The following is a 103,100-nucleotide window of genomic DNA, read 5'->3' on the forward strand; positions in this document are numbered from 1 at the left end:
TGAAGATAACGATATTTTATTAATAAAATTGTCTGTTTTGTCCATTATTTTATTTAAAAATAAAAAATAAAAAAAATAATATAGCCAATCTTATCCCTGCAAGAGTTGCTTCCACTCTGCTGCTCATAGTCGGTAATGTTTCTTTAGTCCTCTTTAATTATTCCAACTTTAAAATCCTGTTCAGTTTTATCTGATCCCTTAGTACAAGCCTGAGACAGTTGAACACTTAGAGGAGTTGACCACTTGCTCCTAAGTAGGGGGGACAGGGTAAAGGAAAGTGAGAGTTTGCTCCCAATGCCTCTGGGGTCTTTCTCCTAATTTGTCACAATATCACACCTGATCAATTTGGAATTAATGATTTGAAAAAAAAAATTCCAAATTGAATTTGATTAAAGGAGCTGATTTGCAAGTCAATGTATCGAAAGCTAAAGTGATTTGCCTCGGCGGCAATATAAGCAATTTTAGCTCGCAATCGCGCCATAAATTTAGTAGTAAAAAACCTAATTGAGTTAGAAATGTTCTCAACCTGGACAAAAAAACCGAAGCGCTAACTTGCGGTGACTAATTTTCAGTGCATCGACACTGAAAGCAAGGAAAGATACTGAATCGCACTAGTCCGGTTTGACTTTATCACACAAATGTCACCAAAGAGCACAAGTCGCTAAATGTCTCTCGTTAGGGAAGATACCCTTACCAGAATCTCTCTGATTAAAATGAAAATAATTCGGTGCTATTCTTATCCTTGGGTTCCTAGAAAGGTTTAGTTTTATTCTAACTACATTGTATTTTGCGAAAGGTTTTATTTAATTATGCACATTCAGCTTGGTTTGTTTGTTTACCTTTTTAAATCACAAGACATTACGGAGAATTGTTCCTTTTGAATCTTCAATCATATACGTGTATGCAAAGAAATAATTGGAGGAGAAAAACAAAAGAACAAATCTCCAGAGAACGTCCGTGATTTGAAACAGGCAATCAACATACAAAGCTGAACGAGCCTTAAACTAAGTAATTAACGAAAAAAATATAGTAAACCTAGGAAATGTTTAAAAACTAAGCATAAACTAGGAAACACTGATTATATTAGCGAGATGGAAGAAAATACCTAAAGCTCCTCTAGTTTTATTTATTTTTGCGATTTGCATCGGCTTCAAACCCTAGTTTGGTTAGATATTTTTAATTAAGGCGATAAAGTCCTTTTATCCTTGCTTATTCCTGAAAATGTTCCAGGCACAAAATTATCTGTGACTGGACCATTGCTTGACGAGCCTACGAACGGCTACGTGAAGGCTATTAATTATTTATATCGTAAAATTATATTAATATAACCTAAATATCCATCTTTATATGCTAACACCAATCCCTTATCATTTATTTTTTTTAAGGAAAACTAGATAAGTTTTAGTCTCTAAAGAATAAGGAAAATCCTAAAACTAACACATTTTCTAATGAAAAAAGCTTCTTTAATCAAAAAGTAATTAAGTTTTGCCTATTCATGAATAAGTCTAGTGTTTATGATCATGCTCTTACCCTGTTAAATGAAAACAATATAATACCCTGTTCTACCCCTAAAATTAAAGTATAGATAATATAGTAATTTAATCATGAAACACTTCTCCTTAAGTGAGAAAAAATAATTTTTTTGCTTAGTTAGGCAATATTTTCCTGAAATAGCAATAAAGATAATTTTTCTTGAAGCTAATGCCATTATGTTCTCTAATAAATATGCTACTTTTATTTAAAATGAACAAATTTTCCCTATTCCTGAAAACTGGCCTACCTTTTATTAGTAGCTGTATAATTATGCGAAAAATATGCTGATCCTAAAATAATAGTATCTATGGTAATGTGGTTTTATAGTGAGAAAATGCTACTTAATTTTAAAAAAAATGGTTTAAAAAAATTGTTTATGCCTATGGTTAATATTTTGTGTTATATTTAAGTTAGAATTAAATGAAAAAATAAAGAAGAGAGATTCTGGATTCAGTATCAACCCATCAGAGAGACCCCCAGTAACTATTAGCTCAATTTGATGTCATTCGTGTGAGTCCAGTCAAGCCAGACCAGAGAAATCCAGCAAAAATCCGCACTCCCAATGTAAATACACCTAAATTGACTCCTACAATTCAGCGCAACTATTTTAATGATCCTTAGTTGTGGAACATTTCGAGAGATACATTGAATGCAAAAAAGCACCTTCTGAAGCCAAAATGTGTCAAATTGATGGTGTGATTCCATGACAAATTAGGCAAAACCCCAAAGACAAAAGAGCAAACTCTCACCTTCCTCTACTCTGTCCTCCCTACTTGAGAGCAAGTGGTCAACTCTTCCAAGTGTTCAACTGTCCCCTGCTTGAACTTCTGGATCAGACAAAGCATCACAGGATTTCTCAGTAAGAATATTTCAGAGGACATCAGAAACACACCTTCTTAGAGCAGACAGAGCTTCCACAACTCTGCAGGGATGTGATTGGCTATATTATTTTTTTTTTGTTCTTGCTTCTAAGTGTGTGTGCCACCAGCAATCTGAAATTAATAATATCCTGAAAACTTAAGTAGATATGCAAGCTCATTACCACTGTAGATGAACAAGTAAGGTAAAATAATGATGTTAAAAGTAAACCTTGTCTCTTGGTGAAACAAGTTCATGGCACGAAATTTAAATGAACCTAAGTACTTGATCAAGCTTGCAATACCAAGCTTAGAAAAACTAATGTATTTCAGAACTAAGTTCTGAAAAAAATGTAGAGTCCTGAAAGAGACCCTAGAAGATATCATGACTTGCAAAACCAGAAAGTAGTTGAGAAGGAAAAAGAACTTAAATTAAATGGAAATGTAGCCTACTGTGTTTACCTTAAGCAGAAAAGATATCTTCAGTGAGACTTAATGTTGCATAGTATAGCTGGTCATACTTACGTGAAATCATCAAGGATTTGCTCTTTGCATGAAATGAAATTCAATCTAACTTAGCAATAAATTTAAATGAAACCTTAACTGTGGATAAGCTATCTGCTTAACCAGTGTAGCCATCAGCCACATATTCAGCCTAGAGGGAAAAATGGTAGACTACTGAAAAGCAAACTAAAAGTACTCCTAAAAGGAGTTTGTGGTAATGAGCTTGCTGATGTACTCAATATAGTAATATTACCAAAAACATCATGCCAATCTAAAACCAGGAATCCTAAAACATCATAAAACTCTGGAAACCTTTGGGCTGGGAAATCCTAGAATGACATGTTTCCCCTAATTCCTACAACACCAACCTAACTACCCTTAAATTCAAATTGCAGAAGTCTAAGACCCTCTTCTCCCCCCCCCCAAAAAGGTGGATGAAACACCTGAAGACCACTATAACCCAGAAACCTAAAACTGTGAAGCCTAAAACTCAGAAATCTGAGACCCAGAGACCTTTAATCCTTATAATTAATATGAAATGGTAGAAATAAGCTAAGGACTTTGAAATCTAAGAACCTGAAACTTAAGACCAAAATCTAGGACTCTAACACTCAGAACTTATGGCCCTTAAACCCAAGAACCAGAAATATACCTGAGACATGGAAATCTGAGATCTAGAATATACTACCACCCTGGACTTAAAACTGGTTAAACCTCAGCCCTGGAGATCCTGGACCCACAAAAAGACCCAAAAATATACCTTAGACTAGGAAATCCAAGATTCAGAAACCTGAGGCCCAAAAACCCACAACTTAGAACACCTTGGTCCCAAAAAAACTTGAGAACTGGAAAACCTAAGGAAAGGAAAACCATGACCCACCAAACTTAGATCTGAAAAACCTGATACACTTTGGAATAAGAAAACCTATAGTGTGGAAACCTAAGACCCAGAAATATATTTTAAACAATTTTGTCAGCATGATGTTGGTAATATTAACTATCATTACTAATCTGTAATTGTTTTGACAGCCTCCATATGAGCAATGAGGTATGTCTTAGAACTATTTTTAGCTTAATTTAAACGTATCATTCAGCATGGCTTTGTAAAAAATATTTGAAATTTTCCATTCAATTTCTCCATTCCAAATGCCTATGAGTTATAATTTGTCTGTGGTTACCAATAAGCTTCAATCACACTCTAAAACTAGACCGAAAAAACTTAGACCCAAAAAAACCTTTTATACAAAACCTATTAAAGACCCAAAAGTCTCACACCCAAAGAACCTGAGATCTAAAAGATCCCAGGGCTTAAAAAACCCACATATCTAAGAGACTTGAACCTTAACAAAATCTTAGACCAAAAAGACCAGAAAATGACCGAGAAATCTCCTTGCCATAGTCTCTTAGATTTTTTTGATTTGAAATTGAAATTTTCTTGAGATATTTTCTCCTTGAGGTGACAATCCTTGCCTTAACACTTTAACTCCCACAATTTGAATGTGAAAACAGCCACCTCTGTCAGCTTAATGTGCACTTGCTCCAATTTCTATCTGTGTCACACACCTATAACAGTCACCATGAAATTAAATTTGGTAGATAAATCATGATGTTCAACAATGCCTTAGACCTAGAAAACTGAGATTGAATGAGTTGCAGTCTTAGAATAACATGTAAACTCTACAGAAAAAAAAATTGATCAAAGACTATCCAGTAGGAATCAAGACAACTAAATCTAACATTAACCTCCCCAAACTTTGTTCAAACAAGTGCAAAAATTAAGGCATGCAGGCATAAAAGAAATTCCTAAGTGGTTTCTTTCTCACTTACTGTTTGTCTTCTAAATCATATTATGATAATAAAGACCCACATTAAGGAGCAAAAACCTAAACTGAGCACCTAGAAAAATAGTGAGGACCAGAAATCCCACCCACAGAGAGGATTCAGAAAACCTAAGACTTGGAAACCTGTGACAAGAGGAACCTAACACCCTCAATCTACAACCCCAAAATTACCTTAGATCCAACAAACCTAAAATACACAAACCTAAGAACAAATATCCTAAGACTGAAAAGACCAGAGACCCAAAAAGCTGGACCCAAAAGACCTTGGACCCTGAAATGCCAAGGCCAAAAAGCCTAAGATACCAGAGACTGAAGCATGAAAAAAAAAGCCTGACCCAAAAGACCTTAGAACCTTAGGGACTGAAGACTGAAAAATCCTAAGACCCAAAAAGCCTGACCCAAAAGACCTTAGAACCTTAGGGACTGAAGACTTAAAAATCCTAAGACCCAAAAAGCCTGACCCTAAAGACCTTAGAACCTTAGGGAATGAAGACTGAAAAATCCTAAGACCCAAAAAGCCTGACCCAAAAGACCTTAGAACCTTAGGGACTGGAGACTGAAAAATCCTAAGACCCAAAAAGCCTGACCCTAAAGACCTTAGAACCTAAGGGACTGAAGACTGAAAAATCCTAAGACCCAAAATGCCTGACCCAAAAGACCTTAGAACCTTCGGGACTGAAGACTGAAAAATCCTAAGACCCAAAAAGCCTGACCCTAAAGACCCATAAATACCAAAGGGCTGAAAAGCCCAAGACCACAGAAACCCAGAACCAAAAAGCCAGAGTCCCATGAACCTCAAACCCTTAAAACTTTAGAGCCAAAAACTCTAGGAACCCCAATCGATCAGAAACCTGAAAAATGTAAGACTGAAAATATTAAGACTAAATAACTTGAGACCAGAAAATCCAGTGAGACAGAAATCTACTGAGCTAAAAGACTGGAGATATATAAAAAAAGACCCATAAACTTAAGCCCATTGAACCTGAATCCAAAGAGATCTAAGACTCAAAAAACCCACCACCCCAAAAACCCAGGACCCAAATATCCCATGACCCAGAGAGACTAAGCTAAAAGACCAGAGATTCAATAAAAAGGGAGACCCAGACCTAAGCCCATTAAACCTTAACCCCAAGAAACCTAAGAACCAAAAACTTACCAAGACCTGAAAAACCCAGAACCTGAAAATCCTATGACCCAGAACCCAAGCTCTAAGAGTGGACATTCAATAAAAGTCTAGGTCCATTAAACCCAAACCTAATATAACCTAAGACCCAAAAACTTACCACCAAAAAAACCCAGGACCCAAAAATTCTATGACCCAGAAACCTAGGCTCTAAGACCTGACATTCAATGAAAACTGAGACCCAAAAACCTAAGCCCTGGAACCTGAGACCCTAAACGCACTTGTTTGAACAACTGTGGCACACACACTTCCCCATTAATATGAACTAGACCAAAAAGAGCTTAATGAATGGGGGTGGTGGAACAACAGCTGGGTGAAAAACCTCCCTGTACGTCCACTTGCTCCTAGGAGGAAAACCCCGGGCCAGCTGCACCCCCATTCAATGACCTCCCAGGCTGGGCCTGAAATAAATCTAGCATTTAGGGAAATGATAACTAATCTTGTACTTGCTTCCAGGGTGAATTGTCAGGGTTCCTCTACCAAGATGGGTCCATGTTCTTGCCAGTATTGTGCTGTCCAGTTGTGATGCTTTCATTTGGCAGATCTATGATACAAATATCAGAACAATATGATTAATATTCCATTCAAAGATAATTCTATCCATATTAATAATAGTTGCTGCTCTCTATCTTTTCTTTTTTTAAATAAAATGATTAATTGTAAACAAGCCAAGAGCCCCACTCTACTGGTGCCTATTCTACTTTCTTTAACATGAAGCAACTGAGATTATTGCAACTCTCCTTGGATGGGACACTTATTCACAACAATTTCTCATTACTTTGAGGGTCAAGAATCATTAACATATTGATCCCTGCCAGCACCGCAAACCAGACATTTTGTTCCAGAAATCAGCAGATTAACTCCACACAACAAAAACAAAGGCTTAAACATGACTTTCAGAAGGTTTTCAACAGAGATCTAAACCAGATGAAGCCAATTGACCATAAGAATTCACTGGATACACAACAGCCCATAGTCTAGGAGGTACAATAAATTAATTCACCAGCCCATAATCTCTCTTGTATCCAACAACCAAAAACAAAAATAAAAAAATCTTCATCAAATTCTTAAGCTTAAGGAACTGATGTGTAAGATCAGTAACTCTGTTTTGACTAAAAGGTTTTCTAAATGAAAATGAGTGGAAAATAAATGTGATTTTGAAGCACCAAAACTACAAAATGATCACATTACTGCACATCTCTTTGCCAACTGAGTTGAGTAAAATTCCAATGCAAAGCAAATGTAGCCCAGAATAAATGCTGCATCAGGAACACTAGATATCTAGTAAATACCACAGTCTTTAATCAGGTAAATACAATATGCAGGGTACTCTGTGACCCAGAGCTTAGCATGCTGGATTTCTGATAAAGAAGTTCTGGTACCATGCTCAATGTGCTGTATTCACTGAAAAGTTACTGTATGTCCTCTTTCAATACATTTCTCTACAGTAATCCTGGAGTATGAAAGGGGTTGGTAAAGAAGCTTGGAAAATTGCCAATCCATGAAGAGAAGCTTAACACCCTGACAAATGGGTACTGACCAGGAGAATTTGTTAAAAAATCAAAACTTCTAAGGTTGGTGATCATTTCCTTTATTCTCATGATCTTAATGAATGATCCAGTAGTATTACTGTAAGGAGAAATTACATGCAGGTCACTCTTAGGGTTTAAAAGATTAATAGGCTATGTTAGTTACATGCATGGGTGCATGAGAATTCACATTTGTAGAGGAGCTTGCTTGACTGCAATTAGGTGTGTGTTCTGTTTGATCTCAAAGGACAGGTGAATCTAGCAGACATATTTGATTTAAATTCTACCTGTTGCATTGTATCTATAGCTGTCAACTCCCTGGTTCACCACTTTGTTATCCAGCCTAATCCAGTAACCACTCTAATCCACGATCCAGGATTCCCCATTGTTCATAAGAAATTATCCAAGGGCTTTAATCTAGGGCTTGTCCACAGGCTACTAACCAAGGCTTGTCTGCAGGCTACCAATCAAGGCTTGTCCACAGGCTACCAACCAAGGCTTCTCTGCAGGCTTCCAAACAAGGCTTATCCACAGGCTACCAACCAAGGCTTGTTCATAGGCTACCAACCAAGGCTTGTCCACAGGCTACCAACCAAGGCTTGTCCACAGGCTACCAACCAAGGCTTGTTCACAGGCTGCCAACTGAAGCTTGTTCACACACTGTTTCACAGACTACCAACCAAGGTTTGTCCACAAGCTACTGATCAAGACTTGTCCACAGGCTACCAACCAAGGCTTGTCCATAGGCTATCAACCAAGGCTTGTCCACAGGCTACCAACCAAGGCTGGTCCACAGGCTACCAACCAAGGCTTGTCCACAGGCTACCAACCAAGGCTTGTTCACAGGCTGCCAACTGAAGCTTGTTCACACACTATGTACCACAGGCCACCAACCAAGGCCTATCCACCTTTCCCACTGTCCATGAATACTTGTTCACAGGCCACAAACTGAGGATTATTGACAGACCATGTACCGACCATGGATCACAGGAATTAGTAATGCAATATCTAACAGCTACATATCAAAGCTGATATTGCACCAAGTCTTGCTTGCATATGATGCATGTCTCTATCCACAATCTATCAGTTGAATTAAAAGTAACCAATTAGTGTATAAAGTCACAGAGATACAATGTATACTGACTTAGTAATGTCATAACAGTCTATAACTCTATTACTGTACATGTTCATTAAGCATGATGCAATGCAATGCAACTTACAAAGTGATTGGTCATTGCTTAACATCTCTCAGAATACAGACACAAAAATTATTTCACTTTGAAGGTATCAAAGAGGATGGCACCTGATTATATGCGAAGCTGCCAACTTTCAATACTTGGGCAATTATTCCCACTTGATTTTTTGCCACCTATCTCTTAAAACAGTATACAAAACCACCGGCCACAAAGGCCAGGAGTGACCCAGAAGCAATTTCTCATTATGATAAGAAGGTTACTGTCAAAAAGTACAGTCAAAATTTTATCTTTTTTTTTTTTTTTTTTGACCCTACTCTTTGCTTCTCCCAATTAATTTTTCTGACTTAGTTCAACTGATACATTTTCTCTGGGAGATGACCTTTTCTGCAAATTTCAATCAAGGTGTTTCTGTTTCAATGTTGTCTTTCATTGGCAGACAGCATAACAGTACCAAAACACCCTTTAATGAGGTGTGAAAACTAATAATTTCTTTGGAGGCCAAAAACTTAAGGTTTGCTTCTCCATAAATTATCTTGACTCAAACAAATTAATAGCCTACCAAGGTTACATCATTTTTTCACAGTTTGATGAAACAAGATATCCATAAAACCTCAGAAGTGCATAATCCAAAGCTTGGATACAGAAAAAAAGAAGAGCAGAGGTCAAAGTAGAGAGGGAACATGCAAGGCCCTCAGTATTTTCCTGTGTCTTTGACCTCCCAAACTCTCTGGAATTTACAGTTTCTTTCACAAGGGTTTGGATATTCTCTTGAACTATACATTATTCCTAGAAATTCCCTTAAAATAATACTAAATAAATGAATAGGCCCACTATCAATCCTTTGACTTCCAAGATCTCATCACAAATACTCCTTACTGTCTGCCAAACAATTCTTATGGTGTCAGTTTGGAGAATTTGGCACTGGATCAACTAATAATCCCCTAATTGATATTTTTCTTTCTTCTCATCACTCGTCTGCTTGATATTGTATTGATACCCATAGGAGAAACTATTTCTTGGTCACTCAAGAAAGTCAACAGATTATTTAATGTCATAAAATATTCATTAGAAGCACACTCACAAAATTTAAATAATTATGTCACTGGGATGAATAAAAGATAGAAATATGCTTTTCTTTCTTATTTTCCAAGTTTTATCTTAATTTCTTTTGTTTCAAAATATCATTAAAAATTCAATAAAAAGATAAAAATCAAACAGATGATGAAAATTCTAAACAAAGAAAATCTTTGAATTGCACACTTAAGAAACTGGATCATATATAGTCAAAACTTGAGCTCTGAAATACCATTCGGATGCTTATTTGAAATTCTCACTTAAAGGAGGGGCACTTATTAGAAGGAGGGTGCTTAATTGAGGGAGAAACATATTAAACAGTTATTAACCTGTACTGATTCCCCTGTAGTTGAAGCTTAAAAGTTCATAAACAAAGTGACAGTGGAACAAGTTTTCCTTACATTCCTACTATTTAAGAAAGTGAGGGAGGAGAGGGGGCTCTTATTTGAGGGGGGTGCATGTTTGAGAGGGGTGCTTGTTTGACATCATCGCCTTGGGGGTGGGTGCTTCTTTGGGAGAGGACACTTATTTCACTGCGCTAAGCGCTTTTCCGTAGAAATACGGTAAACAGAATTAAGAAGCGGCGGCCAAAAAAATGTACTTTTAAAACAACACCTTTTAAGTACTTTTTGACACCTTTCTCAGAAAACAGAAAAATCTTCGAGTAGCTTCAACTATTTTAGTTTCCAGCCGCAAACTCAGCTCTCATAGTGTCTTGCACAATATAATTGAAAACGATAAAATGTGCACGTGCTCGATATATGAAATTTGAATTTCCCGCAAAACACTGAGAACTGAGCTTACACCATATCAGAACTCACTATCCAAAATTCCATCAGATTATAAACTTACTTCGTAACTTTAATTAACAGGAAGAAGTAATTCATCAAGACAACAAGACCATCAAGTAGTTTTGGGGTTAAATCCTTACCTCTCACAATTGCCATGGATGTCACATATGGTCACCAATCCATGGTTTGGAAGCCACTGAGATACGTCTTTTTTCCTCCAAATTCCGTCAAAGAATAGCCAACATGCACTGTAAGGTAAACACTGTTTAATTTGCCGTCTTTCCTTTTGTTATGTCTCAAATAGGCAGGTCATACTAAACATTACTCTCAATAGTCACTCCGCCATGTTGGATTATTTTTAACTAGTTCCCAGTATTCTTGCGCAATAAAACAAACGCGTCACGTTACACGCGAAACTCCACGGGGAAACACGTTTAGCGAGACATAAGGAAGTCTCTGTCCATAGCAAGGATAAGCGTATAGAAATTAAAGCCTCTATTATCAAACATTTGATGTGTAGCTGCGAGATCGGAATTAACTGAAGCTTCAAGTTGTTTCTTCAGAGATTTAGTACCTTGTGGCGCAAAATTCAAGTACCTTTACTTTTTCAGTGAATAATGACTAGAATATGCCTACCTCAAAATCGCTAGATAAACCCGTTGCGGTTATTTTATATGATATGGTTCTACCTGATGTATACCATTGTATTGGCTGATATTCTGAAGTATCGCTTCGGGCTCCACTTTCGATTTAAGGAATCCAAGGCTCCGTATCTAATTTCTTAGACGTGTCTTACCAAGAGGATTTTAAAAATTGTATGTGGTTTCTAACGTAATCCGTTTGAAACGAGAAACAAATCAATCTCCTAAGGGTAATTGAAGCTGTTGATTTTCATGTACCTTAAGTCGTAAATCTTCACGTTTTTTTTTTCGTTAAAGGAAGGTCACCTTTCAACGCCCCCCTCCCTCCCTCCCTCCCTCCCTCCCTTCATCCCACCCAGCTCCTTCTCCTCCTCGAAGTCGGAAGGTATGTTAGTGTCTGCGTATAAACTAAATAAAGCGTAAACAAGCCTGGAGGTCTTAGAATCTTGGATTGGAAAATCATGTGTGTCTACGCAATCCCTCGATTTCATGTGCCAAGGCTCTGCCGGCTATGAGAAGCAATGGGGGTTGGGAAGGAAAATGCCAACCACATCGACGATTAATTGAATAAAATCAAGTAAAGTTCTCTTGGAAAGATCCTCACGATGGCAAAAAAGGATCAAGCGAGGGTTGTAAACAACAATTCTGACAACAAATTTAACTTTCAATGCACAATTTAATCACAACTCTACAATAAAGTATTTACAAAATTTATCGCGGAAAGAATGGCGAATCCAAGCTAGATATTCTGGATCAAAGTCAGTAACTGAGATGCCGCACACCCACCCCTCCCTTCACCCAAGATTAACTCTAACTTGTTATCAGTTGACTGTTGTTGGGTTAGGGGAGGGGTAGGTGAGCAGTTTCTCAGATACTAACATTAATTCGATATTCTTTCTCCTTGCTTCTTGGAAGTGTCCTTTTCACATTACTACAATGTCCATCAAAAAATAACCTTTGTAGACAAGGTTGGCGATGTTGAAGAGTACAAGGAGGGAAAGATAGTCCCTGTGAATTCTAGTCTATACGTGTTGACCTTCCGGCAGATAATTATTTCAGGATTTCTCTGTCTATCATACATAAGTGACGCTGAACCACGCACAGATCCAAAGAAAAATAGGTAAATACTCTCTCTTCACATCTCAGAGGTACAAACTGGCAGCAAAAACGATATCCCGCTTGATTTTGATTATTCCTTGGAAAACAAATTTAAAAAAAAAACACTTTCAGCAAACTTCAGTAGAGCGTTTTTCCAATACACTATTACATTATTTGTTCCTAGTAATTTGTTCCCAATACACTTTTTCAAGGACATGGATTTCAGGACAGGGGTAAATTATACGAACTCAAAATTAAACTAATTTAATTTTTTCCTTATTAATTTTGTTTTTGTTTTTGTTTTTTTCAATATCAGGGTTAAGGGCTAAATTTCCCACAGCAAAAAAATTTTGCACTTCTACCAGACCCCCAGATTAAGGTACAATCGTAATGAAAGAAAAATTTGTTTCATTATTAATCTTTAATACAAAATATATTACCCTCTGCAAACTTGTTTTCCAACTCTGTGTTTCCTATGGCTTTGGATGCTTGACACATTTGTCTCAAGAGTTCTTCCAAGCGTCGCATACAACGAATAACACTTCCTGATAAACACATAAACAAATTGGTGCGCATAAACTTCACTTTGCATAACTACGTCATCTTCTGTTGTGTGACAGCTCTAATTGAATAAGGAAGTTACGCAATCATATGCAAAGGGAAAAGTCGTTTTTACCTTCAAACGCATCAGTCATTTTACAAATCTGAGAGAATGAGGCTCCATTTGCCCAGGCAAACACTACGTCCATAATATGAGGTTTAAAGGATTCCACATATGTCTCCACATCTATTTCAAGTTTAGCTTCTTCTGAAACCTTTCCAATACGCCGTGCAGATTCCTAAAGATATAACCACGAATGAAATTTGCAACAAAAGCTTGAACTAACGGTAAAGCTGCTCACATACTTGACTGTCTATCTAATTCACTGACCGTCTGACCGACTGGGTGAATAACTAATTGAAAGGCAGACAGACAGGCTAACTGACCGACACTCACGAACTAACAGGCTAACCAACTAACTGACTAACAGACTGCTCGACCGACTGACCGACCAGCTGACTGACTGATTGATTGACAGATTGACTGATTGACTGACCGACTGACTGACTGACGAACTGAGTGATTGACTGATTGACTGACTGACGGACTGAGTGACGCACTGACAAACGGACGGACTATTTGACAAGTAGACTAATAGACGATGTACAAGTTGTACTACAAAATAAAGTTATAATAGCACTAATGTTAAACTTACCTGCATTTGTCTCAAGGGACCTGCAAGTTCTTCTTTCAGTTTGGGAATCTCGTCACTCTGTTTTACGGTAGGTGAATAAAATCAAAGGAATTAATTGCGAAAATACATTAAAAGGGACAACACTTCTCAATGGTGTGCTGAAAATGAGCAAAGATAATACTCAGTTAACAATATTGTAAGTAATTGGAAGTTACCTTCTCTTCAAACACAAAACAGCTGAGTAAAGCCACGCACTGTTGAACTGTCAGTTCATTGAAAACTCCATTAAAGATCATCTCTGTCAGTAGCAGTTCATCCCCACTACAATCAAATAGCAAAATGGTATTATAGCAGCAAACATCCTGAACATAAATGTACACGAAAGGAATCGCTCTCTCAAAACCACTTCAGCCCTAGCAGTGACCAAAGAGAAATTTCTCCTAATGGTATCGATGAATTTTCCACCCGAAAGATAATGTGACGAAAGAAATCTATCTCCTATATCGAAATCTTAAAACTAATATTACAAGAAGTATAAAGATTACAAAAAAGTATATTTCGTTAGCATCTTGCGAACTCCAAGGATTCTTTTCCATTCGTTTGACGATTGTCTTCAGTTCGTTTGTTTCGTTAGTATCTCGCGCACTCTTACGATTCTCTTCAGTTCGTTTGTTTCGTTAGTATCTCGCACACTCTTACGATTCTCTTCAGATCGTTTGGTTCGTTATTATCTCGCGCACTCTGACGATTGTCTTTAGTTCGTTTGTTTCGTTAGTATCTCGCACACTCTTACGATTGTCTTTAGTTCGTTTGTTTCGTTAATATCTCGCGCACTCTGACGATTCTCTTCAGATCGTTTGTTTCGTTAGTATCTCGCGCACTCTTACGATTCTCTTTAGTTCGTTTGTTTCGTTAGTACCTCGCGCACTCTGACGATTGTCTTTAGTTCGTTTGTTTTGTTAGTATCTCGCGCACTCTTACGATTGTCTTTAGTTCGTTTGTTTCGTTAGTATCTCGTGCACTCTGACAATTGTCGTTAGTTCGTTTGTTTCGTTAGTATCTCGCGCACTCTGACGATTCTCTTCAGATCGTTTGTTTCGTTAGTATCTCGCGCACTCTTACGATTCTCTTTAGTTCGTTTGTTTCGTTAGTACCTCGCGCACTCTGACGATTCTCATTTAGTTCGTTTGTTTCGTTAGTATCTCGCACACTCTTACGATTGTCTTTAGTTCGTTTGTTTCGTTAGTATCTCGTGCACTCTGACAATTGTCGTTAGTTCGTTTGTTTCGTTAGTATCTCGCGCACTCTGACGATTCTCTTCAGATCGTTTGTTTCGTTAGTATCTCGCGCACTCTTACGATTCTCTTTAGTTCGTTTGTTTCGTTAGTACCTCGCGCACTCTGACGATTGTCTTTAGTTCGTTTGTTTGTTAGTATCTCGCGCACTCTGACGATTCTCATTTAGTTCGTTTGTTTCGTTAGTATCTCGCGCACTTTTACGATTGTCTTTAGTTCGTTTGTTTCGTTAGTATCTCGTGCACTCTGACGATTCTCTTCAGATCGTTTGTTTCGTTAGTATCTCGCGTACTCTTACGATTCTCTTTAGTTCGTTTGTTTCGTTAGTACCTCGCGCACTCTGACGATTGTCTTTAGTTCGTTTGTTTGTTAGTATCTCGCGCACTCTGACGATTCTCATTTAGTTCGTTTGTTTCGTTAGTATCTCGCGCACTCTTACGATTGTCTTTAGTTCGTTTGTTTCGTTAGTATCTCGTGCACTCTGACAATTGTCGTTAGTTCGTTTGTTTCGTTAGTATCTCGCGCACTCTGACGATTCTCATTTAGTTCGTTTGTTTCGTTAGTATCTCGCGCACTCTTACGATTCTCTTTGGTTCGCGTTTCGTTAGTATCTCGCGCACTCTGACGATTGTCTTTAGTTCGTTTGTTTCGTTAGTATCTCGCGCACTCTGACGATTGTCTTTCGTTTGTTTCGTTAGTATCTCGCACACTCTTACGATTGTCTTTAGTTCGTGTTTCGTTAGTATCTCGCGCACTCTTACGATTCTCTTTAGTTCGTTTGTTTCGTTAGTATCTCGCGCACTCTGACGATTTTCTTTAGTTCGTTTGTTTCGTTAGTATCTCGCGCACTCTGACGATTGTCTTTAGTTTCGCTAGTATCTCGCGCACTCTGACGATTGTCTTTAGTTCGTTTGTTTCGTTAGTATCTCGCGCACTCTGACGATTGTCTTTAGTTCGTTTGTTTTGCTAGTATCTCGCGCACTCTGACGATTCTCTTTAGTTCGTTTGTTTCGTTAGTATCTCGCGCACCCTGACGATTGTCTTTAGTTCGTTTGTTTCGTTAGTATCTCGCGCACTCTGATGATTGTCTTTAGTTCGTATGTTTCGTTAGTATCTCGCGCACTCTGACGATTGTCTTTAGTTCGTTTGTTTCGTTAGTATCTCGCGTACTCTTACTATGCTCTTTAGTTCGTTTGTTTCGTTGATACCTCGCGCACTCTTGGGATTCTCTTTTGTTTGGCCGTTTCGTTAGTATCTTACGCACACAAGTTTCTTGTGCGTCTAAAAACACTTAGGAATATTTCCATGACCACGAAAGCTCCATCAAGTTAATATAATAAATTTTTCTGACCTGCTTAGTTCACAAGCGACTCTTCCCTTAAGCTCAATTACATCAGATGCTGTGGCATATCCCAACCTGAAATATTAGTGTTTCAGACAGAGGGTGAGAAACAACAGAATTCGCATAACTCCTTTCTTCAAGTTTTCAAAGGTTGGGCAGTTAGTAAATAAACTTTTCCATGGTTCATTAGTAAAATCCTGTAGGGAGGACGATTTCGGCTACTAATGGGGGATGGGGGGGGGGTTGAGGAGGGACTTCTTACTATGCTTGTATGGGATGCTAATCCATCATAAGTTAGTCCCCCCCCCTGCACTTCATTAGGTTTCCCTATAGTGTGATGTTACGCCTATACAATGTTGAGGAGGGGGGGGGGGGTGGTGGAGGCACCGTAAGGGTAATGTATGCTACTCAAGAACATAACCTCTTGGCTCAGAGATCACACAAGTTGTATATCTCCCACCATCATAAGACAAAAGCATGAAAACCAACCAAGCAAAAACAGAAAAAAAACGGCAACGGCTACAGCTAATGCATGTATACAAGAAACTGGAGATTAACTTGTTTCCATGTCAATATTTGGGTACAAATTAAAACTAGAAGACTGTAACTAGTTTTACATATTTTATTTCACTTAGAAGTGCATAATGGTACCTTCGCAAAACTCGTTTCCTACTCTTGAGTTCATCCATTTGCAGAACTGTCTTTGTTCTCCTCAATTCCTTCTTGACTGTTTTAATCTCACTGATAATCTACATAAGGCAAACAGAAAATTAAAGTGGCTTTGCTTTGACAAGTCTGTCTCTATAAAATAATGATTAACCCATCAAGCCCTCTACATAATATATAAATACTCTCCTCAATAATGATTAACCCATCAAGCCCTCTACATAATATATAAATACTCTCCTCAATAATGATTAACCCATCAAGCCCTCTACATAATATATAAATACTCTCCTCAATAATGATTAACCCATCAAGCCCTCTACATAATATATAAATACTCTTCTCAATAATGATTAACCCATCAAGCCCTCTACATAATATATAAATACTCTTCTCAATAATGATTAACCCATCAAGCCCTCTACATAATATATAAATACTCTCCTTACTAGTTTTTATACATTTTCTTATAACAGCAGCCTTTTTCACTAATTTTAACTAAAGTTACAAACTTTCCAACAAGATAGTTATTAATAGCCCTCCTTTAAATAAAAGCACCCTTTAAAATACAAGCAAGTGGCTGAGATCATCCACAGTGCTTGATTGCTATAATATTTTCTAGGCTTTTAACCCCTCAACTCCCATGAGTGACCAAGACAGAATTTCTCCTTACAATATCAATACAATATCAAGCAGACAAGTGATGAGAAGAAAGAACAGTGTCACTTAGAGGGTTATCAGATGATCCAATACCAAATTCTCTGAACTACTATGATAAGAATTGTTTGGCAGAAAGTAAGGAGAATAACTCACAAGATCTTGGGAGTGAAAGGGTTAATAAAAGTACATCTAAACATCTTGAATACATTATTTAATTAATAAATATTTTGTGGTGCTAACAGTTTTTTTGATTTTCACATTAATGATGAGTTCTTACACATGACAATATTTTACCTGAGCTTTCTTCTCACATAAATTGTACAGGGATTTCAGATCAGGATCTTTATGCATTGGATGAGTGTACATTCTATGCTCTAAACTCTCTATTTTCTGTTTGAAAAGACAGAAAGATTTATCATTTTATTAGTATTACCTATAGCAATACTTATTCTTTTCCTTCCTAGAAATTGTGAAAGGAAATGTTGAGAACAAAGTGCACTTAAGTAGAGAGGGTATGCTACACTATTCCCATTTCTTAGGCTTGATTTCTGCTTCTCACTTAAGAGTTGTCTCTGTTCACAGGCTCCTGGCATGAAAAGGGGCTGGCTATTGGGCCCCACTTTGGACCCTCTTTTTTGTCTCCTACATTACATGTTCCTCTCCATGATCAGAGTCAATCCAAGACCTGTGAACAGTCTAAGTTTCAAAACATGTGCAAATAGCTGTACTAAGAAATAGAAAAATCTAACAAATTTTTTAAACTTCTTCTCATTAAGATCTCATTTAACAACCTCCAAATTGAAAATTAACATTTTTACTTGGATATCATTATCAAATCTAGGATACCCCTTCATCAGAGCAGACCAGGCATAGTGTATTTAGCTTTTACAAAATCAGAAAAAATTTTGATTAGTTTTAAATAAAATATATTTAACTTACAACAGAGGCTTTGATTGCACTCACCCTTATGACAGACTTTAATCCATCATCTTTGATTCCCATGTCTTCTATAGGATCCAGCATTGGTAGGCCATCTGGGAATCTACGTTGTACCTCCTATTGAAAGAAGACCACTGTAAAAATTTGTTTGCTGTTAATTGCCAAGACTCCTTTCCTTGACCCTTTACATCCTAACATTAGCATCCATATTCTCTATACTTTTCTCTATATGTTTCCTTTGTTGCTGACAAGGAGAATTTGTTTAACAATCAAAAGAATCTTAAGTTGGTGATCCTTTCCTTTATTCTCACAATCTTAATGAATGATTCAGCAGTTTTATTGTAAGGAGAAATTAGATGCTAGTCACTCTTAGGGTTTAAAGGTTTAATTACTTGCTTAGTGCTTTAGAGCCTTTGAGTGAAGCAACTTGAATTTTTAACCTACTGTGTAAGTTTCTCAATACTTTGGAATAACATTCATCAAGTACCAACCTTGACTGATTTTCCAACACTCTGTCTACTGTCCAGTGACCTCAAATCCTTAGGAATGTACAACCTGACACTACTTATTGCTTTCACCAATTGTAACAAAATGGGCACAACCTGAGGGGAAAAAAATGTTGTACTTCTAATAAATGCAGCCATATTTTTTTGGAAAACATTTGAATTAACCCAGTAAATCCTGAATCACTGATTTACCTGCATTTCTCCTTTTTCATCAGGCCCGCATGGCTGAGGTGTCTCACCATCTGCTGACTTCAACGGCTGACTGGAACAATTAAGTAACACCTCTAACACATACAAAGTCTCCCCATGTGTTGGACCACTCTGAGGAAGGGATTTAAACAACAATATTATTTCCAGTAAAACTTCTGATCATTGTCATGATAAGGTTAGACTGTGGGAGGTCCAGTAATCTTATGGTTGGCTTTTTTATCTTCTGGTGCAGATGATAAGCCCTGCTTCAGACTTTGTATTGTGTCCATAGGAAAGACACTTCACCACCAACCCATCGCCCATGGGGATAAATGGGTAGCAGAAAAATGCAATAGTGTAGCCTGATCATCCAGTAAGTGTGGTCCTAAGAAGGACTGTTGCTGGTAGTGGTGACTGAGCTCTCAACAACCTGATTGATGACTTCCATTCTGGTTGTCAAAACTACCAACAAAAGTCCATCTCTGGACTACACTCACCCAGACAATCAGACTACACTATCACATGTTACCCACAGGTTCAAACCATTTACTGTAGAAAACTGAAAGGGAAATCTGACCAAATGTTGTGGGGTAACCCTGTGATGGACTGGCTTCCCATCCTAGAGGAGACTGAAGTACATGTAACAATAAAGTCACTTTGTGCTATGCAAACACAAGAGAAGCTACAGTGTATGGCAGAGAAGTCCACTTGTCTCAAGAGCAGACTTTATTAACATAAATAGGAACAAATACCTTGGAAAAAACTGAGTCAATTTCTCTGATGAGGAGTTCTACTATGATTGTTAAAGCATCACTCACCATTATTGACATCATTCCTTCTCAGGACTGTGACAAGACTAAATGATTAACTGTTAATCCCAAGTTTAAACCATTCACTACGCAATATTCTCTGGAAGTTTAGATGCTTCAATGATCTTATATAATCCATTAAATACCTTTTGATTGGCCTTCTTCTGGAAATTGAGAACCGCACCCCATCCAAAGTAAATGTCATTATTCTTCACCTACAAAAAGCAGCAAAACAAAGAAGAACAACAAAATATATGTATGAAGGATTACATTAGAGATCTCCCTGCTATTCAAAGTGAAAATGGTGTTGAAAGTAACCCAGATCACTTAAAATTATAAGGGAAGTAACAAACAGAGGCTTCAGTTTTGTTGTCAACTTTGTAAGAACAAATTGTTTTTTAACAAACCTGTGTCTTTTTCCTAGTTAATAATTGTTAATTAAAAAAAAAAAAACAAAAAAAAAAAAAACATTCCTTACCTCAACTAACCGTCCAGGTTGCATAAAAGGAAGGCAATACTTAGGTTGATGAACATAACCCTAAATAATAGGTAGAAATAAAGATTACCATTAATGACAAAATATTATCTACTAATTTTAACCTATTTTCTGTACCTTGATCCCACTGTGAAAAGCAAAACAATCCTACCTTACTTTTAACATTTGACTGAAAATTGCTCAATAGAAAAATCAACTCTCTACACCCTAACATCAATATCCACATTCTCCATACTATTCACCATTCATTTCCCAAGGTGCTGACAAAGAGAATTTGTTTAATAATCAAGAGCTGCTTTAGTTGGTGATCATTTCCTCTATTCTCATGACCTTCATGTCTGATTCAAGGGTGATATTGTAAGGAGAAATTAGATGCTGGTCACTCTTAGGGGTTACAGGGTTAATGACAATCAAAGCCACACCTACCAGCATCTCATCCCCAAGTCTATTTATCTGTTGTCTCATTTTGTAGTATGACATAATGGATTCTTCATTTTGGATTTCCAAAGATTCCTTCTGGGTTTCAAGATCTTTGAGCTCTTTAAACAACAAAGAAAAAGAGAACACAGTCATGATTCAAGCTAATTTTAACTGAAATTGTAATTTACATGTATACCCATATATAAGAGACAACAAGCACCAAAACTGCTCCCAAAAAAATGTTGTTGCTCAATACTTTCATGCAGTCCTACGACTGCTTATACTGCATTTCCTCAAATAAGCACCCAAGCTTTGATGAGCACCCACCCCTAAGCATAATTTCAAATGAGCACCCCCCTTGAAAAGGCACCCACCTCCTCCCTCAATTTCTTAAATCATAGGGATGAAAGGAAAATCTGTTTCAACTAGCATTTAATATCTATACTACTTAAGCTTCAACTACAATGGAATCAGTGCAGAAGAATGATAAGCACCTTCCTTCATATAGGAGCCCAGGTGCTTATTTGAGGAATACAGTATGTACAGTACTGGTTCAAACTCTGATAAAATAATGACCATGAAAAATAATGCAGAACCAGCAGAGCCCTTTAACTCCCAAGATCTGATTGTTAATTCTCCCTTCTGGCTGCTACAAATTTCCTAGTAAATTGGTTCTGAGAATTTGGAGTGAGATCAAGATAGTGACTTCTACCTGACAAGTTTAAGTATTCTCATTACCAGCTTGCTGGATAATGTATGGATGCCTTAAGGAGAAGTTACATGTTTATCACTTCCAGGAGTTAAGGCATGTACAGCCACAATCTGTCTGGCTGCAATTAACAACTGAAAGCTTCTGAGCAGTACTTACTTTCAATCAAGCCAGGAACAGAGGCATAATTCTGAAATTGATAAAATGATTTCTCCAGCATAATCTCAGGATTCACTTCTTCCACACGCAGCAGGTTCAACACCATGTTGTAAGTGAGATGAAAAGCACTGTTCAGTGGATCTGCTTGGCCCTGTTGGTAGCAAAAAAATTGAAGAGTAAGTTATATTGTCTGTACTGACCAGTTTAAAGTCTTAAAAATTTAATTACAGCCTCTTCTCAATTCCACTACTACAGTGCAGTTATGGAAACAGTCACTTGCATGTAATGACTTACACTGCATCTTTATCCCAACCTAATCTCTTTTATCAAACATTCCTTCAACTGATGTTTTCCTCTATTTCCATCTTACACACTTGACAATGAATTGATTTTGTGATAAGAAGTTACATTATTTTAATTTGTATCACTCCTGGGAATAAAGCAAGTTAAAACAAAAAGTAAAACATAATTTATTTAGCAAAAAAAGAAGATCTCCAAGGGAACTGGGTGTACAGTGTAGACATGTCTCATTTGTTGTTAACAATTAAAAGTTACTTGTTACTGGTTCATTGTTTGTATGAAAATGGCCCTTAATCTCACCAAAAGCTAAGGGAAAAGTATGATACCTTTAACACTGCTTTTCCAACATCAGGTCCCATTTTCTCATCCACTATCAAAATGACTATCCCTCTGTCATCAATGCCACGTCTTCCAGCTCTGCCACTCATTTGAATGTACTCTCCTGATGTTATCTGGAAATCAGGGTTAATCACAGGGCTGAGTGTATTGATATGGGGAATATCATTCTGTTATAACCTGATCAATTCAGTAGTGTCACTGGAGTGTTGTGGGAGGCTCCTTGGAGATTTGCAGAGGCATCATCATGTGCTTTTGCTATCCTTGCTTTGCTACTTTGCTTCCATCATATCCCTATACCCTCCCTCCCTCCCACATTTTCAGTACATATTTATTAAATAGAGTAGTTTGCTGGTGTTGTGTTGACAGCTGTCTGGATCTGGGGTCTGGGGTCTGGGGTCTGGCATGATGGCAATGGTGAATCCCTTACCACTGAGAAAATTACCACTTTGTTGCTGTTTCCACACCTACCCTCTAATATTACTGCCTACAATCCAGGATAAAATAATAGACACATTTCCATTGAGATCAACATATTCAGGAGAGAACACCAATTTTTATACTAAATACTTTAACTCTCATCTCCCCCCAATGTGCAAAATTGAAAAGTGGAAAGAGGTACTAGAACTACTCACAAATCTGAAGTCTTTCCCATCAAACTTTCTGGCATTTGTAAACACAACTGTTCTTGCAGGCATGTTAAGACCAAGAGCAAATGTTTCAGTGGCAAAAAGAGCCTGAAAAGAACAATCCCAATCAACAATAACAAAACTTCAGGACTCAATTGTTAAGTTTTCTGCCTGCAAGGAATCAGGATATACTTACTTTGATTAAACCTTCTGAGAAGAGAATTTCAATGGTCTCCTTTAAAATTGGAAGAAGTCCAGAGTGATGAATGCCAATACCACGCTTCAGCAAGGGAAGAACATGTTCCACCTAAAAATTGAAAGTAATGCCTTATTTTGAGCAGACATTGTATGCAATCTATTTCCTGGCCAGGGAATTGCTTGAAGAGCATCTAAATTTGCACATGAATGCACTAACTACTGCATGGTCTTGCAAATAAAAGAAACTTCCATCACAATGCCGCTTTATTGAAATATAATTTTTTTTTTACCTGAGGAAGAGTTTTGTCCTCATCTGATAAACAGTCAATAGCATTATTAAACACTTCTTCTACCAACTTCTTCTCTTGACCTAGAAAAGGGAAAGAGCTACATGTATGACTTCAGTTGAAAAACAACTTCCACTTGTCACACTGTAGGACCACTGCAAGTATTTTGTCAGGTTTACCCAACAATTTATACTCCTGCTACTGCAAATGGGCAACACTTATGTATATGACCAAAGTTTTAACCCAGACATTTTGAGCTGCAGTCCCTCATACGAGCCACTGCCCCCCCTCCTCCCCCTCAGTAGGCCACCATACATGTATCTTCATAATATCATCTTACCTGAATTAAAGTCCAGTTTAGACATCTGCAAAGCATATGCCTCACATTCTTTCTTGCTAAAGCTGAAGATGATCACAGGCTGGAAATTCCTCTCCATGATCATTTTGACAATTTTGAAACAATTTGAAGGACCTGAAATAAATCCTATAAGTTAACAACTCTGCAATTTCCAGTCCCACTTGACCATCAATACTGATTTATAGAGGGAAAAAATTTTGATTGGGTGTGTTCATTAATTGAATGTCAAGAAAAGTTTGTTGCTTGACTGTTGTTGTAGTTTTTCCTAAAATGCTCTAGACTATTAAACTGCACTTTTGTGATCTTTTGTACTATGTTTGAGCAGACAAAAACAAAGTGATTTAAAAGTCAGTAGTGAGTAGATCAATTATCATCAAATTAATGAGTTGAAATTTCCTTCCAAGGGAAAGAAAAAGAGAGGCCGACCTAAAATGACTCAGCAGCGGATGGTTGAGGAGGAGATGAAGACCATACATAAGGCACAGGGGGCAATCCAGAAGCGGGCCCAGGATAGGAAAAAACGGAAAGATTTCATCATTGCCCTACATGCCAAGAGGTGCGACAGGCAGTAAGTAAGTAAGTAAGTAGGTAGTAAGTTGACAGACATAGGTGAATCATAGAGTGTACATGTGTAGATGAAAAATAAAATGCACAGCTAATACTATTTGCAATACACAAAATTGTCCACACCCAGACACACCTTTAGTCCCCCCTTTCCTTCCTCTCAGGTTCCCTGGGTCAGTTCCTCCTTCTCTTATGACAGCCATGGCCTTTTGAAAATTCTCCTCACGAAACTCTCCCTAATAAAGCAAACATCAACAGATATTAAAAATGCTGACAGTTTCTCATGTTACCAGATAAAAGAAACCTTTAGTCTAAATTGAAGAATGGCTAGCTGGGGGCCACCAGAGATGAACCTGGTTTACACCATAACATCAGTATGCATATTCTCCATACTGTTCTCAGTACATTTCCGTTTTAAAATTTGTTTAATCCTTTAACTCCCATGAGCGACCGAGACAGAATTTCTCCTTACTGTATTTATACAATATCATACACACAAGTAATGAGAATCCAAAAAAAAATCAATTATGGGATTACTAATTGATCTGATGCCAAATTCTCCAAACTAACATAATGAGAATCATTTGGCAGACAGAAAGGAGAATTACTGATGAGATCTTGGGAGTTAAAGGGTTAAAAATCAAGAGCTTCTATAGTTGGTGACCATTTCCTTTATTCTCATGTAAAAATTGCTTCGAGTTAGGGGGAGTTTTGAGTTCTCAGGGTTTCAAGTTATATGGGTTAAAATAACAGTAAATATATGAGGTAAATCTGAGGGAAATCAGTTTTGCTTCAAGTAAGAGGGGAATTTGAGTTACTGATTCAACTGTACTTCTAGTTTTCTATTCCAGCAGTTTCACAACCATTGTTGCCTGAGGAAGTCTTTTTCACTTACATTGATGGAGTAGACACATACCTTTTCATCCTCAACAAGGAAAAGACCATCTCCACCAGCTGGGTAAATATAATGTTGAAGAGGCGTAGGCCTGAAGTCTGTATACACCACATGACATGGCTACACAACAAGAAACATTTAGTACACATCATTCTGTGCAGAACACATCTAATTAATCATTACTAGATGAGGTTGGGAAAAGTATGTTAATATGCATTTACTTTGGTATTGTCAAGGTGGGTTGTTTAACAATTGAAGCTTCTTAAGTTTGTGATCATTTCCTTTATTCTCATGATCTTAAAGAATGATTCAGGAGTATTACTGTAAGGAGAAATTAGATGTTGGTTACTTAAGGTTTTAAGGGTTAAGTTCAGGCTCGGATAGAAGGACTTGAATAACTGTTCAGCTAAATCTATAAGATTCAGTTTGCCATATTACAAAGGCAGCTAGTTTGTTTGTTTGCCAGAATAAAACATACAAGTGTAGTTCTAAGTTCTCTAAAGCAATGCAAAATGAATCATTTAATGAGCAGAGAAGCAATAATTTGTCAACCTGTTTGTGGAGGTGCGCAATCCATTCTGCAAACTGCCTGGCATTTGGAATTGTAGCAGAGAGAAACACATAATGTACATTGTCTGGAAGAAGAATGATGGTTTCCTCCCAAACTACACCTCTTTCTAAAAACAGGAAATGAAAAGTAGTTCAATAATTACAGGGAAAAAAACATAATACATAATTTAATTTTACATAAATTAAATTTAAATCCTTAGTAAATCATATGTCAATACACTATCATGATCGTAATAATGATTATCATTATCACAATCCTTATCAAAAGATCCACTCCAATTTCTCCACACCCACCTTTATCTCGCATATAGTGAATTTCATCAAAGACAACCCAGGCTACTTCCCTCATGACCTACAAGTGAAAGAAGAGACAAACACAAGACGTTAATCCCCATTAAAAGACCTCTGAAGGTTGTAATCAATGTGAAGATTTGTAACTAAAAGAGAGACTAAAAAACCAAACCCCTTTACTCTCGAGAGTGACCAAGTTGTAATTTCTCCTTATAATTTAAATACTGTACACCATTTAATAGATAGGTGATGAGAGTAAAGAAAAATGCCTATCAAGAGAAAATGTTTCACACAACACCAAGTTTTCAGAGCTAACATTGTGAAAAAAAGTAAGGCTGACTGATTGGAGAGTTACTTCTGAGATCTTAAGAGGGAACAGGTGAACTAAACCACCCTTAGAAATACTGGGTAACAGCTGTTTGTCATAAAAAACAAAAGAAACCCTTCTGCCTGAAAGAAAACCTCTTGGTCTACAGTCCACCATACCTGAGACAGCATGAGTGTGTGGCACACTAAATTAAATCTTAATCCCATTCTAGATCATGATGTTGAATTTTACCACCCAAATAAAACAAATATTCCCACCTCAAGATCCCAGTCCTAAACAATCTACAAAACTGCAAGTGATGTCAGACAAAAAGATCTTCAGTCTAAGATTAGATACTGAAAAAGGGTCTGACACAACACCTGTACCCAATAACTAAGGTAGTTCCTCAAAGGGGAATCACAAATTCTCTCCATTTAATTATGTAAAACTTTCCTAACCTCAGAGCCCCTGTACAGCATATTTCTCAAAATCTGAAAGCAATCACACATTAACTTGTAAGAAAAAAGGCTAAAAGAACTTTTCAATAATACTACATGTGTGCAAATGTACACTACATTACAAGCTTAATGAACCACAGAACAATAAAAATGTCAGATAAGAAACAACTTGTGCATATACCTCTGTGGTCATGACCAAAGCACTTGCACTGGGATTTATTGTGACATCTCCTGTCATCAGACCAACATCCTGGAACTCCTCATACAACTCACGGTATTTTTGGTTACTGAGAGCCTTACAAAACATCACAAAACAAACAATAATGACAAAGTGCTTTATAACTTGTGGGCAGTACAATTTGCTGTTGAGTGAGATGCAGAAAAAGTTTGGTGACAGGGTTTTGACAATGAAATTATGTTGTAATCACAAGCAATTTTCCTCATTTCCAAAGGTAACAAAATCTCAAGAGCTATCCATCCCTAACTTTTAAATGTGAAAGCCCTTGAAAAGATGTCAAACAACACATTGCCACTGGAAACAGAGCCAGCTACCTATGACAATGAAACAATTTTAACATCAAACCATGGTAGCCAAACTTTGTCAAGTCTCACTCAACTGAAAACCATAGTATGTAAACTAAATAGTTACATAACTACAATAAAACACAACAGACAGATTCTAAGAGAATCCTTTTTTAAAGGATTTAAGTTCAAGATATATATTTCTCCTTCAAACTAAATTAATCTAAATTTCTAAAATTCCTATGAAGAGAAAATTGGATAAAATAATGATGAGGGGAGGAGCAGTTACAGCATTGGATGGAGAAAGGGGCCCAGTTTTGGTTACAATTATCTAGAGTTTCACGAAACCAATTATTTGAAAAATCCAAATTCTGCTGTACTCCTTTCTTACCTTGATAGGTGTAGTGTAAATGACTCTCTGCTTGTTTTTTAGAGACATAGCAATAGCATACCTAACAACAATACACAAAAATAATTTATTTGTACACAATAAAACACCAAAAGGAAGCAAAGCGACTAAGGGCTACCAAACTAGAGCTAAGGTTAAATGGTCCACCTTGATATCTATGATAGCAAACTCTCAAAACTAATTTATAAAGAAATATATAGTTACTGGTGGTGAGAATCTACTGTTCAGGCTGGATTCAAACAGGGCAGAGAGTGTGAATAGAAGGCAACCAGAATGTTTGACAATTGCTTGAATCTTTGTTCACAAATATTCCACAACTAGTACTGTATTAAAATTGCTGTCACTGTCTCTTCCGCCGGGATATAGAGAAAGATGTACAATCAACCAAGGTTGTCTAACATCAATCCCTAACATCCAAAAACAGTCCACCTCAAGACTAAATGTTCCCTTACCTACATGTAGACAATCAGATTATTCCATCAAATATTACCCTTAGGTTATGCAAAAAAATCTCCTTACTCAGCCACAACTGTTTTTCCAGCTGATGTATGAGCAGACACCAAGACTGACTGATTGTTTTCCAAACATTTCACAGACTCTTTTTGAAAGGGATCCAGGATGAAAGGATACTCCTAAAAAGAAAAAGTTTCAATAATTAAATCTCATTTTCTTTGATCATTTGTCTACCAGAAACATTTTTTTGTGAATGAAGAATACTCTTTGTGAAATTGGCAACAATTTAACCCACCACATTGCTATGCTACCTTATAGTATCTATTACTATGGATGAACTAGAAAAAGAAGTGACAATTACCTTGGCTGGTTTTGTTGCCTTTTTCTCTAATGGAACATAATCACATCCTTCTGGAACTGCCACCTTGAAGAAATGGAAAATTTATGATATCAGCAAGACAGTACATGGTTTGTTGCTCACATTCTGATTACAGCCTATACTATGACTAAGTTATGGTGCAAATTTTTCTTGGTTTAGATGTTTCTAGTGAGCCTTATTCTTATTTTGCTGTGTTCCATGAGTGGCAAATGAAAATAAAAAACCAACCAACTACAAAAATCTTAATTCACAAAAATATTTGAATCAAAACATACACATGCACTTTTAATGTTAGTTGATAAGTGGTAAAAAAAAGATTGTTCTTGTAAAAACTCACCTCGTGAGTGCAGGCTTCAATAGTTTCAACATTTCTGACATTAACTCTGGGAATTGTCTCCAGGAGACTTCGTGACGAATATAAAAAAAAAAACATATATATTAAAAGACAAAGTAACTTAACTTTTCCTTTAAACTAATTCTACAATTCCTATAACTCTTTGTTTTCTTTGAGCAACTTTGTGCTGTATTATCAGAATCACTGCAACATGCGCTCACAAGCACTGGTCGTAGTTAAGAACAGGTTACTCACAGAATGACGACAATCGGTAAACGATCGGCCTGACAAAGAGACAGCTATCGCCCAACAGCCGGTGGACACACGACCGATCGACAGTTTTCTTCGGAGCCTGATTTTTACTGTCACCCATAATGTAAACAATCACTTGACTGTTTCGTTATTTTACCAACGGTGAACTATTTTCCGACAAAAATCTACTAACAAGTAAAAGTTCTACTTTTACTTGTTACTCATTTTTTAATCATAAACGTAATAAAGAGCAAACAGACAAGATTCACCTCTCCATGTCGTCAACTCTCGCTTTCTTAGCTCCAGCATCATCGAGGTCGATAGCGCCCGGTGTAAATTCTCTTTTCTCTCCGATACTTGACGCTCCTGTGGACTTCGATAAATCAGTAGCTTCCTTCTTCCCTTTCTTATTGTTTTTATCTGATTTTTTGCCTGAATCATCTTCGAAAACAGCGAAGATATCGTCTTCACCAAAAGCGTCCGCCATGTTTCACATGTATGATTGGGTATGACAGCTGACCATTAGTGATGTTGAGATCAAACCTCTCCTTGCCCTACCCCTGAGAGTATTGAGTAACTTCCTTCTTTTTTTTTTTTTTTTTTTTTTTTTTTTTTTTTTCTTTCAATGAACCACATTTGCGATACTCCGGTTGGTAATGACCACGCTTATATCTGCCAAAATTATCTAAAATAGCATTATATAACCTCCTCAGTGAGTGTTTCTTTTACATTGCGTTGATAGGTTCAAACACAAAAAACCCAGAACATCTAATGAAAATGTTCGAATAGACTTCCGTGGTGGAAAAAAAAGAAAACTTCTAGGGAGAAAATTTTAAGGTTGTAGTGCTCAACCTTTGCATTTTTTAGATCAACAAAACAAAGCCAGTGAAACCACACGATTTCAGGTTCAAAGGTTTTGTAATAAATAAATAAAATTAAACTGTGCAACATTTTGAAAACGCCAGCTATATTTACAAACTAAAGCAGCAATTACATTGCTATTTTCCTTAATATAAGTAACGCATGTCTTTTGCACTGTGTCACTAAGCAACTTTGTGTCTCGGAGAAGTATGTTTGCACATAAATCAAAAAAGACAGAAATTTATTGCAATTTGTGTTATCGCAAACACCCTGCCTTTGGCAAGAGGTTAGTTTGTGAGCTAAGGTTCAGATTTACTTGTGCGTGTTGTTAGCTCTGTAAATCTCCATCGCGTGTATTGTCTGGTTTTGAAAGCTGTGACATTGAACCTGACTAGACTTGATGACTGAGTCATAACATAAGGAAAAAAGTACATTTCCAAGAGGTAAGAGTTTTAAATCGAAGACGATCGTGACCTGTGTGGGAAGCGCGAACCCAATTTCATTATGTCCTACCGCAGCATAAAAACTGGTGACTGGATGGTCTAAAAGAATTTGCCCTGATAAATATGCTGATTATCATAGCTTGGAGTTGTGTATGTTAAGGATAGCAAAGAGAAGGTTCCTGCATGCATTTTAGAGAAATTCGCGCGTCATTTTTTGTTTTCGAACTCAAGAATATTTTAAGCGCGCGTAACAAAAAGCAAAAGGGAAACTTCAGATCTCATCTTGACTTGCCACGTGTCACGTTTAAATTTTTAACTAACTCACGCGTCACATAAAAATATAAATCGTTTGCCAACCTCTATATTTATGCAGGCGTATAACATAATTGCAACAAAAGAAATATTAGTACCCTAAATGACTTCAATCTTTAAAAGTTTCCCAAGCTCGTTTACGTTTTTGATTTCCTTTTTTATTATTTACAGGTTAAAGATGCGGACGAGAAATTTCATTAAATATTGGTCAGCACTTTTAAGTGCCTCACTGGTTTTCTTAGGTTACGTGTTTTACACATTTAATGTTAAAACATACCGTGGTAATCAGTCGAGTTTGAAAAAAGAACAATCCACATATATTCAGATTCCTTCTCTACGAGTTCCAAGAAAAGGCATAATAATTTTTGGTCAGGATCGCTCTGGGACGACCTTTATAAGTGCAATGTTTGCAAACGATCCACAAATATTCATGGTGTACGAGCCGCTCTGGATAACTCAAAGATGGTTTTTTTACGAAAACCAGTATTATCGTCGTTGCATAAGTTGCGAACTTCAAGTAGTAAGTTCCATTATGGCTTGTAATTTCTCACGCTCCCCTGCTTCGACAAAATTCCTGTCGTATGTTTCCACTCCCTGGACTGGTGCTCTGCCAGTTAATATTTTCGATACACCAAACTTTTGCAACAAAACTCGGGATGTAAGGAATATAAATTGTCCCAAACTTGGAAAAAACCCGGGTTTTGTGGATCGTGTTTGCAATACAAAGTATAAACACAGCGTTGTTAAGGTCGCACCCGCTAGGTTACCTCGAGAAAAACTGGCTGATCTTGTTCCTCGAGTTTTATTGGAAAATCCGGATCTAGACGTGCGAGTGTTACATCTGGTACGAGATCCCCGAGGTAACATTAATTCTCGAATTAATTTAGACTGGGTGAAAGATTACCCCAGCCCAAAACTACCATCGACTGCAGCGGACCTATGTGGTTCAATTCTCATTAATTTATATCATGCGGATAAAACGTTAACAGACTTGGGACTCAAACACAGGTACAAACTGGTTTTGTACAAGCAGATTGCTGATGATCCGTTGGGGACTGCCAAGGATATCTATGACTTTGCTGGATTTAAAATGCCTCTAGAGACAGAACAATGGGTATTAGAGACAACAAAACCGAGCGCGGAAACACTCAAGAAGGAACTGGAGAAACCTTATTCTACAGTGCGGAATGCTTCAGGAAACGCGGATAAATGGAGGGAAGATGCATTTTATTTCAGGAATCGGATCATTGAGAGACATTGCAAAACTCTATTGGATTCATTAGGCATGGAGAGAGTTTCCAAACCAAAGTTGGCAAATTATAAATGAAAATGAAAAATCGACTCTGAAATACTTGAATTCATTAAATGAAGAGTTCCATCTCTCCTCGCTGCAGTCCTCCGGGGACACCGCTCGGGCAGATTGGGGTTAGGAGGCAGCTGACATCAAAGCACAGAGTACAAGGGTGGGAAAGGAAAGAAAAGACAGTAAAGGCGTTCGACTAAACGTCTTTGTTCAACTGCGTACGTTTCTTTGAAAGGAAACGCAAAAACTGACTACACAGGCGAGGGTGTCACTGAAAGACAACTCACGATAACTTATGATAATTCCGCTGACCTCAAGGTGGCTAAAAAGACATTTGTTATAATGCTTATTTACTCGTTAAAAAGTTATTAACAAGCCCATTTATTTCATATCGTGTTATGCTCCTTTCTCTGATAAATACGAAGAGAGTGACAACGACACAGCCTCTTGAAAACAAACTTAATTCTAGATCTATATTACTGTAACTTGTAATCGAGTTTGGCGAACCACAGTTAATCAGTAGATTTCAATTAGCATGTCAAGTTTCACTGTCTGTAAAGTTTTTTTTAGAAATCGATAAATTGGTTCAAAGCCTCCTTAAATACCCACTGGATTAATGTTGAAAATTGTTAAACGATAGAAATATATATATATACATATCTAATCTGAAAACATTGTAAGGTTTTCCCCAGATTGGTGTTGAGAAAATGAATGGAAATAATTCATTACCATTAGCCATTCATTAAAAAAAACTTATAAGAAGCAAGTTGATCATTTGCTCTTGGCGGTCTTCTTATCCTTTGGCGGTCTTATCTTACAAGCAGTTTGTCACCTTTTTTTATTGCGGTCGCGAATTTGACATGGAGAAAGATGTTTCTATGTAACAATTTTATTTAGCTTGTCCGACACCTCTTTCTTTAAAGGTGACTTAAGGTGTAAACAACTAACACTTTTCATTTTCTGCACTGAATTTATAATCAAGCACTTATACGAACAGCACTTAATTCTTGTAAAGGCGGTACCTTGGGTACGCTCTTTCCTCTCCGAATTTTCTGTTTATTCTGTTGTTATGTAAGAGTCTTCGAAGGCTATTTTCTCTTAAGATATCTTTTCAAGTATGATTCTAATTCTGTCAATAAGTTCATTATAATTTTCATATTACCATAATCTTGTTCTTGTTTTGCCCAACCTTGACCGTAAGAGCAAGAAATTTAAGGTAGAAAAAGATTTTGCAAAGCGTAAACATCTCGAAGGTACGTACTTAGCATGCGGGAACTATTTCTCGTAACTTAACGTGATTCGCTGGCTAAGTGAGAAATGATGAAGATGCATGAAGATTGACAGCTTAGTAAGTGTCACCTTTATAAGCTGGTGACCAGCATTCTCACTCAGATCTGAGCTAGTTCCCAAGGCAGCAAGTTGTGTAATAGAAAAGGAATATAGAAAGTACCACTGTACTAAAAGTGTAAGAAATATCTACTAACAAAATAACAAAACCATTTTGCGCTTCCTTAAGATATCTATATCAAAAAATATTCTCTTTCGATACTGATTTTCTCCATAAGTTCTATCAACGGTTTACAAATTCTCTCTATAATCATAGTTCGTTCCGGTGGCGACTCTCTCCGCCATTTTTCGATATTCGCCTTAGAATCCCTTACTAGCGAGTACGGATTCTTAAACTGCCTTCTCGAATCCATTTTACTTGGACTTGTCCTGTTTTCGATCCAGCTTAATGTTTTGTCTGATAACCTTAATCCCGCGAACTTGAAGACTTCTCTCGCCGATTCAACCGGCCAGGTGGCTATATCCTTGTAGAAGATAAGTTTATATCTCTGTTGGAGAGATTCGTTAAGTTGTAAACCAAACTCGATGTTTTGGAGAATCCCATTACAGTAGTCTTGAACCTTTTCCTTAAATTGTGGATGTTCGTAATCTGGCATCCACTTAAGTTTAATCCTCGAGTTAATACTTCCTCTAGGATCACGCACAACGTGCAGTAGTCTGATATCTGTACTTAATGAGCGGTCAATAATTTCCGGTATTAGACTTGACAAACTGGTGTCTGGTAACCGTTCAGTAAGCTCCTTAAGCACAGTGCTGTCATAGCTGTATCTGCACTTATCGATAAATTTTGTAAACATCTGCTCCGCAGGGAAACAGCGTGTACTTCCACTTCTGTATTTTAGGCACGCCAGGTGTTGACTTGGAGTAACGAAATAATACTTCTGTTTCAAGTACCAGAAAGGTGGAAAATAGTCTTTTTGCCATAGAGGACTTGAAGCGAAGTTGCAGGAGAGAAATGCTTTCAGGACTTCTATCTTTGCAACGTTTGTGAGGTTGCGAAATCGTAAAGGTTCATAAACTTCGAAAATCTGTGAATGAAAATGGTAACACTCGCCAGTTGCACAGCTCTCCCGGGGGAGGGAACTTCTTAATTCCTGAGGCTAATTGGGGTCGCATTTCACGACTGGATTGACTGTGAAGGGATTACATTTTCAATGCAGTTACTAAAAAGGTCGCACACTTTCGTAATTTTTGGGATAAGGAAGTTCTGGTAAAGGGTAGAAACATAACAGAAAGTTGAGATCGCGAAAATTACATTTGCCTAAAACTGACCAAGATGGGGTCTACAATTGGCTACAGAATAGATTACAATGGGTTTCTAAGCAAAAATTGACCCAAGTACCCCCCCCCCCCTCCAGTCATTCAGTCAATGAACGTACTAGGAAACTACGAACGCAAAAATAAAACTAATGGCAGCCCTCTACCCTTTCGTGATCAAAAAGTTGACTCTCCTTACTCAGAACTGTATATTTCTTCGACAGATACTCTTGAGAATTTGGTGTTACATCACGATAGGCGTCTTAATTGTATTGACCCTCGGGTTGTTTGGGTGGAAATGTGATCAAATCAAGCTTTTGACTCATGGTTGATTATCTAAAAAGGGTAGATCAACTGCCATGGCAAAAGATCAAAATCTGTTGTAATGATCTCGGACAAATCGAGTCCTAGAATTTATTGAAGCTTTGTGTAAGATAATTTTAAAGCGACCCCTAAATCGTCTTTCCTCTCACGCTCATAAGCATTATTTTGGTGTAGAGGTAATACACAAATAACTGACTCATGGTTGATTATCAAATAACTTTGACTCATGGTTGATTATCTAAAAAGGGTAGATCAACTGCCATGGCAAAAGATCAAAATCTGTTGTAATGATCTCGGACAAATCGAGTCCTAGAATTTATTGAAGCTTTGTGTAAGATAATTTTAAAGCGACCCCTAAATCGTCTTTCCTCTCACGCTCATAAGCATTATTTTGGTGTAGAGGTAATACACAAATAATAAAACCCAATTATCCCAACTTTTGGCCAAAATATCTTCAAAACTGATAGAAAATTATCAAAACGAGGAGAGGGGAGGGAAGAGTTCGGCCTTTGGGAAAGTTCGCTACTTTCTCCTCCGCTTAAACCTGATTTGTTTCCAACCGCGGGGTAATCTTAAAGCAAACCGGATCAAATTAGTGTGTTTGTTTAATTTTCTGCGGGAAGAGCTCATTTGAAGCCACACTAACAGGTAATTTTTGTCATATTTTGGTTGGCGTTTTGACAACAAAATATACCAGACGAATACTTCATAGGATAAACTCGAACTGTGTAATCCTTCTATTTAGGACCCTGTGAAATTCATGAACAACAAATGCTATTAAAATTATAAGATTGATGTGTGATTAATTCAAAGAATGTTTTCATGTTAACATTTGTTTACTCACTCTTTTTCCGCTCCCAAACATCTTCGACAGGAAACTCGTGCCTGATCGACCTCTTCCTATGATTAACAAACCCTTTCGTTGTCGCTTATAACTTTTAGAGGGAACATCGTCAGACTCCCAGTTTTCTGAGAGAAAACCTCTCGACGTTGGTATACGCTCATTCAAAAAAGAAATCGTAAGAACTAGAGCGGTTACCACGCTTCCGATGGCAAAGTAATGGCGAAAACCAAGTTGCTTTCGCATGTTGTTAAATCAGTTGTCGATCAGAGCTGTTGTTATTCATCATCAGTGCGACCTTTTGCTCTCAGTTTATAATGTATTCAAAACCTGATTGCTGTCAACTGCTGAAAATCTCTTTTTCTTGTCCTCGTTAATCAAACTGTTGACAAATAATCTTGATTAAAATCGTTAATAACCTCTAAGGAGACTAACTGACGGAAGTTGAGCGCGTGTTGATAAAGATTAAAGTCGAGAATCACATGCGCGTGCTGAAAAAGTTGTCAACGGGAAGCATCTAATTTGAACTGTGAAACGTGTTTTCAGTCGGAATAAAATTAATTAAACTTTGATTTAGTCCGTCATAAACTTAATTTACTTCCTAGTGAACGCAAACTTTAAAAGTGAATGCCTTGACTCTTCAAAAAAAAAATTAAAATCAGACCATCCTGGAAACACTGGAAGGTAACTCTGATCAGATATATGGCAAATAATGTAAAACTGAGAGATTCTTGTACAAGGTTAACTAGTTGTCACGACAACGCTTCTCGCGTGAATTTTAATCTTACGGGAAATTATCTGTTCGTGAGTACCCTACAGCTTAATCCTTGTTATGTTCACTGCGCCTGAACAAATACAAGCGGTACTTCATTACTAAAACTTATAATTATCTATTTTAATTTTCGATGGCTTTTTTGAAAATGTAATTAAAAAAAAGCACAATTATTTCTCCACCAGTTTGATCGACTTTTCGATGTATTAAGTAACCAAAGCAATACTTTGTCATATTTTGATGTGCCTGTAACTCCAAAACCATTATATCTATCGTAGAAATGTGGTAAACATATCAAGATTCACCTTTCTGTAAACTTTTAAGAAAACCTATTTTTGAAATTTCAAAGCCATCTTAAAGTTTCATAGATTAAAGTGGCTCTGAATTGTTTACACAGATTTTGATGAAACTTTGGAATTTAATTGTAAAAACTGACAGTAATTGAACGGAACTGATGTTTGAGATGCAAGCACATAAAGCTAAAATGAAGGGAGTTTCTAAGAGGCTGTAGTGTTGTTGTGGTAACTTCAAAAGTCAAAGAACTGATCACAGCATGTGGATAAGTAGGAAGTTTTCTGATATAATTTGCAAAGAAACAAATAAAACATCGTGGTAGACTTCGCGAATAAAATCTCTCTCTCTCTCTCTCTTTGCCGACAAAAAGCTTCGAATGACGGGAAATTGATAAAAACTCACACAACGGGTGATAACTATTGGTGTACTTCCGCGGCACGCCCCAACAAACGATTGACAATGGCTGACTAAGCTCTGTAATAAAAAAGGCTGCATGTTTTACAGATGAGTTGATGAGATAATTAAAGAAGTGCTTTGGATTTGTTCTTGTGTTTGTTCTTGTGTTTGTTCTCGTTTTGTTCTTTTGCTTTCCTTTATTATTACTATTTGATTAACGGATGTGCCGCCTTCCACCCGCCATCAGTCACGAAGGTGATACTTTGAACTGTGCAAGGCTTTTGATACAAATCAGCGATCTCTCTCTCTCTCTCTGGCTGTCTCTCTATCTTGTATCATCAAACTGATTTGTAATTTGGTTATAAGGGCATATTGCGAAAGAGAAAGGGCGTTTCTAAGGCGACTTCCATGAACGAAATAATGATAAAAAACTGAAGAAATCAGATTTCAGAAAGGGAAACCACATGTGCAATTGACAAATGACGGATTCAGCAAAAGCTAAAAGCGGTTTTTGAAAAAAAATACAGGATCCAAAGGGCAAAAAGGTAAAGACGAATGCCTCCACGCTAGGAACACGTGGTCATCATTTCTCTCTCGTGACTTTACCCTTTTATTCCCAGGCGATTAAAACACAACTTCTCCTTCATTTCAGTTCGTACTGTTTTATACTACCCGTGGACTATCATTATCCTCCATAACGAGAGAGAAAAATAGGAACTTTTTGGACAAGCGTTCGAGTAATTGAAATCTCATGTTCCTCTTCTAGAATTCGGGGACAACTGTACACGGTGAGAACTGGAATGGAAGCAACTGCTTGTGTTTTTCTTTTGAGTAAACGCACTATTCCATGGATAAATTGTGGCTCTAGTGCTTGAATTATTCGCTGTAAAGAAAAAAGTGACTCGGTCCTTTTTCCCCATAGATCTGAGCCTAGTTTTTCAAAAGGCTGATAACGCCACCCAAAGGATAAATCGCTACCAACTGAGCGGATCAGTTAAGAAAAAAAAACATACCAAACAGAGATCTAGCTAGTGAATAACGATATCCACCCCTGAAAAACTAGAGCTTGATGGCTAAATCTCCTTGCTGACTATCAAACAGTCTTTTGCAAAGTTCTAATGAGAATTTTGTGTTTGTGTTTGTGTTTGTTTGGGTTTTAATGTTCTCTTTTTTGATGAATTTCTGTATTCCACATACATGTCAGCTTTATACCATGATCTTATTCACAATTCTCCCATCTAACTGCTACACATTTTTTTAAAAGATTAACAATGAGAATTTGTTGTAACATCAAGACAACACCCTCCACCCAACAAGACTATACATTCTCGTGATCCTTTTATTAGATAATAATAATGAAATTTGTTAGAAGATGTTACATTTTCATCAAGTTTCAAGTCTCCTCACCCCAGCTTAGTTTACTCTATACATATGGTAAACAGTAGGTAATCATAAAACTGATACTGAACTGGTGACTGTTTTTACCCACTGAATACTTACAGTTGGTTTCAACTTGATTAACCACACGAAACAACCCCACCAGAGTTTCCTACCAGCCTATATGTCATGTCTTTCAACAAATCAGTAGAAGCAACGCACAAAGAGACTACACGTCAAAAACAATCGCATTTCCCACAGTAACAACTAATCTTTTCTTTTGTTGTTTCTGTTTTATTTTCTCCGTTGGAGACTGTGAGAAAAAAAAAGTCACATTTGAATTAAATTATCTTGGTGTACCTTTTGCCGGATAGAACTGAGCTCCAGTGGATTGTCGCCTATATATTCCACTCACTCACTCTGTTACACTTCCAGCTTAGTTACTTAAAACTAAATCGTTATATTTTGTTTTTGATTATAAGGTTGACATACTTGTTCACTGACTGTGCTCTTTATTATAACATGCAGAAATACATGTCAACATATTCACAAGTAAGCCCTATACACCGCGGGTTTTGTTAATTCTAATTAAGGGTGTAATTGTTTGAAATACACTTCCATAGCAACCAGCAAGCCTCATCAGGAATACACAATTCCTATTTCTCACTATGAAGTTTGCCTCCGTCCCGTTCATTTTGAGTGAATACTTTTCAGGGTTGAAGTTTATCTCAGATAAGTTCAGGCAAATAAGCATAAGAAATTCTCGAAAACTCGAGAAAAGATCTAAAACTCCTGTACTTGATATATCTGGTTAGAACTTCACTCTACAAACTTTTTTCAAAACCAAATTCAAACCAAAGAAGCTCACAGGAACGAGAAACAACTGCTAGACTTCCCTAAGTCCATAGCCCGGAAAAGTATGAAGTATGCATTTAAAACTGCTCTTTGAATTAACTATAAAATCAACCCTTTAACTCCCATAGGAGACTAACATGTAACCTCTCCCTACAATATCCTCCCACTATCCAGCAAACAGGTAATGAGAATACTCGAACGTATCAGGTAGAAGTTGTTATCTTGATCTAACACCAAATTTATGAAACTAATTCTTAAAGAAATATGTAGCAGATAGAGGAGAGAACTAACGAACAGATCTTGGGAGTTTTAAGGGGTAACTATAAAGTTAAAATAGTTACGAATTTAAACGCAAATTGGAGTGTTTCCGGCAGGGAAATGACATCATCGCTCACAAGACTTTTAACCTTTTATTCATTTTGTGACTGACACATGCTCCTCCATACTTCCTGAAAATTTATATAAGTATACGTCGACTATTTTAATTAAATTTTGCGGTTACTCGTTTAAGAAAAGGGCACTAAGACTTTTGTAGTTATTGATAATGACAACTCTTTTGTACCACAGCGGTCGTTGTTCATTCCAAAAAAATCAACCTAGATCGTGTCCATTTTTCGCCCGGATCAGAAGACAAACACCTGTTTGAGAAAGTCTACCACTTAAGATTCCATCACAGAGGATTAAAACTTAAACAAACAAAATTATGCGATCCTAATTGGAAAAACAGTCCTAATACTAGTAACAAACATTGTAAACTTTTGATGTTTCCGAAGCGGGTACAAAAATGACAGATATCCAAAAGTTATGGCAATTCAGCAAGGTCGAAAAGCAAAACTGTTGCTGCGTATTTAAGTTTTGCAATCGATTATGCGCTGTGCAATTTAGAGGCAGACATTTCTAAAGAACACCAGGACAAACTGGAAAGATTACAGGTTTAGATCTAAGCCCAGTTGGTGTGAAAATAACAATACATGGTTTTAATTGAAAACAGTCAAGCACAAAATTACTAATTAAAAAAATATACACAATGAAGAGTTTACATCGCCAAGATACTAATTATCTACTTAGGTTGTAGTCAGGGGTTTTCCATGATCGTGAATAGCGCCGTGTGTCCATAAAATCACGCAAACGTCTTTACAAAATCACACTGCTCGATTGTGAAAAGGGTTGCGTGCAGAACAAACACCAACGAACGGAAAAACGCAACAGGGGTCGGTGAATGTCACTTGGGTCATAAAAAAATAAGCTTCCGTTTTGTAAGAGCTCAATTTCAAAGAGCTGTTGACAAGCTCTGAACGAAACAGTTGATTCTCTCTGTGACAAGGTAAAGGAGTCCTTACACGCGTTGTAAAACAGTCGAAAGTATTTTAGAAGAACGACTCAAGAACCGTAACTGAGATTTTCTTCCTTGGAAACACAGTAAGTTAATGTACGTTTTGTTTTTATTTTTCATTGAACGTTATATCCATTACAAAAAAAAATCACCATCTTCGAAACGTAATGCTCAGGATGAGACAGCTTAACAAAATTAATTCAGTATCATTTTGTTTCCTGTCTGACTATGAATTCGAGATAACCTCTCTTGATAAAACTCTCATTACACCATCGACGTTAACAGTATCTCAAACTACCATATAAACGTCCTCTCCTCATCTCATGTAAGAAAGGAAAATTTATCTAAAAGGCGCCCGTGAGAGCTAAACCTAACAGAGAACAAAAATAATGAATGACACGAGGATGAGGGCCGCAAAAGGTCTGTCAACACTTGTTTGTCATCAGACAAATTATATAAGTTATGCTATAGGTTTATTTTCACGCTATTGCTGAGTAAGAGGTTAGCAGTACATAAAGACAGAAAAATGAGTTTCTCACCGACGTCAATTCAGTGGTACTGTTACAAGAAGACAACCGTAATGGCGTGACGCGCGCGCCCGCACGCGAATTTTTATCAAATTTGATTTCTCGCGAGCAAGTGACTATCTCGCGCGCGAGAGGCAGTTTTCTGTTGGGGGATTCGAGCGTGTAAGTCGGTATAACCGTTTCACCTTTGTTTTGATGGTGTTCTAACCGATTATTTTGCGAACAGTTTATTTGTAGTAACCGCTCATGAGCTGATTCGTTGGCCAGTATTATTATCCCAAAACCTGGCCTACAACAGTTTGTCAAATTTATCTTCTCCAATCTATATTAAATCTTTCTCGATCCTTCTTGTTTTTTGGTTTGTTTTGTGGCCATCTACCCGGGCAATTTATTATTATGGTCGAAGTTTCCCGCAAAATTTTCAATGTCACAACTGACCGACCCGATACAATGACACCAAGGAGCTTCTTTCATACTCTTCCACAGAATTTCGGTCTTTCCCAGTTTACATTATACCTTACATTTTCTCTTTTTACTTAGAAAACTATTTCAAAAGTTTCTTTCTATTTAAAACTGAGTGATTTGCATATCATAACAATTACTCCGCATAAAATAAAAGAGCTTTCAAAAAAGTGCCTCAAGGACGAATTAAGTTATTTACGTTTGTCATTTACCAAGTAAATTACAGTTTGGGTCAAAAACAGGAACACAAAAAGTACGAGATCAATATCGACGATATACTTAAACACAACTAATACTTGAATCAAAACAATATTAATTTGTTATACCTACGCATTAAACTTTAATAATAACACGATATTTACACCACTTTGTCTATATCAAATATTTGAATTATTCACTCCGGTTCATTTTTAGCACCATAATCAATTATTACCAATAAGCGAGTTTCATTTTACTACAATATATTGATAAAGGGCAACAAATAGTTGGGAAAGTCTTACTATGTCTGATATTGTATTTTCACGATAAAATCGCGCGAATTATAAACAACTAAATAGAGAATGAAAATATAGAGAGAGCGAAAAACAAAACAACCATAGTAACCAAAAGACCGTCACCCGAACAAATATTAAGGTTGTCTCAAAGAGTTTCTGAGTAGGATTTGGCTGCCTTAAACATCAGTTCTCGACGAGACACATGTACAGGATTCTTCCATTAGCTGTTTTTCACCAATTTGTTTGGAGAGAGAGATCTGGGCATTGTGCGTCACAAATTGTTACTCCATGTGAAAACACCTATCATTAATTTTTTTAATACCATTATTTTTCCAATGTAATTAGGAATTACATTTATCTTTGATTTCGTAAAAACACACACGAAGGTCAGCAATAAATTGAAACGCCTAGACCGCAAGATTCCTATTATCGCCAGAAAAAAATAACATCACCAATTACATACAATTTAAGTGCAGGAGTAAAATTACAAATTAAAGGTCATCATAAATGTTTGCCTTTTTGATTATTTTAAGCTCAGATCTGGACCATTTCCCCGTGGGTGGAATCCAACTGAAGTGTACAACAATCTTTCTGTCGTTTGTTAACATTTTGAGTCATTTGTCAACACTAATTTAACCCCATACAGGCCCCTCACACAAGGAACAATACATTCCATGTAATTTCGGTATAAACTGATCTAATTACTTTTTTTCTATTTTAAATCAAGGCAAACAACATGCAAAGCCCCTTCAAACGCACGATAAAGTTTCAAATTGACTTGAGCCATTTATAACGTGGCATTGACATCAATGACTTAAATCGGCCCAATATGCAGTCAAAAATCCTCTTAACGAATATTAGTGACCATTAGGAAGTAAACAACTAAGTCTTGTTTACCACTTGCGCTTTAAGTTTTCTTTTACATTCAATTCCCATGCTCAAGTGTAAAATACAAAACCTTTAAGTGCTTTTTAGTTCATCTGCAAATGATGATTATTCTGCCGCACAACTAACGTTGTTCTACATCTTATTTGTTTAAGGAGGGTAACATAAACTGGTTACACTACACTGATGATTTGGCACTACTGCCTTTGGGGTTCGTGTGTAAAATCCTCGCCTTTTATGTTACCATTCAAATGAAACTCTTATTTGAAACAGATCAAAACGGCACACTTCACAGTAAAACGTTTTATTTCTTTTACACAGTGTTCGAACTTTAAAACTTAACAGACGAAATCCTCGTCTCTTACGCGACCATTCTAGTGAAACTTTAGTATTCAGCATTTCAATTAACCGCTTGAGAGCAGACATTTAATCTAAGTATTGCTTGTATATTTGTGAAAAAAGGCTCTAGTTTTCAAGTCTATTATGAAATCCTAGCATCGTGTGTGATCAGTCTAAAAAGCATGTAAGTGGTATTGATTTTACAACAGCTTGTTATAATAAAAGGTATGAAGGTGGTTTTATTTTTTTAACTGCGAATGACACCCACTTTGAGACCCAAAAGACCAGCCATGTATAACAAGAGTAGTCCGTTCTGTTCCTCATCGTGGCTATAATTAAACGTTTTAGGGGGAAAAACTCAACCTAACAAAAATAATCATGCTACAAACGAATAAAAGGGGTAATTTTTTAACGAAACCGTGGTGCTGCGTCGGTGGGGGTATTACGAGTTATAGTTTGGTTTTTTCAACTCAGTTGATAATATAAATTGGCCACTGTAGAGAGTTCCTCAAGATGAGGGTTCGATCGATAGCCCTTCGTTAGAGCGAATAGAGCTTTGAAGACGGACTGTTTAGCGCTACAAACCCGTCATTATTTCACGCATAAACGTTCCTAATACTACATTTTCTGAATTTGGATAAAATCTTGATTACCATGCGCGATCATTTCTTATGTGGTTTGAACATACAATGCTCCAGACGGAGAATTTTTTTGTTTAACACTAAAAATATGTCTACTTGTTTTGTAGCCAAGTTTAAATGAAACGTGTTGATTAGAACTTTCATCGAGAGTCATAAATAAGGTTACTGCCAATCTCAATGCTCAAAATGATGGAAGTTGTGTAGAAACACTGTTTTATTGGACTGAGTTACTTGGCAGAGAACATTACTTGTGCAGTTTTAGCACTGATTTTCATAAATCAGTAATTACTGAACGCAATAACACTAGGGTATGAAGTGATCCTCTAAGCCAATAACATAGTGAAAGTAAGGTAGTAAATTAGCACTTAGCATGCAGGAACTGTTTCTTGTAACTCGTAAGTGAGAAATGATGACGATGCATGAAGATTGACAGCTTAGTAAGTGTCACCTTTATAAGCTGGTGACCAACATTCTCACTCAGATATGAGCTAGTTCTCAAGGCAGTAAGTTGTGTAATAGAAAAAGAAATAAAGAAAGTATCAACTGTACAAAGAGTGTTCGAAAAAGACTTCTAACAAAGTGTAAATAGGATGTCAATCGTTTCATAGCCTTTTTGTGTGTCTAAACCTTGAGGTATGATTAGGAATATGCCGCACACAGTACACTATTACGGCTCTAAATGATGAAAGATTTTGAGAATTCGTTATTTCTCCTTCAGACAAGACTAAGTTTTACGTCTCCTAATGTTTAACTTGGATAACTAAGTAGCACTCGGAGTTACTAGGATTTCCAGCTTATTGTCAAGACTTTCTTCTAGTGATTGAAAGAAGACTGGCATTCATCTCTAATTGAAAAAGTTATCTTCTTTTGGGAGATGAACTTCGTTTGTCTCACGATGGAGTCACTTTGGATGTTGATCGCGACGTTTCGACTGCAATACTGCTAGTCCTCATCAGGCGATGAGGTCGATTGTTTACGTGTCGCTATTTGTAGCGTGTTGGTTCGTTGCTATTGGTGCATTTCGATCCTCGTTATTATTCCGGTTGTTAGATGGTTTTCCCTCATTGGTCCTCATTGATCGGCTGTTGTGTTGTTTGATCGTGGGTATCCAAACTTCGGGAATTTCGATTCCACTATCCCTATTGATGTTGTTGGGATGAAGTCTTGTAAGGATAGCCTCTTTGATCCTTCGTGTGTACCAGAGGTGGTCACGATCACTAAACTTAACCTTGCTCCAAATAGGAATATGCCCTGTCTCGCTAGCGTGCTCCGAAACCGCATAGGTGCAAGAAAAAACGGAGTAAGCGAGCGCTGAAATGGAGGCCTGTCCACTCCATGCACTAACTTTCTGATGGAACGCATATTCAGTTGCTTTAAAGCATTGTTCTTACTTTCAAGACGACATGAAAAAGTGATTGAAATTTACAGGTGTGAACACTTTTGAAATCTAAATAGATTTTGAGTTGTGTACAGATAAATTACAGCTCAAAATTGCTATCTAGCTTACTAACGCCATTGCGAGTTGTTACAATTTCCTGCTACCTTGCTGTATGTCAGAACGCTCCATCAGGCGGGTTTGATAGCTATTTAGGCGAAATTTCAAAGCGTTGACATTCATTTGAAGGCCATAAAACTTTGGGACTCTCTGTCTACAGCTAATCACAGGAATTAAAAAAACGTTCTGTCTTTCGATAATTAAGAAGAAATTTGTGGTATTTTCATACGATTATTGTCTTTCTCTAAGGTACATTTACGGTATTTTTTGCGAAAGCTGAACAAAAAAGTTCAAGGTTAAATAAATGTAGGCCAAATAAATGTTTGTACAAACAGGGGAGATTATCAGGTCTCGAGCAATAATTTGGAGCTGTCGTCTTTGACTTCCAATATCTATTAATTTGGATCTAAACTGCAAAGTCAGAACTGACCAGATTTTGATCAACATGATTTCTAACTGACTCTTACCACAAAAAATCCTGAGAGAAAGCGTTGGATTCTTCACTTATACACACTACTCTATCTAGAACAGGCATGCCACTGCAGTTATTCTATCACTCCTCAAGTCAAATTGTCGAATCTTAAGTTCATCAATAAGTATCCGACAAACTTGAGTTAAGGCTTACGAATGGTCATACAATTTTTTAGAACCCAATTACAAAGTATTGTCATAAATTTGAACCATTCATATTTTTCGATGACTTGTCAACAACTATTAGGAAACTTTTTCAAGGAAAAAATTTTGAACCATTTTAACTTCGCAAGGCAGGCATGGTTACCATTCAACTTTGGAGAGAAAAACACTCAATATAACTTTGCCTCAAAATTACTGATGACTGTTTTCAAGGGCAAAGAATCATGTGAAAACGATTTAACAAGACGGCTCTTTTATTGATGACAATTTTAAGTGTTTAAATATCGATTAATGTGGATATGGTTACTGTTGTTACCTCAAAATTAGGCGGCAAGCTTTTAATGTTCTGGAACTTTTCCTCGTTCCATCGAAAGTACAAACATTTCAAAGTCCTTGACATTTTTGAACGAGCACGCCCAAACATTTTTCTTCAGAAAAAAATATAATCAGGTTTTTCAGTGTAATGGTATTTAGTCGTTCCAAAATGACAAGTTAGTGAACAAACGACAAGTTGATAACACAACTCGTACAGGTTCTAACCGTGTCTATGGTTGGTTGTTGCCTGAGAGCGAGACACTTGACAAGAAACAACCAATCACTGTCCAGTACCTCTATGTCATCAGTGTGAAAGCCGACGATTTGGATAGGAGGTGCCTTTCCAAGTTAATTAAAAACTCTAATATTATAATAATTTCTATCTTACCAGGTCATAAAGTTAGTGAAACTGAACTTAATTTGTTGTCTTATTGTTTCTTGATCATTCAGAGGTTTGGCGAGAATTACAAATAGCAAATTAACACAATCTATAGATAATTATGCTTATGGAAAAGAGAGGCAGTTTTCATGACGGAAAGCACGTTTCGAAGAGTACATTTACAAGTATCAGCTGACCTATAACCTTTTACCTCAAATGCTATATTCAGCAGATTCTGATGCGTCCTATAGCTGAAACAAACCGCCAGGTACTAACTATTTTTAAAATTCTTTGACAATATTTTAGTTTTATAACGTGGACGCAACGTTAGGAATCCTTCAGCGATGGAGGTCACTCTGGCAAAGTTGTGAATTTGAGTGCGATGCCCAACGAGTTTTCTAAATATTTCTGGAAAGAATGTAATGAATCTCTAAGCTTGAGACAAAGCGCTGCGTCATGCTAGCCAAGAGCTTTTTGTTTATTATTTTCTTTTATGAATTAAAATTGAGAGCGTCATAGACTTGACAAATGGTTTGGTAAAATGACAAAGTGTTTAGGCAAGGAACCGTAGATGACTTCCAGCTGGATCCTCGCTATATTGTCTTTATTATTGGCACCACTCAACTAATCGATGTACAACGAGAAAACAATTATCACAACATAGACAATGAGCGATGCAAAAACAACATGTACTTCTTTGAAGTAATTGATTTAACTAACACAAAAAGGCCTTAAATATGCTTACATTAAGACCAAACAGGGCTTAATTTTTTCCCCTCTTATTGGGATAACTAAAAAGCCTCGCCAGCTTTGCGAAGTCAGTGTATTTTACAAAAGGAAATTAAAAAGATTTATTTTATTAGCAATTAGCATCAGAATTTAAGTGAATTGTCAGCGGTGTAAGAAATGTATAGAAAACAGTAGGGACAACTTATTTACTGTAAAGGTGGCTGGCTGAAGAGCCGGAAAAAATCAAAATGAAAACAATGACTCTGTAGTTTCATTTTGGGGGCTCCCTGACTGCGCACTATTTTGTTTTGTAGGTAGTAGTTGAGCTGTAGAAACTTTGTATTGATCAGTCATTACAAAATAATTGATATGCTAATGCTTTGGTCAGGTCCACAAAACCTAACAAAAACTTGTAACACAGAGGTTTGCGGGCTTTTCAAACTTAACTAAAGTCAAGGTATAGCTAGGGTTAACCGATGTTCTTTTTTTCCAAGTACTCCATAATTGCATTGGTTTGCTTTACTATACGTTCTGCGATTGGTCGAGAAATTTTATCGGTCACCTTCTAAACCAATCAGATGCTGTATTGAAACCAATCGCAACCTGGTAGCTTTCGCTTTCCCGCGCTTGAGCGCGGTTGCAAGCCATTTCTTTATGTTCTCGTTAGCTGATTGTGTTGAGAATCTTTGTCATGATTGGCCGTTGTGATAACACTGAGGGTGGTTTTTACAACACCCACTGCGAGCAAAATGTGCCCTATTGTTGTTCGTCTTTGAAGTTTACAGACTTTCGTGCAGATGAGACCGCCGCCATTTAAGAGATGCTAAAATCGTGGAAAGGTAAGTTTGTAGAGGTGTGTGGACAGATGAATTTAATGTTAGGGTGAACATTCTTGAGATCATTCATGGACGATTTTGACCTTCGCTCAAAAAAAGATTCGAACAGCTTCAGTCCAGCAAAATTCATGGACTTTTTCTTTACTTTTAAAACCAGAGGTTGATAAAAAATCGACACCAACTTCTTGGCAGCTTTCATGTGTGATCAGTATGCGAACTCTCCTCGCAATTTGAAAACAGTTTCGAGTAACTATATAAAGATAACTGAAGAAACTATAATTTAAAGGATACCGCCTCGTTCCCACAACAAAATCTCAAAACGAGTCAACCAAAAAAATGCAATGTCATCATTGGTAGAATCAACTTGCTAACCCTAAAAGTCACATGCTGAAGATGGTTCAGCTATGATTACGAGTCACCAACATTCAGGGAACAGTTGTCCAAAGGGTGGATAACGCTATCCGACGGATAAATCGCCATCCGGTGGATAAATGCTAACAAAACGAACTGCGTTATCCACCGATAGCTATCCAGCCCTTGAACAACCGGTACCAGGTTTACAAAAACACGCAAATCTGAGGAATTTACAAGGTATAAATCTTTTCCAGTGCTAAATACTCCATTTGCTGATTCTTCTCCCTGCATGAATAATTGCCTGCTGCTACACAAGAAAGAGCAGCGGTTAAAGCTAATTGACGCAGGGCGCGCGGAAATGCGTAACTGTGACCTCTCCTCCTTAGAAAAATACCAGATAAGCTCCTAGCGGGACGATGGTCTTTGACTCACCGTCATGCAACCAGTCGGTGCGCTTTACGAATAATTGGTCTTCATGCATAAAAAGGGCAATTGGAGTACCTTGACAAAGTGTCACGAACTACTGATCCATTCTTTATCGAGCGAAAAACTGAGCAGAGAAACTTGTAGATCATGGAAAACTCAAGGACAACGGTATTTTTCTCTAGAATGATCAACGAGAAGGAAAAATGACTTATTTTAAAGCAACGACTAGCAATGAAGAGGGATAAAATAGGTTAAGCAACAATATCACTATTCACAAACTCGAAATCGCACGCAAAAGAATGAAAAAAATTCATTCCCTTTTTTACAAATTGTTGAAAAGTTACACTCCGTGCTCGGTGCGTATTTCTACACAGATCCAAGCAACTCAAGTTTTGGAACATTCATAGCATGGTTTTAAATTGTAAACTGACAAACATAGAAAATAATTAAGTTTAAGAGTCCGTAATCTATTGATAACTGGCGAAAACTACCTTATCGGTAAATTTGGTTTCCCAGAGACAATATGGTAGGTACACATCAGGTTTGTGGTTGTGGGTTCAGCGGAGGGCAATATATTTATAATTGAGTTGTGGCATTTATCTTTCGTGATTGCCGATTATCAAGAGGACCTGGTTTCAAAGTTCAAAGTGGTTCGCGTGTATATTGCAAAGCAAGTCAAGCTGCATACAGTTCCACGGATAAGCTCACTTGAGCAATTTCCCTGCTCTACTACCATCTAAAACTGCTCTTGTAGCCCGCTGCACGAGAAATGTTATAAGCTTGTTTGAATTAAAGTTTCAGGTGGAGACAGTTGTAGAAACCTTTTTCCTAGAATATTCGAGACTCGTCAACACCCTGACCTTGGTGAATATCTTTGCAGAACGTATTTCGTGCCCATTTGATTGCTTCCCTCCCAAAGCGGAAAGCGCAATATATCCCAAAAAGAACACAATAAATCTAAAACGCGGTAGAAACATTAATTGTCAATCTTTGAGTTTCTATGACAACTAGGTAACCTTAAAGTCACTCAAAAACCTCTTAGTTTTCGATAGCCAGCGCTAAATTTAGCTGCACGAGCGAGGCTTCTTTATTTGAAAGCACCAATATAATTTTAAAGAAGCTTTTGAGAGATGTAAGCTTGATCGATATTGACGATGTTTCGAGGTTATTGAGAGGCCCCTTAATAACGATCGTTGGAGTGGAAAATTGTAATTACATGATCATCAATAGCTCAAACCCACATCGTAGCTTGGCTCAAGTAATTTTCCTTTTAGGCCAATAATTAAGCGGAGAAATGACTTTTTTCCATAACTAATGATATCGAAGGGGAGGTCCGTCTTAAGTTTCATCACGATAATGTTTTGACTTGCGCCTTTCTCTCTTATCGATGCGTGAATCAAACCTCAAAGTTAGAGTATACATGTATATTTGCCCACCAGCGATTAATGATCTATATAGTCACAGTTTATCAGATAATACTACTGTCGAACCGCAAGCACACTATAGACGATAACTTTGTAAAATCCACTAAGAACAAGCTCATATCTTTCCAAATAAGGTTATACACTGTATCCGTTCCTTATTGATGCATTAAATAACGCTTTGGCAAAGATTTTGTCTGATAAACTTCTCAAACACTTTATTCAACCAACACTAACCACCATAATGAACAATATATAGTTCATAAGAGTTAAACCCTTTCGGGCACGAGATCGGCATTGCAATTCTCCTTGGTTCAGATTTTGATACTTGTTCTTAGAATTTTAAATTAACCACACAAGCACTGAGTGAATTTCTGAGGAGCACGATCCTCGTTCTCCCTAACAGTGTGTTACCTTGTAACCAATTGAACAATTCTAATTTTTCTTTTCTGTGGGGAGATTTAAGTATTGTTTGCTGTTTTTTACGAACTTCATCATCAAGAACTTTTTTTATTTTGCCTCTCACATTTCCTCTCGAGGCTCGGCCTGGTGCCATCGAACATTCGTAATGCACAATTCTTGCCTCCAACTGAGATCACATACGAATGTCTAGGACGGGTTGGACTACAATTACGAGATTTATATTCAAGTTTTCAGCAAAATTCAACAAAAACACCAACGAAAATATATTCTTCGCTCCTATAGAGCGATAAAGTTTGCACAGGTATTACTATCAGACGTAACTGGGCTCTATCCTAATTGAAATTAAATAAAGAGACTTTACAACGACTTAGATGATGGTAGCTTATTTTTGCCACGAGCCATTTTCGCAGAAGCTCATTCTGTAGTGCTAATGACGAACGCCGGTTAACACTCGAGAGGTCAGCTTACAAACTCTTTACGGTGGCCAATTTACGTTTCCAACTCAGTTAATAAAACCAAATTATCTTGTTACAGTGCTAATAGCTATCCGTGTTTTTTTTTTAGCCAAAACAATGCAGGTTTGCGCGCGCCAAATATTCCACTATTAAAGAATCTCGAACGTGGTCGTATCCATCTTAGTGTGTCCTTGTGGATAAATTAAACATTCACTCATGAGTCAAAGTGATAATTGCTTTAATTGACAGCGCAAACCATCATGTGTAAAAACAATGATTGTGCTTGATTTAAATGATAATAAAAAGCTTTTAAGGTGAACAAAGTTCACTGAGTGAGTTTTTAACGACGTGCCGAGCTACATGTCCGAGTTGGTGTTTGAGAACAGGAAAGAATGCTGTAACATGAGAACTAGATACAAGACACTGTTTTTTTTACAAGATAGTCTAGAAAATGGTTGCTTCCAATGCTTTCTTGTCTAGGAGCTTGACTAGGGAATGTTTGATAAAATCTACCTTATAAACAAGATAATTTTTCTATCGATTCTTAAAATATTATTATTCCCTTCAACGTTTTTCTACTTTTGGAAAAGTAAAGGTTCGTTCTTTCCAAATTTGAATTTTTTTTTTTATTTTGCATCGTAAGATTGACGCAAGTCACTAAATTTTAATCATCAAATTGACAAAATTACCATCCATCTCTATATGTCATCATCAGAAGGTTCTAAAATGAGCCTAATTTATTCCATAAGGATGGTTTCTCTGCGTGACAGACGAGATCTTATGTTTTCAGACACTATTTATCAGTTCAGGTAGCGACGCATGAACGTGTCAATTTTGGACTACGCTCGCGAGTGAGTTAGACCGACACGCGCGAGCAACGCGTGACGTGCGCGACATTCTTGCGTTCTTGCCTCGTAGGGTTATATCTTAGGCTTGGTACAAGGTTAGAAAGATCTCTTCGAACCAAAAAATAACGGAGCGCTTGCCGGTGCCACACACCACTGAAACACGACAACTATCGTTGCCTGGTATGTGTTTGATGGAAAAAGCCAGAACCAGACCTTCAAGGTCGAAGTTTAAATTAGTATAAGCGCCCCGGAAATGGCCCAACCACACGTATAGATCGTATGAGCTATGACTCGGAACAAACAAGACAACATTTGTCTTTAATTTGGCAAAAATCAGCAGCCACAGGGCGTGGCTCACCCCTGGTGGGTTTCTCTGGTTCATTCTGGTATAAGGTACTCTCCATTGCATCCATCCAGGGGTGCAAGATGAAGTGATTACGAAATCTTACACATTGGTAGGGGGTACCCTGAAATAGAACCCCTCAGTGAGAGAAACAATACTAGTGACATTGGCTAAATCCCGGTATTAACAACCAACATCCGCCTGACCTAAAATCGCCGGCTAAAATTTTCGATGAAGTTGAGGCTCTTGATATGAAGGTGAGGGATTGTAAAGTGATCAACCCTAGATAAATGTTACAAATCATGAAGCTATGAGCGTTAAAATGCACTGGTATCTCTTTAAACTACCACGGCCCTTACAACTAGAGACCAGTTTAATTCCAATCCAAGGCCACTGTGGGCGCTGAGGTTATTTTGGTGACAAAAAAATATACAAACTAAACTCAAACCACACAGGCCCGAGAGAGAAGGTATTCTTTAAGGTAGTTTGTGTCAATGAATATAAAGAGATTCTTAAAATTGGAGTAACAAGTGATCTTCCAGAACCTCTTACGTCTAAAGCCACTTAAAACGATAGAGAGCAAACGGAAGAAGCTTTCTGGGTATCATGATTAATACTTGCTAACAGAACTTTCTAGAACCATCACTCCGTTGGGTTCAAGAGACGCAATACTATTCATACTGGACCGTGTTAGTCGTGTTGTTCGTGGTTTAGAATTTTGATAAAAAATGATTACATCAAAGCAACAGTAAGACTGTTGTAAAACAAGGGAATTAGACTTCTATGGCTTCTCCCGATTTCATTGTACAAGTGTTGTTTAGGTGGAGCAAGGAGAGTTAAATAAAATGAGAAAGCAGACAACTCGATCACTGTGCACAGATTTCTAGTCACAGTGTACTTTAGTAATTGAAAATCATAAAATTATGATAAAACAAGAACTTTCAGCATATATATGTCCCTAAAAAAATGGAAAGTCTCGGAAGAAATTACTTTCATGTCTACGAACGAGCGTATTGAACGTTTACTTAAGGAATACCTTTACTTTATGGTGTATTTTCTATGATGCATATTGTGCTTTGAGAGGAATAATAGTGATAAGCAAAAGAGGAGTGGACAATTTCGATCATTTATTGCATGAAAAATATAAAAGTAAAAAATGAACCGGAAACGGATGAGCTCTGCCAAGTAAGAGTTTTAGAGCCCCAGGTCATGTTATAGGGTAACAGGGCTGGTGCTAAGATAACATCTTTGTCCACTTATGAGTCACGTTCAAAGATAAGATACGTGATCACTCTACGGTTGAATCTTTAAAACTATTGTGTAAAAGGATATTGATCTACAATGGGTTTTTGTATTTTGTATTTTTTTTTTTGCCGTGAGAACCAGACGTATAAACGAAAAGAGTTTTATAATCCCCTAATTTCCGACGTTTTCTACCGTTTTAATGCTTCAGAACACGGACGTTTAGAGGCCTAAAGAAGATTGGTTTTAAATCGCAGAGATAATCCCTTTATTACCCTAATAGTGTGTGCATTTCGGCTAAATATCACAGAAATTTACACCTGCCGCTCAGATTGTGTATATGATCTCAGAAGAAGTTTGAATCTTTGACCTGTGTGCTCCTACAAACGACCAATAACATCAAACAGTCAAAGTGCTGATTCCTTAAAAAGATTTCTATAACAAAACGAAACACGATTTCGAGAGAAATCGGAAATGGGAGGTAACCACTTAATACTTGACGAGTTGTCGGCATTCTCAGATCATTCTCGCGGCTAACAAGCATCAAAATTTCACGGATTAGGCGGAGTCCTTAAGGATTTTACACATTCCACGAAATGAACGTTTCCTCAAATTTGGTATAGAGCCTAGAAAGAGATTCTACACACGATATGTCCTTAATAGGATTTATATTCTGGTTTCTATCTTATGTAACATCATGTTTGCGTGTGATACGAGCTGATATCTGCTCGTTGTTGTGGACAATTAAAGAGCAAGAATAAAAGGATATGTGCCCTGAAATCAATTTAATTACGTATTTCAAAATCACAAACAAAAGGAGCTAAACTTTTTGTGTGACTGTCAGCAGAGTTTCGTTGGAGCTTGTGAAGACTTAAACACTGTTTTAACTCTCTCTACCCTGCTTTACAGTTAGAGTCCACTACCGTGCATATTCAGAAGGTATGTGCTCCGATTATAAAAAGCAAATATCATGTCTTGAAACAAAAAAGTTGTGGTTCTCATCACGAATTTGCCTATTGCTGTAGTGTTTTTCTACAAAAATTGATTGAAATCTATTCCATAGCTTAAGTTGTTGTCACTTAATTTCTAAAGAGACTTCATTTTTCGGAGAAGAGCTTTCATTAAAGGACGTTCGAGATGCAAAACTGGCTCGCAGCCTATGCTTCAAAGTGGTCGGCGCCGGTTCCAATGAAATTCAAGCACGCTCTCTTAGATCTAGCGTTAGTGAAATGAAAATACTAATCGGTTTTAACAAAACCGAAAATTACAAGATCACAAAGCGATGATAAAGAAAAAGACCGATTAGAATTTTAGTAGCAAACCTGTAGTAAATTAGGAAGCTTGACTTTGGCACTTAAATATGATTAAACTGAATTCTCCACAAGGACCTAGAGGACCCTAACTTGTACATAAGAACAATAACTATCAGCCTATCATTTATTTGAGGGCGTGATACTTAGATGTTTCCATTTGTGTAATAAATCCTTTACTCTTATCTAATGACTAAACCTGCGGGCCTAACGAGCGGAATATATGCAATACGTCCGATTTAAATAGCCAAAGTTTAATATAAAAATTACCTGATTTTTTTGTATGTTAAAGAGCGTTTAAGCGTTTCAATATCCTATTGAACTGAGCAAAGCGAGAAGGCTACACTATACGGTAACTGCTACTACTGCTTCCAGGCCTAAACGCAAGAGATGTCAATCCATCGTACGTCTCTCTAAATTGTCATTGTAAAATTGGTTTTCTTACTGAGGATAGACGGTACATATCTCTGACAGGACAGAAGTATTGTACAGGTAAAGTGTTTTCACCGAAAAAGAAAACATCGAGAGAACCTACACCACTCCATCAATCAAATATACACACCAAAACTGATTTTTTGCAAGGGTCCTGAATGAAATTCTTTTTCAAATTGGTACAGTTAAGTATGTTCTATATATTTTCAAAACGAGCAATCGCTGGTGTTCAAGTTTTGCCACAGTCTTAACATCGCAAAGGACAAAGGCTGCCTTAAAACTCATGCCCACCACTCAAAAGAACTATTCTCCCCTGAACAGTGGGTTCTCGTGAAAAATAAAACTGTTACTTACAGTATGTTAATAATCTGAATTTCGCTTTTTTCATCATGAAAATAAAAAGGAAACCATTAATGAGGACAAGCTCTCTATTCTAGTCTCCTTGAACGTTTAAAAATACAAGTTAAAGGAATGTGTTAATGCAGTTTGTTTTCTCATTACGTGACAACATGAAAATGTGTTAATACTAAAAGGAGAAATCAATTGATAATCTTGTATTGGGATGAGAATATAACATTTTTTAGTTCAACTATTGCTTGATCACTGAAACTGTGCTATATATAAAAAATGCTAGTAAAAATACTTGCGACATTTCCAAACAACAAAAATAACATGTTAATAGCATATCTTTCATTCAACTTGCTGGGCAGACGCTCACAATAGAAAATCGACTTTTACTGAAGCTTTAAAAGTGACTTAGTAAGATGAGTAAAAACCACTCACACCAGTGGCTCACTCTAACACATTGGGTGGCCGCATTTGGGAGGTGTAGTATCACGTGACAACAAGATACTTCAAGTACAATGACACCACGTTGAAAACGGTAGATTTCTCGCAGACGGATTAAGTAAAGAGTCAGACTTCACATGCTCTCGGTCACGTTTAATAGGTATATGCTAATGCATGTCTTTGCTGAAAACAAAGGGTCTTTGATCAAAAAGTTGCCTTCGCCAAACCACAATCCTAAGAGCAGGAAGTGTTATTTAAAAGCACGTCATGGGAAGATTAGTTTAGTTCCGTTTCTCAGGTCTTTTAGCTTGGATTTAAGTGAAAAACATCTTAAGTTTCATTCAAGAAAAGAAACGCCCAAGGGTTTAGCAAGTCGTGCATTAGACGGGAGACGAAGGTGTTCAGTAATGACGCAACGTTCCAGACGTCTGCCATTCATGATGTCAATTAGTCAATCAATCACTTCACTGGACATTTAACCGGACATGGTTTCGTTTGACTGACGATCAAGGGACATAGTGCAATCAGCTGAAAGCTGAGTCATGTCTCATGAATTACGTAACAGAAGTGCCACAGAAAAGCGAATAGGCCGACCTACCACTTAAGACAGCAATGAAAGTCAAGTTAGCTAATTGTAGTTGTAGTAAATCATTCAACACTGAGGGACTTACAGATGTCTTTAATTATAACTGCTAGCCAACGTTGAAGCAAAATTTAACTGGCTAGAATTGGAAAGCCATCGAAGATTTAAGAAGGCTTATTTTCAAACCCATACTGGATCTATTTCTTATAGGAGCAAATCTCTAAGGAAAAAGCAATTTATCAACTTGTTGGGGCAAACCTAGGGTTATATACCTTGAATTTTTTTGACAAACGGGAAAGAAATAAAGACAAAGGAAAATCAAGTGAATTGTGGCGGCAGATCTATGTAACAGAGATTATTAAGAAATTTGTTGGTACTTAGTTAACACTTCTTCGAAAACCGGATAAAGCGCTCGGAAAACAGTCAATAAAGTTGTTTGGTAAATTTTAAAATGCTTATTTTAGCCTAGAAATAAAATTAGCTCGGGAACTCTTGAAGAAGGTCCCAAAAATCTCTGCAATGCTCATCAATTACATTAGATGTACTAATATTTTTCAGATATCGTGCAAGTTTTCGACAGATTGCCGTTCGGAGACAAACTCCTCGAGATTGTACTCAGGCTAGGAGTGGGAAGAGGTTAACTTTTTATAGGATCAAAGAGGTACCGCCGTAGAGAGGTTTCAAAACGAAGAAATCACAAACTAATGAAACTCTAAAAAAACTATGGATGATGTCTTCGAATGCACGCTCCCAAAGGTAAGCCATTCAAAAACTCACGCCACTTGTCACTTCCCCAATTGAATTCAAATGTTTTTTTACGTTTGGTCACGCGATTTTTTAAATAATGATACGACAGTTAGAATGGTGCTAATGGCATGTTTGCTCGGTGACTTTGCAAAAGATGAAATAACTTTTCGTGCGTGGAAACTAATTACAAAAACGCTCTCAAAGCAGTATGCACGTAATGCTAGCCGAAAACTACACCCAGCCATTTCAGCTCGATGATAAATTACGATAATTTAAGAACAATTTAACAAGCACGGTTTCCCTTGGAATTTAACCAATGAATTCAAGACCACGAATTATATACGCTTCAAAGGACTCCTACTTAGCAATTTAAAAATATATATTTTTAGACATTTAATTACAACGTTCCGGTTGAAAGCGTATCGTTGCTCATACAATGGCACGCGAAAACTTAATTGAAATGCAAATATTATGCATTTTAATTGCTGCCGACTTTTTATAAGACTGACAGCTTAAGTACGTTCTTCGCTTAGTGTCGTGGAGAGACCCAGTCTGGAAACATGCAACTCTTGGCCAGTGTTAACCCTTGCGACGAGGTAAGAACGAGACTGCTCTGAGTACTCTTGTTTCATTCGCCTCCATAACTACACATGAATTATCAAGCGGTAATATTATCGGTATCATTAGGTTCCTTATTTTCCTCCCAAAAAAATTGGGCAGAAAACCATTTGAAGCGGGCTAGTGAAGTATCTTGCCATTCACTGTAACAGTGTATTCCTCAATCAAAATCCTTGACGTTCTGTCAGGTGTAATGTACCCAAAGTGTTTTCCTCTTTAGACATTTTAGCAAAGGAATAAGCCGGAAAAGATCCATGAAGCTTGAGCAGATTGAACTGAAATCTATCCAAAATGACATAAGATGTATACTGAGTGAAGTGCAGACTTTTAGGCAATGCAGAACTACCGTTAGAAATTCGTGTCGCAGAACTTTCAAACTCACTAGAAAACAAAAGCCGGTATGTTTGAGGCAAAGGTAACCCACAAGTTTAACCGGATTAGCTGCTACAGGGACCAATATCGGAGACAATCAACAAAACTCAAAAAGCCAAAAACTTGAATTATTAAAAGCCTTGAAAAATGAAAAAACTTCCACAACCAGAGATTATTAGTACCTGGAGATAAACAGTTCTGGTTTTTTCCTGACATCCAAATATGTCGTTCTCTTCTAAAAGCCTTCCTGCTTAAAGTACTGAGGTTAAACAGTGGAGTGAGGTCATGGGAAGGGAAAGTTTTGATTTTGGCGAAAATTGTATTGTAAGTTAGGTGAAATGTGATGAAGACACTTCAACTCACTTTGATTTTCTAGTGCACCAGAAGATCGACTTCTCAAGAACACACAAATCTGTTTCCTAGGTTTAGTTATAATTGACATACGATCAGAGTACCTTGCCTGACCATATGTGGGTGATCAATACGACCTGTAAAGCTTAAATCCACTAACACGCATGTCGCAAATGTTGCTACCCGAAAACTAAACATCGATTTCCGACGATACACACTTCAAACGAACAACATATTCCTTCTTGGCTCAATTTATAAAAAACCTAATTGCTGTTCCAGTCGTGAAACCCCAGTCCCCTCCCCCTTGATTTGCTCCATCGTGACTATGCAAATTTTCACCAATGGTTCTTCAGTGTAAAGGATGACTGTGTTTAACCTATGACGTAGAGGAGACACTTAACTACATCCGTGAAAAAATTAGGGCCTAAGAAAACTCACGAAAGCGCTGCAAAGTGAACTACTCCATAAGTGACATCGCGCCGTGATCCAATTGGCTAACCGAAGTTCTCAGTCTCCCACGTTGTTTAAACTGTGCGATAGTGTAAACATGATAAGATGTACCATTAAGATGAGATACATGGCCGAATTTTACCAGGAAAATGAACACACAATAGTTTCACGCACTGATGCCGTGACTGCGCCAATTGTTTTGAGGGTCGCTTTGTCTTGAGGCAATGTTTCGCTTGGTAGATTGATTCGAGCGCTAGAGTACTAAGGCGGAAAAACAACGGCCGATACTTTAGTGACGGTAAAAACTGACTAAAACACGCCAAGTCATGGAAAACTGTTTAAAATATTTAAAAAAAAACCAATCCACAGTTTCACGATAATCTGAGAGAAATATTGTATGACGAACTGATGTGGAAAAGCTGAGTGCGGAAAATATGCGAAGAATATTCAACAGCGGAAGCTTTTAGGGCGACCGACAAAATTCAATCGGATCTCTCGCCGTGAATTCATTCTGTAAAGCACTCTCAATATTCCTCAAAAAAAAAAATAAGTATACGTCAATTACTCGGCTTCTTGTGCTTGCGGCGAGGTTTTCATAACTGGACTTTAAAAAGCCGCATTAGTCGATTCTTCCTTTTTTTTTTTTCTTTTTTGGATAAAAACACTTTGTAAGTTCTTCCTTCCTAGTGCGATGCGTTTGGTAGGAGTTGATCAATTAGGCTTACAACATACTCGGCATAACGTTCCAACGCACAATCAATTTTGAGAAAACGCGGGAATTTTCCATTCCTTTTTTTTCTTCTTTTTTTATTCACAGTGGTCACGATTTGAGACACTTTTTTTTCTCTTGAGCCTGATCTTAAAATTCAGCCAATCACTGGCGTCCAAAATAGAGAATATACTTATGTGTTTATTATGCGAGGAGACACTGTTTTGAAAATAAGAACCGAAATAGAATGAATTTTCACTCAGACACACAAAACAACTCATATTATGCCGATTTGAACCTGAATGGAAATTTTACGTCTGGTTGAACAAACTTCTAGACCTCATCAGACTCTCAAGGTAATTCTGCTCTTTAAAATATTCTCATCTTAATACATATACTTTTAAGAGTGGGCGTTAATGGAAAAACAAACACGAACGTTCAAGAAAGTCGAAAAAGAAGTAACTTTCGCCGCTTTAAAACGCGGGTGCGACGGTCTACATCACAGAGAGTCTAAACAAATTTGTGTATTCACTTGTAACCGTATTTTTCTCCATTACCTTTGCAAAAAAATCAGCGACTTTTGGGTAAATGAAAAATTTATTATGAGAGAGATCATTAAGGCCAGAGTGTGGCAAACCAAAGCTTTTATCTTTTTCAGCGCAGAACAAGTCACGCACATCCCGAACCTTACTGTATGCACCGGAAACGCGCTTTTGCGAATTGATACTTCTTGCTAGGTCAATGTTTCCGTCGTTTGCATGAGATATAAACCATATGCCAAGTAAATACGCCTGCTCATCCGACCTCGTATCGTCTGGCGGGGAAAATAAGCATCGAATGGTACATTGCTGTTTTTTAAGATCTCCAAATCTTCGAAGAGTGGCGAAAAATAACAAGAGGCTTTTCTCCTGTACTTTAGGTAAGATTTCTATCAAATTAGTCTGAGTGCTAAGTCAATTAGTTTACGGGGTTTTTTCCAGTGATGTTATCAAACTCGAAAAGAAATCGTGTATGTAGAAATGTTACGAGAAGCAGGGCTTTTATCACGGCAGGGACATCTCGAACTCGGAAGCTAGCATGTAATGGAGAGCTCACTTGGTGAGTTAATAGAAGTTCAACTCGTCTTTTAGCGCGGCACAGACCAGGTTCGCAGCTGCTTCAAATATTTGAGGCTTCCTGTCATTTTCGGAGTGCTTCCAAGTTTGCTTTTCTTATTCTGAGTAATTTATCGTGTGCGTAACGAGTTATTGTGTCATCAAGCCAGAAAAGCAACTGTACAGCAAAGAACCTAACAAAACACAAGAAATCGACCGCGAACAAGGAGGTTGTAAAGGTACAATTCGTTTATTCCTCTTGATATTGACACGACCAAGCCGAAAATACGACAATCTCGCGAGCTTCGGTTACTATTGAGTCATGTTCAGTTAATTCAAAGCGAGAGGTAAGCCTGGAATTTTCCATACCCCCGAAAAAAGCTCTATTTTCGATAGGGTTATCGCAACAACCATCTGTTCCCATCTGTTTGCTGAAGAGGAAAAGTTTAATGCGATGCAAATATGTTTATTTGCGTTCGGCAACAGAAGACATCCTTTCTTTTCTTGTGCGCGTTTGAATGATCCACCCGGCGGAAGAAGATTTTTCATTGAAAATAAAACAGCTATTAAAGGAACGGATCTTGTAAGAGGCGGTTTGCTTTAATGGCTCGCTATCTCGCTTCGCCACAGGCAGAGGAGTGGTCGTTTCAGTATTGCCACAGGGATGATGAATAATAAACTTATCTACCGGTCGGTCTGATATACTTTGGTGTAAACTATGGGAAGGCGAGCGATCGTGGTTTAAGAGACGAGAGGTTATCGTAGGTTTAAGAAAGGTTTATGATAAACTGTCTGCATGTCACAGCTTTCTGAGGTGTTTGTGCGACAGCCTTTGCTTTTAGACACTGAAGAGGCTTTTATGTCTTATGACGAGAAGATGGGTAAAATATTAAACTAATAAACCTCAATTTGGTGCGAAAATTGCGCGTTTATGGCAAACAAATACCGGAAATGGTACGTAACTCAGCCTTTGTCAAAAACTGTCAAGCTCACGTCAGGTTTAATGAAACTCTTCAAATGCGCAGCTTAAATGAATGCGATTGTACAAAGCAATAGAGAGATCTTTATCAAACCACCTCGGGGCATTCGGACTTCTGGCATAGTCGTTTTGCCCCTAGGATAAGCCAAGACGGTCATTCAAAGGCCAGACCAATGACCATTAAAGACAGCGCAAAAAAAACGACCCTCCGCCTTTCAGGAACGTGCGCTGAGAAATGATTGGTGAGGCGGCGAAATTTAATAAGCCTTAATTAGTTTCCATGGTAACGGATATGAATAGGTGTCAATCAAATTGGGTTTCCTGCAGTAAAGCGGACCGATCACAGAAGTCAGGTGGTAGACTCTAGTGTTGCAGTTTAGCATTTCTATTGTTATTTCCACTCGTGTGTTAAGATAAGAGAAAGTCTGCCTCCCTTAAGTAATTTACATGCTTTTACAGCGTATTAACATCTCGGCGCGTTTGAACGAGGCCGAGCGCGGGTTTCACGGCAGAATCATTTGAAGCCAAGGTAACCACTATAACTGAGAACGTTCACCCAAGAATTTATTTTCCAATCATCGAGTGCTCAGCTTGCAGAAGTTAAAGGACAGCAGAGTTTCTTTGCTCATTTCACCAGTTGTTTAATCTTGTTTACTTTGTTATTTGAATGTTATAGGGGAATGTGGTAAGAGGAGAAAACACCGATCTTACCTTGAAAGATTATTCAGACACAGTCAAATACCTCGAACAACTGCAAGAAATCAATCTGAAAACCTTCACCGCAGAACTCGATAGAAAAGAAACTGGAATTTCAGAGGAGACAGCCAACAGGGCTCTGAACTCCCCTGTGCCTTTCAACAGCATAATGTATGGATCCAGAAGTGGGCTCTACGCAGGTCGAGTGTCAGGGCCAAAATTTTCGGGCGAAACACACGAAGACCCTGTAGCGTCAAGAATGAGAAATTACAGTAGAAGTTATGACTCTTTTGATCGCGCAGAAATAACTGGTGGCGCCGGCAATGGAAGAATGATTAATCCACCGGAGAGAAGTACTGCAGCCATGTTTGATTATCATTACACGGATCACAATACACATGGTGGAATGTCCACATCAAGCGGTGTTAAGTTGCCAAACGTGAACACCGCGCAAAATGGATTTGCCGCAGAAAGTGCTGCTATGCATTATTCTCAAGGTGCTGGAGGTGAATCTTTTCTTCCTTCTCCCCAGAACTGTCCACAGCCAGTAAACATTAACCCTCTAGCTGGCTTATCAGAGCTGGCCGAAAAGGCAAACTTTGTGTCTGAACTCGCCAGGGATGGCGTCGCTCAGTCTCGGTTTAGCTCTCAAGGAAGTCGCGGCCAAATAAATCGCCCGGCTCGTCAGTACAGCTACCCAGAAGCACCGCGTACTCGCAGTTGGTCAAGTTCGGGTTCTGATGGCGTTGGAAGTTACTTTAACGGCCGGCAACAGTCATTTCGAGCTGACAACTTCTCGCCATCCCTGTCAACAGGGAGTTCAGTGCTATCTGACTCGGATCTTGGCAGTCCATGCCATTCGACACGAGCACGGCATTTCTTTCCGTACAGCGAGTCTGATTCGGACCTTTCACCGACGGAACCGAGCCCTGGCTATGCGTATGATAGAAACAGGGCATACCAGAACTATAATCCGAGATCGTTTGCGAATTACCGGGTGTGGAGTAACCAGGCTGAATCCATCACTCCCAACGTCACTGTTGTACCGGATCCGAGGAGCAAATTATCGCCACTGTTCAAGTCTGGAAGCCGAACGACGAAATCCGAGCAAATTCTCAAAGAACATTTGCAAACATTTGGTAAGTTTTTGTCTACGCCAGCGGACAAAGACGACGAGAAAGCTTCCCTGGCAGAGAATGAGAAAAAATGGAACAGCGGAGAGGATTCAGTGAGAGAAAAGAAGCCTCCCACGAGCTCATCAAATGCTTTAAAGGAATCGCTTCCCAGCGAAGAGAGCAGTGTATTCCCTTGCAAATGGGTTGGGTGCGATGGACTTTATTCAGAGCAAGATGACTTAGTGCGGCATATAGAGAAAGTTCACATCGACCAAAGAAAAGCCGATGATCTTTATATATGTTACTGGAAGGATTGTAGCAGGCAGCGCCGCGCTTTCAACGCCAGATACAAATTGGTGATTCACATGAGAGTACATTCGGGTGAAAAACCCAACAAGTGTACGGTGAGTAGTACAACAAACTTATTATGTCGACTCGTGTTTGTTTTGCATTGTTTCAACCTTCTTTCATATGTATCGCGTCAATTATTTTACACTCAATTTGTGCGATCAAGAGAAATGTTTCGCCAAACCTTTAGAGCGCCACGTCGAATATCGACTACACTTAAGAAAGACAACAGCTCTGGGTGTTATGTTTTTGTGAAATTTCTAAAAATAACCCCAAAAGTAAATTTCAATTCATTTAGCGCGCGGCGTACTTGAACTCACGAGCGGTATTCAAATGCCATTTTGCGCTTAATTTAATCATGTTTTTATGGACCCAGTCACAACATTTTCTTCTCTTTGAGCGAAACAAGACCGGCTTTTGTGGCTCTGCTTATAGGAGGCAACAAGAAATACGTACAGGAAATGCAAGCCGCAATTTCGCACGATTGCGGTGAAGAAAACAAATGTCTCCATTTCAAAAAAACACCCTTCGGTAGCTATAGGTGACGTTCTTGACCGGTAGGCATTCGTTCCCTCACGCCAGGGTTTCTAGAGAGATTTGCATAAGACACAATAATTACATTGTTTGTCTTTCATTTTGGCCTCTGGGGCTTCAAATTCAATAGCATATTTGTTATACTTGCGGTTCGGGGCAGCCGGGAAGAAAAACAAATTTTTTGGATTGTCATCAGACAGACGGAATAGATCACGAAACGATTTAATCCCTCGCAAAAACAATCTATGAAGTCTTGTGAGGGAAAGAAGGTAATCGAACACTAAGAAGAGATTATCTGTTCCATTGACCTAGCACTGGCTCTTGAATTTCGGCAAAAATTTGACATGTTCGAAACGGTTCAATGTGCACCATGTGGTTAAAACTCCGGGAGGCCAAAAAACAATTGTTATGGAACCAATCATTTAACTCTAATATACCTTGGTTGTTCGAAAACCGCTCGCGTTCTGCACGAGAAAAGAAATTAAGCGAACAAAAAGTAATCTAGCTTAACACCTTGTCGATTTTAAGTTTCTATTCTTCTCAGATTAGTTACTTTGGTAAAAAGGTAGAGCATCGTACTGTAGGAGTGTCTGAAAGTACAAAGAGATGCGGCTTTGAAAAGTTTCAAAATTGTTTTCTCGCTTTCAACGAAAGGTGTACTTTTAATTGGATATAACGAAAATTTAAATATCTCTGACTTGAAATCAGTTGCTGCGCGATGGCGTTCAGATTCAGGAGCACCGCGCCAGTGAACGCTTTTCAATTGACCTTGGATAAACATGGCTCCCGCTGCTGGCGTGATTCTCAGGTCACGGAATATTTGGCGAATATTTTTTAACACATTACTAAACCACCTGTCTTGTACAGTGTATCAAGTGATATATTGTTCATACAGGCCTTACATTTCAAATTGTCAATACCTATTAAAAAAAAAAAACCTCTTGTAGTTTGTTCAGGCACGATTTCACTACGACGTAGAGTTTGCTTCTGAGTAAACACGGCGAGTATGTAAGAAGTTATTTTTAATTAAAATTTCACGGGTATTTTTTAATATTTTCTTAGTGGACAACATTCAAGTGATGCTTTAATTATAATTTTCCAAGACAAAAAACGTGATTGATAAGCTTCATTTGTATGTTAAATTTATACACCTGCCACAAGAGAGATAAAAATTCTACAGCTTTTTTTAACAGCCGCGTCAAAACCAACTTTTCCCCATCTTGCATATTTAATAAGCTCCATAAAATGTTACCAGAGTCACGACAGTTTAAGAATCAGAACTTTCACTATTTTTCTGTAAATCATTTAAAGGTCTTATAAACAAATTTAACTTACATTTCTTCTTAATTATTTTTACTCGTTTGTTTGTGGTTTTCGTGCACCCATTAAGCGCTATCCCTATATCAATCAAAGTAACATAAATTTGGAGGTGGTCTATTGTCCTTATAAAGGCAAATTAATTTCTTTTAGACATCATAGTTTAAACATTTACTTGAGACAACCAGCAGTTTGTTTAATTTTAAATTGAAGCATAACCAGCTAAACAAATAACTCGCGTATTGTTTTCGAAAGACTATTTCACGAAAACTCGACAGCAAATTTGATTGCTGCAATTATTAACCAGTGGCTCTGCGCAGTGTAGTTCTGTGACAATAGCCTTCCTGTCGGTAGAAATTCAAAAGAGTACGTTTCTATACAAATGCTATTTCAGTAATGAAAATCTGTATGTAAAAGTACATAAGCGGGCACCAGTAAGCACATGTAATATACTATCATTTATTACTGTCACGAGTCTCAAAATTAAAAAGAAAAGCTCTATTGTTTCAATGTTATTTACACAATACAATTTATTTCCTTGATCAAATTTACATGAAAACCAAGAAAAATAGATAATAATTTTAGTCACAAATTCTCCAATGGAGTTAAACGATTTTTCATCTCCTTCTTTTGAGAAAAAGCTCCAGCTGTCCAAAAAATTACTGATTGGATTTCTTAAAAACATGTGCTAAATATAAAAATTTAATATATTTTAAAGTTAGACAGGTGTGCATGAGCTTGCGATAAATTTGTAGATCATCCTTCAATAAAATATTTTGGCCTCTGAAATTTTTTAAATATCTTGTTCATTTAACAGTCCGCTCAACACGGTTAAAAGTTGACATAGGAGAAGTAAATAATTTTTCTTTCCTTCACTACCATTTATATTCAAGAAAAACAACAACAAATCTTTGTTCCATCAAATAAAAATTATGTTCAGAGCATTACTAGCAAAGTGAAAAAATGAAATTTATATACAGTTATTATAGACAGAGAGCTGAGTTAAAAGTCATTATTTTTAACTTGGGATAGACTAGAGTCACATCTGTGGTTTTATCAGAGTGACCTGTCAATTCGGTAAACTTAAAGCCTGAAAAAGTCAGAGGAAGGAAACATTTTGAAAAATATTGTCCAACAAATATGTTCTACACCCTATCAACAATATTGAATGCTATACTAAAAATGTAGTTTAGAAGTTCCCAAAAAAAAAAAAAAAAAAACTGCAATAAGTTGACAGGTGTCAATACTTGTGCAAGACAGTATCAGATTGCAAACAACAGTATTTTTACTCCAGTAAGACAGACTAAGTAAATTTTTTTTAGAGGTCATGGTTATTGTCTGCATAAAAAAGGTTTCCAAGTTCAATTAAACAACAAGCAAGTTCAAATATAGCACCATGTAACTCTGTCATGTCTTTTAATAACTTGTGCTACTTAGGACCCACTTGAGTCCAAATAAATTGGGAAGTCTACATTATGAAGAAGAGTAATCCCTTGTTTGAAACATTTTTTTAGGTTTAAATAATGGAAAATGACTCATAAATATATTAAGGTACCACTGCAAAAAAATTCTGCCTTGAAAAAAACTTTCAATGCAAGAATTTGGTGAATTTAATTGATTCTGTAGATTGTTTATTTGTTTTATTCTAAAGCCACTGACAAAAAAAACAGGAAGTTTACAGTTCTGCTCACATTTGTGATGTAACTCGAAGAGACTTATCCAAAAGTTTTAACAAATATCTTAAAAGTTATTGCACAAGTGTCTCAAAACTGACTCTCTTATATTCATTGTGTTCGTCTGTGCCAAAATTAATTTTGATAAGCTGTCCACAATTTACAATTGTCTTACATAGAATTGCAATTTCCCTTATCATTTGAGATCATGCTGTATTGCAATTGACTTATCATTTTTTTTCTTTCTTTCAGTTTCCAGGATGTAATAAAGCATTTTCCAGGCTTGAAAATCTGAAGATTCACATGCGATCACATACTGGTGAAAAACCATACCTTTGCCAACACCTAGGCTGTCCTAAAGCATTCTCAAACTCATCTGATCGGGCTAAACATCAAAGAACACATCAAGATACGGTAAGCATTAAAAAGTCTTCTCCCTGTCTCCCTAACCATAACACATAACCTCTCCTCACAGGTTTGGCACATTATTACTGATTGTTATCTTCAGATAATATCAAACTCTCCTAACTTATTTAAAAGGAAATGTGTAGTGGTAGAAGGAGAGAATAACTTATCAGATCTTTGGACTTATAGTTTCAGTCAAATGTTAAGTGCTGAAAATAGTAATTTTGCTGTTTAAAATTAATTTTAGGTCAAAATGATTTGTTGTTTTTTTTGTTTCAAATACATTACCATGTCCCATATAAACAAAAGAAATTCAAATAAAGCTAGTCTGAAATCACTTAAATCAGAAACAATATTGAAGTGTAGCAAAAGCAATCATGAAACAAAGAGTGAAATGCTTCATAAGTTGGATTATTAAGATCATTATGTCCTTGTGACCTCCCAGGGAAAAATTAACATGCACTTCTATGGGGTAAAAAGGTTTTTCATCAGCATAATGAATAGTACCTGGAAAGGTAATTAGAAAAAGGAAAAACACCTTTTAAACCTTTGACCCCTAAGGGTGACCAGCATCTAATTTCTCCTTACAATCTCACCCTGCAATCACACATTAAGGTCATGAGAATAAAGGAAATGATCACCAACTAAAAAAGCTCTTGCCTGTTAAATAAATTCTCCATGTCAGCACCTTAGGAAATGTATAGAGAACAGTAAGTAGAATATGTAAACTGAAGTTAGGCATAAAGGGTTAAACTACTTCATTAACCCTTTGTCTCCAACAAGAGACAATTTCTCTTACAATATCAATACAATATCAAGTAGAAAAGTGGCAAGAATAAGAAAGACAAATATCAATTAGGGGATCCATAGTTGATCCAACACCAAAATGCTCAAAACTAACATCATAGGAATTGTATGGCAGACAATAAGGAAAATTACTGATAAAATCATTTCTTTCTTTTTGTTTTTGTAGAAGCCATATGCCTGTCAAGTACCAGGCTGCCCCAAGAGATACACAGACCCTAGCTCACTAAGAAAACACTTCAAACAACATGCTAATGGAAAGATGCCTCAACAGAACTCAAATGGAAAGGTGAGACAAGTTTACAGTACCTGGTGGCACACACATTCTGCAGTTGTAGCATGGTCTTAATAATCTTTCATACTTTCATGTTTGGGTTGAAGAATGCTAGGAGATATTAACTAATAAAGCTACTCCAGAATCAGAGTTAAAAAAAAAAAAAAATACAGCTGTCTTCATGCAGTAGTTATCATAAGCCTCCTGTGAACAACAAAACTAGTCAGTAAACCTTTTACCTCCCAAAGGTGATTGACATGAAACTTCTCCCTGTAATATCTATGCATTATTCAACAAACAGGTATTGAGAATATTCAAACTTATAAGGTAGAAGCTGCTATCTTGATCCAGTACCAAGTTCTCATAACTAATTTACAAGGAAATGTGTAGCACCTGTAGAAGGGAGAATTAACAATCAGATGTTGAGAGTTAAAGGGTCAAGAGATTGTGGAGGGTTAAAAATATCTGAGAGAAAACAAACTTGTGACATTGACAGAAACAGCTGAAGATAAAAGAAAGTTCAGGATTTAAAGGTTTTGTTTTAACACTTTCTTTTTTTCTCTGTAGTCTAAACAGAAACCAAGAGGAAACCGATCATCAAAAAGAGATCTCCTCTGTGCTGGAGTGACAAGACCTTTACCAGATTTTGGCTATGTGGATGAATTTCAGGCCAGAAAGAGGCAGAAAACATTGGATACACTGCGTCAGACAACTGAGAAAAAAATGGCACTTGAAAGTGGTTTTGCTCAAGCACACCTGGATGCTCAGCGAGCTTGGTATGCAGCAGAAAGTGTTTATGGGCAGTATACTCCACCACCATTGCAACCTGTTGCTAGAGCAAGCACACCAACACCAGAGGAAGAACCTGGAGCACTTCGTTTCACTCAAATGTTAAGTAGCATGGAGATACCAACATTTGAAGACACACTAAAGCCATTATCAAGTGCCTATTCATAGCCAAGAGTAAAATTACAAGTCTGAGATGTTTTGGGGAAACATCAATTAACTTTAAGTAAGGCTATGAAGCAGCTTTTTTTTTTCTTCAAGGGAGTAACACTTCCTTCCAGGATACTTCCTGATGAAGTACCTTTGCAAGAATCTGGTTTAGAAGAACTATTGACCAGGAAACTCAGTATAAAAGGATATTATACATGAAATACTTGAGATATCATAGGTCGGAGAAGAAAGCTATTTTACTACAAAAACAACTTCATTTTATAAGGTACATATATGATGTACAAAAAAGTTAATAATACATCAGCTTCACTGATGAAAAATCAGTTTATTACAAAGAAAAGAGCAAAAGGTTTCTTGGAGAATGAGTTTATCAAAAGAAATCCACTTTTGTAGACTGAAAATCATTTGTACAAAGCAATGTGTACAACTTGACGGTTGAGTTAAGTTAGCCCTGAAAAAACTTGTAGGTCAACTATGTACAAGTTTACAAAGTCAATTTATTTTTTGAAAGTTGTTCCTCCATATAGCCAGATTGTGAACAGTAAAAATTAAGTCAAGGAAAGAAAATCAGAGTCTTATATTTTGATTAATATGTTACTCTGGAAGGTACAGGATATTCTTTTAGACATTGCCACAATGAAATGTGTGAATTGGGGGTAAATAACATTAATTAATTAAACCCTTATGGGCATGCAAGCACCCAATACTCAGACAGATAAATGGATAGTTTTGGAAATCTTGTACAGTCACAATTAGAAATATCACTAGTAGTTTTGTGCATCTTGAAGAGAATCATTTAATAATTTATTGTAATTTACTTTAGGCCTTGGGAAAATAGAATAATCACAGATTGTAGAATAGCCCTAGAAGTTTTTAAAATCAAGTTATTTCCCAACCAACAAATTTTGAATTGTAGGCAATTGTTTACTCTGATTTGTAGCCAAATTAGATGAAATTAGTCCTGATTTTTTTCCAAACAACAATAGCAATCTGATGTTGGAAGATAATTTCTCATAGTGTGGATTAAGTAAAAGAGCATATGGAACAAACTTAACCGATGATACCTTTAGATAAAAAGAATTCAGAATGAAAATAGCTTCATAGGTTTCACTTTAAGATCAACACTAGCACTAGACTGATTAAAACTCATTTCACTTTCTGGCCAACCCATTAAAGACTACCACTACAATCCTTTTTTTAGGCATTCTTTTTAGTTCCCTTGATAGAAGGGATTTTAGTATGGAGTATGCAGTTGCAGACTGTAAATATCTCTTAACAGATCACACTTTCTCAAATGTATTTTGTCGATGCACATACAGTTAACCACACATGTAAGCCAATATTTTGCCATAGTTTTGTAACATCCACTTATTGTTTCTTATGTTTCTCTCAGTCATCAAAGAAACCATGCACTTTGCAGCTATCATAGTATAGTTTTGTTATACTTCTTTTCAAGATCCATGTAAGAGAACATGCGCAATGTCAATAGCAGGATTTAACTTTTTAATAAAAGAAAAAAAGATTTTAACAATATTGTGTGCAAGTTATCATGTGTTATTTATTACCTTTACTTGAAACATGTGGTACAGAACAAAATTTCAACTTAGGTTTTTGTAATTTGGTGCACTGCAGGACTCTTTAGCAAACTACAGGTGTGCAAAAGACAACTTAAAAACCTACTTACAAGACTTTTTTCACTTACTTCACTACTCTTTTCTTGTCTACATATTCCTAACCCCCTTCCCCACCTCCCGAGAAATCAGCGTTCTCTCCTATTTTAAGCCAGTTGGTAGAATAACCCTTTTGCCAGTTGAATTTTCAAGGAATCCGAGTTATTAAGGTGCTAATGAGAAGTGCTACAGACAGTACATTTTACCACTTAATTACTACCTGAAAAGGACAACACAGCTTTACTATCTTTTCATTGCCTTCAACCCTCACCAAAAGAGAGCAATCAACCAATACTTCGTTAAAAAAAAAAGTTCACAATTATTGTTGTACAAAGTCTCCCTTTAAGCAAGACTTAAACTATGAAATACAAATAAGCTTTTTATACTGTAAAAAAAGAACAAACAAACAAACAAACAAAAAACTAAGAAGTGCTATAATACTAATACCATTCACTAAGAACAAAGCACAAAACAAAGACATCTACAACTAATATTCTTATAACTATCAGTACTTCTTTGTTCACTTACCTATGACACAAGATCTAACGATTCTAGAAGAGAACATTTCCTCTTTACAGGCTTCCACTGTTTTTCACATTTCAAATAATTGTTAAGGACACCATCTTCTAAACATTCTTCAGTCGTAACAGATGATGAAAAAGCTGTTCCTCTTGTTTTTAACCTCTTTTTGGGTTGCCCATTTCTAGCAGAATTGTTCTTGCCATCTTGTCCAGGTATTGTTGCCATTTTCTGAATTGGTGAAGGTCTACAACAAGGCATCCTGTTTTCTTTTGCACACAGCATAATTTTTGGGAGTTCACTTGTGGACTTGTTCTTGGGTGTAGACCTACAGACCAAGTGATGACGTGAGGATTTGTAGAACTTGGTGGTTTTCCTGTTAAGCTGTGTATCTATTGTTACATCTGCAGGGCAGACTTTAGATTTTTCTTTCCAATCACTTATCACCTCAACAGCCCATCCTTTAGTAACTGTAAAGTCTTTCTCCTGCTTGAACTCTTCAAGCTGTTGTTGACAGGAGACAGAACAATATGCCTCAATAATAATAAAAACAATGATGCTCTGGGAATTTGTTTTGAGAGAGTTTATCAGAATCATCTGATCCATATGACAGTGATCATGTGGCTGGGGTGGTGGACTCAGGATGGGGAAGTAAAGGTTACAGCCAGCCTTCCTCAAAAGTCCCAATAACTTAACAGGCCCAAATTCATATTTTAAAACCATTAATAAAGGAATGAAAAAGCAAGTTCTGGCACCCTAACAGCTCCTTTTTGTTTCTTTAACTGAGGGTTTATTGAATAATTTTGAAAAATTTGAAACTCTCATCTTGAATGAAAACAGAACACCTTTACAGGCCTGTTTAGTTGGGTCCTTTGAGAAATGGTCCCATGGTCATTGTGTTTTGCTTTTGGGGAAGACACCTCATTCTCACAGCTGTCAAGGAAAGTTAAGTTACTACAGTGAAGGTAAAAGGTAAAGGTAACTTCAACAATCAAACCAGGTCGCCCATCTGGCCAGAGTTTATCCTGGTCTTTGTAGCATGAGGGGATTAGGAGTATTATCATCCTTGCTTGATTAGAAATTTGTTTGTTTGCAGGTTACAATAACACCCCACCTGCATTTTGCCAGGCTTCCCTCATTTACAATTTTTGGCCAACCATTTATACCCCCACTCAGAGACAGGCACTATGAGGTTTCAGTATCTTGCCCAAAAACATATCATAATGATCTTACTAGATTTCAAAATTACACCTCTCAACATCGAGTCCAGTATGAGGTTGTTGCTAGGTGCCATGATACATGCTACAGAAACTGGGAAGAGTATCACAGCACAATACATTTCAATTGTGTGTCCTACATGTTTCTACATCTTCTTAGTCAACATTTTAATTTTAAGCTTTAATATCTAGACATAGTTGAATTTTTAACATTGTAATGCATAATTGAAAAATTCATATTGATAATTGGACAATACAAGTCAATAAATTATTATTATTATCATTACTAAAAACAAAACCAAAGAATTCAAAACAGCCAATCAGAAGAAAGGAAAATTATAACAGGAGCCAAAAACAAAACAAAGTAGAAAACAGAAAAACTGCTTAAAAAGTTGGAAAGTGTGAGTGGCAAAGTTGCAATTGGTTTTAATTTTGAAACTAGTGATGCAAGTTTTCTGAACCAATCACATAGCAAAGTAAATGATCACCACAGCAATTCTAGACTAGTATCAACATTCAATTCAAAATTGCTCTTAAAACTTCACTACCACATAAACCGTATGACCACTTACATCTAGTGCTAGACACAGGGTTGTGTCTCTTATAAGCTGCGGAACTCCATGACCAAATGATATTCTTGTGCCTGACAGATTTAAAGCACTCAAGGAATGCAACTTGGCTATGTGCTTCACACTTTCATCTGTTATATTTGGATTCAAGGATAAATCCAACACTGAAAGCTTTCCAAGTCCACTTTTGAAAAAGCGCCGAGGTAAGGTAAGGTGTCTCACACCAGCATCAGAGAGACAGTTATCTTTGAGACTAAGGCTTTTCAAGCTGGGTGAAAAAAATCAATCAATAATTACCAGTAAAAGTATAAATCTATCATGATTGCATGTATAACTTTTGTGTCATAACACATGAAGATTTTTAGAAATTTAATTAAAATTTATACTCTAAGAAAACTTGATCATTCCAATTACACACAAATTATCCAAAACACCATTTGAAGAAACTGGAGGGAAGCGGTTATATTCAGCTGAAAACAATACAAAATTTATTATATAAAAAAACATCCCCTTTCACATTGTTGAGACTTTTGTAATGACAATTTTTTTTCCAAACCACCTCAAGGTCCTCTCACAAATTGTGCAGACAGGACTTTAAAGGATAAGGCAAGAAGATGCCTGCCTGAGAAGATTGTTATAAAGCAAAGCACCCCCAATTTTCCTAAACTCTCCACTCTCTTTCCTTTTGACTATTGTTCACCCCCTTGCTACAAATTTCACATTTTACCCAGCCTTCTGCTACTGTTAAAATCAAAGATGGCAGCTGTAGCCTATACCAAGAAACTGCTGACCACTGGCTTGCCATTATGCTGATATGCATGCTATCCCAAGATCTAGTTAAAGTAATTCTCCCTTCAGGCTGATAAATAATTATAACAGCTGTAGTTGCAAATTAATAAAGAGAATTTGGTACTGCAATAAATGTACTTACTTGTGTAAATGAGCAACATATGATAACAGCTCATGTGTATCTCCAAGACGACAATGACTGACATCAAGCTCCGTCAGGCATACAAACAGTTGAAGATATTCCAAATAGTTACTTGTAAAGACATGTGCTGAACTAAGTGACAGCTTTGATAACACCAATTCACCATACGCTTCACAAAATATCCTCATATTCCTGGGATCTGATTCAAATCCATCATTCTCTTGGACTTTTTGGAAAAGTTGTTCCCCAACAATGTCTGGAAACCCTTCTAATGATTCCACCATACATATGTTTTTGGCAACAAAATCCAAGCAAATAAGAAACAAGGATTGAGGATTTTGGATGTTGTTATCAATGATAAATGAACAATTTGCTCCTGTGAATGACAAAAAATGAAAAAATTATTACCTTATACAGGTAATTTTTCTGTAGGCGATGTGATGGTGGATACACCACCATGGAGAATATAGAAGCACAACAGCAAAGAGCATTAAATCCATTTATGAGAAATTATCACAGTTTCTTCTGTTTCAGTTTAAGAAAATTAATGATTCCATGTTGCTATCCATCTGTTCTGTAATAGATCACAGATGACATCAACATGTGATAAGAACAAAAAAATTGCACAAGATGCGTTACCAAGTGTGTCACTGATATTTTAACCACATTTGATATCTTCTGTGATCTATTATAGTGATAGCACAGACCCATGTAAAATAAAATCTATTTGTTTCATATGATAGTAAAGTAAAATTTTTAATATGATATCACCATCTGTGCATTTGACCTCCTACAACTCATAAGTAAAAGGCAATAAAAATGCATGTACAATTCAGCTTATCATGTAACAGATTATATTTTTCCCTCTCTTGCCAAATACTGATTTCTCTTCAACATTTCATTATGTAGTCAAATAGATGAGTAATGAGAATTATTTTAAAATATAAGCTACAAGTTCTTGTTTGATTGAAGACCACATTCTCTTCAGAACCGACATTGCCAAAATTATGTCGCATGGCGGGGGAGTATCAAAAGCTACATCTTTTCAGTGAAAGGGTGAACTTCAGGAGAGAAATTATTTGAAAAATCTTAAATTTGCTTTCAGATCACGCCATTTTGTCTACCAATAATTTATTTTCTTTTGTAAGAATCAACATAACTATGACAATGATGAAACCGGTGAAAAGATACATTATCTTTTGACCCTTTTACTTCTAAGACCGAATTTCTCATTACTGTACCAATACAATATCAAGCAGACAGGTGTGCGAAAAACCAAAACTATAAAATTAGTCGATTATTACATAATGCAATAGCAAATTATCCGAACTAACATTTTAAGAATTGCATATTAGACAGTGAGAATAATTACTAATGAAATCTTGGAAGTCAAAGAGTCGAATATTTTTCTCCAACGTTCCACCCAAGATTTCATGAAATATTGCCAAATAACTGCTCGAGGAGATCACCTTGTGTAAACGCAAACGTACGGTAAATGCCGAGTACAGTATACATTATTGGATACAAAAATAAAGAAAATCATTGCCATTAACAAAAATAAAAAATGAAAAGCCAGTACCTTTGGGGACATTATTTTTGAAGGAATTACTGTTCTTGCAGCCTATCGAAAAGCCAGGTGGTGAAACTACTCGGCCGTATTTGTTTCTTGTGTAAACCACACCAACATCGCTCCAACTTTCAAAGACGTCTCTTGCGAACCCTTCAAACGACATAGCTGCAGAAAGGCGAGTGGAATATCTTTTGTGATGGAAATGTTGGTGATCTCAACAGATACCAAAACATTACGATGCGAAAACATGCGCGTTTTGTATTTTCCCGCCATGCTGCGCGTTGCGGTATACGGATCGAGAAAGGATTGGGATGGAGTTGTTCGATTTCATCGAGCTTTTTCGAGAGTAGTTTTAATTTAAGCCTGGGGCAATAGCAGTGAAAAAACTTCAAACACTATTATCTTGTATTTTCCTATCCTATTTCGACCGTTTGCCAAAATCTAGCCCTCCGAATACTTTTGCTGAGAAAAACCCTCCCCCTCCCCGTTAGGGCTCTTTCTATTTCCCGCCATTTCCGCGGAGCGCGCGAGTGTTCTTCATGGTTTCTAATCGGTTTCAGTCACGGCTGCTATGAACGTCGTGCACGAGGACACTACTTGTCCTAAAAAATGAGACGGAAAAAACCGCAATTACATGGAAGTTCCTGTCTAAAGTTGAAATAATCGTCACAAGCCAACTTTTTAGGCCATATTGCACTTAGAGATGATCAACGAGCGGCAGCACTTGGACTCGTCGAATGATTGCATTATCTATCCACTCGTTTGCCACTTCTCCAGGAAAGCAAGAACCCATATGTAAGTAATTACTGGTAGAAATTGTCTTTTTCACCTTATTTAAAGATGAATAAGAAACTTGAATTGATACAGCCAAATAACCACATTTGGTCATGATTGACATAAACACTAATTACACGCGGCATAAATTTTCTTCACAACAATTGTATCCAAACGGCCTGCCAGTCCAAACCAAAATACGATGTGATCGCGCTGAGCGATGCGAGGGGGTGATAACAAACTCTAATACAACTCATGGAAACACGTTATTTGACACTTAAAGAGTGAGCTGCCTTTGTCTGACTCTTCTTCACTCGGAAGAACTTCTCAATTCTCATCCGACACAAAGGAAGTATCTTTTACGGAAAGAAGTCACAACTTACGCAAAGAACTATTGTTACCCTTTCATTTTCACGATTAACAAGTAGTGTACACAAGCGATATGACTGACAGTTTGGCGAAGTCTCAAGTCCTACTTATGAAGCCAACTTTAATTTATTTAAATTCAAGAAGAAGAAGAAGAAAACATGATTTAGCCGTCACGCGGTTCAGAGTCAGGAAGATTGCGAAAGAATTTAGGGGTCGAGGTCCTAGGGCTTCAACAACTAGATGTAGAAAAAATTCAAAGCGCCCAGTAGGAGCAGTTGTCTTATTTTACACTGTAAACAATAACTAAGACATCAATTTTTTAAGTTCTCCGGTTTAATTTAAGCTCCGACTTTGATACAACTTTAAGTTAGTAAATTTGAAAAATTATGATATCTTCAAGCACGCTATCTTTTAACACAACACAACTAAGCCCGTTTGTTAGTGGATTACACTCGAACACAGATTGATTAAAAGAGTGAATTAAGTAAAAACAAATGAATGAATTAAGAAATTAACTGAAATTATCATTTCGGTTTTATCATGTGTGAGACTCCCTTGTTCCTTCGTTCTCCTGCGCCGCAGTTTGCGACATTTCCATGTCATTTTGATGAAGTCTAGATCTGCAAAAAATTGTCATGAATGAATTCCGAAATTGTTTCACTCTCCATCCGTAAAGAAACGGGTTCGCAATGGAACTCACACACAACAGGAAATCTGAAAACTTATTTGTCACAAAAAACCACGAACTCTCGAGGCAGCTTTCACAGTTTGACTCAATTTTTGTCAAAACAAGGTATGGAATCTGTGTCAGAACCAAAACTAAAAGAATCAGGAAAGTTGTGAAGGCAAACTCCTTTTCGCGTTGCAAATTTCGGCTATGTTGTTCGGCTTTCCGTCCTGGAATCTCTTCTCCAGGAAAAAGCTTTCTTCTCTTTCGGATGATTAAGTAAATAACACAGTTTACTGCCGCAGTAGAAGAGAGTGCAAATGTTACGTGAAGATGCACATCTATAGAATCATAGATTTCCTCCGGAATGTCAGTGAGCTGAAGTAAACTGAAAACCAAACAGTAGAGCCAAATTGAGATGACCATGATGATAGAATGGAAGTTCTTTACAGAGCAGCGATAAAAAAATGGGAAGGCAACCGCAGTAAGTCTGTCAACAGACAAAGCAACCACAAGCACTGTAGCAGAGTTATCGATAAAGTAATCCATAACGTAGTCAAACGAGTTCTGGCTGTCTTGGTTTTTAACACAGTAAAACTCATTCTTAGCAGAGGTGGTGTCACCAATAGCTCCTACGGTAAAATCAGTAATAGCTAGTCCAGTGATTAATACCGCAAATGGTCGCCTAAAACACTTAAGTGGATCTCTGTATATAACAAACAAGAACAGGCCATTGATCATGATTGTGAAAACCGATGCAGCTAAGTAGAGAGCTCCTACTGTAGAACATACACCGATGCGTAAATTTTCAGGAATATTGGAGAATACTTTATCTTCCATAATTGAAACACTGAACGGAGCGAAGTGTTTTGACTCATTAAGACGATGATATTCAAAGTTCACATAAATAAATAAATACAGCGTGTCTCGCGAAGAAATTAATAGATCGGCTGATTTCCAGGACAAATCATCGGTATTAGGCTGGACGGTTTTTCTATGTCGATGATTTATACTTTATATCTAGATGTTATTTGATAGCTGTAGGCCTTTTATTAACAGAGGATAGTACAATTCACATTTTTATTTGAAAGTTGCATTGAAAAATTGCCATTAATTAATTATACTGGCAAACAGTCATGAGCTCACCAATTTTTAATAAAATTTCAAAGCAGGTGCTGAATATTAACTCTCTTTCGAAAACTGTTTGAACAGGCTCATCGGTAGGATAATTCACTTTGCCCAATAGCCCGCTCACCGCTGAGAAGCTGTCGGATTTTGTATCGAGTCTGTGTTGAGAAAAAAGAAAATGATATAAAAGTTAGTATAAAGTGAATGTACGTCTTCTTTTGTGAACTTGGGACAGCTGTGGCAAATGGAAATTCACTCCATACGAGAAACAATCCCCCAACAAATTATGTTGGAAATTACTAATCAAGAGGAGTCAGTTTTTTTTATTTTTTTGTCGAAATGTTTACATTCCCGAAAGTTTGCCCTGATATCACCATTGGCAACCAGATAATAATGCAGAGATAAAAAAAGGTAAAAAAATAAATAAACTAGTGAATCAAGTTTTTGCTTGAGATTTGTGGAGAACTTCTACGCACGTACTACGGGTGGCTTTCATAATCGAACCGAGAATCGAACAGATCGAGATGTTATTATTTGAGAAAAAATACGCGAGCTTTCCTCGTCAAGAGAAAAACTATGTGAATAATAAGTGTAATAAAGGAAATTTTATTTTTATTTTTTCCATGAAGTTGCAGTAGTAAAAAGCGATTTAGGAAAGAAAAAGTTTTATGCCCCGTGTGAGGATCGAACTCACGACCTTCAGATGTCGCACAGGATTATGAGACTGACGCGCTGCCTACTGCGCTAACGAGGCACCCTAAAAGTTAAAGAGTGAAATTTACTTAATAAACACATTACATAGCAGTGCATGACCCTTATACGGGGTTTATAAAGTATACTGGGCATTTTTTTCCCCCCTTGCTTGAAAATGCTTTTAAAAATACCAAGATTTTAGCATTCCTCTCGCCCAGTCCTTTTTCTAAATCCTTGTTTCCAGGATCCACTCTTTTCCTACCTGTGGAAGGGTGAGAGAGCCCCGGGAACGAGTTGGAACAACAAGGAGCGAGAGTCCCAACAAAACACATGCATCGTAATAAGAAGAACAATCAATAAGGAATATCAAATTGTCTTGCTTGTGTTCTTCCCAAAGTTTTATTTTTTCCCCCATTTATTTTCGTGATAAGACCCTTAAGACCCTTGTACTCTACTCTGATTTCAAACAAAAGAAAGATGTTCAATAAATCATTTGAAAAGAAATACAAATGAAATATTAGTCGGTACAAACATTTCTTCAAATGACAAGACTCATTTGAAACGATGAAAGGAAACAATGATCAAGTCTACGCCTGCAATTCATTCAATGAACGCAGCCAAGGGGCCGGTTCTTCAAGAGGTGATGATCACTGACCCAGGATTTAAATTCAAACTTAGTAATGATTCATCTTGTATAAAATTGTATAAATGGGAACCCTCCTGATGCGGTTCCTTTCATTTCTTGATTACGAACTTATTAAAACGGATCATGCGGGTCAACCGATTCCCATTCGCTATTTCCACGAAATAACAGATGCATGAACGTTGAATAGTTGTGAATATAAGCGAGTTAATATTTCATAAAGGACTTCATCCGATAACACCATTGTAGGACTTTTACACGTTGTTTATCATTAAATCGATTTCGAATATTCCCATAAAGTGCAGTCATTAAAGGCTGCACAATAATGACACGCTTTGAAGTTTTTGTGTTCTCTTTTTGCTAACCGACGTTAATTTAAATTTTGTTTTAGGCATGTGTGAGTGTTACAGCTCTAGTACATATTTACACGGAGTTAAAGTATTTTATGAAACATTTCCTTAAATAGTGAAAGAATATGCTTCCTTTTAATTAGTTACCGGATCTGCCTAAGAATGTGTCTAATTGACCGAGAGTATTCAGCTATACGCCTCAGGATTAAAACAGGGTTGAAAACGCTACTCAAAAATAACAAAACTAAACTCGTACTATTTAAAACTATGAACCATCGCTTCGTGATACAATCATCACACGTTACTTCCATAAACTTCACGGCGTAAAACAGAAACAAGGACAATAAAACTGGTAGCAAAACACTGAATAAAGTCACCAACAATTTGTAAACCATCTGAGAATTTCTCTTTCTTGATTCGCTGGCAAATATCTGAGCGACTGGTAACCCACTATTGATAACCGAGACACGGGCTTGCTTCTTAAAATTTCTCAGCCTTGCCGTGCACGATATGAGGATTCCACAGACTGGGAGGATAATAAATACGTGGAGGTAGATCATGTAGAACAACGTTTTCGATATGTCGAGGAACAGCAGCGAGCAAAACCCGAAACAAGTAACCGCTGCTGTAACGCTAACGATTTTTGCTCGCTGTAGTGTAAACCACCTTTTGTTTAAATGTGGGTGGAGTACGGCTGTACATCGTTCAGTTGATATGGCACATAAACACAATGTGGCAGTTCCAATAATGAAATCTTGCATGAAAGCCTCCAGATGGATCACCGCCGAAGGAAGAGGGTTTTCAGGGTTATGTCCTCGGAGAATACTTAAAATGCCAGTAAACGGTGACACTATCATTCCCACCAAGACGTGTGTTATAGTTAATGCGATGTTGAAGACGTTTGTCGGTTTATTAAGGCACTTCAGAGGATCCCTTTTGACAACGTAAAGGATAACAGTGTTTCCCAGAGAAGCAAGAAGTCCCATAACAATAAAGATAACACCAAAGATCATGTAGACATCCTTGTTAGAGTTTTCAACAATTTTGTGACTGGAAGTCCCAGAGTCTGTGTTCGTATCAGCCATTTCAATCGATGAACATCAAAGTCTTAATTATTCTTCCTTGACTGACAGCTTACAGAGGAGTATATGAAAAGAAATGTCAAACGGGACTCTCAGTTTATGTTTTCTCAGCTTTCTCTGTTTTCAGAGGCTACTACAACGAACTGTAGAGACTATGTTAACGCTGTCAGCCTTATACAAATATTTCTGGGTTTGACTCTTCCAAACATTTCAAAATTAGAATGTTTCGTTGATGTGTTGATTAACATCGATTCAAAATTTCGAGAAGCAATCAAGAACAATGGCACTCTATATGTGGCAAAAGTTAAACGTAAAGTTCAATTTTAAAAAAAAAAAACTGGCCAATATGCTATAATTAATTTTCCTATGCGAGAAAATCATTTTCAGATTCAAAGAGTGATTCGCTCTTACTATGAACCATCTGCGCCTCGTTTATATAGGTTATTATGAAAACTTGGCAGATGACACGAAATTGAAAAAAGAAGTATCATTGTCAGCTACCGCTGGGAGTAAATTGGTCTTTTTAGATTAGAACAGGATAAATCCGCTCGTTTATCTGCATTGATTTGGAACAAAGAACAGGAACAGTTCAGAATATTAACCTGCTATCGAAAGTATCGTTTGTATCTGTAATGAAGTGATTGGTGATTCTTCATGACATTGAAATTTCATTTTCTTTCCTGTCCTTCTTAATTTGACTGTTTATTTCTCTTCCAGTCATCATTTTTCGTTCTACACCATAAAAAGAGATACGTATGACCTTAGGGTATGACCTTAGGAAAGTTGCTGAGGGAATTTGCTAAATAGAACAAAAACAAAAAACAAAATCTTTTTTCTTTGTAACAGTGTCAGCGCAGGGTTTTCAAATTGGATTTTATCAGGTTGGAGAAAATTAGTGCGTGTTTTTAGAGACAAATTTCCAAGATTTGGCGGTGAAATTTCTCCACTGAAGTGCAAATTGACACAATTCTTTTAAATGCAAAATTACAAGAATTTTATTTACGATGCGCAAAACATTAGCTGAGGGTTTTGAAATAAAGTGCTAAGGTTGTAAAAAATGTGTCGTTCTTTTTCAAGAGAAGCAAATACTCACTTGTTAGGAAGACATCAGATGTCAGCTTAATTTTTTTATATCCTTTTTTTTTTTTTTTCGGTGGAGAATATAGTTCTGTCTTTCAAGACCCTTTAAATGAGTTTTGGGTATTGTGGTGTCATCAATTATTCGTTCTCCACATTTCTGAATTTTTTTAATTTAAAGGGAACTTTCATGTTTCAATACCAAGCATTTCTTTTGGCAGGAGAACACAATATCACAGCACTTTTGAGACATATCTTGTATCAAGAGATATTCTTGCTCGTACTCAGGGGGACATGGCTCATGTTCTCCATGAGAAAAGCACTTTAGCTCCTTTGAATGTTTACATTCTAAAACTGATACACAATCTGCTTACATGCTGGCTTTTTACGCAAGTGTATTCGACATTTTGTTTTTGGAAATTGGATTATTCATTAACCTCACTCGTACGCATGTATCCTAAGCTTATCCTACGAGGTTAGTGGCGCTAGAGGTCCTTGGATAACAGGTTTCACCTTGTTGAGACAAAGAACGCTGTATTACATATCATTTGAATTTGATTTCTTTTACTGTCTACCATGTACTTTTCTCGAAACATTTATCTCTAAAATTACTGTTTGACTATCTCTTTATTAAAAGCTGAAATTATTATACTCCTATCCCATCCACCAAATCTAATAAACTAGGGAAACTTTTGAGTTATTTACAATTAAAAACCCTTCTTTGCTGCGATGTAATTTTAAAGCAGGGAAAGTTTAAATAATTATATTGGTACGAGGAAACGCTACCTTATCTAATCTTTAATTCATCACCCTACAAGGACGTCAGACTTTCACAATTAAACGGTTTCATCCCTCACTTTTGACTTACCTCTCTCCATGTGCTTCAAAATAAGCCTGCCTTTGGTAATATAATGTAACCCTTTTCAACTTAACATGGGTAATTATATTCCCTATACTGTTCTTTTTAGATTTCCCATGGTACTTTTGATACTGTCAAGGAGAATTTGTTTGACAATCAGGAGCGTCTTAGATTGGTGATTTTTTCCATTATTTTTCTGATCTATACATTTGATTCAAGGTTGATAATATAAAAAGAAATTAGATACCAGTCACTTTAAGGGGTTGAGAGGTTTTAACAAAGTTATTAACTAGTATTTCCATGAAGTTGTGTTTTTTACGCTCCAAAAGATAACTCTGTGAATAGAAATCTTGAGTGCAATTATTTCAACGAAAGCTATCTGCTGCGTTTGGTGAATGGTTTAGAGGTCAGTGATGAGATTTTAAATAAATTTTGACGTTTTACAATGATTATGAAATGATTATTTACAGCTAAATTGATGGACTATATGCATGATCAGATGACTTAAGATTCTTTGTTACAACTGAAGTTGTCCCAGCTAACAACTTCAGTTATTTTACAAGTTTGTTCGGGTAATGTTTGGTTTGGTTTATCAACCCACTAGATAAAACCAAATTGTTTTTGTGTTTGTATGTTTACTGATGACTTTTCATGCCTGCCTCCTTGTAGGGCGACACAGGAGAATGAGATAAGCCGCTGACAAGTTGGTTTCTAATCACACCGGCAATGGATGTATGATGCAGAATTTTTGAAAAGAACAAAAATTCCAGGTCATTAGCATTTACTGCTCGAAGTCCCATCAACTTGAGGAGAATTTTTCCAAATCTGAACGCCTCATTGGGAAAACGATTCTTACAATAACGCTCCATGGCAGACAGAACAACTTCTTGGCTTGTTTCTGCATCGGGCAGACAACGAGCCTCTGCACTATCTGGAAACGAAACAAAGAATAAAGTGAGTGTGCTGTGCTAATGATCACCAAAAGGAAAACTATAATTCTGAATATAACTAGTGTCTTAAGTTGTGTTTGTAATTAACAAGTGATTTATCTGATGGGTGGATATTCAGTGGTTTTTATTCAGATTTTTTCAAATAACTTTATTGCTATTTATTTCGATCTGATGGAAGGCGCCGACTGATTGACTAGCACCAATTGAATAGAAATGCTCTCCAAAAAATGGTAAGTGGCATATTGTCATAAGGGAGGCGAAATGTCATCGAAGTTGAAAGGGAAGAAACGTGGTCTTAAGTAATTTGGGTCTTAAAGGGTTAAAGTCGCATCCTTTTCAATACCAACCTGAAGAAAACAACACCATTACTTTCAGGCATGCGTATTCGGCCTCCTCTAAACCACGCAAGCGTAACAAGCACTCGTGAAAACTGGCTAGCGTCTGCTTCAGTCGAAGCTTCCTCTCGTTGCACATTCCCGCGCATGTCTCAATCTCGTAAGAGAGCGCGACAGAATCGATTTGCAGATCATATTGTGCAGCGACTAAAATAAATAGATCACCCCAGCAACATCTCAGCATGGCGTACTGTTCACAGATATCCAGGTTTGAAAACATAGGCACGTGCTTGGTCCACTTCAAGGCAGCAGAAAATAAGGTCCATATTTTATGGCATGGAGTGGATTCCAAGGTTGGGGAACTGGGAGCAGCAGTTATGGAGGCTCTGCTGCCTCTTTCTAACTGGGTAAGGAGCGTTATAAGGTCATACTGAGAGGTAAATGATTTTGATGATCTTGACAGGTAGGAATACTTTGTGGGCCGTCCTCTTCTGATGGCTGAGATAAAAACAAAAACCAAAGAATTAATTTTGCAGGAATTGAAAAAGCAGTTTACTAATTTTTTTTAACCAAATTACTAGCCTAAGTTCTTTTTCGACATGCTATAAACAGGATTGTTCATTCTTGTGTTTTAAAAGATAAATACCAAATACTAATTATCGTTTCTTCTCAGGAATTGCACTGGATATTGAAGGAAAATATTTGTTTTTAAATACATTTGCGTATTTTGTCTTCAAAGAAGAATATGAAATTGGACAAGATTTGATAGGAAAGACATGTATCTTTTTGCCAGGACTGTTAAAAATAAATACCTCTTTTGAATAGATATAATATCATGAACTCCTTAAATATTAATGCTAAAACCTGAAGTTAACAGATTCATGAATTCTTAAAGCGATAACCATTTCAATGGCAGAGATGCGATTGAATAAAACTGGATATTTCAGAGAAGACATTCTTAAAATTACCTTTTTAAAGATTTTACATCCAATCTGCATTTCTTTACGAACATACTTACTAAGCGCACAATTAGAACGACATAATTAACCTTAATAATCTAGCAGGTCTTTGTAAATTTCGTCAAAGTCCTCTTGGCTAATAGCTTTGCTCTGCTAATGCGCATGAAGGAATATAAGAATATGTGGGAAAATTGCTGGTTTAAAATTCACTGAAGATAGGATTTTGTTTTCAAGCGTCACAAAACAGAATCAAGCATTCAAGTAGAGGTAACTGGACATGCTGCGGTATGGGTACCCTTATGGAACAAACGAAAACGTGTGTATTTGTGAAAATCATCCTACGCAACGGATTATTCGCCAGAAGAAAAAAAGGAAAGACATAGTTCCTCTCCCTATACTTAACTGCTGGTATAAAAATGGAAAAAAGAGACTAACAGAAATTCCAAAACGTTTTAAAACCAAATAATTTTTTCCATTGTCACTGATTCGAAATTCAGCATTCTGTCTTTTTGAAGATCAAACACTGACAGGAAAAGAAATGGAAAAAGATCTTTGAAACTGAATTGAACTCGCTACTCTTTGTAAACTTAGAGTTAGGTCGCTATTGCTTTCTAATTTTAACGGGTTGGTTGGGGAGTAGGGAGATAAATAATCTCCCTTTCTTGAAGATTCATGAAGAGTCATGAAAACTTTGTCGTCTTTTAAGACAACATATAGTTTAAGTAAATAGAACATTCTCTTACATGTAGTTATCCATGAATTGTCTGGGGAAGCTTAGTCGCTACTATCATGGTTAAAGCGGTAAAAGATGCCAGACGACTAGACAGTATCGCAATATATACATATAAAATGGGTTATGTTCTGCTAGGATTTAAGTGATAATGTGATAGCTTTTTGAAATGTAGGTACATAAAATTTTATGCCGTGCATACAAGGGTTCTGATAATTCAACATCTCTGTTGCTAACTAAACTTACTGTGAACAGCGTTTGGAGATATAGCCGGGGGAAAGAATACATGATTTCAAAACGGCTCAGTAACTATTGGCCGAGCTTATGTCACAAAAATGAGAAAATTTGTAGTCGTTTTCGACAGTGGATACGAGGTGTTTTAAACTAGCAAGAATAAAACGAAACTTACCATCTCGCCTCATTCCAACTTGAACACATTTCTCGAATCTACAATGTTGACACTGCGTTCGGTTTTGGCGGTCGATGCGGCAATTTCCAGAAGACTCACAAGTGTAAGACAGCTTATAACGAACGGTTCGGTTGAAGAAACACTTGCACCCTTCACATGTGAATACGCCATAGTGGCGACCAGACGAAGGTGCGTTGCAGACGGCACAATCGATCGTCTTTTCTGGGTTATCGTACCAATAAACCTCATGGAGTTGCGACCAGGACATAGTTATTGGCTTTTCTAGGTTTAATAACTAGTTCTCTCAGTGCACGACCGCTAAGAATAACACACCCTGATTTCGGAGAGGAGTTAAGTGTGACATAAACCTTAATAAATGTTTAATGCATTACTTCTAGAGTTTTAATTGGAGGTTTTGGCGTGGAATTCACCGGTATGGGACAAAGGTGGTAAAGTCGCCAAAGGTGAAAAGGGTAAAATAGAGCATTGTTCGCAAAAAAAGTTCTCGATTGTTCCTTGCATTCCGTTGGACAAACTTCAAAGATTTTTTCCATAAAACAACGCAGTCTGTTTACTTATCATGCTTACTATTTAATCACTTATCATTTTACTTCATGGAACACACAGTCACATATCTGATATAATTAATTTATGTCGCTTATGAAAGGCACCATTCATCCATAAAGTCGACAGGCTCTTCAACACAAACAGTTTTCGATTCTTCTTGGGCAAGAATGAACTACATGGATGCATATGACTGAAGTGTTCTACTATGCTATATCAGCTTCATTGCAGAAACTACGTGCCTTTAAAACAGGATACTTCTCTCTCTCTTTTTGACGTTGATTTCACTTTAAATTGTTCTCTAAAAAGCCACGTGCCTTCGTGTTAATAATAGGGGGTATTGGTTTCTTTAGAATCAGTTAACTGTTTAACGGCCGCAGGGCAAAAAAAATGCCTCTTTAACACTTACTCGGCCGGTATTGGTGCAGTCCCCCCAAGAGATTTTTATAAATTGAAACGGCCACCGGAGTAGCTTATTGTTTCAATTGAATTCGCTCTGGACAATCAACACACCTCTAGATGTGATGTGTAGATTGTTTCTTCCTGAGCACGTGTTTGTAAAACGAGTCACGGGGAAAAAAAACTTGTTTTAGCAGAAAAGCACATACAAGAGCCTCAACGGAGAGTTACTTGATTTAATTCAAACTGATAGCAATACTAGACTTTAAATTTTTTTAATGAAGGTGAGTATTTCTACCACCAGTACTAACTGACCACAGACGCGTGACAGGGTAAAGTTCCAGAAACTTGTGATAAATATTTCATATTAGTTTGCAAGAGAATCATTGGTTGTTTACCAAACAGTATTATCTCTAATCAAACTTAACAACTTGGTCACAGATGCATTTTCTCTTCGATACTCTCTACGGTCATCAGAATTACTGGTGAAACGATGCGAAGATAACCTTACTCACCGAGCTTCATGATCTAAACAGATGGCTGCGGTAAACAAATTACTTTATAATTCTCGTTGAGTTGTCTGTTTATTATATAAACAAATATTCTTCAACGCATTGTTTTTATCCAGTAAACTAAACGCAATATCAATTCTTGAATATCACCGTGAAGCACGAATGCATGTTTTTTGTGCAGTTTAATTTACAAAACTTTTTACGGGACAGGCAGTACTGCATTCAACAATTAGGACAGAATAAAGAAAACAATAGCCCCACGCACGTTGCTATTATCAGATGTTTTTCAAGGAATATAATTTTCCTTCCAGGTTTTAAGTGTGCTTCTTTTTCAGGTGGTATAATTATTACCTAGCGTCTTTAATACTAGTGAATTTAGACTCGAGGTGTTATGAGTTTCCTGTTTTCGCATTCCGGTCACGTTGGTTAATAACCAAGGTAATTTCCGTCTGTGTATTGGTTATCCACAGGCAATCATTTGAAGCTCTCACTTCGGATCTTTCTTTGTCTCCTGCCAGAACACAACACAACAAAACCAACCTGGAAGGTTTGTACTTTGGCCGATAAAGTTAACATTAATGGAACGGAGTTACTGTTGCTACACAAATGTTTCCCAGAACTGGCATGCGACAACAATGAATATGGTTTCACCGGAGGGCAAAGAAGCAACAGAAAAGGTCCCTCGGCCTTCTAGTTTCAAGATGAGAGTATGAAAAGTTGTTTATAACAGTGGCCTCGTGCGGGTCATTTTCCATATGTTACTAAGGGACGTGTTTCTAATTATTGTCTTTGTAAAGTGTTACAGCAACACCTTGTGGGGGGTATTACTGAAGACAATTTGGCCGCTGTATAAAAGTTTCTAGAGCTGAAGTTTCGAGCGTTAGCCTTCCGTTAACTCTTCCTCAGAACGAATGACAGCCTTGCAAGAATCGCTCCTTCTTTCAAAGTAAAAAATATCCACTTTTTGAAAAAAAAATCGTGTAAATGAGTGAGTACTTGGGATTCTCAAGATATGTTTCAGTTCTGTCTTCTGCAAAGGACATGTTGTAATGAGTGTCCGGGAAAACCAGAATTTTCTCTTCATAATTTTTATCAAACCTCACAATTGAAGTTTTTGTCCCAGGAAATTTTTTCCAGCAACTAAATCTCCCATCTCGTGGCAGAAAACCACTCAAAGCTGTCAAGATCTTCAATAATTTACAGTGGAATTTAAGATATTTTTCTCAATTGAGAAACAAATTTGTAAAGCATGTTAAACTGCTTAAAATTATTTTTAAAAAGGCTGGGGCATAAGAGTAACCAAGAGTATAAAATATCAACAAAGAACTGAGAAAAAAATTTTAAAAATCAACTCTATGAAATTATCTCCAACAACCGGACATCTATGAAAAAGACATTAATTGTTAAATTATTAAACGACTTTTCACATTCCTTGCAAAACAAATAATTGTAAGTTTTCAACCGGTAAAAACTTAGCGTTATATAACATAACAGTTACACAAGAATCGCGTTTTCCTTTACTAAACCTGCCAAACTCTTAAGTTAGAACATCTTGATTCCTAAAGGTAAACTGGATAAGGACGTTTAATATATTTGTTACAATCGCAATGACGGGAAACAGTTTGGCAATGATAAACTTTGTTAGCGATGTTACCACACGCGGCTGCTTCTGAATCTCACCCGAGTAGGGGGGTACTCATCCTTCCTCTAGACTGACGATACCGACCGTTGTCAGAATTTCGCAAAGGAAAAGATAAATATGCTCCAGTAACAATGGAGTTAATCTCCTCTGTAATTATTACTACATACCGACTGAGCGAAAACAAATAAAACCAAACAAAGAATGAAAAAAGCGTATTTCTTAACGCCAAAACTGCAGATAATGAGAAAGGGGGTAAGTTTCTAAAGAAACTGTGGTGTTTCGTTGGTGGAGGGTATTATGAGACACTGCTTTTATCAACTGAGTTGATAATGTGAATTGACCATTGTACAGAGTTACTAAAGCTGACGTTTCGAGCGTTAGCCCTTCGTCAGTCGGTAATAAAGAAATGTTGGGGCGGCTGGACTAGTTGCAGGTCGCCGGAATCCCAACGGGTAACTCATATGATTTTTCCTTTGGTCCTCACTCGTACCTCATTAAAAAAAATTTTTGAAGGATAACATTGGTTGGGAACAAAGGATGGTAAATCACTTAAATCACGGTCGCTTCTATCGCCTCTATACCATGAGTTTTTCTATTAAGACGATTTACCAGTAATAAACAAAAGAACAGACTTTCCAGTCATATTACTTTGTGTTGGATAGTTGAAACAATACACAACGTGCTTGTTTTCTCTGTTATTATCTGCTGGTCTTAACGCTGCATCCAGTTTTTTGGAAACACCTTGTACTTTGGAAAGTGTTTGCCACGTAGTGAATAGTCCAGAACAATTGTTCGAAGAACCACCTCGCATAGACCATCTGTCTCATCTGTTTCTGCCTTGAGAGAGCAAATTTGCCCAAATTTTGAGTGGTGTTCCTATTTTTATTGCTTACGTAGTTCTAAAAAATTTCATAACAACTCTCTGAGCATTACCAATTGACACATCGTAAACGCGGCCTGATTACATCGATAGAGGATCGATTACCCAGCTTAGTCGTTGTTTTCTGTTTTCTTTTCTTTTCTTTTCATGGAACTTTTTAGCATTTGTAAATCTGATACAGCTCCCAACACACAGCCACGAGCGCCAATTGTTCTATGTGGATAAGAAACACTGGTCTTAACACTAAGTTGGCGCGTATTTTTAGATCGTGCATGGTCAACACAAGAAATTGTCACTTTACTTTCTCCTATCAGAAGAACTCTTTATGTTGAAAGTAGGCACTCACCACACCATCAATCTTCTAAAGAGAAAGTGAGGGTGGAGTACCTCCGAACATGAACTGCACCAAACACCATGGGCATCATGAGCAGAGAAAGACAAAATGTTTGATAAATCGGAACTGGGTTGAAGAAAGACATTCCAGTAAATTTGTTGAAGATGCATTTACACTCTCCCTCCGACGCCCGGTTTTGCTTCCTCTTTTCACTTGTAAATACATCGACCTTCCTTTAAAAGCTCGAACTGTTCTTCATTTTCCTTGGCAGTATAAGTTAGCGGTGTGCCACCGTAACCAGTACCATTATTCCTTTTAGTTATCGACGTCGCAAGCTTAGAGTCCTCTTTGAACAACACCTGCGTGAGGCAACAACGCCATATCGTGCACACCCACAGATATTAAAAAGAAACGGCTAATACTGATTAGCAGAAACTTGAATTACACTTTCGTTCTCAAACAATGAGATTAAAGGAAATTAAGACTCTAAAGGAATGAACTCGGAACACAGGAAGAATCTTAGTCTCTCATGTACGAGGATTCAAACGAGAGCAATTGGATTTCGTAATCCGTTGCTCTGTACCCGTGAGCTGCAGGGAACTCCATGGTGAGCTTAGAAATATACCATGTCCATGTGTAACAAGATAACATACTGCTAAGCCATCGTACAAAGTTACTAAAGCTGACGTTTCGAGCGTTAGCCTTTCGTCAGTCAGTAATAAAGAAATGATAAAGCGGCTGGACTACTTGTGGTTCGACGGAATCCTAAAAGGAAACTCAGATTTTTCTTTGTTTTCCACTCGTGCCTCATTAAAACAACTTTTAGAAGGATAACATTTGTTGGTTGGGAAATAAAGAATGGAAATTGTAATGTCGAGATTATCGAATGTATTAATAGAAAGTCTAAATGGGATGACGGCTCGACGGGTAACGGTTACTCAATTTCTTTCCGTCCTAGTTTAAAGAAAATTTTACAAGATTAACTTTTCTTACGCGTACCGGTCAAAATTTGTCAATTCGTACGCTTAACGGCTAAATTTTTCTGCCATTTTACGACTAACGGTCAACCCCATTGAGACCCTCAAAATAGCTCAAGGAGGATGGTACTGAAATTTTTTTTTTTTAGACGTCCGTGAATAAGAACTCACCGTAATAAGTATTTCATTTACATCGAAAGAACTGTATTAAAAGCAATAATCTTTCTTTGGTCGGTAAAATCTTGAAAAGCTGTACTTGTAGAGGTAAACCGTTGCTGCCTTATTTGCACGTGCCTGTCAAATTATGTCAAAAAAGCACTAAGCAAGGAAATTGTTCCAAAACCGCGAAGGGATCAAATGCTCTTTATTTCATCAGCTTGCCGGACTGAATATAGGAAATGATTCTATGTTCGTGTCTCTATTTACTATTTCTCTTCTGGGTGGTAAGAATGTTGGCCAACATTACAATACTTCAATTTGAATCTCTATCCAAAGGATTTAAGTTTCATTATATAAAGGATTAAACAGAATCTTCAAGTAAGCTTTGGTAGACATTTACTTAACTCAATTATTTATAAGGTCCGAACAGGTAGATGTAGAAAAATGACACCCAAATCGTTTTGGAATTTTTTTCTTTATTCTATTTCTTAGCTTTGCGCAACATTGGAACAAGAGATGAAGAAAATTAACCGTTTTCAAAACAGATATTTACTGTTGAGGTACATACAGTGACTGATTTTCAGTGAGGTATGTGTGGAGGTTAAAAAATCGTCGTTGTGTGTTAGGAATGCAGACTGCTAAAATAGTCATTATAGGTATCTCTACTCTTCATCAAATACGTGAGCCGCTTTGTAGAAAGTACCAGGAAGCTTCAAATCCTTTGTGCTTGACATACACGAGTAATGTGATATTCAAATAAAACAAGTGCCGTCTTAAGAAGGGGAGAAAAGAAATTCCAAACTTAGCGAGTACTAAAATGCTGTAAAAAAATGTAGTTAAAATAACTTAATAAGTGCAAGGAGTTACCGATAGTCTAGTTCTATAGTTTCACAGTGTGAGACCTCGTAGCTTGATTTTGTGGCTCAGTAAGGCCGATTGCGGTGGATTCAAGGTATTGCAACTTGAAAACATGAGGCGAGCACATTGCTCATGAAACTAAATCCATCAAAGGAGCTTGTTTCCTTTGTTTTTTTTTCATTATAGATTAAGCCTACTTTTTTTTTAACTTCGTAGCTTGCAATCCACGCTAATTTTTATCATCCTAAACTATCCTTGTTGTCTTTGGGTTTCATACTTTTTTCTTTCATATTTGTTTTCCCGACAAACGATTATTTCAAGGAAGTTAATTCTGTTTTAAGCAATCCTCCCGCTATAAAGCGTATGACGACTTCACGCAATGCCATCTTTCTTGATCAAAGTGATCCAATTGAGGGAATGTTCAGTTTCTTCCATTAGACAATAACGTGTTCGATTGAAAGGTTAATGGGCAATAAGACATCAAATAAATTGCATTTCGTTGGAAAAATCTGCCGAATCTGTTTGTTTGATTGTTTAATTTCAAATCAAAACAATCTCATTCTCCTGCTTGCTTATAACAAAACATCTCATACGCTTTCCAAATGAATACAGGGACCTGCTTCCTCAATGACCATTTATGATGAATCGTTTCGGTTAGGTGAAGCCTGCATTTACAGGGAATAAAACCTGAACGACTACGATTTTCATATTTTTCGCCAGGAAATATATCTGATGATTGTCTAGCGTGTATGGGCTGACACAAGAAGAGGTCCCCTATCTAATTATGATCTCGTAAAGAAAGCCTTAACACTTCTACTCAGTGTGCCACCGGTAGACAATGGTATTTAGAGAGGAAACCTTTTCAGTCTTTCCGTCTGTTAGCAGAATTATCATAAAACTAATACACCACCGGCTGCATTCAAAGCAATCACTTAACAGAGTACAGATATCGATTGAACGCCACGTGCCTAGAAGAATAGAAATTCAAGTTTAGCTTCTAGAAAGATTTCTCACTACAAAGAAATGAAAAGCAAAGAACTACGACGGCGCTACGTGATTTGAACTGAATATAATTCAGAACCTTATGGTTACTTCCTACCTTCGTGGGTGTACTTCGGAAAAAAATTTGTAGCGTGCTAGTTTCACTAAAATCCTTGCACATACATCAGAAGAAAGCTTAATAACTGCATTTTACGATAAACATATAATTAAAGCGACTTTTCTTTTAAGGAAGTGTTAGGAGCCGGTAAGGCATGAAACGACTTCTTCTATTGAATTTATCGGGTATTGAATGCCGCAGCACGAGCAAAATGGCTGCAGTCTTCTTCACAAGGCCATCAATTAACCAAAGTGTGTCGGGCTTTTTCGATATTCTGATTGGTTGTCTAGATATCAGCATCTGAAGTTGGAGGAGCTCAAAATATCCGAGGCGTGTCGTGCAAATGGACGCCACGGGACAAATATTTCAAAGATCAAAATTTCCCAACACACTTTCGTTTGTCATTATTCCTGAAATGTTTTAGCGGAATTTGACAAAAATCGGACAGATCTGTATACCCTATAAATTTTCTCAAAGTGGTTGTATTCCTCCCAAAATCAAATGCGAGTTGTAAAGGTTCGCAAACAACTGGTGCCGAAGCCGGGAGATTATATCGCCTCCTGAAGCCGCAAACCAACGGGACGACGGGACCTCCTAGTGTCAATGACGATGGATGAAGATTTCCCGCGAAAAGTAGCCCATTACAGACACGTTTTTTTATCTGGATCGCTCAGTGGAGCGTTGAGGAGGACGACATAATAATGAGCAAAGTTGTCATAGGTAAAGGAAAAACCTTCGGAAAAAATGGAAAAACCGGAAAATGGACTAAGGAGCAGGACAACGAATCGACACTCAGCTTTCAAAATTACGATTCGAGGCGATTGTTAATGTTTTTGTATCAAGCCTTACATAAAGAAAAGGAAACCTCGTATTTAACATTATGTATGACAAATTTTGGTTTGATGGCGACATCTTTGATGGAATCTGAACGCCAGCTTGGAGCTCCGCCAGTACCAGTCACTTTCACAAATGAATTTTTTCTCTTCTTGACAGAATGGTCCTCTTTCTTTCTTCTTCGGACCTGTTTTTTTTTTTTTCCTTTTTTTTATTTTACCAAGTACTCTCTACCGCTTTTGATTTTTCCATGAGCAAAGATTTTTCCATAAGCGAAGAGCTTCCACGTGTGAATTTTGTGAATTACGCGATGTAAACAAAATACATGAATATCGAGCCTCAACATGAGCGTTTGCTGCAAAAATTTCTCCCAGGGATTCGCCCAGGTTCAAGATTATGACACCTTCATGATTTATTAATTTTTATTTGAAAATACGTTTTTCGAAATAAATCGGTTGCTTTTCAAGATTTCAGAAAATTTCTTTATGGAATTTACGGAATGTTTGAATTCAGTTTAGTCAAATAAAACAAACATCGATTTTTTCGGCCTCTAAAGGAGGGAAGTAACCTTAACAAAAAGGTCTCAATAGGGTATTGGCTTTTACGGCAAACGGTTAATATCTTTCCTCTCTGGTCACTAGAAAGTTTTTGTACGGTAGACTTTTTCTGCGACCGAAAGTAAAAGTTTCAAAGAAGATTATTTTCGTCCTATGGAATAACACATGGTTCTAGGCTTGATCTTTGCTTAGGACACCAAAAAACATAACTTTAAAATTCAGTTCTACATGCAGACAAGTTCTCCGCAGCTCAGTGGGTAAAGCATCTGACCGCACCATGTTGCGGTTTTTGGTAATTTTTTCCTTATTTTCCTTATCATAATGTTTCTCCTGATAACAAGTCTCTGCGTCTTTATATGTTGACACACATGTCATTTATCATCGAGTTTTTCTCTTGCTTTTGCTCAAGATGTCAAAGTGAGGTGATGCATCAGAACAAAAAATACCTTTGTAATAAAAGAGGAGAGGAAATCCTCAATAGAAACAGCAAATTTATGTGGACAGAGCTTTGATCCTACTGAGTCAATTCCAAACTATTGCAGAGGAGCTTCATTTAGAGCGATGCGGCAGTGCATATGCTTCTAGCCTTGATCTTTGCAGTGCGTACGAAACGTAAAACAGGACTTAAAAATTCAGCATCAGTTCCCCGCAGCTCAGTGGGTAGAGCATCCGACCGCACCATGTTACGGTCCGTGGTTAGGGTTCAAACCCTGACGCGGGGAATCTTGTCGTTTTTGTTTTTTTTTTTTTCCCTATTACTCTTATCATAGATTTTCTCCCTGCTGATAACTGAGTCAGTGGCGAACAGAGATAATTTTCGTCCTATGGAATAGCGTATATGTTTCTAGGCTAGATATTTGCAGTTTTACATGCAGAAAAGTTCCCCGCAGCTCAGTGGGTAGCGCATCTGACTGCAACATCTTGCGGTCCGTGGTTAGGGATTAAACTCTGGTGTAAGGAAACTTGTCGTCTTTGTTTTTGCCTCGTTTTTGTCATCATGATTTTCTCCTTGATGATAACAGGTCTTTGATGTCTTTTTATGTTGATGCACATATTATTTATAATCAAATTGATTACTTGTTTTTGCTCAAGACGTAAAATTGAGGTAATGCATTAGTACATAAATTGTTAGGAAATAAAAGTAGACACGTATACTCCAAAATATAAACAGCAAATCTAAGTCGACTGAGTTTCTTCTTATTAGTTCAGTCAATTGCAATAGGAAATTCTTTTCGTCCTATGGAATACCACATACATTTCTAGGCTTGATCTTTGCAGTGCAAAGGAAACCAATACATGGCTTTAAAATTCCCGCTTAAATGTCGACAAGTTCCCCGCAGCTCAGTGGGTGGAGCATCTGACTTCACCATGTTGCGGTCCGTGGTTAGGGTTCAATCCCTGACGCGGGGAATCTTGTCATTTTTTTTTTTTCTTATTTTTGTTTCGTTTGTTTCTTGTTTTTCTCATCATATTTTTCTCCCTGCTAATAACCAACCTCTTTAAGTCTTATATTTTGATACGCATATCATTGAATAGATTACGTGCTTTTGCTCAAGATCGCAAATTTAAGTGATACATCAGTACAAAAATTACCTACGTAATAAAAGAGCAAAGGGAATCCTCAATAGAAACAGCAAATCCAAGTGGAAAGTCTTTTTCTTCCTTATTGAGTTAATTTCAAACCATTGCAAAGGAAATTCTTTCGTCCTATGAGCGCATTTGTTTCTAGGCTTGATCTTTGCACTGCGTAGGACACCTAAAACATAACTTTAAAATTTAGACCTACATACAGACAAGTTCCCCGCAGCTCAGTGGGTAGAGCATCTGACCGCACCATGTTGCGGTCCGTGGTTAGGGTTCAATCTCTGACGCGGGGAAACTTGTCATTTTTGCTTTTTTTTTTTTTTCTTCTGTCTTTCATCATAGTTTTTCTTGCTGCTAACAACAATTCTTTGATGTCTTTAAATGGTGATACACAAACATCATCGAATTTATATCTTGGTTTTGCTCAAGACGTCAAACTGAGGTGATACATCGGAACAAAAAATACCTTTATTATAATTAAAAGAGGAAAGGAAACCGTTGATAGAAACAGCAAATCTAAGTGGAAAGAGGTTTTTTCTTACTTATTGAGTCAATTGCAAATCTATAACAAAAGGAGATTATTTTTGTCCTATGGAATAGTGCATTTGTTTCTAGGCTTGATATTTGTAGTTTTACATGGAGAAAAGTTCCCCGCAGCTCAGTGGGTAGAGCACCTGACCGTATCATGTTGCAGTCCGTTTTGGGTTTAAACCTTGAAGCGGGAAAACTTGCTGGTTTTTTTGCCTTGTTTCTGTCATCATATTTTACTCATTGATGATAACAGGCCTTTGATTTCTTTGTATGTTGATGCACATATTATTTATCATCGAATTTATTACTTGCTTACGCTCAAAACGTAAAATTGAGGCAATGCATTAGCACATAAATTGTTGGAAAATAAAAGTAGACACGTACTTCTTAATAGAAACAGCAAATCTAAGTCGACTGAGTTTCTTCTTATTAGTTCAGTCAATTGCAATAGGAGGTTCTTTTAGTCCTATGGAATACCACATACATTTCTAGGCTTGATCTTTGCAGTGCAAAGGCAACCAATACATGACTTTAAAACTCCAACATTAGTGGTGACAAGTTCCCCGCAGCTCAGTGGGTAGAGCATCTGACCGCACCATGTTGCGGTCCGTGGTTAGGGTTCAAACCCTGACGCGGGGAATCTTGTCGTTTTTTATTTTTTTTTTCTTTCTCTCATCGTAGTTTTTCTCCCAGCTAACAACAATTCTTTGATGTCTTTATATAGTGATGCACATACCAAATATCATTGAATTTAAATCTTGCTTTTGCTCAAGACGTCAAACTGAGATAATGCATCGGAACAAAAACTACTTGTATAATAAGACAGGAAAGGGGATCCTCGATAGAATCAGCAAATCTTAGCGGAAAGAGGTTTTTTCTTTCTTATTGAGTCAATTGCAAACCTATAACAAAAAAGATTATTTTTGTCCTATGGAATAGCGTATATGTTTCTAGGCTTGATAGTTGTAGTTTTACAAAGAAAAAAGTTACCCACAGCTCAGCGGGTAGAGCATCTGATCACGGACTATCCTATTACACCGTTCGAAGCAGCTGATGCACCAATCACATTTGAGAAAATTGTAATGGTTATGATTAGTACATAAATTTGTTAGAATATAAAAATAGACACTTACTTCTAAATAGAAACAGCAAGTCTAAGTCGACTGAGTCTCTAAGTAGTTCAGTCGATTGCATTATGACATTCTTTTCGTCCTATGGAATAGCTCCTATGTTTCAAGGCTTGATTTTTGCAGTGCAAAAGCAACCAACACATGACTGTAATATTCCAGCTTAGATATTGACAAGTTCCCCGCAGCTCAGTGGGTAGAGCATCTGATTGCACCATGTTGCGGTCCGTGGTTAGGGTTCAAACCCTGACGCGGGGAAACTTGTCATTTTTGTGTTAATTTTGTTTTGTTTTTCTCATCATATTTTTTCCTTGCTAATAACAAAAATCTTTAATGTCTCATTATGTTGATACGCTTATCGCCGAATAGATTACGTGCTTTTTGCAAGATGGAAAATTGATGCGATGCATTGGTACAAAAGTTATCTATATAACAAAGGAGCAAAGGGAATTCTCAATAGAAACAGCAAATCAAAGTGGAAAGCCTTATTCTTACTAATTGAGTCAATTGCAAAACATTGCAAAGGAGATTATTTTTTTCCTATGGAATAGCGCATATGTTTATAGGCTTGATCTTTGCAGTACGTTAGACACCTAAAACATAACTTTAAAATTCAGACTTCCATGCAGACAAGTTCCCCGCAGCTCAGTGGGTAGAGCATCTGACCGCACCATGTTGCGGTCCGTGGTCAGGGTTCAATCCCTGGCGCGGGGAAACTTGTCATTTTTGTCCTTTTTTTTTTTTTTTTTTTTATTTTCTTGTTTTTCTCATCATATCTTTCATCTTGTTGATAACAAGTCTGTGTCTTTATATGTTGATGCACACATAATTTGTCATCAAATTTATCTCTTGTTTTTTCTAAAGATGTTAAATCGAGGTGGTGCATTAAAGCAAAAATTACCTCTCTAATAGAAGAAAGAAGGTAATCCTCATTAGAAAACAGCAAATCTAAGGCGACAGAGCGTTTTTCTTACTGATTAAGTCAATTGCAAACCATTGCAGAGGAGATTCTTTTAAAGCTATGTTGCAACGCATACGTTTCTAGGCTTGATCTTTGCAGTGCGTACGAAACCTAAAACATGACTCTAAAATTCAGTTATCAATGTTGACAAGTTCCCCGAAGCTCAGTGGGTAGAGGATCTGACTGTACCATGTTGCGGTCCATGGTTAGGGTTTAATCCCTGACGCGGGGAAACTTATCGATTTTCCTTTTTTTTTTCTTCTTCCACTCATCATAGTTACTCTCCTTGCTGATAACAAGTCTGGTGTCTTTATATGGTAGCACTACCAAATATCATCGAATTTATATCCTGCTTTTGCTCAAGACGTCAAACTGAGGTGATACATCGGAACAAAAAATACCTATATGATAATAAAAGAGGAAAGTAAATCCTCGATAGAAACAAAAAATCTAAGTAGAAAGAGGCTTTTTCGAACTAATTGATTCAATTGCGAACCTATTACAAAGGAGATTATTAGTTTGTCCTATTTTTCTAGGCTTGATCTGTGAAGTTTTATACGCAGAAAAGTTCCCCGCAGCTCAGTGGGTAGAGCATCTGACTGCACCAGGTTGCAGTCCGTGGTTAGGGTTTAAACCTTGGTGCAAGGAAACCTGTCGTTTTTTTTGCCTCGTTTTTGTCATCATAATTTTCTTTTCTGTCTTTTCATGTTGATGCACATATTATTTATCATCGAATTTATTACTTGCTTTCGCTCAAGACGTAAAATTGAGGTAATGCATCAGTACATAAAATAAAAGTAGACACGTATACTCCAAAATAGCGCATACGTTTCTAGGCTTGATCTTTGCAGTGTGTACGAAACCTAGAACATGACTTTAAAATTCAACGACCATTGTTGACAAGTTCCCCGCAGCTCAGTGGGTAGAGCATCTGACCGCACCATGTTGTGGTCCGTGGTTAGGGTTCAAACCCTGACGCGGGGAAACTTGTCGTTTTTTTCTTTTTTTGTATTTTTTTTCCTTTTATCATAGTTTTTCTCCTTACTGATAACAGGTCTTCAATGTAACAAATATGTTGATACACATATCAAATATCATCGAGTTTATACCTTACTTTTTCTTAAGATGACAAACTGAGGTGATTCATCAGAACAAAAATTACTTACGTAATAAAAGAATAAAGGGAATCCTCGATAGAAACAGCAAATGTAAGTGGACAGAGGTATTTCCTTTCTAATTAAGTCAACTGCAAACCATTGCAGAAGAGATTCTTTAAGAGCGATGAAGTAGCGCATATGTTTCTAGGCTTGATCTTTCTTTGCGGTGTGTACGAAACCTAAAAGATGACTTTAAAATTCAGCCGTCAATATCGACAAGTTCCCCGCAGCTCAGTGGGTAGAGCATCTGACCGCACCATGTTGCGGTCCGTGGTTAGGGTTCAATCCCTGACGCGGGGAAACTTGTCATTTTTTTTTTTTTTTTTCGTATGATATTTTCTCACTGCTGATAATATGTCCTAGATGTCCTCACATCCTGATAAACAGATCATTTATCATCGAATAGATTGCTTTTGCTTACGATGTAAAATTGAGGTGATGCATCAGCACAAAAATTATTTATATTGTAAGGTCTAACAAGTTTTAATAAAATTTATATCAAAGAATGAGTTAAAATACCTGCGCTCAGGGCCCAGATTAGCGCTAACCCAGGGCTAAACTCTAATCCGACTTCTTTATCCTTTTGTTCAAAAGCCTTTCTCGGATAATTTTCTTTATTCTTTTAAGGGTATTCCATCATCAATTTGTAGACAAAGAGAATTGAGCTGACTTTCTTTTAAAACTTTCAGAT

The 103,100-nt window shown here is 37.2% G+C and overlaps 8 protein-coding genes, 1 long non-coding RNA gene and 1 other non-coding gene across 17 annotated transcripts; 2 read left to right on the top strand and 8 right to left on the bottom strand.

Annotated features, from left to right (window-relative positions):
* Nucleotides 1-264: 264 nt before the first annotated feature.
* Nucleotides 265-10,846, bottom strand: LOC136277427 (uncharacterized). The gene is made up of 3 exons (XR_010715870.1): nt 10,649-10,846; nt 7,735-8,527; nt 265-6,462 (listed from the first exon to the last, which is right to left on the bottom strand). It is a non-coding gene; the product is annotated as an uncharacterized lncRNA (long non-coding RNA).
* Nucleotides 10,847-11,823: 977 nt separating this feature from the next.
* On the bottom strand, nt 11,824-29,707 carry LOC131771397 (exosome RNA helicase MTR4). The gene is made up of 31 exons (XM_059087181.2): nt 29,484-29,707; nt 28,966-29,032; nt 28,611-28,673; nt 28,316-28,428; nt 27,779-27,839; nt 27,047-27,160; nt 26,866-26,898; nt 26,104-26,161; nt 25,792-25,916; nt 25,261-25,359; nt 24,481-24,580; nt 23,763-23,894; nt 23,426-23,505; nt 23,134-23,244; nt 22,944-23,045; nt 22,299-22,424; nt 21,673-21,823; nt 20,811-20,923; nt 20,367-20,426; nt 20,035-20,103; nt 19,083-19,211; nt 18,876-18,986; nt 18,409-18,501; nt 17,740-17,835; nt 16,771-16,868; nt 16,129-16,194; nt 13,698-13,803; nt 13,504-13,560; nt 12,924-13,086; nt 12,688-12,792; nt 11,824-12,344 (listed from the first exon to the last, which is right to left on the bottom strand). Exons 1-31 carry the CDS (start codon nt 29,699-29,701, stop codon nt 12,292-12,294), a joined length of 3,072 nt encoding a protein of 1,023 aa, XP_058943164.2. The 5' UTR covers nt 29,702-29,707; the 3' UTR covers nt 11,824-12,291.
* A 678-nt stretch (nt 29,708-30,385) lies between these two features.
* Nucleotides 30,386-32,678, top strand: LOC131771458 (carbohydrate sulfotransferase 3-like). The gene is made up of 2 exons (XM_059087257.2): nt 30,386-30,518; nt 31,002-32,678. The coding sequence occupies exon 2, from the start codon at nt 31,009-31,011 to the stop codon at nt 32,155-32,157; it is 1,149 nt and encodes a 382-aa protein (XP_058943240.1). The 5' UTR covers nt 30,386-30,518; nt 31,002-31,008; the 3' UTR covers nt 32,158-32,678.
* Nucleotides 32,679-32,854: 176 nt separating this feature from the next.
* LOC131771457 (carbohydrate sulfotransferase 3-like) lies at nt 32,855-36,205 on the bottom strand. Its single transcript, XM_059087256.2, has 2 exons — nt 35,906-36,205; nt 32,855-34,508 (listed from the first exon to the last, which is right to left on the bottom strand). The coding sequence occupies exons 1-2, from the start codon at nt 36,146-36,148 to the stop codon at nt 33,654-33,656; spliced, it is 1,098 nt and encodes a 365-aa protein (XP_058943239.1). The 5' UTR covers nt 36,149-36,205; the 3' UTR covers nt 32,855-33,653.
* A 4,683-nt stretch (nt 36,206-40,888) lies between these two features.
* On the top strand, nt 40,889-72,266 carry LOC131771411 (uncharacterized). 8 transcript variants are annotated; one of them, XM_059087195.2, is made up of 7 exons: nt 40,889-41,015; nt 57,849-58,046; nt 58,571-58,633; nt 63,287-64,825; nt 68,546-68,707; nt 69,672-69,791; nt 70,344-72,266. In XM_059087195.2, the coding sequence occupies exons 2-7, from the start codon at nt 58,014-58,016 to the stop codon at nt 70,731-70,733; spliced, it is 2,307 nt and encodes a 768-aa protein (XP_058943178.1). In that variant the 5' UTR covers nt 40,889-41,015; nt 57,849-58,013; the 3' UTR covers nt 70,734-72,266. The 8 variants fall into 8 exon arrangements, with proteins under 8 accessions (XP_058943178.1, XP_066015090.1, XP_058943177.1 ...); XM_066158993.1 differs by having other exon boundaries at nt 41,011-41,025; XM_059087194.2 differs by lacking the exon at nt 40,889-41,015 and adding an exon at nt 54,977-55,115.
* A 40-nt stretch (nt 72,267-72,306) lies between these two features.
* LOC131771440 (leucine-rich repeat-containing protein 42) lies at nt 72,307-77,446 on the bottom strand. The gene is made up of 4 exons (XM_059087236.2): nt 77,219-77,446; nt 75,640-76,015; nt 74,712-74,976; nt 72,307-73,426 (listed from the first exon to the last, which is right to left on the bottom strand). The coding sequence occupies exons 1-4, from the start codon at nt 77,370-77,372 to the stop codon at nt 72,932-72,934; spliced, it is 1,290 nt and encodes a 429-aa protein (XP_058943219.2). The 5' UTR covers nt 77,373-77,446; the 3' UTR covers nt 72,307-72,931.
* Nucleotides 77,447-78,692: 1,246 nt separating this feature from the next.
* LOC131771444 (proto-oncogene Mas-like) lies at nt 78,693-79,859 on the bottom strand. The gene has a single exon (XM_059087241.2). It carries the CDS (start codon nt 79,857-79,859, stop codon nt 78,891-78,893), a length of 969 nt encoding a protein of 322 aa, XP_058943224.2. The 3' UTR covers nt 78,693-78,890.
* Nucleotides 79,860-80,816: 957 nt separating this feature from the next.
* Nucleotides 80,817-80,901, bottom strand: Trnam-cau (transfer RNA methionine (anticodon CAU)). The gene is given in 2 exon segments: nt 80,817-80,852; nt 80,865-80,901. It is a non-coding gene; the product is annotated as a tRNA-Met (tRNA).
* A 494-nt stretch (nt 80,902-81,395) lies between these two features.
* On the bottom strand, nt 81,396-82,918 carry LOC131771445 (5-hydroxytryptamine receptor 2A-like). Its single transcript, XM_059087242.2, has one exon. It carries the CDS (start codon nt 82,916-82,918, stop codon nt 81,977-81,979), a length of 942 nt encoding a protein of 313 aa, XP_058943225.1. The 3' UTR covers nt 81,396-81,976.
* Nucleotides 82,919-85,486: 2,568 nt separating this feature from the next.
* On the bottom strand, nt 85,487-88,502 carry LOC131771489 (nuclear receptor subfamily 2 group F member 5). Its single transcript, XM_059087294.2, has 3 exons — nt 88,235-88,502; nt 86,149-86,634; nt 85,487-85,782 (listed from the first exon to the last, which is right to left on the bottom strand). The coding sequence occupies exons 1-3, from the start codon at nt 88,500-88,502 to the stop codon at nt 85,487-85,489; spliced, it is 1,050 nt and encodes a 349-aa protein (XP_058943277.1).
* Between the last annotated feature and the right edge of the window lie 14,598 nt (nt 88,503-103,100).

Source organism: Pocillopora verrucosa, chromosome 12 (genome assembly GCF_036669915.1).
Source record: "Pocillopora verrucosa isolate sample1 chromosome 12, ASM3666991v2, whole genome shotgun sequence".
In the NCBI taxonomy this organism is placed as follows: Eukaryota; Metazoa; Cnidaria; class Anthozoa; order Scleractinia; family Pocilloporidae; genus Pocillopora; species Pocillopora verrucosa.

Bases quoted from the DNA above. Each gene is read 5' to 3' on its own strand.
- LOC131771397 (XM_059087181.2), bottom strand. From the start codon at position 29,701: ATGGCGGACGCTTTTGGTGAAGACGATATCTTCGCTGTTTTCGAAGAT. The intron at 29,033-29,483 runs GTGAATCTTGTC...TTCGTCACGAAG, and splicing joins AGAGTTGACGACATGGAGAG to TCTCCTGGAGACAATTCCCA. The intron at 20,104-20,366 runs GTAAGGAATGTT...TGCTTTTTGTAG, and splicing joins AACCTGGACGGTTAGTTGAG to GTGAAGAATAATGACATTTA.
- LOC131771411 (XM_059087195.2), top strand. From the start codon at position 58,014: ATGGATGATGTCTTCGAATGCACGCTCCCAAAG. The intron at 58,634-63,286 runs GTAAGAACGAGA...TGAATGTTATAG, and splicing joins GTGTTAACCCTTGCGACGAG to GGGAATGTGGTAAGAGGAGA. The intron at 69,792-70,343 runs GTGAGACAAGTT...TTTTCTCTGTAG, and splicing joins AACAGAACTCAAATGGAAAG to TCTAAACAGAAACCAAGAGG.
- LOC131771444 (XM_059087241.2), bottom strand. From the start codon at position 79,859: ATGGAAGATAAAGTATTCTCCAATATTCCTGAAAATTTACGCATCGGT.
- LOC131771445 (XM_059087242.2), bottom strand. From the start codon at position 82,918: ATGGCTGATACGAACACAGACTCTGGGACTTCCAGTCACAAAATTGTT.
- LOC131771457 (XM_059087256.2), bottom strand. From the start codon at position 36,148: ATGCGAAAGCAACTTGGTTTTCGCCATTACTTTGCCATCGGAAGCGTG. The intron at 34,509-35,905 runs GTGAGTAAACAA...TTTCATTCACAG, and splicing joins TGTTTGGGAGCGGAAAAAGA to ATTTTCGAAGTTTATGAACC.
- LOC131771489 (XM_059087294.2), bottom strand. From the start codon at position 88,502: ATGTCCTGGTCGCAACTCCATGAGGTTTATTGGTACGATAACCCAGAA. The intron at 86,635-88,234 runs GTAAGTTTCGTT...TTTTTATCTCAG, and splicing joins AGTTGGAATGAGGCGAGATG to CCATCAGAAGAGGACGGCCC. The intron at 85,783-86,148 runs GTTGGTATTGAA...TTTCGTTTCCAG, and splicing joins AATGGTGTTGTTTTCTTCAG to ATAGTGCAGAGGCTCGTTGT.
- LOC131771440 (XM_059087236.2), bottom strand. From the start codon at position 77,372: ATGTCGTTTGAAGGGTTCGCAAGAGACGTCTTTGAAAGTTGGAGCGAT. The intron at 74,977-75,639 runs GTAAGTACATTT...TTTTTCACCCAG, and splicing joins TATGTTGCTCATTTACACAA to CTTGAAAAGCCTTAGTCTCA. The intron at 73,427-74,711 runs GTAAGTGGTCAT...TGTCAACAACAG, and splicing joins CCCTGTGTCTAGCACTAGAT to CTTGAAGAGTTCAAGCAGGA.
- LOC131771458 (XM_059087257.2), top strand. From the start codon at position 31,009: ATGCGGACGAGAAATTTCATTAAATATTGGTCAGCACTTTTAAGTGCC.